The sequence below is a fragment of the Hakea prostrata genome, chromosome 8 (assembly GCF_041222555.1).
Source record: "Hakea prostrata isolate BN-2017 chromosome 8, UWA_Hpros_2, whole genome shotgun sequence".
Taxonomy (NCBI): domain Eukaryota; kingdom Viridiplantae; phylum Streptophyta; class Magnoliopsida; order Proteales; family Proteaceae; genus Hakea; species Hakea prostrata.
Genome location: NC_142607.1, coordinates 52,064,339 through 52,186,234, shown reverse-complemented (window position 1 = coordinate 52,186,234; position 121,896 = coordinate 52,064,339). Strand labels below are relative to the sequence as shown.

Genomic DNA, 121,896 nt, shown 5'->3' with positions numbered 1-121,896 from the left:
TGAAACAAGAATCATCCAAGAGTCTTAAGGGTCTTGAAATGTCATATTTCGTGATCTAAGAACTGATTCTACACACCTACACACCACAAAATCTAAAATCGCATAATAGATCCCGATATAAAGAGAAATCCAAAATCATTAGCTAGCAGCAAAAATGAATTTCTATGAGCATTATAACTAGCCCAGTCATAATGACTGGGTGCCTTAGGCCCAAGAAAAGGGGAAAGATATAGAGAGATGAATGTTTGAACCTAAGAGTTTCTTAGTCTTTCTATATAAGATATTACCTCGAACAAATTAAATGCATATTCACTAGTGCAAAAGATGCTCACACCATACTCATCTCTCAAAGACTGGGAGCCTTGGACTTGTCAACATATCATACAAATTTATTTTTTCACCATTTGAAGGGTTGCTGAATTGGTAATAACTTACACCTGTTAGTGAAGATGTCACAGACGAGATTTAAAGTATCCCACAATACCATACGATACTAACCGATACGTATCCATATTTGACAAAATCGATACTATATGTCTCGATACGTCTCTCCATTGAAATATATTAAAATATATTAGTCGATGCGATATAATACTTGATACAAGACGATACATCTCTTAAAATCACCTTACTGATACGATACTCAATACCAATACTTTAAACCTTGGTCACAGGTTTAAGGCACCGTGCTATGTATAATAGTCTCAACCTCCTAATATCAATATAAAAACTACCAACACCCCCAAAAAAATTGCCCTTTTTTTTAATTGTATCGTTGTTGACTATTTTACCCCTCCCCCGTCTTCTACATTCTTACCTTTGCGTCGTGATACCTAGTGCTTCTCCTGGCACCTCCTCGGCTCGCTGACAAAGAAAAGAGTGCCCTTGTCTTGCAGTCTACCTGCAACTCTTAACCCTTTTCTGAGTTGCAGTGAATTATAGTGATACAGTTTTTAACTTCTTCTTTGTCCCTTTCTATGGCTTCTGCTTCTTCTACTTCTTCTGCCGTTTCGGAACGAAGAGGTATTCCCGGAGCTTCATTCGTGGAAGATGTTCAGACTTATCTCACTCAATCAGGCTTGGATGCGAACTCGGCTCTTGCGTTTCTTCAAGAGAGGTCAGAACTCTGTCTACCTTATGTTCGTTTTGTTACATGGGTCATAGTTATATTCGTGTATTTCAGCTCATAGTTAAATTGGTTTTGAAGCTTCCATTAGGGTTTTTTTTTATTGATGGGCTCTTTTCGGTTGGTTCGAAGGACTTGGTGTTTTGAAAACTTCTACTGAATTCGATCTTCTCTTACCGTGGATCGATGGATTGTATAGCAACTAGTTTGAATACCAGTGCTAGAACTTCTGATAGGTTTCTCCGAAGCTGCCTTTAATCGATCGGGGTTCAAGTTTAAACTTTGCGTAGTAATCTCGGGTCAAATGATTTCATGTTCGAATCAATGCCTGTTTGATATTTTTAAGACACCCAATTTTATCGTTCCAAATCGAAAAGCCACTTCTTTCGAATTATGATGACTCAAGTACTACAGTACTGCATTGCTGGAAAGTTGAGGCTTACAGTTATCCCGTTTACTTGAGAAACTATATCCCACCTCTTGTGATCATCCCTCTAGTTCCAACCTGTTAACAATTGAAAAAAAAAAATACTATTTTGGCACGAACACTATCCACCTTTTGATCTCTATATCTGATCCCCGTCGCTTACCAAGACGGCCATAAATTCTCTATCCACACATTTTCATTTTCTGAGCTAATTTTACCACCTTCTGAAGTTCATCCCTTCTAGTTTTAAATATCATATTTTTTTTCTATCAATTAGTGATAAAGGTATATTGTGGGATTGAAGAATAGCAATGACTTTTTCTCCTTAAAACCATGTTACTGTTCATTTTAGATCTTGTAGCTTTTACTTATCGCTATTGAGATTAAATCATTTTGTAGCTGAGCTATGTTCTTATCAATCTAGCTACCTTACCTTATGCCTATGTTGGGAAAAAGGGAGCTGGTGGATGGGGAGCAGGAAGATGGTGCATTAAAAAGTTTAATTTTCTGGAATTTCACCCCCATTGCTGTAATTTCCCTTTTGTGGATGAGTCACTTAAATTAACGTTGGTTATAAAAGTTTAGTCAGGGTAACTATTCCCTTATTCAGCTCCTTCCATATGGGTATGACCCATTAGAAAGGAACCATGTTCCAGAGGGTTCTCTGGCATAACCTTGGAGAGAGCGAGAACATGGCAATATATTGTTAAGAGGTTTTAACCCATTTGATACACCCAAAACTGTGTAAGAAGACTACTGGATTTATTTCCACACTTACTTATTTCTGTATTCCTCCGTAATATGATTACAGGCTCCAGCAGTACAAATTGGTTGAAATGAAGCTTCTTGCTCAGCAGAGGGATCTGCAGGTTTTCTTTTCCTTCCTCTTTTGCTTTTGGAAGGAAGCTTCCTCTTACAACTTTCTAATGCTCTGTCCTCTCCCATTTTCATGTTCCTCCTTTGGTGAATGCCAGGCAAAGATACCAGACATAGAGAAATGCTTAGACATAGTTGCCTCATTGCAAGCTCAGAAGGGCACTGGTGAGGTTCGTCATTCATGGTTTTACGCTTTCTCTGGTTCATGCTGATACCTTATCTTATGACTTATGAAGATGTTTACTTGTGGTAGTCAGCTTCTTGTGTCCTCACCAACAATTTTATATAGATAGTCATATGTGGTGTTTAGCTGCTCAGGCTGTTACTTGGTCCCAGCAGCTTTATGCTATTACTTGGTTCCCAGTAACCTATGCTGCATTTTTACTTTGGTTCACAATGACCCTAGCTGCATTTGTTCCATCCTTTTTACAAAGAACATTACATACGACCTCCTTCCTTGAAAATGGCTGATGATGTTGCTGTTGCATCTGTGAAATTTGGATGGGGGTTCGTGTTCTCTGCTGCTTATTTTGTTAGTTGTTGTTTGGACTTATTCAACTTAAAAATTTTCTTTCCAATTGCTGCAGATGATGGGTGTGCTTGAGTTCTCTATGTTCATAGTCGTCTGTCTGCTATATGTGTTCAAGATTGGTTCTGGTTAATATCCATTGTTATTGCTCCAAGCTGGAATCTCTTTGATACACAAAACAAACAAACAAATAAACAAATAGCAGTGCCACATTATGAGTTGTAGAGTTTATGTTTGTGTTTAAGTTGAGCCTGAGTTGGTTTATGTGTTCCTTAGTATTAGTTTTGCTTTCCTTTATTATTTCCTTGTATAAGACCGTTATTAGGTGTTGAATTTTGGTAAATTTCCTTCTAAGATTCTGGTTTGCTGATTTATAAATAATAGAAGAATCCATGATAGGAGAAGCACAGATCTGATCGGGGCAGGTTGGGTTGTCTTGTGTTGCTCTCTATATTCATACATTGCATCCATAGGTTTGGTTTTAGTCCTACGTCTGTTACATACTTGATTTGGTGTCATTGAACATGTTCTAATATTCACTCATGGCCAATTTATAAATAAGATACAAGTTTGCTTCTTTTTTTTTTTTTTTTTTTTTTTTGTGCAGTGGGGAGGGGGTGGGGGGGAGAGGCATTTGGATTGAAGTCATACTTGTTTTGGATTACTTTTGGTTGGAATTATTTGGAGAATATAGGGTTCTCTTATTCTGAAGCAATCAGGAGAGCATGGGTCTTTAAATTATTTTTTGGTGGGATGCTAAATTACTTTTAGGTTGGTTTATGCTAAAAGTTTTAATGGATCAGATGCTTTAGTAGTTTGGCATTAGCCAAAATCAAATAGAAAAAAAAGCATTTCTCACCATATAAGGATGGCATTCAAACACAAAAAGGCACCATCTTCTATTTCTGTTACCTTCCCATACATCAGGCTAGCGTTGGTGCAATGGTGCTGTTGCACTTTGCAACCTATTAGTTGTGGGATTTGAACTTGGAAGCAGCCCAACTTGCAAAGCAGGGGTATTAGGTTCTCTACATTTGCCCTTCCCAGGCCCTGCAGTAGCAGTAGCATTGTGTGATCAAAGGCACTGGAGAGGGGCAAAGAGCAAGTCTCATCAATCGACATGTTCAGCGCACAGCACTGGACAGCTATGGGTAGCGAAGCGAAAAACTGTTGTAATGTGAGCTTTGGGTATCTCAGGTCTATTTTAATTTCGTATAGTTGTGGGGGTCTACTTGTAGTTGCACTCTATCTCTTATTATGAATGATACATCGACAGTTCTGTTGAGACATCATTATTTCCCCCATTTATGGCTTCAAAGTAGAAAATATTTTGGGCCACTACCATGTGAGTTTTAATTCTCTCTTAGTCAATTGCTTCAAAAAATAACGTGGAAGGTTCATTCTTTCGTTTAGGGTTCTGGGGTCCAATGGGAAAGCCATACTTTTTATTTTTCTCCCAAAGGAAAGTATAATGCAAATTGAAATATCATTTTCTGTAAGCCCTGACATATATAACAGGTGGGTGTTTTACAAGATTAGCATTATAATGAGCCTATCTAGAGAATCACTCCTAGAACTCAACCATTAAAGTAGTTGTGCTTGGACCTGCTTATAACTTTAAAAGTCATATAATCAAATTAATCATGGTATATTTGTATGCAACTAAAATCATGTAACAGAGCTTTCTCTTAGTATGTAGAAGGTCAAGAACCCTTTGTTCTGCTGTCTGAAGCTCATTGCTTTGTCCCATAGGATGAGACAATCGAAGATCAATGCCAATTTGAAGTTATGGAGATCAATACTGTAATAAAAAGGTCTTCTATTAAGTAGAACAAATATAAATATAGGCCATGACTTCAACCTACAGTAGTGTAACTGAAGTGCTGAATTTGGATGAGGAGAGTCTACCAAGTGACTGCCGTAAGTGAAAAAGGGGATATAGTGGCTGATGTTGGCAGAGGATTAAAATAGGACATATGAAGAGGAGAGGGACATCCAGAATACTATGTGATTGGTGTATCCCCTCAAAGCTTGAAGGAAAATTTTATCGGACATTCATCCACTGGCTTGTGTTGTATGGTGTCGAATGTCGACTGGTCACTAAGCTATATGTAGATAAACTTAAGTGCTGTGGAGATGAAGACATTGATATGCATGTATAGCAAGAATGAGAAGGATAAGTAAGGATGATCATTTAGAGCTGAGTTTGGCGTATTCCTGATTCAGGATAAATTATGTGTGTCATATGAGTTGTGCAACCATGTTCAACTGGGGCCTGGGATACTCTAGTTCAAAGGAATTATCTGATACAGATTGACAGACATGCATATAGCTTTGGCCTTATACCAGGTATAATGTTGAATAGAATTATAGAACAGATTGGAGAACCCGGTATAATGTGGAATAGAATTATAGAACAGATTGGAGAACCAGGATCCATTCAGCTGACCCCACTTAGTTGGGATAAGGCCATGTTGTTGTATCATGTATGGTGTGCATTTCTTCTTTTTTAAATATGTAACAGCATCAAATGTTATGCAGGGTACAAGAAACACTCTTAGGGAACCTGGACAGTCAAGAACGGTCCTTAACTCCCCCCTTTTAACCATCAATCCTCGTTGCCAAGTCATCCACCTAAGATTTTACAGAAGATAGGTATTACAGCTTATGGTTTGATGTGAATTTTTTTGGGGTAAATGTTTAAAGTGAGTTTGATCAGGCGGTTTAACGGATGTACAATTAAATGTGTTTTTTGCCTGTTCTTTTCTTCTCTCTTGTTATCATTTTTCTTTTTGCAAAAGAAATTCTTTTCACAGTTTGTGTTATTAGGGAAATTTCTTAATGGAAACTATATGTGTTTGTATTCTCCTGTTTAATTAGCATATTGAAGAATATAACCCTTTTATGTTGTGCTCTGCCCCCCCCCCCCCCCAAAAAAAAAAAAAAAAAAATTTCATTTTGGGGTGTTGGTGTTTTGTGGCAGATATAAAGAGCAAGTAGATCACAGATCTTCAATTTTAGTTATTGTTTATCTGTTGTCTTAAGGATCTTTAAGGTTATGGTTCAGGCCAATGTTCTCTATTTTAGAGCATGTAATCCATTCATTACTTGACGTTTTATCACATGCAAGTTTTTCCTGAGCTATGAATTCTTTGATGCAGCCATTGATCACTGATTTTGAAGTATCAGAGGGCATATATTCTCGGGCATGTATCGAGGATACTGATTCTGTTTGTTTATGGCTGGGAGCAAATGTCATGTTGGAGTATTCATGTGAAGAGGTTGTTAGTCATAGCTTGAATTATTATTTGGCTTTTACCTTTTGAGCATCAAGGAAGCAAGTCTAATTCCTTGCTTGTGTAGGCTGTTTCTCTTCTACAAAAGAATCTAGAAAATGCCAGAGCTAGTTTAGAAGTTCTCATTGGTGATCTGCAATTTGTGAGAGATCAAGTGACAATAACACAGGTATGCTCAATGTTAAGCACATTCTTACACTTGTATTCTCTTTGCTGTGTGCATGTTGGTTAGATTTGCTAGCTAATAAAATGTCATCCATCAGGTCACAATTGCACGTGTGTATAATTGGGATGTTCATCAGCGCAGAAGTAGGCAAGCTGCTGCCCCTCTGGAGTCCTGAAGCCTCTCTTTTCACCTAGACTGTTATCTATGCTTTTTAGGGCTGCATTTCGTTCAGTTATCTTCTTTTCTATCTATGCCCCTTTGAAGTAGATTGAAGTGTTCATCAAATGAGGTCTCATCCCTTTGCAATTTTTGTGGGTTTTTTTGGGTGTTCTGTTGTGAAAGAATCAGATAACTGGGCTCTGGGTTGTTTTAGTTTTCTGGTCCCAAGTCCTTTTTGATTGAATAGGGTAGTTCTATTGCGACATAAAACTGGTATTGAGATATTAGGTTGGCCGTTATGTTAATTGCCAAATTGTAGTTTGACTGGAAAGATATAATCATTCTGTTTGGCTCCTGGTTCATCCAGGTTGAACAGATGATCGAATCTGAGTTCTGTTAGCTTCTAAATTGGAGTCAGAATCACATACTCCCAATTGGAATTGGAAGTTTTGGGATAATTCTTTGTGTGGAGAAACTCATTATATCTTCTTGTGGGGGTGGTGAGGAGTTTTTCTGCTGGATGCTCAGCTTCATTGCCTCTCTGGTCTGAATGCTCTCTGGCTCTTCATATTTATTGTTGTCTGGTAAAAATCAGTTGGAGACACAGAACAGTCACACTAAGGATTGTGGTGGAGCAAGTAAAAGAGCAGTCCACGGGTCCCACCAATCTATGGAGACTCACAGGAGGGGTGGAGGATTCTCTACTCTCCTGGGTAGAAAGCATAGAGGCCAGTGGTCTTCTTATACTTTTTCATCACATATTAGGAAGGTTTACGTGAGATCCTTTAGTTGTCAATTCTACCCTATTCTGTAATGAAGAAGTGGGTGGGATTTTGCTTTGTAAATTGTGATTTTAGGCTGTCAGATTGTGCATTTCGATCAAGATTTTGATCTCAGTTTCTCAATATTCGGAATCTCAATCCGAAAGTCCATGATGTATTGCCGACTGGATCAGTGCGTTTATAGAATCCTTGAGTTGAGTGTCTGTCTCCATAAATGATTGGAATTTTTTCCTAAAGTCAAGACCCTTGGTTATCAATCACGTTGGTGTATATATCAATCGAAGTGTCTATCTATCTATCCCTTCACTGCTGTTGCTTTCCCCGTTTCTGGGGATGTGGTCGCTCGTCGTTGGTTGGATTTCAATTCATTTAGGCGTGGGGGTATCATATCAGTAGATACTTATCCCGATATATCTATCAGGGGCACCGTGCACCGTGCACTGTTGACACTTGACATAGATTGCAGGAATCCGAATCATTGAAAGGTCAAATTATCCAAAAAAATCTCATCACCCTAACCCCTGTGGGTTCTTATCATTCGTGGTCAACAGCCATTGCAGAGAGACGATTCGGACTCGATCGGGGTATCTGGGTAAGGCCATATGGCAGCTCAAATCGAGTGAGAAAGGTTCAAAATTCAGATCCGAATTGATTTCTTTATCGGGCCAACTTTTGTGGGTGTGTCATGGAACCCGCTGAAAACAGATCCATCAAAACCACACCAGACATGGAAATTTGTGTTGGAAATTGAGATCTGTGGATCTAGTACCCATAAAATTTGAAAACCCAAGAAGAAAAGAGAGCACCTATTTACTCAACACCATGTACGAAGCAACAAGAAAGGAGTATTAATGGTTAGAGGATCTATGATTTCATGGGAAATGAATGCGTTATTTAATTTTTATGCTCTTATATCCGGTCTTATGTCTTGAGTATTAGATCATACAAAATTGAAAAATGTACCCATATGCCAAATACGAGGTGAACAATACATCAAGAAGTACCCTTGACCCAACTAAATAGGGTCGGCTGCGTGAACTCTTATTTTCTAATTAACCCTATTTGCAACTATACATATTAGATACAAGGTTTAAGTTACGTGTATTATTTCTCACAATTCCTTTTAAGGGTAGATTTATCCTTAGTTCTTTTAATTCTTTCAATTTAAATTAAATCAACTATCCACACAACGACATTTATAGGCCGCCGTTGAATGTGACCATACCACATCAAGTGATATTTTCATAACTACTCTTAGGTCAACTCTAAATTGATCATTCTTTATCTAGTTTTTTCACTCATCTATCTTAGCTCCTCCTTTCTAATGCATTGAGTTTATATAGGAGAGGTAAACAAAGATATTCAAATGACATCCCAATCAATGTTCTATGACAGAAAATCAGAATTGAAGTGAACCAATTGAAGCGAGATTTCCTTCATTAATCGATTTGGTCTTAGAATCATTCTCACCTCGATGACCATTATCTTGATGAAAAGAAATAAAGACATTTGATGCAATATATTGACACTAATTCTATCCAACCTCAATGAATAATTAAGATTCTCTTTTGACTGTAAAGTAATTGCTGGATCCATTACTCTTGCTTGTTCTCTTGTACATCTCTCTTTCTATTCAAATTATTCATTATTCGAATTCCAAGTCTAATTAAAGAGTTGATGACAGCCCATCATCACCAGTAGTTCCCTCACTTGATTGAGAATAGCAGAAGGAAGAACTAAAGAAGACTCGTATACAGTGTGGAAAGACAACAATACCAACTACACGTCACAACAGATGACTTGCACGTCAGTGATGCTCTGGGGATTTTGTCTACACCTCTCTCTCTCTCTCTGTGCAAATTCTGTCCTCTACCTTCCTTTACTCGAGTCATGCATCACCTTATCATCATTCTTATCATTCTTATTATTACTATATGTTATGTTCTGTTCTTGTCTTCATTTCAATTTGACCCATTCCCTCCTTCACCTTCCACAACCTTCCAGTTAAGCCCAAGCCCTTTTCCTTCTTCTTCTTCTTCTTCTCCTCCTTCTCGTTCTCCTTGTCCTCCTTCAGTCTTTCCTAGCTTTCTCCCTTCCTCCTAAGAGAGAGAAATTAGAGAAATGGTCAAGGTACCTTCTGCAAATTGTATATTCTAAAGAAAGCCACGCACCCACCCACCCATTTGAAAGTCTCAACTCTCAAGCATGTGTTGTTGACTTCAACCTTCACATATCGTGTAGGACCATTTCTTTCCTTCCTTCCTTTCTTCCTTAAAAGCATCTTTCTCTCTCTCTCTCTCTCTCTCTCTCTCTCTCCCTCCTTTGAAGTTTGAATGAAATATTAAAAACTTGGGTGCCTCAATAATCCCCCCCCCCCCCCCCCCCCCCCCCCCCCTCTCTCCCTCCTTTGAAGTCTGAGTACTTGGGTGCCTCAATAATTTAATCACAGATAACAACTTCACTTGCATGGATAGCGATTATTTAGCTGTCCTGCTGTTTCCCTTCTTCGTTTCATACATCTTTTCTTCCACCTCCTTCTAGAAGTTCTTATTAGATCAATGGGTATCGGGTATCCAGATCGAGGGAGGGGATTTGACTTGCCTTCCCCCTTGGAGACCAGATATTTCCAGTGAGCATCTGATCAGCTGTATGTGCATTCTAATTACACTGCATCCACTACATCAGCCGTTGGATGTCTTCTCAGCTCCCTCTTCCTCTAAATAAATGATCCTGATTTATGGGAGCGTGCTCATCAATTTAGACTATGGATTCCCTACCTGTCAATTTCGAGGTATGTGCTCTTCTCTTGCTTCTCCACCACATAATTAGAGTACCGACAAAGGAATCAAAGCTGAGACCATGAATAGAAACGTGAGGGAAGCAAATACCTTTTCCTTGAAGGTGAGGAGATATGGACCGATCAACTTATACAGAAGAGAAAACTTATTTCAACTCAAAATAAGACTGTTAATCGTAGTGGAAGTGAAATCCATTACACTTTGCGTTCAAAAGACACCTCTTGTAGATCCACCACATTCAAGATCACTGAGACATCGATCTTGAACCCATCATTGTATAAATTATTTAACAAAGAGAAACAAAGAAAATTAAGGGTGGCTCATTTGGCAAAAGATCAACGCTTTTACATAGGAGGCCAAAATTTGAATCTCCTTGGGGCTAGGGGCAAACCCTACCTATATTAATGTAAATCCTCATTCTCAATATATAAAAATCACCAGTTACCCGGAAAAAGGGAGAAAGAGTACATTTGGAGGACAAAGAATTTGAGTTTCAAAGGAAGGAATCTTAACCACCAGGAAGGATTGAATGGGTAAGTTTGAGTCAGCATCTACGCTTAGGTGACCCAATAATTTTGATCTGATAGCTCATCTTTCATATTTTTAATCACAATCTAATCATATAATCTATCTTCCTACTAAAACTACCCTAAAGATATTGGATGGTATGCATAGTTGTTGTTTCCATATCCTAATCTAAATTCCTAATGGATAGCTAGGTAGAAGCCTAAACTAGGCATATATTAGTATTACCACCGTGAGTGGATAATGATGTCAACACTCTTAAAGCTTATTATTAATCTAGAAGCCAAAATCATGACTTGACTGTATCAAAAGAATAAAGATAAAGTTTGAAATCATTCATCTCTAGATAACATCCACAAAACAAAATCTAATTCAACATAACTTTACGTATTATATAGGTTATCTAGGTTCTCATGACTAACGTTGTTGTTAAAAATAGAGATGGTGTTAGGTATCCATTTCAGTTCCATCGCAGATAGAGATGGAAAACAAATTTTATTTGAAAGCATAATGAATCTTTCAATGAAAATATATTCTATGATTGAACCTATTTCTGTTTAAGAACAAATAAAGTGGGAGCGGATCAACCGTGTGGGTCGGGTAGCTACCTCCGATCATCATGTTAGTATGTCGGCAACAACTTCCGCCAACAATGTGATGCTAAGGGTTTTGAACTTTCAGAGTTAGGGAAGAAAATAAACAAACATATGAGTAGAATGAATAGGATTCCATTACCTATGGTGTATTTTAGAGTATATAAAGATTATTTTGTCAAAGATTGTTTGTTAGATCTTTCTAGTTGACATATCAAAGTTTCATATGGAATACGTTTTGGATTATCTTTATCTCTCTTTTCTCACACGTATTGTTTCATTGTATCTACGTCATTCACACTGATCTTATATTCGGTTCTCCCAGTTGAGTCGAAACTCTCCTTAGTAGGCGCATTATCTAATTGGGCCTTATCTCAAGAAACCCAATCATGGGGCATGACCTCAACCCCCACCCTTGCGCACAAGATCCCAAGAGTGAACCCCTTACTTGACCCAATTGGATTAACTAGTTGATAAGGATAAAGTAATAGTAAATTGGGTTTAACCACGGTCGGGATTAGTTCAAGGGTCAAACCATGAAGAATCATAAGTACGAAGGGACCCAACGATTATGGAAAGAGACGTATTTCTGTAAAATTCGAGATACACGATCATACCATATATGGAAACTACAATCAGACTCCGAAATAAAGGGAAAAACCTTACGATTAGACGGCCACCAAGAAGGATCATGAACAAATCCAATGATCGAGAATAAAAGGTAAATCTTATATAAACTAAAGGGTTGTACAAAGTAAAGGTATTCAAATTGTTTCCCTCCATTATTATTATTCAATTGAGCTCTGTAGTTAGTCAGAGCTCTGTGGTGTTTCAACTACTAACCTAACCTTTAGGGGTAGCATCCTAACAGCTGAATCGGCCGACATCTGACGTTATCTTGCAGGAATTCCGGGGCTGAATAATTTTTAGACGCATCACTAGTTAAATTATCTATTTAGGGCTGAAAAAATATTTATACAACACTAATCAATTCAATGGCCGTCTAATCAAAGCAATGGTACCATGTGATCAAATAGTATTCCTTTTTTTCTCCAACACTTAATCCAAATCTGATAGTCTTGATATATTAATACTATGAACATTAGTTAAATACATGGTGATAGTGGGTCCCACAAGGGGCTGTAGAGAAGGGAAAGGGAGACTCATGTCTGTAGTCAAAACTTGGGTTTTGGGCCCTCTAACTTGACTTTGGAGCAGAACCCTAAAGATGGCGACTGATTTGAATTGAAATTTCCACGGGAATATTAATCAGAACCAAAAACCCTTCCTTCCTTCTCCCCATTTAATATTTTATTTTATTTATTCCTTTTTGGCTTTTTCTCAAGCGCCACAAACTTATCTTAGAAGCAAACTCACGAGTCAACATTCAGACCCAATACCATTGTTTTAATTTTTTTATTTAAAAATATAATATATTTAATATTAAGGGCCCCACCACCACTACTTAGATTGTTAGATTACATTACACTGAAAGAAATATATTAAAGAAAAATAAAATCCAACACAAGATCTCGAGAGCGTGTAAAACAAGCAATCTTTGTAGAATATACCGAAACCGCGTTAAATGGCACGTGCTTCGAAAACCTTGAGGACACGTGGACGTCACTACTTGATTACGGGGATTTCAAGAAAGGGAATTAAGCTATTACACGTGTGCGATTCCGACGGGCGAAAACGGTCGGGCATCGAAAACCGATACGATGGCGACCCGGTCCGTGTATTGCGGAGAGTTTAGCTTTCAGGAGGATTATTTTATTTATTCATTTGGGGATTTTAGGTGCCCTTATTTTACCGTTCTGCCCCTCCAGATTACTTTCAATTACCTGAAAGCTCCTCTGGGAGAACTTAGAATTGGAGTCGGTAGAAAAGATAGGGATCAGGAGATACCCTAATAATTGTCATGATGGTGTCTGCGTGTCATCATAACGTGAAAGAATAGAGAAAGTAATGATACGGTAGACATGCTCATATTATCAATCGTATACTGTCTACCATCTTCCATACGGTTCCAAATTCTTTGCATACGGCCAGGTGTCCAACTGCTGGATGCCCTTCCCCATGGAACCTGGAAACTAACTCTGCATCTGTCTAAACATCTTGCTACTGGATGCCCCCTACTAGTGGTACTTGGAAACTAACTCTGCGTCTATCTAGACATCTGGATACTGGATGCCCTGCCAGTGGTACTTGGAAACTAACTTTGGATGCTCTGCCATTGGTACTTGGAAACTAACTTTGCGTCTATCTAGACATTTGGCTATCGGATGCCTTGCCAGTGGTACTTGGAAACTAACTCTGTGTTTATCTAGACATCTGGCTACTGGATGCCTTGTCAATAGTATCTGGAGACTAACTTTGCGTCTATCTGCTAGATACCCTCCAGACGCTCTTCCCATAACAAGATTGGCTTTTGATAGCACATACTCAATTCTTCAAAGTCTTTGTTTGTTATCATGTAGAGGGTATTTTACACATGTTAATCTGATAAAATTCAATAGTTGTGATCATGAATACAGAGACAATTACAATCGAATGGATCCGCACATTGCCTTCTAAGAGTCACGTGGGTTTTTTACTATATTGCAATACAAAAAGAAGAAATCCAATTCCTATTGTGGATCCTCAAGTAGAATGATAGTGTTGTTATGTCTAATGTACTGGCTCTTAAGATTTGCTAGCTTCCTTATTGCAACTAAATGAGATTTATAACGAAAGTGTTTTGCTTTTGATCCAACGAATTCTATTTGAGATCATACTAAATATAAGATGAGAATATCAAACAATTCGACTATTATGAAGCAAAATTAATATGATTTACCACAAAAGATTGATTCAGTTGACAATCATCAACACTTCTTAGTGAAAATATCAAAATTTGACTCTCTCTAGTGATATATGTTACTCTACCCCAAATATAGAAAATAACTAATTTTAAAATATAAATGGATTCGATTCTATTCATGAATCTGAATCTTCTACCAGATTGATAGAAGTGTGTAATCTTTTCACTGTTTCTCATTACATGTTACGAGAGAACCCTATTAGGGGCCACCTTTAATTTTTTTCTACTTGACTTCAGAGGTTGATTTTCAGTACAAGTATAAAAAGATCCCTACCTCCCTATTCAGGTGCTTCGAGTACAATGGGGATATGATTGTCAATTTGGAAAGAGTGGAACCCAAGTGTGGAAGCCAAATTGAGCAAATGGGAAAACGGAAAAGCTCGAGCAGAAGGAAAAAAAAGAAGGGAAGAAAGGAAAAAATCTTTTGGGAGAATCACATGCACATGGGCGAGATTTCCCAGCCTTACGCCGTAATGATCCCACGTGTAAGGTAACCCCGTTCACATACACAACCGTTAACCTAAAACGGCCACCGGCTTGTCTCTCTGTTACTAGTTACTACATTTAATGCCACCGGCCCCAGTCCAGCCTCTGCCTGTTCCGTACCTAATGTTGACCGACTAAACCGGTCAACATGTCAAATATCGGTGGGCGACCCACACAACCTGTTTCCCATAAACCCGCTTTGGCATTTTCCCTAGTTTCTTTCTCCCTCCCACCTCGTTTTCACACCTTAAAAGCCAAACAGTGTCACTCTGTTTTCTCTCTCTTTCTTACTTGCTGCTTCTCTCTCCTCTCCTCACCTCACCTCACCTCACCTCACCTCCTCTCCCCCAGCAACAAGAGTAAGAGCTACGCAACAACAAAAGATAATGGAAGAGAAGAACTAGCAGTCCTTAGCAGAAGCATATAGATTGATAAGAGGATGAGATGGCTAATAAGAGAGAAGTGAAGGAGATAGAAGAAAATCCCACCAACCAAACGGCTTCAATCTTTGCTGATCATCACCTACCTACACCGGCGGCGACCACAAATTTCTCTTCTTTATCATCATCAGGTGGTAGCATCTTCGACATGTACTGTGAAAGTGAAAAAGGAGTTTCTATGGGTTTTATGGACTTACTTGGCGTCCAAGATCTCAGTCCTTCCATATTCGATTTGCTTCATCAGTACCAACAACCACCCACACCACTCTCACCACCACCACTGACGGCGCCTCCACCACTCACGGCACCTCCACCCACAGAATCCTCAGAGGTCTTGAATTTACCCACTTCCCCCAACTCATCTTCTATTTCTTCCTCTTCTACTGAAGCCGCAAATGATGACCAAACCACCAAACCAGTGGACCCAGAAGAACAGGAAAAACCCAAGAAGCAGTAAGTTTATAGCTTCCATCTTAATCTTGCAATGTGTAGTATTTCGAATTTCAGTGTTTCTTCAGTGTAGGGTGTTTAACCCATGAGTCTGTAATTCTTGTTTCTAGATCGAAGCCCAAAAAGCTGAATCAGAAAAGGCAGAGAGAACCCAGATTTGCTTTCATGACGAAAAGCGAGGTTGATCATCTGGAAGATGGGTACAGATGGAGAAAGTACGGACAAAAAGCTGTGAAAAATAGCCCTTTCCCTAGGTAATTTCCCTTTATCTTGCAGAAAAAGTTTTCCTCTTTGCCTGTCAAATGAATGATAAAAATTTATGAACGGGTGTGCAGGAGTTATTATCGTTGCACCAGTGCAGCATGTGGTGTGAAGAAGAGAGTAGAGAGATCATCAGATGATCCTTCCATTGTTGTAACTACGTATGAAGGCCAACACACACATCCATGTCCAGTTATGCCTCGTGGAAGTTCTGTAGGAATGTGTCGAGACACAGGAAGCTTTGCTTCTCCTGCTGCTGCTATACCCACCTTTGCTTTCCCTATGCGTATCGCCCAGACTCACCTCCAACGACAACAACACCATCAGCTTCATCAGCAACCGCAATACTACCGTAGCTTACCACTTTCTTTTAGTTTCAACAGCAATAGTAACCCTACTGGTATTTCATCAGCTCCTCTTGTACAGGAGAGACGTTTTTGCACTTCATCAGCACCTTCTTTGCTCAGAGATCATGGCCTTCTTCAAGATATTGTTCCTTCTGACATGAAGAAGGAGACATAGCTTTTATACTATTCTTAGATATACTACCGGTATGTAGATCTCTCTTACTACTGACTTATCCCAATTATATTGTTCTTACCCTGACTGGGTTCTTTGTATTATTCTTTGAATCTAGAGATCATTAAAACTTTCGAACTCGTAAGGTCATGTAGTTCCTTGTTTCCCGTTGTTTCCCCTTGGGAAGCAACTATCTATAAATCTCCATATCTGCTACTCACATCCCATATGGGCTTATGGTTTCGTTAGTTCTGCCTTCCGTGTGCAACCCAGAGAAGGATTAGGGTTGGAATCAACTAGTAGTGGGTAGAAGAGCAAAAGTTGGATCGGATTCAATCTTCACAGCTTCTGTTTTATGAGGGGAACCCATTTATAGGATTCCTCAGCCATAGGGACCCATCAATGGGAAATTGAGAGATGTATAGAGAGTAGCTATTTAATGCTGAGAAATGCAGGGATGTGCAACAAGAACAAAAGAAGAAGAAAGACGAAGATTTCCATGAAGGCCTTTTCTTGATCTTATGAGAACTAATGGCGTTTTTTTTTCTTCCTGTTTTTCTTGTGTAATATTATGTAGTATATCTACTACTTATAACCTTCTTCACTGTTGATGTTTTAAATGAAGTGATGGTGAAAGAAACATGTGAATGGAGATGTTTAGGTGGGAAATTCTCTATCTTATCAGAAGGAATGGGGTGGTGGCCATGGCCGGAATTGGAGATATGGTCTCTCTTTCTCTCTTTATGCTGCGTTTTCGATGAAGTGAAAGGGTTCTTATAGCTATTGGGAATGCAATTAATGTTCTTTTTCGAGCATTTTCTTTTGTTGGGAATGTCGGCCTCTCTCACTTGCTTTACTTTTACCCATATTCTTCTCAACATCACTGCAGGGACAGATATACATAGACGATGAAGGGAGGAGTTTTAACAATAATAGCTTTGACATCATAGTCATATATACACGTAAAGTACAACTTCAAACTACAATCATCTCCTCTCTCTCTCTTTCTCTACTTGTTTAGGTATTTGTACTGGAAAACATATATATGGTTGTATAGACAATTGAACCTTAGGATGTGTAGCTAGCCAACCTTAAGTATGAATTGATGATATTTTTGACTTCCCACTTTTCATCTGGGACCAAATGAAAAGAAAATGAATGGAGGAATGAATATCAAATGCAGCTACATGATGCATTTGTGCTGTGATTTATTCAAGTGGAGGAATGTCAAATATGGCTGCATGTGGATTCCTTATGGGGGAGGCGTCAACAAAACTGCAACACCCAATTAATTTTCTATGGGTTAGCATATATATTTTGATCTCTCTCACACATAAACACTCACACAATGGTGTCAATCACTCGATTCGGACTAGTTTTGCTGTGTGAATGAATCCAAATCCAATTTAACAAGGGAGCAGAAGTTCCCTTGGTGTCCTTATTATGTGCTTAATTTTGGTGTATGGATCTTAGATTGGTCAACTTAGTATGAGATATGTTAAAAGGTTTGATTATGATTCGTTCCATTAGTTTTTGAAATTTTCGATATTATGTGGCTGTAAGCAACTCCATTTTTGGCTCTAATCAATCTTAAGCATGGATTGGCCATGTCTTGCTTTGATATCAATTGTTATTGTTAGATACTTGGCAATTGATGGAACAAGTTGAGTCAAAAGTGCTCTAATTTATAAGGATGACCCAGGCTGACACCCATACACTAGAGTGAGTCCCATGAGACTCTGACAATCTTCCTTCATTTGATTGAATACATGCAGAGTGAAAAATACAAAATCTAAATGCAAAGAGGAGTACTAATGAAGTATTGAGAGTCATAATCTTCCATCAATAGGCTTTTTCAGACTCCAGTGGCTGTGTACTCTTGGGAAAATCTTTCCACCTATCTCTACCTAAAGTCTTAAACTGGGACCTTTCTGTCTCTTACTGCTTACTCAAACATGCACCAATCTCTTACTGCTTACTCTTTCTGTCTCTCTTGGAACAGTTAAAAAGGACATGGTTTCTCTTTATCTTTATAATAGTGATTGAGAGATTGGTGCATGTTTGAGGCTATCAAATGCAGTTTATTGACCGGTGATTGTGGTTCTAATGAACCAAACCCTAATTACATGGAGCTTTAAGTGGTTAAGCCATCAATCATGGACTCATGGTTGCTGTCGTTGCAGGTGGGTAGGTGGTAGACAATTATTAATTATCATTTTGGAATCTTTGACGTCAATCTTTATATGTTTTTATATAAGTAAATCCAGGGTCAAGTCAGGGGATTCGATTTGATCTTCTCTTGGTGCGGGACCAGTGGAACCTGCAATATTTCTTCAGATCCAGTTAGCTTTGTTAGGTTTACCTCTATCCTATGAAAAATCTAAAAAAATGATGACCAGGAGGAAATTTAAAAGAAAGAACAACAAAAACAAGAAAGAGCTAAACCCTTCTTGGATTTTGTACCTTAGATAAGAAATAAAATCAACCATAATATGAAAACATTAGTGGTCAACCTAATATAAACATTAAACTAAGCTCAGCTTTACCTCTGTTTATTTTCAACTACATTCTTTAATTCCTCCTTGGGTTGGCAGAGCAGGAATAGCTGACTTTACAACTTGAGAAATTCTGCTACTACTCCATGTTCTGATAAATTATTTATGGGTGCATCTTTTGAGAGAGTTTCAGAGTGTTGAGAATGAGAACAGAGACAAACATATGAGCCATTTCCATATTTGTTTTTTTGAAGTCTGGAAACCCAGAAGCCAAATCCTAAGCTACAAGACAAACAGATGAGCCTTGGATCAGTTCTTGAATTGTTTCGTCAACTTGCTCACCTACATGTATTAAAATACTGCATGAGCCATGAACTGGATGAGAAAGTTAATAAAGCTCACGAGCTATCATCTAAAAATGTCTCCTCCTTCTCCCACCTTAATAATAGGTTGAAGCTAGTTCTTCTTCTCTTGTATTCTAATTTTGAAGAACCATTAAGAGGATGATGAAATGACTTATCTTTCACTATCAATAGAGATCAACAAAATTATAAACCGATTACAAAGACTATATATGTAGAGAAATTTTCAAAATACCCATGTAAACTTAAAAACCCTAGCTGCTACATATTGTGTGATTGTTTATTAAGAAATATGGAATAACTTGTCTTAGAATCGATCTTCTCTGATAAATCTATCGATTTTTTATTAGGGAAAGGAGGTAAGGTGTATTACATGGTAATACATGATCTAGGGATTGAATGAGATTTGATCTTCTATTCCTTTAAGATGCATTCAAGCCATGATACCACATGATTTAGGAACAAAATAGGATTTGATCTTTTATTCCTTTTGGATTCATAGTTAGGGTACAAATAGTACAGTCCAAAAACTTCTAGTATATGTTCTTGAAAAAAAAAAGGCTTCTGATAACCCAAATTCTCTAGCTATTTACCACAAGCATGGCTGCATGGCTTGCATGGACCACCACCATGTACGTATATTTGCACCAATCACTCAAAAGCTCCTGCATGTGCTTAAAGCCTATTTCATCTCCTGAACTGGGGTCCATTATATGATGAAGATGATGATACTGGTTCTTCTTTAAGCAGCTTTTACATTGATATCCAAACGCTACATGTCAACCTTAAAGCTTCATTGGTTTTGATAATGATGATTATATTACTGTGAGAAACTTGATTAGGTAACATTACCATTATTATACGAAGAAATGCATCTGAGTGCACTGTGACTTCCATTAAATAGTGGATTGGGAAAGGAGAATAAAATTTATTTTTCAGATACCTGAGTGGGGCTTGTAATATATTTTTTTGGGGGTCAGTTTACTTTGGTAGTATGAACCCGTTTCTCATTCCTTTATTACCTTTTGGGAGAAATCCTCAAAATAAAGCATGGTAAGGTCTGGATAAATCTGCTGACTGGATGTCGAGAGTGAAAATTGATCATGATTCTCTCTGGGTGTTCTTTCCAGATCCTCCTCTAGAGTTCAAAGAGATTCTTGATGTGGAACTTGTGCCCTATTCTAGCTACTTTTCTCTTGTAGTTTCTTTGGGTTCTTCACAACGTTTATGTATCGAAAAAGAAAAATCTGCTCCTCTGCGTTGAAGATCTCCTGGTTCAAACTCGTTTGGTTCAAAAACTTTAGTCTCGGAACACTCATGTACTTATAGGGGAGTCCTATCTCACTATCTCCCCCTTGCAATTCTTTCTTTCTGTGCCACCTTAGCCACCTTTTTCTTCACTATGCTATTTGTTACTCTAGCCATCAAGAAATCTCTAACCTCTTCTTCTAGTCCACATACCCGACCTTTTGTATCCTTGCTCTCTCCATTTGGTTTTGCAGTACTTTTCGATAGTGCGTGCCGGTGGTTATGTAACACCTTTAAGGGTACTTCAGTTGCTATCGAAAAGCTAGTTTTGGGGCCACGATAACTCATATCTTGTTGGAACATAAGTTCTTCAATGGACCTCCAAATCTTGTTCCTCAGACTTGATTTGGATGACCATCTAAAGAGATGGCAGTTCCAAGATTTCCTTTATATATAGGCCTTAGATTAGTAGTAGATTCTCCAAGAAATAAGCACATTGTTGTTACCTGTGACTTAGCTTAGATCCTTCTATTTAGCAGAGCTGGCCCCTTTCTTTTTCATCCCTTTAACTTGTATTTTCATTCAAGAATATTTATTTTTGGCATGTAATTCTTTATTTGTCCGAATAAAAAAGAAAAGACTAAAACTAAGCACGAAGGAGAAACGTTATATATATATATTTGATAATGATGTGACAATTTTGGCTAGAAAGCAATGAGTTTGTTAATTAACTAGCTTAGTCTTGCTCTAATGGAATAACGTGGCCTTTCAAGCATCTTAAATCAAATAATATTTGTGGGAGCATAAGCCCTGTGACTATTTCGAAAAGAGATCATAGAAATTAGAAAAGTCATATTAAGTATGAGGTCTCTATCATAAAGGAAAAATCATTTTCATTTGAGAGAAAGATTGAATGCTGCTTCGTGCAATGCAATCCCTATTTCTACAAAGAACCACAGAGAGAAATCAGAATTATATTATTCTCTTTATAGTCAATTGATGCTTGTTATAATTTTATGTGAAGCTTCTTGTGATGTTAAGAGTTTTCAGTGTCACTATTTGTTTCTTTTTCTTTCATTTTCTCTGGTAGTTGACCAATTTATGTTTGATCATTTGTCAAATGAAAAAATTGTCCAAAAAATAATTAGTTAGAATCGTTAGTTCCAATTGGATTTGATGAGACAACTCAGTCAGAATGCTATGAATTTTGTTAATCATATAGTTTAGTTGGATTCAATTCAATGATGATGCCTTTTCACGCATATACAATATATAACTAACTCATCAGTAATGGAAGCTTACATTCTCTCCCCATGTGGTAACCTCCCCACACCATCACTTCACCATGGTGTATCACGCCACAAGTCAAAAGCCGGGGGGTGGGGGTGGGGGGGGGGTGTGGGAAGTGAGTCTGGATCATCTCCTCCGATGAGGAACACTCTCCGACGGTTATCGACCACAAATTATAGGGAGCCCATAGGATTAAAGTGATAGAATTTTTTTAAAAAATATTTTATTATTTTTTACTTATGAGCCCCACATAATTTGTTGTTGTAAAGTAGTCAGTGCTTCACGCCAAGGGAGATGATCCATACTTGGACGTGAGGGGTTACTCGTCCCTATGTGGGGAGCTTATTTGAATTCCAAAAGTGAAAAGACATTGTCTTGTTCACATTTTCTTTTTGTATCTCGCTTATACTTCTACAAGTTATAAAATAATTGTATTTGCTCACTATTTTGGGATGTGAGAGGGAGAGAAATAGATGGAAACCTGTAATAAGCTAGCTCTCTCATCATCAGTGCGTATGATGAGGGTTGAGGTGTTGGTTGGAGTGCCGGCTACCGGCGAAGTATGCTTTGGCAAGATGAGATGCTTATCATTTTGGGTTTGGGTATCTTGTATTCTATACATCAATATAATTAAAGTTTAATTGTATTTGTAATTGAAACACGATTTTGAATCAATTACTTATATAAATATAAAATTATAATTATATAAGAATTGAAGTTTTGAGTTTTTCTATAAATAATTTTATAGGGGATAATTTAGATAGTATCCATCTTTCGAGGGATGTGAGGCAAGCAAACGAATAACACTAAGGTGGAAAAGTTGTGAGGCTTTTTTAAATCGTGAAAACTATTATTTTTTTTTTTTCTCTGGTGAATTTCTTGTTAATGTTTCTGCTTGGTGTATTTCTTGGTTGCGTATCCGTGCCCAACATATAAGAGTAGCTGTCATGACACTCTGAAGTTATAATTTTCTTAAGTCGCCGACTTCTCTACCACATGTTACAAGCGAGGTACAACTTTCAGTTATGAAAAACTGAATAAGATGTGGGACCCTTAGTGGGTTTTCATCAAGCGTCCTCATATTATGTGATAGAAAATCACAAATTGAGCGCTAACCTTTATCCGTCAGAGCCGTTTCTAATGATCATCATATGGCAGCATCTAGGGGTGCAAATGAATAATCGAAATTTGCCTCTGGATTCACATTCACATTCGTTTAGAGGTATCCAAATCCGTCCGATTACTAATAGGATGCGGATATGATATACCTCTTTTTTACCAATTATTATCTGTCCGATTAAGTTACTTGAATTTATTTTCTCATTTTTATAAATTTTTACTTGAGATATGTGATTATTTTTTTTAAATTTTCCACTAGAATAACTACCAAAGTTATTAAATTCTTAAATTTGAAGCCTAGCCCTAACAAATAAAGTGCTAAAGATGTCAAATGTCAATAGGTAGTCGAAAGGTTGTGTTCGGTTTGTATTCATATCAATTTATAAGAATTAACTTGAGAAAATAACTATTCCATTATTGCCCGAATCTGACTGAACCCGTCCGATAACCGATAGGATATTATCCGAATCCGTGCGAATATGATATTACCACTATTTGATCCGAATTTGATCCGTTTACACCGCCCGACATCTCTCGCCCGCACTCTATTTACAGGATTGCTTCGTTAAGGTAAGTAGGTAACCATTCAATAATTCATATATTTGTATATTTCATGATGGCATATATTTCATTGAGGTAAGTTTTATTCACTCTTTACTACTTCCAGTACTTGAACTCCAGATGCGATGTATCAGCGTTGTTAGTTGTTACACACTTCAAAAACATTCGTGGGTCGTGAGAAAACAGCATAGCATGCACCAAATGCAAATTTCCTGAGAGCCCAGGTTCAAGGTGATCGACTCTAGGCCATCAAAGTCAGGGCTCGAATCCCTGTGCCCCTCAAACCGTACTCGCCTTTGCTGAAAAAGCTTACGTGTGCATTAAATGTTCATGACCATCCTATGAAATTCTGGGCTATCAGATTTAGAATTTCAGTTCAAATTTAAATTTCGACTGAGATCTCGATTCTACGGTCTCATTGTCTCTTTGAACTGTCCTGCGCATTTAATGCACACAAGGTCCCACCTTCACTGATTGACACACTTGCCATAGTTGCAAGAGACAGATTCTGTACTAAACTGTTTTACAGCATCTTATCTTGTCAAAGAATTCTCTCCCAGATACAAGGTCAGTTTGAAAATGAATGAGTGGCCAAAATTAAGCTTCATACGTATGTAGTTGGGTCTGTATTCTTTTTTTTTTTTTTTTGGTAAAATTGGGTCTGTATTCACATGAGCATATCAAAAACTTTTAAGTCTCGAACTTGTCCCATATACAACGGATGGGTCTTGGCACAATGGTCAGTGGGCTACAATTGTAGCCGAGGGTCACAATATTTAAGGCACAGAGGCGAAATTTTCCCTTTTGATCCTCTTTTCATGTGTGAAATATCAGCACGCGTTCCCCTCTAATTTTTTATTTTATTTTTTAAATTTCTCCTCTGGCCCTTATTTGTTCTATCAATAAAGACAATGCACAGAAAAATCATTGTGTTTTAGGTGAAACATCAATACTCAGCCCTGATGTTAGATCTTGGCACCACCCTTGGCAAGATTGAAACGGGCTCCCAATAAACACTGTTGAAATATGATTGCATAGAAAAATTGTAGCAAACGATAAGATCCTCCTTCTCACTCTCTCTGTGTGGTCTCTAGCTTCTCAGTCTACTAATTCGTCATATACTGATCACTTCACTACCACTCAGTAGAAATCCATTAAAGGCGCACACGCCATTGGAAAAGCCAGATGCTCAACTTTCAGCTCAGGCCTCATCAATGGCATTGACAGAGGGGCTGATGGTGGTGGGTACTCTCTGAATCTTATGCTCCACCTGCTCTCAACCTTGCTTCCTCTCATCTTTACAGCATTTTGCACATTGAGGGTTATTCATTTATCTTTTTCCAGGACTTCAAGACATCCATGAGCAACATGAGTAGCCTGAAACCTCTCACTGGGAGCAATGGCCAGATCCGTATGAGCTGCAGGTCCATCAATTGATTTCAAGTAGCAGTAGTAGAGGAAGAACTAGTCTAGACGCTCTTGGGCTCTGCTATGTATATGTCTACTTCCTTAGACTATATGTGACTTGGCTGGCCTCCTTTAAGTAGCAATAAGCAATATCTACCTCACTCTTAACAGGTTATTTTCATATCCGACACTTCTCTGTAGTTGAATTTCGTGTTTCTGTATTAATATTCAGTAATCTTTGATTTCATATTCAGATGCATGCTGGCATCGGTTACCTCTCAATGCCAGCCAGCATGGCCTAATGGTTGCATGGAGAGCAAATCATGTTGTTTTTGACATCACGGCTCAATCTACTTGTGTGTGAAAAACAACCCAAAAGACTAAAACCATAAACCAAACGCAATACAAATTTCCTTCCTTGTGATAATCAGGGAGTGACAGGACAGTCACCATGCCTACCATCACTCCAGTGATGGCTGGCCCAAGGTGAGGGCAGTGGGATTCAATATAAACACCAAAAAAAGATTAAAAATAAACTAAAATTAAAAAGTTCAAAAACTTCTTTACAATATAACATTTTCTAACAAGTATAGATCCTCTTCCTCTCTCATATACCCAGGTTGGTCAGTCTATCCTCTTTTTTTCAAGCACTATAAGTATGAAATGCTTAGATGATAAGAATCAATCTATAAAAGACTCAGATAGACAAACATAAGAAAATACTTGAGAAAAAGTATAGCATTCATGTCATAAAGATATACCCTTTCAGGCTTCGATCAACAAACTGAACCTGATATTGCAGGGCTGCTTCATTGGCAATTTGAGCTGTACTCACCTGCTAGTATGTATTCTTAAGCTCACCCTTTCACTTTTACGTTCCTGAAGAATGAAAACACATTTCAACATTGTGAGCGTAAAGTGAAGATGTACAACTATTTTTAAAGAAGCATCAGAGTTTCTTCCCATCCCACTTGGTGGTTTTAGATGTATATGTTATGGAAATTTTTTTGGTAAAAAGCCAGATTTGGTACTAATTTGAATGTTGGAACCCCTCATATGACTCAAATTACTAGCACCTGCCCTTAGGGACTGTTTGGTTACATTAATCCAGGGATTTGAAATGAAATGTGATTTCAAATCTATGGATTCATGGTTCAAAAAAATTAACTGTTTGGTTAGCCTCAAATCTATCGAAGTTTGTAGAGTTCCGTCAGGTTACTCCCTGTGAATCTGCAAATTTCATCCATTTTATACAATTATACCTAGGGTGGAATCCAAGGATTTCACCCAATACCCAAGAATGGCTTAATTCCCGTTTTTAGGCAAAAAAGTGAAATCCCTGGATTCTAAAGAATCTAGGGATGTTTTATAACCAAACAGGTATAAATTTTCGATCCATGAATCCTTGGATTCAAATAACCAAACAGGCCCTTAGTAAAATGTCCAAATTTCCTCCCCCCCCCCCCACCAAGGGGAATCTTGTTAATGTTTTCCCATACTACTGCTCCTCCAGCACATGAGATCTGTTCACTGTCCACGTGTCAACCCCTTTCCCATGTTGTTGTACAACATACTCACTTCAGCCGCTCCTAGGTGCACTAAACATACCCCTCCACAGAAAATAAGAAATTACACATTCAGAGGGGTTAAAACCATCATTCCAATGATTCGAAGGTTAAAAGTCCTACTAAGTAGTCCAACATCAGACCCACCCAGCTTTACATGCAAACAGCTCAATGGCAGCTAGATCAAGACTGTTCCATAACAAGAATAAAAATTAAAGCCGAGGGATTATTGGTATTGGTACCTGCAGGCTTGTTGTACCACATCCAACCTGGAGCTGTCTGAAAACCCTGGAAAATTTAGAAAGTGCAGTTGAGAACATAGGCATCAGTAGAGATTTTTTGCACATCAATGCATTAAACTTAGATACCTGCTGGAAGCGAGCAGGATCAATGACTGTACTGGGTGCGGCCTGCAGTTGCACATCAGGAAGTCATTGTAAATAAAAAAATGCACACATATGAAGCAACAAATGATGAGGTGCATCAGCAGAAGGAGCTAACAGCTTGTTCTTAGCCTTGTGCAGATTAATCAAAATTGAGTAACATATTTGTGTGATCAAGGTAGACTGGTGTCTGTCTAATCAAACACCTTCTAGTGAAGCCAGAGTGGTTTTTTTTCTGGATGTAATCGTCTATTAATTATCATCCACAAACAAGTGAGTTCGGAAAATTTCCCCAACTTATATTCTACTCAGAATTCACATTCAAGGCATTTTTTGCAGGAATTCTAAAACGACACCCTTGTCTTCCGATATTAATTCTCAATTACTTTTCTACTTTATTTACTGTCATCAGATTCATATGAAGAATCAAGTTATCATCCAACTCATACATTATGTTCCCTGTTTAACCTCTAAAATTACAGTGTTGCCCTTTTCCTTGTAGTACCAAGCATGGTGGGAGATCTCGCGAGATATCTCGTTTTAACCTGGCGAGTCTGGAGGGTCGAGATGTCGAGGTTGGGTCCCGAGATCTCGCCATATCTTGTCATATCTCGCCATATCTCGCCCTGGATCTCGCTGAAACTCTCAATTTTTGCCCTTTTTTTTTGTAGATTTTGGCTGAATTTTCACTTACAACTACTCTTAGCACTCTACAACAAGGAGATCAATCATTCTCTACTTGTCTTATGAATTTATGATTTAATGACTTATATAGAACTTCTAATGGTTGTATAATTATTTTATTCTTGAAAATCTCATATGGATGGAATTTTGATAACATTTAAGTTAGTTGATGCATTTGATATACTTGCTTTTCATTTATATGCTTTAAAGGTTCTATATTACATGTTGTATAACATTGCATTCCCTAATCCTACTACATTTCGGTTTTACACTATGGGTAGACTTAGAAATCATACTGGGTTGTTTCGACAAATCCAAGGCCACCACGTGTTCAAAGGCCTTAAATAGCTAAATACCAAGTTTCAACCCAATTGGGACCCTAAAACCCACCGGTGGGCCCCGGTTGCCTAAAAAATTGTCATCTCGCCGAGATCTCACCGGATGGTCGAGATCTCTCTTTCGGTGGTGAGTCTCTCTCGGGCGAGTCTTCTCCATGGTACCAGACCGCATTTTTCTAGTCTATCGGTTCAATTTCAGATTTCAGCAGTTGTCCTAGCCCTTGTTTAGTAAAGTCAGTTTTTGTTTTGGTGGTTATCTAGCCATCTATAGTTAATACTTTTGTCTCTCCTTGAATCTGGATAACTTTCTATGTGGAAGGATTCTGTTTCGTACTGTTTGGTTACTCAAATTCTGTACTAAATTAAATGCTTGTATTCTAACTCTTCTTAGACAACTCATTTGACTCCATGGCGAACTAGGATGCCTAATGGAACTGGTAGCTTCTGATATCAAGGGGTGGGGACTAGTACATGCCATCCACGGGGAGAGTCGAACCCATAACCTCTTCCCCAAGATGGTGTCCATCCAATCATGAGCCAGCCCGATGATGGTAGGATGCCTAATGGAAGTTTTGCCAAGAAAGACAACAACCTTGTCTTATAACCCAAGCAACTTGTATAAGTCAAACAAATATTAATATATTTCTCCCATCCCATCAAACTTAAGGGTAGGATGTAGGACTTTACTGCATGGTCATCAATGTACAGTTCTCTCACTATTAGCGCTTTTTTTTTGTTTGTTACTCTCCCAAACAGCCATTGGGCCATGCAATAGTCCATCTGTGCATGGAATGGTAGAGAAGCACATGAATCCATGCTTCAAATAATTCCAAAACTATCAATACATAAATGATGGACAAGGAGAGATTCTGCCGGACTTCATTACTTGCCAAAAGCAAAAGATGAATCCTGAGAGTCACATGTCACATGCCCCTACTTACTTTCAAAAGAAAAAGAATTATCATTGGACATAAATTCCTGACCAGATAATAATTACCACTAAGAAACACCATCACCATCACCTATTAGTTTAAATGGTAGATTACCTGGATATGTTGACCAGGAACCCCCCCGGGGGCCCCCCCCCTTGGAAAAGCAGAGCATGTTGTATTAGCAAACAAAACCAAAGTTCCTGCGTTGTAATAAATCAAGCAAGAAGATACTAACCAATGAATATAAAGGAGGCGGAGGCGGAGGCATGATATGCGTTTGCGGTTGAATCTGTGCAGGTGGGATCTGTGTCTCCAGTTGCACCTGTGGCACAGGTGGAAGCTGTCTTTGTAATTGCATCTGCGGTGTTTGTGCAACTTGTACAGGAAGAACCGGAGGATGTGCTTGAGCTGCTTGTTGAGAATTAAGATTCTGAACGGTGAATGCATGATGCTGTTTCAGCATCTCTCGCAGTTGCTCGAACGAGATGAACTGTTCCGGTTTTTCCCACTACAAATACATTTTATTAGACATTTTTGTTGGGTTCCACATGAAAACAGCTATCCACATCAAATGTGGCGGCTCGATGTGAAAGGCTCATAAGGATTTATGCACTCTCTCCTTGATGACTAGCTTTTTCAGGATAAGTTCCACCTGAATCTCAGCAAGTGGTATCGGATGTGACTACTCAGGTAGTCAGGTGTGCCTCCAAGTTGCATAAATTTGTTGGGAAAATCCTATTCCCATGTGTAGTCCCACATGTAGGGGGAGGCTATTGGAATTCTATTGGGAAGTAACAGTCTCATGCTAGATATGAGGAGATGCCAAGTCTTGCAAAGATTTGGCACCCTCTTCAATGGCTCTAAGGATGGGTTTTATCCGAGTCCTAACAATGGTCACATCAATTGGTTATAAGAAACTAAATTGCTTAAAGGACATAGTACATACAAGCATCTTACCTTGCTTTCACCAGTTACACTGTTATAATAGTACATGCATCCTTCAGGCGAGATATGTTCCGTCCAGTTACAAACAAGCAAAGCAGCTTGCATAATTTCAGGAACCGAAGGAGAGCTGGATATAGTTGATGGCACAACTGCATCTGATGGCTGCACGGAAAAATAAGCTAAATTAAATTTCCAAAATCATTTGCATGCAAAATAAACTAATAATATAAAGAAGGTGGGACCACAATTAAGTAGAAACAAGTTCAGGCATGAAAAGTGAAGTCTACAAATATCTCAGTCCTAATTTCCAATAACAAATGTATTCTGTTCCATAAAAACTGTGGTAATATGTTATTGTAATCAATGTAAGGAAAAGCTCGATTTCTTTCAGATGAGGATAAGTTTGAATCACATTTCCCAAGGCCAACTGCAGTTTATCCTATTAAAGTAAGTCCAGCTGGAACTGACGGTTGGAAAAAGAGAACATTTTAAACATCAACAAAATATATAAATATCATATGATATACTTGATCGGGTTCCACTCTCCTTTCATTTGGGATGTGTGTGCATGTGTTGCGTTGTGGGGAGGAAAATTTTATGGTCTACAACCATAAAAAGGAAAATGGGTCACACATATAACTAGTTGAGATCTACCACTGTAGGGTTAAGATGCTTAAGATAGAAGTGATGCAGTTGAGTCACCTAAGTAGGCTTAAGTTACCAGAACTAACAATTGGAATCTTCTCAGATTTCAGGGAGTTGTTCTAAACCCTTATGGAAGAAACTGAACCAGAAGTCTTCTCTAATCTGAGTAGTTGATCTGATTTCACTTCTGACTTCAAGTCCTGCCCTTATATTTTAATAACTCTTAACTGTGCCAAAGATATTGAGCCAATCTGCTGGTTCTGACAATTTGATCTTGCTGGTTTTTATGCTCATTGTACAGAATCAATTGCTTGTATTAGTCCTATAGTTTGATTTCTGATTTGGGTTCAATTTATTGATTACTCTTATCCAAGTACTTTGCATGATTATGAACTCCAATGTCAGAACTTTTACTGGACCTATTTACATGTCTTTTTCTGAGTATCAAAAGAACAAATTACCAATCAGATGTCTGTGAGACTATGAGCAGTCAACTATGACAGAACCCACCAGTTTGGACTACCAAATGATAACTAGTATGGCACTCACATAATTTGATCCCCTCTCAGAAACATGCGTCTAAACATTTAGTTGTAGACATTGCCTCACCTTTAGTTTTGCAGCCTGGGAAGCTTGCTGCTGAGTCAAATTTTGACTAAAAGGCTGCATCATGTGCAATGGCTGTTGCAGCTGCGAGAATGCTGGCTGTGATGACTGAAAACTTGTGTCTAGAACTTGATTTTGTTGAGGCAACATCTGATTTAATTGATTCAGTGGCTGCTGTTGAGGTTGAATCTTCTGTCTTTGAACAGTGGGGGTAGGTGGCAATTGTTGGTTTGCTGAAGCAGAAGCAGCTTGCATCTGTATTCTAGAAGGCATTTGTTGTCCTGCAACAGCAGAGGTGCTGACCAACGAACTTTGTGCAGATGATTGCTGGTTTATGGATGGAAACTGATAGGGTGACTGAAGTTGCTTCTGTAATGATGATCCTCTCTGACCAACAGATTGGGCTTGTGACTCAGGTGGGTTAATGATCTGGAATAGATGGCCAGATGTCTTGTAAGCTATGAACCATCCCAAAACCATGTAAAGTCCCAGGACAAGGTCAGTTCATCAGTTCTTACCTGTGGCACAGCTGAAAGAGCCAACAGAGGAGCATTCAGTGGACCACCAAAGGTTCCCAATGGTGCAGCCTGGTATTTGAGCAGAATTGGAAGAAAAACAAAGACAAGTTAACAATTTCTCCATATAAATTTAATAACTTGTACTATAGATAGTACCAACTGAAATAGATAGACTAACCTGCTGCACTGTTGAATGTGGTAGAACTGAAGGAACCGGAAGAGGATCATTTACTGGACCGCCAAAGCCTCCCGAAGGTCCAGCCTGATATTTGAGCAGAATCAGAAAAGCAACAACACAAGTTAACTTCTCCACAGATAAAAGTAATAACTAGAGTATTATAGACAGTACCAACTCATAAAAATCACTAGATAGATGCAATTATAGGAGATTTTTCATTTACATGGCATCATGAATTATGCATTTCTTTGCATGTCGCCTATTTGAAGTACGTGGAGGATTGGTCTCTCCAATTCAACCGTTTCAGGCCCATTCCCCCACCCCCAAATAAAGTGTGTGAACTGAACAGCTAAATAAGCTTAATTAACAAAATGGCCACCACGTTCCGAAAATACCCCCCCCCCGGGCGAATTTCAAACTGTTCGATTTGATCAGTTAAAATTTGGTTTCTCAAACACATTTCAAAATGTTTATAACACCACATGGCACAAACAATCCATGCTGAAACTTCATGAGTAAAGAGTAATCAGGACCAGTTCAACAATTTTAGATTCTGTGTGAGTTAACACAATTAAGATAATCATGTCATCAAGTTTATCTAATGGGCTATGAAGGAAACCTTTAGTAAGCATTATCTGACAATTTATGTTTATAACTATAAACAGGATAATAAATAACAAAGACGTACCATTTAAAGATATTTTAACAGAAAAAAACAGGAATATGTCATGAAATGTCAACTCTCTTTAAGACTGAATACCTGGAGGTGGGAGTGAAGTTGGTCTATCAAACCTCTACATGTGGGGAAGAAATTTAACAGAAACATAAATGAAATCTCACCATGGCTGAAGATGTTCCTTTTATTCTGCCTGTAGCAGTCATAGGACTAAAACCTCGAGGATTACTTTGCGATGATGCTCCCAAGTTCTGTGGACTCATTGGCTGCAAAGCATCAGGAAGAAGTCCCAACATTGGTTGAACAAAATTATACCATTTAGACATACTTTAACAGATAAAAAGAGAAATTTGTCATGAAAGGTTGCCTCTCTTTAAGACTGAATACCTGGAGGTGGGGGTGAAGTTGGTCAATCAAACCTCTACAACTTTGGGGGGGGGGGGGGGGGATTAAACAGAAACATGAATGAAATCTAACCGTGGCTGAAAGCGTTTCTGTCACTCTGCTCGTAGCAATCATAGGACTTTCAAAACCACGAGGATTACTTCGAGAAGACGGGTTCTGTGGACTCATTGGCTGCAAAGCATCAGGAGGTAGTATGCCTGTTGGTTGAACATGAATGGGCCCAGGGCCTCCAGGCCTGCAATATGAATGTCAGAACAATATAAAAATTCCCAAGGAAGTGTAATAAGAGAAAGAGAATGGAGAGTTGGGAGTGGAGAAGAAAATTAGGCTTAAATCGTCAGAGATAAGGGAGGACCTAAGTCCAAATGGTCCATGAGACTGGGGGCCAAAATCAGAACCACTCCTGAGAACAGGAGGTGAAAGATCAAGACTGGAAATAGAATAACTTCATAGCTTTCTACTGAAACTATAAACAAGGTTAGTACAAGCAAACTTGACAGGCCATAATTACCAAAACGGAAAGTTCAGGCATATATATATATGCTGGTAACATTTTCTAAATGGAAAAGGTAAATATACCCCAACATGAACCACTAAGAAACATTAATACACATCAAAATAGTTATAGTCAGCACTAAGCATTTGATGACTTCCCACCTGAAAATAGGAAAAAGAAGCAAAACAAAGAATATAACAGCAGGCTTTGCTTTATTCGTTTCTGGAGGTTCTCAGTAAAATTCTAAATTTATCCTGTTATTTTTTATGACTGGGAGCTATGTGAGACTAGGTTTCAGATTAACAACCAAGACAAACATTACTACAGAAAAGGGAAGAAAAAAAGGGGGAGTTCGGGAGGTTGAGATGGACTCCTACAATAGACTATTTTGATACCATTCCCTTCTGCCTTCTGATGTGCTTTAAGCAATCAAGAGGGAATACACAGACTATAAGATCAAGCTGAATCTTACACAGACAGATCTAATGGTGACAAGGCTGTTGAGGGTCAGGTTCTGTCTAGAGTGTGTAAAAGACCAAGAGAGTTGCACTGGTGTTACCCTCAATCAGGATGGGTCAAATTGAACATTGGCGGGAGCTCCTTAGGAAACCCTGGCAATGCAGGAGCAGGAGGTATATTCAGGGATGAAAAGGCTCACATCTTACAGGTGTTTCGTCTCTTTTTGGGGGTGAGAACAAAATTTTGAGGCAGAAATGGAAACTCTAGTAGCTGGTCTGGAGAAGGCAAGAGAATCAAATCTACAAAAACATTGGATAGATTCTGATTCGGCAGCGGCTGATTCTCTAATGACCAAAAAGAAACCTCCTTAGTTTATATTGCAGCGGTGGTGGGATCCGTTGAGTTCTTGGATTTGGTAGAATGGAAATCACTCACTGCTATAGAGAAACAGATAGTGGCAGATTACCTAGCAAATTCAGCAGCTAAAAACCACACATTTTCTCAGACACATGTGTGGCCTGCAATGATCCTTCAAGCATGAAAAATGATGCATTGGGGAGACCTCGGTTTGGGTTTATGGAATAGCTTCACAGAGCTCTGTACTTGATCATGATGTGGGTGGAGATGGTGTAAGGTTCAAATTTTCCCTCTTGTACTGATTGTTCACCCAAAAAAATATACCATTCTATTCCTTTCAGAGACATCCAGAGTGAGAAAAAAGAATCCAGACACTTAATTATCCAGGTGCCACCACTGTAGTCCAACCTTAGACATCCGCTAATACAATCAACTTCAATCTAGTTGAGAGCTTGATATAAGTCACAGTTTCAACCAATATCGTTGGAACACTCAGAGAACATAAGAGAGTTAGACTATTGAATCTTTCCAGGACCTATTTTCTAGACCTATCTAAAGCAGAACTCCTCCATTGAGTAATTTCATACAAAAATTAAGGAAACCCAGACAATGCTACTAGCTAGATGTCTCCCAACAGAAGAATCACATGGCTTCAGTCACATTGATCAGAATTGATAACCTACATCTCTTTGTTCTATAGGAACACTGTATCCCGCTAAAGGACAAAACCTAGCAACTCGCACTGGAAGTGGCTAAGAAATGTAATGTGTGGTAAGCTAGTCTATTCTGGACATATCTGTTATGTAAACTCAAGTTCCACTTTGAGAACTGAGCATTCAATTACTATTTCTATTCTATCCTTAAATCTAAACAACCTTCCTTGTCAACCCCTATAATGTTTATATTATACTTTTTGGCCCTTTTAGTATGGATATACAGTTTTCAATGATAACAATAGTGTAGTTTCACATGTATACTCAAAAAACGTGCATGGCAATGACACCATCTGATAATGACATTATGATATGTCACCTGCAAATAAATAAATAAATAACCTTTTATGCCCCAATGTTGTGGAATAAGGCATGGGACATTTAGAAGCAGGTTCCAAGTTCTAAATACACCTATGAGTTGTCATTCAGAAACATCCTTTATCAGATGAATTCACTATTACATCAAAGCCAGAGTAACATGTGAACCTTCTGTTCAACTTAGATGCCTATGACAGAATAGTTTGAATTGTATAAATTATAAAGGGGTACAAGAAATTGAAGTGACCTTGATTCTTCAGTCCGAGGCTTCTTTGGGTCAGCGAAACGAACAATTAATGGCTTATCACAACCCTAAGGTAGCAGAAGAAAGAAGAGAGGGGAAAAAAATAATAAGAACTCCTTCAAAATTTAAAAGAAAATCACTTCATACTGCAGAAACAATGAAACTTACTCTCATCACATAGATTCCATTTAGACCATTAATAGCAGCTGCGGCCATGTCTCTATGAGCAAACTTAACGAATCCACACCCTTCAGATTATACAAACAATCCATTAGTGAAAAAAAATACAAACTTCAACTAATGACGTTTTCCAACAATGGTTTGAAGTAAATTGATAAGAAATACTGGTGAAAGTGCAATACAATTGACTGACTCCATCATTCACTTTACAAGGTCACAAAGGAGAGTACAAGACGTGCATGGCATCATGGAATTGGGATGAAAAGAAAAGAATATCATACATCCCTGTATGAATTTTTGTGATAGTTTTTGCTAGTCAAGTCAAAACAACAGGATGGTAGCAACCAGTGCTTCAAGTTTCTTCCTTCCCAGTATCAATCTGTGAATATGATTTCCAAAGGTGAATGGAGCAAAACTGAAACCCGCACCCTCCCAAAAAAAAAATTCAGTAATGTTCTTGCCTCAAATATATATTAGGTCAGGAGGTTCAGTTGAGGTTCACAATATGCCAATGCAGACATTTTGAAAATGAGAGAGAGAACAATAAAAGTCAGGAACCACCTCTACTTTGTTGCCTTTCATCTCGCATGATGTAGATATCATCCAATTTACCATATGATGAAAAAATCTGATACAAGGTATACGAATGTTAAACTCTGAGAATCCTTTTAATGTAAGAGTAACTGTAATAACAAGAGCCACTATCCACAACAAGAAAAGCATAAAGAACGTAAGTGTTTGTACACAGCCATGTAAGAAAGACAATTGATGCAGGTTTGAAGACATATTCTCAATTGAAAGAGCCCAAGGGGTCAGGCCAATCAATGACCCAAGAATATGACCCAAATCAGCACATGGCTTTCATGGGCTAGGTATTTTGGTGGGTTAAAGCCAGCCCACATACTATGATTTTCATTGGCTATACCTAAGCCAAGAGTAGTCTAATATGAAGAGAACTTCAGAAATTCATCAAAGTCAGTAAAAGGGACTGTAGAGTGAAAATAAGGAACTAATAGTCAAAACGAGCTTTCCTTTATAGAGAGTTAGGTAGTGGTGGTCCTGGTGGAGTCAATATTATGTGCATGTTAGCTAGTGATGGGTAATGTATTTAATGTCTCTGTCTTTAGATTGACCATATAAAGGAACTTATGTAAGAGGGTGGATCACCACACTCATCAATTGAAATTAATAGTTGCTTTGCAAGCCATTCTTCTCTATGAAGAGACCTTGTGTTTGATCAAGGTAGGTTGGTATCTTGGTGTTCGATCCAATCTCTCCACCTTGCAGTGTGAAGCCCGGGTGTTATTTTGTTGCCCTTATTGCATTTTGTCATATTGTTCCATCACTTCTCCATCTAGTAGCAACTAGCAAGTCTATCTAGTTATTAGTCTTCTGTATCGGATACTAATCAGCTCTGCCCCTGTACTTCTTCTCAGATTTTCAGGGTACCTTTCTCATTTATTTTGGGTAATCTATACTTCAGCCTAGCTCAATTCTGATTAATCGTTCTACCCCTACTTTGAAGTACAATTCTGTCCCTAATGTTCTAATGCTATTCTAGAGTTACCACTGTGATATCACTCTAGGTTTCAGTTTTTGTTTCACATCTGATTTTTGTCTTATACTTAATCTATCAAATCTGGAACTTATTCTCTAGGAAAAGACCTTGATTGGCTACTGTTTTGATCATTCAAATTCAGTGCTACATTAGACCTAACCAACAATTTGGAGCAGACATTTATCTTTTAGTAAGAAGCATCAGAAGTAATCAAGTATTCAGAAGATAATGAAAACAAGATTAACAACAAAGAAAGAAAGACACCAAGACAATAAACATGCAGCGGGAAGGTTAGGAGGCGTGAATGCTAAATGCATGTAAAACATACTTCTTCCACATCCTTTTCGTTGGCTTTTCTGTTGACAGCACCAACAAACAACTTGAACCCTCCTGAGCCAAACAATTAAGAAAATATTAGGATATTTAAAAAAAAAAAAAAAAAAAGGGTAGATCAGCTCAAGTGAAGATTCCAGTTTAAATGACACCCAGGAAAGAGAACAACTCAGGTTCAAGTTAAGTAATATATTGCATAACAGAGATGTGTAAATGCACAATATAGCTGGCAAAGGGCTCAGGCCCCTGGTCAATCAGTAGACATTTAACATCACAACCACGAAAACATATAAGTCAAACAACTCTTTTGGAAACATACAGACACAATTGAAATTCAAACATATGTACATAAAAATGAAAGCACTGATAAACATACTATAACAGAGAGAAGAATCCAACCCAAAACTAATTAAAACATGTTTTAAAATTTCACAAATAGCTTGCCTTTTTTTTTAATTGTAAAGAAAAGGAAATGAAAGGATAAGATGGTGATTGAGCCTCCGACTCTTATCCTAGTATCTCACATTAAAGTTCCTCAAAAGTCTCACCTACATGATTAACAACAATATCATCATTTTGTTTCTGAAATCCCCTTCCCTCCCCTTTTCCTTCTTATAGTGTGTAAGAAAACAAAGACTTAAAAAGATCCCAATTCTAACATATGTTGTATATAGTAATTGTATGAGGGGAAAGAATTAAATACAACCCAATTCTAACACAGGCTGTATATAGTAATTGTAAGAGAGAAAAGAAATGAAAACATTAAGCCTTACTAATTTTCACGTGATAATTCCTGAAAACAATTCCTATTCTTACGACGTATCCTGAACCATGGAATATAACTTCCATAGCATAAGCCATCTCCCCATGGATCCACATGAGCTAGTTTTAAGGACCATTAGTTCCTTGTGTGTAGAAATAATTCAAAACAAATTCCTGGAAAAGAAACTGTAGTAACGTAAGAGAATTTTAAGTCCCTATCCCCAGGTTCTGCACTTCTATTTTCTGAATTATAAAATCTGCATCTCTTTGTTCTGCATTCTTTGGTCATTAGGAGCATCATGAAAACATATGCATCGAAGTATGGCTTCCAAACAAAATTCTAAATTATTGGATGCTGCCAAAAGGAGTAGTAATGCCAAATGCAAAAAGGAAGATCTTCGTAGTGGCAGAGGTAAATAAAGCTTTGCACATTTTTCATTAATCCATGAAGAGGATCTATATGGATTATGGACGCATAGATCCTGGATCCATACATCTTGATAAGGAAATCAACAGGAAAAAAAAGAACCAGGACTGGTTGAAATCTTTCTTGAAGCAGACAAAAAGGAAATGAAAGATGAATATAAGCGTGTCAACTAAGCCCTCTCAAGGTCTTGCTTAAGAATAAAAAAAGAGGAATCTCCCGTAATATCAGGGAATAAGGTTTAAAACTATTTATGAGGATTCCGTAATCCCACTTCAAAAAGAAAGATTGAAACGACAGGCTTCTTTAGAAATTGGATGCAGTTACTAATTCAAGATCTGGCATTTACAGAATGAAGACTTCATTCTCAATTCAGCAAGAGACTTTATGGAAGTGTTTAATTTGCTTCTCTTCCAGGAAAGTTTCATTTTCCTACAAGTTATCCTAATCTTTTGGTTTAGTTTTTCCCGAGCTTATCGATTCAACCTTTGATAGAAGAAATATATATAGCTTGGTTATATTTCATCGCTTCATCAAGTTCAGTAATGAGCACAACAGCCCTCTTGTTCCAGTGGAAAGAAGAACCTGTAAATTGCTATTCAGGAGATTCAGAATGAACAATTTCATACAAAATCTTTTGATCCTCTTATTTTTCTATGCTAAACTCTATTGTTTCCTCTATTTATAGAGTATAATGAACATACAGAAATGGCTACAACAGAGTTTAGAGGAACATTCATATATGGTGCTAACAATTTAATAACCATCCTTGTAGCTCCAAAATGTTTCAGTTGTGCTTCCCAAAAAAATTCCCTAGGAGATCCTCATACATGCATAAAGTGGGGTTAAAGTGAGGTTATGTAACACATGTAGCTAGCTTTTGAAGGAGTTATTACAGAAAAGGAACCAGTTATTCTAGGCATTATGTAAAGTGGGAGAATGGATTATTAGTAGGAGTTGTAATATAGTGTGAAAGTGGATAGCAGAAGTTCTAGTCCATTGTAACTAATTTTAGCCTATCGAATAAGCATAAGATGGAAGGATGAGCAAACTATGAATGATGAAAGAATTCCTCAATTCCTCTATGGAAAAGGAGGTCAAGCTTCCTTGATAAAGCCAAAGATGTTAAGCTTCCCACTAAAGCTATTATCCCTATTTTATTTGGTTTAATTTCTTAATTATCTATAATTCCTTCTTATCTTGTTTCTCCTATTTTTTTCCTCATCCACTTCGTGCAGTCACCTTATTGAAGTTGTTACTTGCACAAATTCTCTAAGAAAACCTAGGGAGGGGGTTGGACGAGGAGCAAGGAATAGAGGTTTTGCTTTACAGACAAAGCAATAGCATTGGACACAATGGAAGGCTGCGATTTGTAGATAGTCTAGGAACATGTAGGACATTTTTCAAGGTGAGGGATGAGTTGAGCTCAATATTTCCAGTTCCAGCCACAATAGTTAACGAGCCATCAGCAGTAGCTATCTTCCTACTACTTGGACAGGGAGAATATGTGGTGAAAAGATTTGGTGAGTGTGTCATGTGGTCAGTTGCACCTGAATCTATGATCCAGGGGCTTGGAAGAGAATTACTAGAGACATTTAATCCAATAGAAAGTGGAAACTCACCTGAATATGCCAAAGAACATGTACCTGGTTTTTTGTTAAGGTTGCTCAAAAGAGTTTTTACACGTTCTATGTCCTCCTGATTAAGGCTAGCAACCTCTTTATTAGTGGCTTCAGGTTGCTGTGCAGATGTAACATGCGCCTGACCATTATTTCCAGATTGCTCTCCTTTGTGCCCCCACTCTCGGCTAGGAGGTTTACCATGAAGTTTCCAGCATCTCTCCCGTGTGTGACGAGCTTTCTTGCAGTAGGTACACCATAGATTGTCTCTATTTTGCTGTTTGGATTGCCCAGTTTTTCCACTTTCAATAGCAAATGCCTTGTCGGTTGTGGGAGTTGAATGCTCTCCTCCTTGAGATACCATTGCTGAACTATCAACACTTGTAGGCTCTAACATCAGTCCTCTTCTGCTCTCTTCCCCTCGAACCAATGCTACAACTTCATTGAAACACGACACGTCTGGTTTTCCAAGAATCTGAACCCTTATTTGGTCAAACTCAGGATTTAACCCTACCAAAAAATCATAGACTCTATCTTGCTCAATACACTGCTTTACTACTGCAGCATCCTCAGAGCACTTCGTCTTGATGACTCGGTTATGATCCAACTCTTGCCACAAAGCTTTCAGCTGGTTGGCATATTCTGTAACTGTCTTATTTCCTTGTTTGGTTGCTACTATTTTAACCTTGACCTCATAGGCTTGGGCCGCATCTCTCGCCTTAGAATACGTCTGTTGGATAGCCTCCCAGATGTTTTTGGTAGTTGCCAAGAACATGCATGTATCACTGATTTCTGAAATCATAGAATTCCACATCCATGCCATAATCATAGAATCTTCTTCGTCCCATGCTTCATATTTTGGATCTCCTGGTTTCGGTCCATCTCCAATCAGGTGGCTCATCTTTCCTTTGCCCTTCAAAATGGTCCGAATGAGTTGAGACCATTTTAAATAATTTCTTCCATCGAGCCTGTAGGCAGATTGAATATTCTGCAATTCTCCATTCTGCAGATTTTTTATTGTCTGATCAAATGCAGTCCCGAAAGTAACCTCTCTTGGTTCTGACTTACTCTTTGTAGGTGCTTAAAAATATTATGTGAAACAGTAACCAAAGATGCAGTAGAACGACAGACAAGACGGAGAAAGAAAAAATCTGTTTTCCAGGTAAGGAAAAAAAAAAACAGAACAGAGCTGAATAAAGAATGGCGATAAAGGCCAAAGGAAGAATAATCTCTTGTGGCGGAAACACCAGAGATTAAAGGCAATGAAGGCCTGAAAGCTGAACAGCAATCCCAAGATTGGTTGGCTCTGATGCCATGACGAAATAGGAATTGAAGTGTTTTATTCTTGTGTGTATAATTCAAAACTTTACAATCAATATATACACAGCTGCTATCTATGAAATAGGAAAGAATATCCTACCTAGAAGATTAGAATAAATGAGAAATCTACCTAGAATAGAATATTACAATAAATGAGAAATCTACCTAGAATAGAATATTACAATAAATGAGAAATCTACCTAGAATAGAATATTACAATAAATGAGAAATCTACCTAGAATAGAAGATTGCAATAAATGAGTAATCTACCTAGAATAGAAAAATACAATAAGAAAAATACCTGTAATAGAATATTATAATCTGATCTACTTAGATTAAAGATACTAATAAAATATTAAGATATGATTCTAAGATTTTCCACAGTTTTCCTTTCTATTTCATACTAATTAACCTATTAAATTGGCAAACCAAGTAGTTACAGCTCCTACAACTTCTCCCACATTCAATTAATCCCTAAATGACTACTTCTAATACTTCCTTAGAAAAACTAAATATTAATAAAAGAAATACTTAATATTTTTCCTCCACTAGAAGGTTTTTTCAGAAATCTCCATTTATTCTGATGCATATGACAGGTGGGATGGTATTTCTTGGATCCAATAGAATAATCTGGTTATTAATGACAAGGAAAAACCAAAAATAAAGATATCCTTTAAGATCTAATATTTCTGTCGACTTGAATATGATTGTATGGGTGATAGCAGGCTAGCAGCTACTATATCAAGGCTTATCAAGAATACCAACGAACCCAATTATTGCAACTACTCAAGATTTTTTGTCTTTTAGCATCCAGGATATATTATTTGGTTCCCTCTTACTAACAGAAAGCAAAGAATTAGTAGATCTACTCCACCCAGAATGGGAAGGGGGCTGGGATTGTGAACTTATAATCTGATAATCAAGTCAATTCCATGATTATAAGCTCACGTTATATCACACCAGATTAGAATAGGGTTACATACATTCTCATCATGAGAAGGGTAAATTGGGTCTATGTTTGTGTAGCGATCCCTACATTATTACATTCCATTATATACACATATATATACTCACCAGCCCGACACTCCCGCCCCACTAAAATAAATAAATAAATAAAAGAGAGAAAAAGAGTAGCCATTCTAACCATTAAAATTGAACATATGTGTTGATATTTTAAGGATGGAAAGTCATTATCTGCCCCCGGATAAATTGTTGACAACCACACTGAATTCTCTGTACATTGCAGACACTCAAAAAGCAGAACAACCAGAAATCCAAAATATGATTTCATGGGTATTTCCCTCACAAAAAAAAAATATATATAATAATAATAATAATAATATATATAGACAAGGGTATTTCATGATGCAGGTATATATATACACGGGTATTTCATGACACAGGTGTGCAAAACTATGCAAAGCATGGCAGTAAGTTGGATGAGAAAGACATCAAATGACGTAATTTGTATGTTATTGCACAAATTTGTAGGTAACAACAGCAAATTCTCAAGGTTGAAAGACAATTACCAAGGCGTTCCCGTTCACCATCAGCATATTTAACCTGAATCGGGCCTACAGCCTAGAATACACAAACATGAATTAGTCAAACGATAGAATGGCGGTTTAGTGCCTAATTGGAACCCGTAGCGCCAGAACATACCCCAGGCAAAGTATATTGATTGTGCAAAGCCCTAATGGCCCTGTCAGCTTCGTCTGTGGTTGCATATTTTATGAAACAACATCCTGTAGAAGTAAAGTTTCCAAAACCTGATTCCATTAGATTACTGATACCATCAATCAACTATACATACTCTCAACTACTTATACAAGTCTGTGCAGTACAAAAAGCACAGGTAAAAGGTCGTACAAATTGCCAAAAAAAAAAAAGCATCAGATGGATATAGATAACTAATAAAGTATAGAACATCACTATAACTAATTAAAGAATAGAAGACCAATCTGGTAACATACTGACTTAAAATCAACACAAAGACACGTTGAAGGTTTTTTACAAGAAAAACTCAAACACCACTTGCTTGATAGAAGGAAGAAAATAAATCAAGCAAAAGACATACTGTCTCTTAATGGGAAAGATACATTTCCCTGAAAAGAAGGCTTCTAAAACTTGGTCTGCTCTAATAATAATGCATTAGGAAAAGGAGGAAGAAGATCCTAACTGGAGCAGTAAAAGAAGGCGAAAATATTATCAGAAAGAGGCAAAAAGATAATATATTAACCATACCCATAATATAATTTAAAATCCTAATTGCGTCCACATTTCCTATCCCCCCCCCCCCCCCCCCCCCCCCCCACAAATTAAAGAAAACCTCCATCCACATAAATTAAGAAATTGAGTTGGATTTTGGAAGTTAGACAATGTTCATCTTGGCTGCCCAATTATGTGGCCAATTCCTAGATTGGAGACTAAAATTACCAACAATAAAGACAAAGTAATCCAAATTGGTTACATTCCAGTTCATTATCCGTCAAGTACAATGATAAGCTATGCAAGTAATATTCTCATGAAGCTATCAAAGAAGATTATGGATAGATTGAAAAGCACGCTTCTAACACTCAATGACAACCAGATGGAGGCAGGATGAAGGTTGAGACTTCAATAGTAAAATTATGAATATATAATTGTTAAGGCATCACCTAGGAAATGCCTTGAAGTATCAATGGTGTTACTTGATCTTTTTCCTTCCAACATATAGCATTATCCATATAACATGACAACTATGACGGAATGCAATTCTCAACCACATTCATTGCTATTTTAAGGATGATCTGGATAGACAAATCAAGACCAGGCACACACTTACCATCATGGTAGAAGATCTCGCTCGAGAACGAGATCTCGGCACCTTGAAAAACCAAGATCTCGATCATCTCAGCGAGATCTTGGTTGAGATATGCAATTTTTTGGCGTCAACTCAGTGGCCCATCTCGGTGGGTTTTAAGGTCCTAATTAGGCTGAAACTTGGCATTTAGCCTATTTAAGGCCTTCTTAACACATTAGTGTCCTTGGATTTGTCAGAAAACAACCCTAAGTATGATTTCTAAGTCTACTCATAGTGTGAAACCAAAATGTTGTAGGATTAGGGAATGCAAGGTTATACAACATCTAATATAGAATCTTTTTAAGGCATATAAATGAAAAGCAAGTGTATCAAATGCAACAAATAACCTAAATGTCATCAAAATTCCATCCATATGAGTATCACAATCTCAATTTTCAAAAATTGAATAATAAAATTATACAACCATTAAAAGTTATATATAAGTCATTAAATCATAAGTTCATAAGACAACCAGAGAATGATTGATCTTCCTTCGATGTTGTAGATGTGCTAAGAGTAGTTGCAAGTGAAAATCCAGCCGAAATACGCAAAAAAATGGGCGAAAATTGAGAGTTCCAGTGAGATATGGCAAGATCCAGGGCGAGATATGGCAAAATATAGTGAGATATGGCAGAATCTCGAGCGAGATATCCCAATTCTCTGCTCTCGATCTCCATCTCGTCTTGCTTCTTTGAAAAAGCGAGATCTCCCACCACGCTTACCATAACCTTGCTCAAACACATGGGTGTCATATCATAATTTTTATGGGTGGAATTGATTCGTGAAGTAACACCAACCAACTTGAGATAACACCAACCTGGGTACAGTGGGTTTACCAACAAGAGTATGCTATGAAGGTAATATTGAAGCACCAATATGTCTATTATTAAGTACTATGAACAATTTACTAAAGCAGTCGATGATCCCTAACTGATACATCTCATGCACTAGAATCTAGGACCAAGTATGGGTTGGAAGGAATCATTTGAAAGGATTATAGTTCTTCTAGATAAACCATATGTCAGATTTTAGCTTGGACAACCCACCAATTAGATAGGATCTTTAAGAAAACCATGGGTTGGTTCGCATGAAGTTCCAACCACTACGTTTATTATTTTGTAAGGACTAACGATTAGAAAGGTCATTCCATGACAATTAAACACTTGCCCCACATTTCTAGACATTATATCACAATGTCTGTCATAAAGCACAGCTTTCTTTGGCACAACAATCAGCAACTCAAGGAGAAACTAAAGAAAACAGATTATGCCCATGTGCCCACCAAAAAAATAATAATAATAACATAAACAAGCCTAGGAGTCGTGTGAAAACATCAGAATCTGCACCACAAAATCTTTTATCATCCCTTTACAGTCCAAAGAAAGTGTAACCAATATAACAATGAAAGAAGCACAAGATCTCCATATCATGTGTATCCTTGTTGGTTTTGACAAATTCGAACTTTCCTTCCATCCTCCTTTAGCTAAATTTAATATGTATTGAATGTAAAATATTTTCATAGTCCAGAAAGAAGAGCAGTGATATATAATCATAACATTTGGGTTGAAGCGAAAATAATGGAAGTGCAGATGCACACTCCTGCAAAGCCAAAAAATTAGTGCCTAGCATGATGTGTAATCAACTAGCAATAATGAATTGCATCCCAACCACCAGCAACTGAGAAGGGGGGGGGGTAACCAGAATAAAACGTGGAAAGTAAATCAATTTAATTATACTATGTTTTCTTTCCCATAAGCACTACGTTACAGATAACATAATAATAGTATATATACACTGTAATTAAAGAATTGCATGGGAAAGGATGTGCTTTGTATAGATATTCTTGCTGGTTACCAAGGTAACAAGAAACTGCAAAAATTCTCAACTAAGGTCATTAACCTGCTGCTTAGAAAGCAAACATCAGTATAGTATTATGTCAATTAATGTACAACACCTCCACAGGGAGCAAAATAGTGAATATCTTGGCCAAAATTCTATAGTTAAGGCAATAGATCTCCCACTGCAGCTGACATGCCAGGTCAATGCTAGTGAGTTTAACCACTATAGTGAGCTACAAGATCAAGATTTATTTGCCTTTCAAATTTTGAACCGGTATACGTAACCACGACAACACCCAGCAAATGGTTGCCAAAACTAACTGAGCTCACTGGTTCCCGTCAGCTACTCAGATGACCTGAAAAGAGATACAGGTATAAAATCACATTCAATTTGAAGAAAACAGGATTTCACATACCATTCCGTCTTCCTGTTTTTTTATCCTTGATCAAATAAACCTCAATGACATTCCCATGCTCCTCAAATAGTGGGCGAATCTGGAATCAATTGAAGAAAAGGGGGATAGTTAATTACGCTGGTGCACAGATGACGTCAGAAACTCTGACAATGATGAAAAGAGCCAAAAGGAAAAGGAATATCAAGAACTGAATGTGAGATTTGAGAGAAATTTAGCATCAAAGATGGTATGGAAGAACTTTCACTCCATAAGCTATAAATAGTATCATATTTACATTGAGAAGACAATTCTGGAGAAATTCAGAAAATAAGTATCTTAAATTACTTTTTGTTCTGAGGGTAAGGTGAGGGGAGATCTGGGTAAACACTGAAGCCTTTAATGATCTGTTCATTCAAGATGAACTTCCAACTTAGAGGACGTGCACAAAAAGAGTTGCTCAAAAATTTCATTTCAAGGTTCAGCAACATAAACTCCAGAGCTACTAAAATGGAAACAAATTGGAGGATTACACCATAGATTATAGGAGTCTCGAGCACAAAAAGACAGAATAAAACCTAAATTTAGAATTTTTTTAATTAAAATTTGTAATGAACTCATGATGAAGGGTTAAACAAAGAGAGGGTCAGAAAGAAAATTTATGTAAAAGCTACTATTGCAACAGAACTAATAACTGCAGGCTAGTGCATGACTTAATGAAGAAATCACTAACATCTTCTTCGGCAGATTCCCTTGGAATAGATGCAACATAAAGTTTGGCATAACCAGCGGCCGCAAGATTATCTGAGAAAACATTGATATCAGCAATACTTGAAAAAAGGAGGGAAGCAACGAACATGAGAGCACAACAAATACAACCAAGAAGAATGCTTCATAAGAAAGAGGAATAAACAGATTCAGCTTGATACAATGACAGTGGATAGTTATCATTCACGATCACCAAGGAAAGCTTTCACTGACTCACCCTTCTTTACAGCATGTTGGGGCTCAACATGCTAACCTGTCAGATAAATTATGGATCTCATGGATTCCTTAGCCATTAATCTTTGGGGCCAAAGAGATAGACACACCATTTTTAGGGTTTAAGCCTCGTATTTCCAACAGTTGCAAAAGATTGGGTGAAGTGTTGACTTTTTAGACCTTCATATTGCAAAATGCATAAGGTCTAGAACTTACTGGACAACGGTGATGTGGAAAGTATGTCTATAAAATTTTTGAGGTAATGAACTTGAAAGATATGTTACTGGTAATACAATCCTCACTTCACATGAGTTCAATAAAAATCTGTAAACCTTATTTTGCATTTCAAGATCTACACCAAGAGAGGATCAGATCCAAGTAAATAATTTCTCAGATGGCATCCTTGGATACAAGAGACTATTCAACAAGACAAACACTGTATGGATCACACTATCTTTCCATTGCAGTCCTTGGTTGGTTTTCTGATCTCTGTACTTTCAAAAGTTGAACATTGATTACCACTCCTAAATGATTTTTGAACATGTTTCTATAGTAAAAGAATGTTTAAATGTCCTAAACCTCCTCTTTCTTTGCAAAAATATGTTAAAAACTGTGTTCATGCTTTGGTCAAGATAGCTGCAGGCTAATAGAATGCTTGAACAAAGAGAATAGAACTACCCATCTCACAGAATGGATTCTGTCTGAATGTGAATCTGAGGAAAGCTAGTCCTCTCAACAGCAACATTTATTGGGATCACAAAGATGAATCAAATGACCTTAACAGGAGAAAAAGGGAACAGAGAAACAGGCGACATGAGTTGAAGATGGTCTTATTTATAGAGGAGAGTAAAAAGGAAGCAGAAATCCACAGTGAACTTTCTAGATGTAAACAAGGCCCAATTAGGTAGGATACATTTTTTCTGGTAATATTGCCACTTTCGAAGGGTTAAAGATTAAACGGATGAGTGATTGGCTAGAAAGACTTTCAAGAGGACAAAACTAAGAAGTAAGTTTCCAAGACATTAAGAGACAAAAACCAAGGTCCCCATGGTTTTTCTGTAGCCTTTGGTGATCATGAAGAGAAAGGGCACTGTTAGGAAGTTGTGTTTACTAGAATGCAACAAGAAGGATGCACTGTGGCGATTTATTGTAGCAGCAATGAAACGATGCAATTTTAATTAACTCTAATTCCAAAGTATGGAATAATACTTTCTGGAAAGCCAGGGGTGTTCAACTCTCCAGAACTCAATGTATAAATTTAGCAAGAGCAGGATGGATGCTGAATGATATGATTGGAGAAACTCTTGGGTGCACTGTACTCAATGAAAAATACCGTGGAAGGGGATTGGGGGAAGAAAAAGGGGAAGGAGGACAAGACAAAAGCATTGCATCTGAAATTATGGTAAATTAGAATGGTCCTCTAGCATCAAGAAATCCATGAAATAGTGACAATGTAGGAATACAATTGCTGTAAGTTGATCTAATGATTCTACTCCACAAGAACATTTTGAAGTTTAGGCTCGGATGTCCCCACTGTCAAAGGACAATCAAATTACCCAGTCAGGAGGGGTAAAACAATAGTCTACAACATTTAAGAAAATGTTTCTGAGAGAGAAGGGGATCTCAGAGAAGATCATAATATAATTAAGACAGTAACAAAATTTGACTCAGACCCAAGAAACCCATCCAACCAGAAATATAAGAATAAAGAAGACTATCTGGAACTGAAAGAACACAACCAGTTCAGTCCAGATAAACAAAACTTCAACTGTGGAGATGATCTAAGAGAAAAATGAACTTAATTTTCCACATTCATCCCTACAAAGAGCAAGTACCAAGAATTCTGACCTACCTGGAGAGCCTCCTCGACTAGAAGAAGAAAAATCACGTCTCTTCCCAGCGTGAGGCATCGAACCAAAGCAGTTCCCACCGTCGCCACCACCATTTGACCGGAATCCACCACCGTCAGGTGGATAATGAGGGGGACCGTTGTGGGAGAAACCGCCCATGTAACTGGGGATTCTATGGTAAGAATCCATAGAAATAGCAGACGACAGAGGAGGCATTCTAGAAATGCCTGTGGTAGTGAAAACATGGGGTTTTATCAAATCGTTCTCCTCTGTTTACAAAGCATTTTAGACAACATTGCCAAACCCAGATGATTAGAGCAGAGAAGGAATCAAACCCTAAAACGGAAAAGAAAAGTTGCTAAGTAGGAAGGCTCCAGAACGGAACAAAGAAGAAGAACCAAAGAGAGGGAAGCAGCAAGGTACTCTGAACTTCGAATTTTTTTTTTCCAAGTTCAGTCTCTCTAACTCCTAAGCTCGAAAGAAGCTTTCTCTATCGTTATTTCCGTTATTTTCACACGTGCACAGCCGATACAGATACCAATGCCGATACGACACTGATATACGTACCCGACACGCCAACTCACAGTATCCAAGTTAATTATAGTAAAAAAATAATTATTTGAAATAAAAGATATTCCATTTTCAGTATTGAGAAATTACTTGGATCTACAAAGAAAAGAATGAATCTACTATTTTGGTAACTTTTTAATAGTATAGAAAATAAGAAAATATTTACCAAAAGAATACAAGAATACAAAATCAAGATGAATTGAATTTCATGGGTTAGCTTCTTTAATTTCCTCAAGATCACATAAAGGCCTTTAAAAACAATGACAAAAAATTAATAAAATAATTTACAAGATATTACATACTTTCAAATAAATAAATAAATAAATAAAAGCATAGAAAAAGTATAAAAAATGAATAAGATCGAGGGAGTTAGTAATAATCATAGTTGGGGTCTTCACAACAAAACAAACGTTTAGGATACAAGAAAAATGCATGAAAAAAAAGATATATATATATATATATATATATATATATATATATATATATATATATATATATATATATATATATATATATATATATGGTAACGACACACATGTACACGCACGTGCAATGTGTTTTCGAATATAATTTTTATCAGAGAGGTTGTCTTGGTCCGAAAAAACCATAAGCAAGAACAAAGTTTTGTAGATGTATATGAAACTTTTTTTTTTTTTTTTTGCTATTTCTTATTCTTCGATTGTAGACCTACCTTTACTTATAATATAGAGAGGTTGGATCTTTCATTATAAATTATGAATCCATAATAAATTGGCTCACACAGAGATAGTTAAACAAAATGGTGGTTCTCATAGAAGTTTGTAGCTATCATGTTTGTTGTTGTTAATCAATGCTATTGAAAATCACGTCTGGGATGGCATAAATTGTGTCACCTTGATCATTATCAGATGGTCTTTTAGGTGAGAAAATCAAGAATTGTTTTGGAGTAGCTGGGTGACCTCTATAAAAACGACAAAGAAATTTTTTTTTTGGAAGAGCCAACAATGCTTGCAATGGAATAATCAGTTGGATTCCCACCCTTTTCTATAAACTATCTATAGAATCTAACCCTGGGCTTGATTCGATTCTTTAAATGAAAATACAATCAAGCTGGGAAAATCTCAAGGTCTTATAGTGAGCTCCCTGCCTCCTTGCAGATGAAGTTCACCTGTTGTTCAAGCATTTCTAGATCCTGGTTGAGGATAGCTAGCTTCAATATTATCATCTTACAAAGTTTGTAGAAGTCATTGCCTTGTCGCAAGGGGCAATCAAACCTCTCCTGCTATTCTTCCATTGAACCATGCAATAAAGATAAGACATTCATTGTAGCGACATTCTCTCCAAACCCTATTACAAGTAAAAAGTTCAATTTCTTGATCTTATACTTGTGATTCCAAGCATTTTGGATTCTCTCCAGTTGATGTTTAAACTCAATATCCAAGTCTTCTTCAGGATTACTTGTGATGCAATTAGTTAATAGATGACATTCCCCATTGATGATCTTGTTTAAGAACCATGATTAAGATCCAATGCTAGCTCTCATCAAATGTGACAAATTACCCAACTTGTTCCTGCCCAAAACATATGGGTAGTGGATACTTATGAACAATAGAATCCAATTGCTCTTAGCTCAATCCAGTATGTTTCAAAAAATCAAACACCGATATCATAGGGCTCTCTTAAGTCATAGTTAGAATATCAGGGTTCTCGAGAAGCAACAAAGCCACATGCACCTTATTCACACCAAATCGACAAAAGAATTCCACCTTCTATACCAAAAACTCCTCTGAGTAATGAAGAAAAACGTTATGTTCCCTGCCAAAGAGTACCCCCATCTTACTCATCTCACATCCAAGAACATATACAATCCTAATTTTCCTGCAAATATCATGCCACGAATACACATTCCACTCACATGACTAGAAAAACCATATCCAAATCATCAAATAACGCATCAATTTGGCCAACCAAAATTCCCTCCTTATACAATTTCCAAGCACGTTCCAGGAGAACCCAAAAACAGAAAGCACATGGGTGACCTTCAAAATATTCCCATCTTTGGATAAGAAAAACTCGTGGCTTGACAATAAACTATTGATTTCCGAGGGATCTATGCCGATACTCTCAAAGAAAAACTCAATCTCGTCGATGGATGGTACCTCAAGGACTTCTGTAAATTCTTGAAACAATTAGACCTTGAGAATTCAACTTTTGAGATGAGATCAGAGAGGAAAACAACAGAGTTCTTGCTAATGCTTTCAGCCAAGTAAAGAAGAAAAAAAAAAAAGTCTGATAGTTCCCAAAGAATCGAAAGAGATGGAGAGAACTTTAATGGGATCTTTAGTTTCGGGCATGAACACATTTGGGCTGTTCGAACTTGCAATCGGAGCTTTGAGTGTTTGCTTCTTTGCAATCTATGACCCTAGGGAAGGCATGGTAGACAAATGAGCTACCTCTAAGAATATACATTAGAGGCAAAGTTTGGGTAATTACTGAGATTCAATGTGACTTTTAGTTTCTTGAAACTGCAACGACATTCATGGATTACCAAGATTATTTCTTGGAAGATGGAGAGATATAATTGTCAAATTTAATATTTTATCTTTTCAAATTTATTTCTTAGGAAGTGGGATATCTGAGTCAAGAGAATTGAAAACCAAAAGAGTGAGTAGATAAAATTGTAATGAATTTACATTTATAGACATACTTACAGATATGATATTATATGAATTCATCAAATATAATAGGATACAGATATAGTATTACCACTATCCAATCCGAATCCTATTCGTTTACTCCCCTACTTGAGGATATAGTTAAGGAACAATTAAACTGGCCTAGATTAATTTTATTGTTATGTGCTTAGTATATATTCTCATTTTATTGTTAAAGAAAACAACACTCATCGCAGAGATATTTTAACATTTTTAGATGAGAGAGAGAGTAGTTAATGCGATATTTTCAAATTTTGAATTTTAAAGTTTTTTATATTTTCGGAATTTATTGCAATATATCGGCCTTTTGGCGATATATCGCGATATTTCAGCAATTTATCATCGATTTTTAGAAAAATCATATCGCTCTTCCATTTTGTGTCATGTCTTTCCTACATGGCAATATATCGCCTTGTGTCAAGGATATATTGCCGACATTTTATATCATGCTTGAGAGATGTGAATATATATTTTTCTAAATTTTTTATTAAAATAAATAACAAAATTGCTAAATTCTTAAATTTTAAACTTAGCTCTCACAAATAATAATGGTAAAGATAATGGCAGATAGTCGAAAAATTATATTCAATTTGTATTTATACCCATTTAAAAGAATCTATTTAGAAAAATAACTATCCCAATATCATCTAAATCCGGCTGATTCCGTCCGAAAATAGATATGACATTATCTAAATTCATCCAAATATAATAGGATACGATATGGGATTATCAGTATCTAATCCGAATCCTATCCATTTACTCCCTTACTTTAGGATATAATCAAGATACAACTAACTGGCCTAGATTAATTTTATTGTTATGTGCTTAGTATATATTCTCATTTTATTTTTCTTTTTTCACAATACATGGCAGTGTTCTTTTAAGCTAGATTACACTAACTAGTCATCTTCTAAGTTCAAAATGGTTTCTTATACTTATGGTTGCATTAGCTTGTTGAATCTGATTTATCTTTTCTACTGTTTTAAGTTCTGAGATTTAGAACATCTTTTACAAACTTCAGCCTATCCTATTCCATTTAATGAATTAGATGGAATGGGATAGACAGAAGTTTGTAAAAGATGTTTTAGATGTCACCACTTAAAACAGTAAAAAATGTTAGTCAAATCCAACAAGCCAATGCAATCAGAAACATAAGAAATCATTTTGAAGTTAGAAGATGACTAATTAGTGTAATCTAACTTAAGAACACTGCTATTGCTAGGAAAACCATAAAAGATTCCATTTTAATTTTAAAAAGATAAATAAAATGAAAATATATACTAAACACAAAACAATAAAATTAATCTAGGCCAGTTTAGCTGTATCTTGACTATATCTTAAAAGTAAGGGAGTAAATGGATAGGATTTGGATTAGATACTGATAATCTCATATCCGTATCCTATTATATTTGGATGAATTCAGATAATATCATATCTATTTTCGGAAGGATTCAGTCAGATTCGGATGATATTGGGATAGTTATTTATCTAAATAGATTCTTCTAAATGGATATGAATAGAAATTGAATATAATTTTTCCGACTATCTATTATTATCTTTACCATTATTATTTGTGAGAGCTAAGTTTAAAATTTAAGAATTTAGCAACTTTGTTATTTATTTTAATAAAAAATTTAGAAAAATATATATTCACATCTCTCAAGCACGATATAAAACTGTCGGCGATATATCCTTGACACAAGGCAATATATTGCCATGTTGGAAATACACGACACAACATGGAAGAGCGATACGATTTTTTTCTAAAAATCGATGATAAATCAAAATATCGCAATATATCGCCAAAAGATCGATATATCGCGATAAATTCCAAAAATATAAAAAAAGTTTTAAAATTCAAAATTTGAAAATATCACATCAACTACTCTCTCTCATCTAAAAATGTTAAAATATCTCTACGATGAGTGCTCTTTTCTTTCTTTTTCTTTGCAGAACGAAAGCCGTGGCGATGACGAAAACCATGGGGATGACGGTGACAGAGATTTGAAGAAGCCGTTAAATCTCATGTTGTCTCTCATCTTTGCGATCTTTGATCTCTCTCTCTCTCTCTCTCGGTCTCTCCTGCTGCAGATCTCTCTTTCTCTCCCCCTCTCTATTCTCTACGTCTCTCTCTCTACATCGTCTTCTCTCTCTCTCTCTCTCCCAAAAATCTCAAGCGAACAACGAGAATGAACCCCTTTAAACCCTTTTAAATGTGGGTGAAATATCGCCGACATTTCAGGGTTTCGGTGGTTTCGCCAGCCATTGACACTTGAAATTTGACTGACTTTTCGAACCTCAATCTCAAGTAAAAAAAATTTATAAAGATAAAAAAACCAGTCCAAATAAGTAACTTAATAAGATACTTTTTTTTTTTTTTTGCCAACCCCGGTTTCCAAAGGCTTTGCCCTGACTAATCCGGTGTTCGACCCAGGTCACACACCTGGCTGTGGTGGGTGAGTCTCCCAATAAGGATTTTTTGCATCCACAAGGTTTCAGATCGGAACCTTGCTTAAGCGGACCAAGCTGCTTACCACTTGGACCAACCCCCTTTGGTTACTTAATAAGATACTTTTATCAAACAGATAATAATCAATTGGAAAAAGATATTACTATATCAATGTCTAATTAGTAATCAGACGAATTTGGATACTTCTAAAGAGAAACAAATGCTAATATGGAAGTGCATTTAGGTTATTCATTTACACCCCTATTCTTAGATAACTCACCAAGGAGTATCAAACCCTAACATTTTCACTAAGAGGCGTTGGTCATCACCAAGTGGCCAATTCTTTGATGATGAAAAAAAAAAGGGTTTTGCAGATCTGGATAGAATGGCCTAGTTCTGGACCATTTGCAGGATGAACTAGAATAGCCCTAAGCTGAAGTTTATAAAAGATGCGTGCATGTTCCAGATCTCTACCTTAAAGAAACATACCATACAAACAAGTTTGATCACTTAAAACAGTAAGAAAGATCTATTCAGCATCCAACCAGAAATGTAAGAAAATCATCTTGAACTTGAATGACTAGTTAGTGTTATCCTTAAGATCAGTGCCATGTACCATATATAAAAACCATAAATAAATACTCCATTTGAATTTAAAAGACAGACAGAATGTGAATAACAAGCAGATAACAGTATTAATTAATCTGCAGGCATACCTCAAGAAATTAAACCTATCATGCAAGTCTGATCACTTAAAACAGTAAGAAAGATTTATTCAGATCCGAAAAACTCATGCAACCAAAAGGATAAGAAAACCATTTGAACTTAAACCACCTTAAAAACACTGCTAATACAGAAAACCACAAAAGATTACAAATAGAAATGAGAATATATATAGAGCAAGCACATAAGAGTAGAACTAATCTGGTATACCTCCATGAATAAAATGAAAAGCACGCTTTTGCCCGATCTGAGGAGTCCATGCAGGCCTCACAGAGCCGCCGGTGTTACCCACAGGACGGAATTCACCGGCGCCAGTTACATAAGTTGGAAGTGGTGGCTGAGGATGGAAGAAGGGTTGATCAGGTTGGCCGGCACCGGAGTAAGCACTCCAACCACCAGGGTTTTGCCATTGAGGGTTCACTGGAGGGTTGCCTGATCCCTGGAAAGCCATTTTGATCTGATTGCTCTGAACAAAGATGATGGAGCAGAAGATGAATCAAATCTCTAACAGAGAAAGCCTAGAACGGAACAGAAAGAGAAGAGTTGCGATGTAAAAGAAGAAGAGGAAGGAACAACCAAGTAGAGAGAGAGTAAGAAGAAAGTAGGGTACGCTCCTCAGGTGAAAAGAGTTCAGTTTTTTCGCTTCTCAGGCGTAAAGAGACGTTACCTTTGCATGGTTGACAACCCAAAAGTGCTGACGTCAGCTTCAGCGTTGATAGGGTTCAGATCCTATACCCGTCAAAATAGTCTCTCGCACTTTTTCATCACACAATAGGGGTAAAATCTACTTTTTTCAAGTCGACACAATAAATCAAATGTAGGCCCCACCTCTATCGTGTACTAGAGAAGTGCAATGGGAGTATAAACCTCTACTCTGACGAGCATATGATCCAGACTTGTTCATACAATTTTTTTGGGTAGAGTTCATACATATATATGGTAGGAAAATTTTCAATCTCATCCCTAAGTTATCTCTTAATATTAATATTACCCCTGAGCAAGGTTTAAAGTATTCCACAATATGATACAATATGATACATATCGATATGTCTTTCTATTGGATTGCACTAAAATGTATTGGTTAGTACCATACAATATACTTGATACGAGGCAATATTTCTTAAATTCATTTGTCCGATACAATACTCCATATCCATACCTTAAACCTTGTCCCAGAGTTGCCCAATTTATTAGTCAACCCCTTATTGCGAACATCGTTAGTGTTAGTTAGTTCTTCTTTATTCATTTCCAATATTACTCCTACATCTTACGTTTAAAAACACTACTCATGAACCATATATCTCAAACTTTGGAGAATATACCATTGAGAGAGGGATGAAGTTACAAACAGTAAAGGAAAATGAAGAAATAAGTCGAACATGAAATTTATTGTTCAAGGTTAATCTTGTCTTTTTGAAAAGTTTAGCTTGTTTACATCCGCATTTAATTGTGATATTCTAACGACAAAGAGTGTTATTGATAAACTTTCATCCTATAAGGGTGTGATTGATAAATTGAATAATTTTGGGGGGTGATTAATTTTAAAAAGTCACTTAGAGGGTGGCATTTAAAATTGTCCTATATAATATAGATATCACAAGAAAGGGCCGTTTGAATTCATTTTTTAAAGTAAAAAAATCCTTTTTTAGAAAAATATTATCCTTTTGCATGGAGTCCATATACAGATCTCTTTCTTTAATGGTTTTATTTAATTTCCATTTTTGCATGGGATTAATTGAATTCCAAATTAAAGATATAAATCTACCTATTTGGTAACCTTTAATTAAATTTCAATTTTCGAATTGAATAATTAATTACTTGGGTTTTAACTTTTAAGATATATAAATATTTTTGGTTTTGTTTGGAATGAAATAAAATCAATATACATCCGTAATTCCAGAAAAATAATAACAAAATATCAAAAGAAATATTACGAAATAGAGGCAATAAATTCAAAGAGGCCATGGGTTTAGACCTTCAGTCATACCATACTTTCCCTTCCCCTGTCCTTGGGCTTGTGGGCCCCCATTCACTATGATTTGTTGACATGAAAATAGAAAAGAAAAAAAAAAAAGAGATAGAACGAAAAGACAACAAGATTTATTGTGGGTTTTTTTTATACGAAAAAAAGATATTAATATTACTTCAGGTAGCAATTACATAGGCTTTTAGTGTCTAACATTCTTACAACATTCTTATATTCTACGGAGGAATTAGAAGCAAAAAATATGAACTATTGTAGGAGTGTGGGATGGTTAAACTTGCTAAGGTTAATATTGTTTATATAAAAACTTAGGTGTAACAAAATCAGGACATAATCTATCAGCTATTTCTTGTGTTCTAATGTTGAGAGTAGATCAAGTGTTTGTTCCTCATTACACCAAATCTTAGAAATTTGGATAGTGAGGACTCTAGCTTGTTCTAATCCGTTTTGTAATCCCAACAAAAGCACATCCAAGATGTCCATTTTCCCTATTCCTCCTGTACTGATGTATTTTTGTTGTCCACCCCAAATCAGCCCTACACTCCATCCGGTGCTCTTTAAATCTGGGTTAAGTACCCCTACACACATAAGGATTTAATGTGGTTTATATACCAATAAGGTGTGTTACGTCAAAGCTTTTCACTATGTAGAAGAAATAAAGAAGGAGATCTCACATCCAATTGCTAAGAATGACGTTACAAGAACTCTCATCCAAAAACCCTAACTGAAAACCCTAAACCTCTCAATGATGTGGTAGGAGAACATAATATATACTCCAATTGGGTATGCAGGTCGATCCATTGGGCTAGATCGTACAAAAAACAAAAAAAACATTTACTTTGTAATTTTTTATATATAATTTAAATATAAGGTGAGATTTCAACTCTGGCTCCTCAAGGGAATTCAAGCTTGAGTCAAATCCTCTCTACTTAGCCTGCCAATACATCCATGCACCCACATTGTCTGGTCTGCCAGTGTTAGGGTAGGGTAGGTTGCATCCTACACTCATGTAAGTGGATGCATGGTTTGTATGGGTAAGCTGAGTGGGGAGGATCTAAATTCTTCAAACTCTTGGATCACATGCTATGATACATTTTTTTCTTTTGCCAACTGAGCAACCTCTCGAGGTATCGATTCTTGTATAAAGACATAGCTCACCTCCAAATCATTTTTCTTAGTTCAAATAGTTCGATAATCATAAATTATTCAAACAAAAAGATATCCATCAAACCATTGATTAAGTTTCTGAAGCAATAAGATTACATCCCTGGAAATGGAAGCCATAAAACTACATTGAATAGAGTCCTTTTCTAAAAGATATATAATTCTAAACCACCTTCATATTAGAACTTTAGAAGACCTCATTGCACTTCTTGCGTATTACACCTCGGTTTCCTGTTAGAACAGCAGAAGAGGAGAGTTTCACAAATGCAGTTGCGAAGGTCTGGAAGAAACCATCTTCATCCATGGCAAATCTAGCGACTACCGGAGCTGTTCGAGGGTCCATGGACATATCAGCATCAATCCGTAACACACCTTGGCCTGCCATTGCATCTCTGAAATATTGGTTATCAAAGACAAACACAGTAAGATCATTGCCTACAAAAGTAGAGTTTATGCTTAAGGGCCCCTCAAATGATCCATTTCTGCAAATTAATCTCAAGAGCTTTTCGAACCCAGGTGACATTTCTCCTGCATTTCTGCTTTCTTCATGGCTGTTCAACCTGTTAACAATGTTCAAACAATGACTAGTCCCCAGTGTATGTGCACCTGCAAGAACAGAAACCCAAGGTCATGGGCAAGGTTAGAGTAAACAACTATGAAAAATGTTAACTCAAGTGCTGCTCTGATTACCCAAAATGGCAACAGATTCTTCAAGGTTCATCCCTTTGATGGCAAAAAGATGAAGCATGGCATCAACTCCGGTGCTTGGTGGGGGAAGAGAGGCTTCAGCAAGTTTATAACTCATTGTAGTTGAGTCTCTTCTACCCAGAGGAACTCTTATTATTGGACCTCCAGAAACAGAAACAGCCTCTCTAGCTGCCAACACAAGAATGTCTGCACAAGAAACTTGCCCAGGACATTCTGCTTCAACAATTGATTTTACTGCTGCAATTGTCTCTGTTTTTCGAATTCCAAAATTCTTACTAGAAGCCATCTCTGGTAGCATTTCCCCATTACTTGATTCAAGAAGAATGGAAGCATCACAACCCTGAAGAGATTTTGGATTAATTAGAGAACATAATAACTTAGTTATATGCAGAGAGAAAAAGAGAGAGAGATACCTGGACTTGGCAGTCATGAAACATTAACCTCAATAAAGCAGCAGGTGAAGTTGGATCTTCAAGAAAGATTGGTGCAAGTGCTGTCTTCACAATGGTCTCAACTTGTGGACATGATTTTTCATAGAAATGATATGAGAGTTGATTTCCATCAACACCCAGAAGGCTAAACATGCAGAGAACAACCACAAATGAGTTTCTCATATCCAATCTCTCTGAAGTTTCTGTGTCTTCTTCCTCACTCCAAACTGCTGCTATATATCAAGCTAGGAAGTCCATTACACATTCAGCTTTCTGCGTCACCACACATCAGATGAAGTTAATTAGATTGTAAGTCTTGACTTATTTATTGTGAATCAGGAAGAGGCAAAAGCCATTATTTTCATTTTCTTCTAATGGAAATTCAATTCAATGAGCCACAGAGAGAGTAGCATTAGAAAAAGTCAAAGCATATGGGTGCATCAGTGCTACAAGCAACAGAGTCATTATAAGGTAGCTGAAGAAATGCCAACTGATTCACCAAAGAACCAAATCAAAATGAACCCTTCAGCTGAAATCACAGTAGGTCATCTATTTAGGGTAATAAACATTCAATGCTTCACCATCATGTATAGCTAAAACTGCAAGAAAAACAACTACAAAAACCAACCTGTTTATACAGTCTACAGAGCCTATTCTGTGTTTTTGAACCCTGTTACTGCCACAACACTGTCGGTTAAAGCTCTGTTCCCCTTAATGGTTTGATGTTTTTAATGGTCTCTCCCTTTACATTTTGCTTGGTTTCATATGGTGCTCTGATTTACATGTGACAAGAAGAAAACTTAGGGCCTGTTTGGTTACTTGAATTTAGAGATTTGAAATCTCTGGATTCATGAATCATAGAATTATACCCATTTGATTGTAAAAATCTCTAGATTCATGAAATCTAGAGATCACATTTTTACACTAAAAACGTGAATCTGTATATTTATGGGTAAGGGGTGAAATCCAGAGATTTCAAAAAAGCTATACATTTGCATATTCACTAAAATCACATCGATCAAATAGTTTTTTAGGATGAATCCACAGATTTCATTCTACAACCAAAAATCTAATTTTATAAATTATAACTCCATAGATTTGAAATCTCCAGACTCTTCCAGACTCATGTAACCAAACAAGCCCTTATATAGAAATGGTAAGTTAAGTAGGTCATAGGCTCAAATATCTATCCTTCCACACCTTTCTCTTCTTTAGGTGAAGACTGAAAAACACCAAAGACCAAACAATAGTCTATTTGTAAAATAACGATTTCGGTTTAACGTGGTTTGGGTTTGGATTAGTTAACGGTCTGGATTTGGGTTGGGACAGTTTTGAGATCATTAACATCTTGAATTTGGAGGGATTTTGCTTAAGTTTAGCGCAATTAAGTGATACAATATGGGCCGTCAGATCGAAATATCGGCCGAAATTTTTATTGCCAGCAAAATCCTACATAGGACCGCTGCCAATATACTCCACATCCACAGCGATCTATTAAAACCCTAGAAACAGCAAGTCAATTGTTCGACACAAGAACCAAAAGAACTTCTGTTTTTCTATCTTCGAAAACCAGTGTTTGTGCGATACGCTGTTACGCTCGTTCTGGTGTTTTCATTTGGCCTCTGTCCTTAAAAACACTTCTCGGTAGAGAGAACGGACGACGAAGAGTAAGGAACAGAAGGGGTTTCAATCGTCGACAGAATCTAGTTACGTCTGCAACAATGGAGCCTGGGGACGAAGGAATCGAGAGAGTGATTGATTCGAAGGATATGCAGCAACAGAGCAAAGCACTCGACAAACTCACTGACCGTGTTGAAGATCGTCAACTGGACTCCACTAGGGTTCAAGAGGTTTTATCTCCACCCTCGTTTCCCTTTCCCTGTTGTAAATTTTGCATCTTGAACGACTAGAAGAAATGCTAGACTCCTGCACTTAATCCACTTCAAATAACACAGAACTCGTATCCCTAATTCTAGCAGAACTCATAATGATTTTTTTCATAATTTTTGCCTAACTTTGATTCACTCACCAAGATAAATTAGTCGTAGGAGTAAGTGTAACGTAGTATAAAGTAGAAAATGGGGAAGGGTTTTTGCCAAAAGATAGGCTCAGTTTAAGATCAATACCCAGAGAAAACTTTAGATTAGGTAAAACACCCCAACAAACAATAAATCAGCACATGAGGAAACCAGAGGATATGAGAACCCATCATATTAGTTTAGGGATGGGTAACAAATCGTAAGTTCTTCTATCTTCGAAATGAGCATTCCCTTGCATCTTTTCTGCAGTTCCAAGGGTTTGGGGCTTTGAAACTACATCTTAATGTTGAATAAACCTTGAGATCAGAGAGCTTAGCTGTAGAACTGATGTTGAATAAACCTTCCTTGAGATCAGAGAGCTTTACTGTAGAACTGCAATGGAAAGTAACCAAAGTGAGCCACCCTGGCTTCCACCGAAAGGTGTTCACTGGATCGCTGATCCCACCATCATTGTTCAAACACAAGACAAATATTTGAAGGAGAAAAAGACTGTAAAAGGCTTCTCATGGTTATCAAAATCCATGTTCAATTCTTGTCCCATTTGTAACTTCAAATAGAAGATTAAAAAAATATTGACCCCTAAACTGAAAAGGAAAGGCCCAGTCCTTGTCCTATTAGGTAATCTAACTGGCTAGAAAGTCGTTCAGACTTAAAATTGAGTCCTGATTCAGCCCAGCTTATTACTTAAGAAAAAACTATTAAAATCACTTTAATTGAACCATTGGTTGAATTGGTTTTATCTAAGAATACAAAAATCAAAATAAATTATGGAACTAAAACATCTTTTCCAGTATGCAGCCCTCTTATCCATGCTTTGGTTCTATATAAGTGACCTATAACATTGAAAAGCCATGGGGGTCAGAGACCCAACATGTATACAACCCAACCACACTTATTCCTAGTCAATGAAGCCTACTTTGTTGATGAATCTGCATCAACATTGCTAAGGTAACACAGTATCTTCTTTTGTATGAAATGCTGATTTGTGACCAAATTTGAATAATTATTGAATGCTAAGTAAAGAAAACAAATCAGAATCTACTGCAATGAAACCAATATTAACATGAATCAGTGAATCCAACAAATAAATAATGAGTTGATAAAAGAAAGACATATTGAAGGCTGGTACATTATAGACGTCGAATATCTTGTTCTTGGTGCGAATGCTATAATCATAGTGTGACACCAAGTGGATTAGTAGTTGCAGCTCTAGAGGGTGATTGGCCAGGTTGGTTCCTAGATTATTAGAGTAGTGAAGGAAGGTGCTGGTGCAAGAGTTTGTAGGGCCTTCCATGGAGTCAGAAGGAACCATGATGAGGAGGGAGTGACGTTGAACTTATGGTTACAAAGGGGGTGCAGGATGCAGTAGAGGTAGGGGATGAACTTTGTGAGGAAGATGTTTTTAATTTCCTTTAGTGATACCTGATGAAATGAATTTTTATTTCAATTTCATGCTACTGAGTTATTTTGTGAGCCGCTTATAAGTTTTACATAATTTCCAATTTCTATACTCTTGTGAAGATTTTCATGAAAATTTGGTGTGATTCACACTTGATTATTTATGAGTTTGGATGAATCATTGGTGGTCCTCTAATTTTTAAAGAAGTTTAACCGCTACACTAATTGGAGATGCAATTCTCTTTTTATCATGATGAGCAGGCTATGGCATCAATTGCTGCATCTGCTGAAGCTGATTGGAATGCGATGAGAATGAGGTTTGTATTCATGAGTTCTACTAGAAAGATGCCTTCATCTTTATTTTGCATGAAATGAGTACTGTTAACTTTATTTCTGGTAACGTTTTATATGATACGAAGAGGCTACACAGAATTATAATTCTTAACATTTTATAGAGATGAATTTCATGATAAGCAGTTCTTAGATTTTTTGATTTGACCTGTGATAGTGCAAATATCCAACTCCGGGGATATATATGGGAGCACAAAGATGATACTTACTTAGGAGACAGGGATCCCTTTCGCAGAGATAGGGGTTAAGGTTTCATTGATTGAGAAGGAACTTTAGTCTGAGCATGTAGAGAAAGATGAAGAACCGAACAATTCCTAGCCATTAGGGTTGAAGAAACAACAAATAGAAGAGTTATATTGTAGTGTGGGAGGGTTTTGGCAGGGTTCTTATGTTTAGGATTCCAAATTCTATGAATACCTCTCTTGAAAACTCTTTCACTTAAACTCATCTCGCTCTTAACTTTCACTTCGAAAAACAAATGCAGCAATAAATTTTTGTTGCATCAAAAGTGCTTCTCAAAGTAGAAATTTTCATAAATTTCAATTTAGGTTGCAAAAATCATCAGAAACAAAGCAGAGTTGTCAAACAGTTTTGAGTCAACTCGGTTGTTTCTCGAAGCAAGAAACACCAGAAAATGTTCCTGGTGAGTTGTCAAACGGGTCCTAACTTGTTAGATAGGTTTAGACAAATGCCAGATCTCACAAGTAGCCAAATTCTGGCCTTACTTCATGGGGCAGCCCATACCTGGTCTTCATGGTGGGTGAGGTAGATCGAATAAATTGTAGAAGGTGTGCATGAATGTAGGATTAATTCCCTTGAAGAAAATCCTTTTCATTCTAGCATTTTGTAGGAAATACTCATTGCATTCCCTGTAGGAGTGCTTCGTTCAAGCTTTTCAAATAACATACTTATTATCTAACGATGGTAGGAGGGACATCAAAAGGATGAGTTAAATGAAAAAAATCCCTTCGCTTTTAAAAGAAGAGTAGTTGATGGCACTACTCAGATTCTTGTGATAAAATTCTGCAGAATTTCTTCTAATCTTGTAGTTCTGTTACAAATGTCAATTGACTACAAACATTCAATCAGAATGATTTGAAATTGATAGAACTTTTTTTTAGAGAAGGAAATGACAATCAAAACCTCTCATAGAGATGGATGATTCAGTTGTCTAATACTTGCTGAAAATGATTGTTAGTGCCACCTTTTCTCATTTTCATTGCCAGTTCAAAATGATTTTCAGGAGTGTGGTCAGATGAAAACCTTTTCCGCAGTTTTGGATATGTGTTGCTCAAAATACTGTTTATCCCTCTGAAATATGAATCTTTCAATTTTCTAAAATTACATTTAGTTTATCTGTCACTGGAAATACATGGTTTATTGTGTACTGTTTTCTAATGAGCATATTCACTCTTCATACAAATTACCGAAATATGCCTGACATGGGAGGTCATTAAAATACCTGAAATCCCCAGGAGGAGGGTTTTTAAGAGTCAAGAGGCCTAAAAGGGTGTAAGTATGTAACTATAATTTACATTTACTTATCGTCTAGGATGCGTGAGTATGTTCACCAATTCACCCATGGTGTCATCAGTGGAATTATCTTCTGACATTTTTCACTTTTTTATCTTTATTTGGGATGGGATATGGGTCTATCATTTTGGTAATGGTATGCTTGTACATTCTTCTGGGCATAATGGGAGACAATCTATTTATGTTGCCTTCCATAGCTTTGTTGTATAATTAACTATATTGTAAATTCTCTCTCTTTTGTCAATTGATATTTCTTTTTATCCCCCTTTTTCCTTCTTGCTTTTCTCCGTGGAGTGGTTACCAAACGATTAGATCTCTATGAGCATCCAATTTATTTCTTGCTTTCCCTTGCCACCCCATTTGTGATTTCATCATTACATCAATATATTTCAGAAAAGTCTTCCCGACCAAAAGACATCAAGACACTAATTTTCTTATCATGTTTCTGTTGTAATCCTCTTTTTGAATTCTCTTGTTAAAAAAATGGCCCTTTCATGTACAATAATGACATTGTACAATATAGTGGGTATAGTTTAGTGGTGAAAGTGTGATTCGTTCTATTACTGACATGTTTAAGGTTCGATAATGAGTGATGTTTCTACATTTCAATCCCATTTGTCGTTGACTTGTACCTACAGGTTTAACAACTTATCATTTGGGTGAATTTTGTGATTGACTGATTCTGCAGAAATTGGGACCCCTGACAGGCCCAGGGGTGGCGTTAGATTTTGCTTCTCGCTGATTTGCATTCCACTTTTTAAATATATTAACTTTGTGTACGAAGGAACTGGATAGATCAGCAATTGGGATGATGCATAATATATCCTCTAAAGCTTGAGTAGGAACTTGAATGCGTGCATCGGAGGCAATGCAGCTAAATTTTTTTCCATGTATTTTAATTAAGTTTTTTCTTTTATGGGAAAAATACAGAGAGAAGGAATTGGCTGCTGTTAAGATCAATGCGGCAGATGTGGACATTATTGCAAATGAGCTAGAGGTTAGATCCCTGTTCTGTTATTTTTAGTTGTGATTATCCCTATTGACTAGTGACCAGATGCTCATCTTTCTTCCTTTTTTTTCGAATAGTTGGACAAGAAAGTAGCTGAGCGTACATTACGAGAGCACAAAGGTGATGCTGTTGCTGCCATCCGTTACCTTCTTCGCTAAGTGGCCAGCAGATAGAGATACATGTGAAGTAATTTTTGATGTTTCACCAAGTAGATGTGGATTTTGGCTGATGGTATCGTTGAACAATACCTGCTTGATCCCTCAAAGTTTAGCGTTGCCACATTTGTTTTTTGCATTTGGCTTACAGAAGATGGATCTCGACGGAAGACTTGACATTGTTGGTTTTGATTTTTTCGCCGTTGCCCACTCTCTCTTTAGTTTTGATATGAATACTCTTCAACATCAACTGTGGCCCAAATGAGGGTAACAGAGGTTTTGTTCTGTCTCGAGGAAATTGGAGCTTTGAAAGCTTCAAATGTGATTGTGCGAGGATGAACAGTGGTACATTGGAATGTCTTTCATTGATTAGCTCTCGACAATCCAAGTTATTGTATGGCAAGACTTAGGAAAGTCATCTATTTGTCCTGACTCTTGTCAGTGTCAGGTCGGCTGTGAGGGGAAACTTGGGTGTACGATGTACCCCGGTGGAGGAAATCTAAATCCCTTATGTCCGTTATAATCTGAGAGTTCCGTGGTTTTAAGCCACTAGTTTGAAACCTGGGATGATATCTGTGATTTAGCATAATTGGCTATTTTTGTGCATCCACGAGGGGCTGATTTGTATCTAGTTTGGGTCCCAATCAGCCGGTAGAGCAAATGTTTTGTTATGTTTTTTATTTTTTGGTTCAAAATATTGGAAATTTTATTAACTAAAGCACTCCAAGCACTCCAAGCCTTGGAAGATAACAATGAAGAATCCACCATAAACAATGGGGATATACCCCCACCAAGATCTAACAAGAGAAATTGGAGTTTGAAAGTTTCTAATGTCCATTGTGTAAGGATGAACGGTGGTACACCGAAATGTCTTTCTATCATCGATTAGCTTTTGACAATCCAAGTTCTTGTATGGGAAGACTGTAGGAAAATCATCTTTTCAGGCTTTGCTTGTGCAAAAGTCTTCGACATTGAGGGCGTCCTTTGTGCAGAAGTCTTTGAGATTGAGGGCGTTCTGTATAATCCAAGAGTTTTTGGGTGGGTTTCAGCCACTGGTTTGAAACTTGGGATGATGTCTGGAATTCAACATAATTGCCTAACTATTCGTACATCCACTAGAGGCTGATTCTTACTTTATCGGATTAATATTCTTTCTTTTATTTTTTTATTTTTATCGTTTTTTTCTTGTATTCAACGAAAATCATTTCATAAAGAGAAAAGAAAAAAATAACATCATGATGAAAGGTTTGATCTAATCAATTGTTATTTTTGAATGTTTGAAAATAGATTTTTATTTTTATTTTTCCTTTTCTTTGTTTGCAATTCCAAACAGAACTTAGCAACTTAGGAAAATCATCAAGGTCCACCCAATGGTGCCAAAAGGAAAATTGGGACCTCTATGATGTTGGGAATGGTCTGGGACAACAGGAGGGTGAAAACGTGCATGGAAGACGGGCAGGTCTCAAGCCATTGAGCATCAACCATTACTTTATCTAGTTTGGATTTCATTCATTCTATTTAGTAGAAACTTTGAGGTGGACTAATTGGGCTGAAGAGAATAGCTAGGGGAGTGACTTCCAGTAGAGAATTGTCCCAAAGGACCCAGATTCGTCTCCCATCGGATTCTTGATAATTGTTGATGATATTTCAGCTTTGTTCAAAAGTTTTTGAATGCAAAATCGAAATTACATGGTTTAATTCTTGTTTCTATAAAGACAAGGCAGCTCCTGCTGGTACCCAAGTAGCTGGTCTGTGATTTGTTGCCGGTGTATAATTTATCCTTTCTCTTGCAAGGTTCTGCACTGTATCAGGTCTTAATTAACTTGCTGCTTATAACTCTGATTTCCTGGGTTGGGTTCTTTTCGACCATCTGTAAGGGGTTGGGATTCAAATAAGCTACCTTGAGATTTACTAATTTATTAATCATTTTATTATTAAATAAAAAGCACACACAACACATTATGCAAATTGAAGAAACAAATAAGCTAGCCTGACATTTAAGCAAATGCAAATGATTTCATCTCATTAAATGGAATTTGAATCTATATCTTAGGCATGTGAAATGTGGACCCATGAAGAGTTTTCTCCAATTCCAAGAAGGGTTGCACTCAAAGCGTGGGTGCTCTCACTGACATTCGGTCAAGTACCTTAGGGACGTGTTCCTAGTTACGACACAGGGTATTGTGTTGGCTGCAATCAATTTATGGTATGGTGGGAATGATGTCGTTGTTGAAGGTTTAGGGCATACGTTGGACGGAGTTGGTCTTTAATGGCAGTGTTACTCTCGTCGGTAGCCTTCAACTACAACTTTAATCTCACTAGTAGCCTTTGACGGTGGTGGGTGTTGCCTATTGATGCTTAACAACAAAGTTAAATTCTCCCGTATCCTTCAACGGAAGCGAATGTTGTTGGTTAATCTCGCCGAAGATGAAAGTGATGGTTGTGAAATGGTAGGTTGGTTTATCTCACCGGAGATGGAAGTGACGACGGTGGAACCATAGGTAATAAAGTAACGTTAGAGATTAAGCTCATTAAAAATATATGTTTTTTAAAAAGAGATAATATATATATTCTTTATGTCAGTATCACTTACCCGAATGTAGTAGAATAAGCCAAAGGAAAACAGCACGAACTTTCACAGGGTGAGTTGAGGTGTACGAACTGTACTTTTCCTTAAGGTATTTGAACGCCCTTTATGCTGCTGCTGGGGTTTGACCTTGACGTTCTTACCTCCAAGATACAACAACTCTTAGATCCGAAGGCAGCACTCCAACGGAGTCTACTTGCAAAGGAGATCCGAAGGTAATACACAGCACCGAATGAAGAAAACAAAAGAAGGAATTTTCTAACACTAGATTTTCGAAATTCTGTTTTTCACCAAAAACGGAATAGAATCTTGTTCAGAGCTTAACCTCTATTTACTGACTCGTATAGACACCTTCAGAGGGCTGCATATGTATGTAAGAGAGTTGTGACTGTATGATCAGTCACATCTCTACTGCAAAACCCAAAGCTAGGTTTTTTAGATCCATGACCCATGTCCCCAAGTCCTGGCTTGGTTAGACTAGGGTCTACGGACCACTACCGCAACCACGCTCGACTTGGTCTAGCTCGTTGCATGCGCGTGATCCACACATAGCTCTCTACTAGCATACACCCCACTTAGGAGCTATATACGATTATATAATCATATAATCATTAGCTCCATCCGATGTGGGACTAAACGCATATGGTAATCTAAATCACCTAATATACATCCAGAAGAGTCCTATAGAAACAAGAGTCCTAAAACAAAATTAGGGAGATAGAGTTTTAATGATTTTGAAACTTATCTAAATAGTATATTATATTATATTATATATTTTTTAAAACAAAATCCAACATCTTCTCTGGTCCAACGATACGGGAGACCGGGACTGTATCAATAATCATCTCAAACTCTTAACTCTACTCACAAACGATTCCATTCAAATTCAAATTGTAAGTTTTTTTTCTTCCTTTCTTGGTTAATCCTTGTACATACAATGTTTATCAATACAAATCGCAACCCAGGGATCTGTGCGAAGATCTAGTTCCTTACACAATTCTTTCTGTTTAGGAAGAATGAAAGAATCATCGAGAATCAGAGAAAAGCGGAAAAGCTTAGAAACTAGAGTAGCGAAACGAGCAAACGTGAGGAGGAAGAAAGAACAGTCAATCGTTATGATGGAAGAGATCGGGCCAGAAGAACTGCCAATTGATAGAAGAAATCCTTTCGAGACTAGCAGTGAAGTCCTTGATGCGATTCAGGTGTGTATCCAAACAATGGCAAAATTTATTTACCGATCCCGATTTCGTTGTTAAGCACATGAAGAAACACCCAAACCCAACTCACATCCTTGAGGCTCAAGGACTCGATTGCTTCTACTCCTCAGAGATTGAATCATACATTACCAAAACTACCCAGATGAAAGGAGAAGGAGAAGGAGAAGGAGAAGTCCATTCCGTTAAGGAATGGGGAGGATCGTTTCCATGTGATCTTAGGTTCCAAGCTTCATGTGATGGCTTGGTTTGCTTAAGCTTACATAATAGGTCAAGTAATAGAATTCATGAGACTCATAAATGGTTATACAATCCAGCTACCAGAGAAAAGCTTCTACTTCCACAAACGAGAAAAAAAGCTTCCACAATGAAACCCTCTTCAGTGTACGGGCTGGGCGTTAATCCCATAACCAAGGAATATAAAGTGGTGGAGATCACTTACATGTATTTTCAACGTACAGCATCCGTCATGATATATACAGTTGGTGATGGTTCTCACAGGTGGAAACACGTTTCTGATCCTTTTCCTTACATTCTTGGATATCCAGAGCATAACACATCTGTTTGTGTTGGTGGATCTGTTCATTGGCTGGCCGCACCAAGGAGAAAACGTCTTCTTACTTTCCCTGCCAGTGTTGCATCTAATGTAATAGTATATTTTGATTTACAGCTACAAGTGTTCCAAGAGATGCCATCACTGCCTTTCTATCAGTCAAATATGAGGCTTTGCCTTGGGCATCTAGGAGGGTGCCTGTCTGTATCTACTAGCTTCCCAATGAAGGATTCGATCGAACTATGGGTGATGAAAGAGTATGGAGTGACGGAATCCTGGACCAAGGTTTTTAGGATGAAATCTCCTTTGTTTAGAAATATCAACCTTGAGTTCGTATCTTCAAGAGGATTTTTGAAAGATGGCCAGAAAATTCTATTGATGACAAATAGGACAAAGCCATTTGTGTTCAACCCAGTGACAAAACAGATGACGAAAATAGAAACTAGATGCTACCCTAATCTTTCCAATTTCAATTTCTTTGCTAGTTTTGTAGAGACCTTGGTTTCTCTTAAGATTGGAAGCAGTGGAACTTTGCCTATGCCTGAAACAGAAGAAAGGGGGAGGTGATAATTAGAAACTGTTTTATTTTGTATGTTGAACTTTAGACTAATATATATATATATATATATATATATATATATATCTATATATACCATATGAAGCATGAGCCATACTCATGAACAAGTTGCATTGGAGTAAAAGAGCTGTTTTGTTTGAACTTTCTTTATCAAAATAATCCACAAAACAAACCTTTATAAATTCATGGGCACTTCCGGTAACACCTGGAGACTCAAACCTATATTCATGTACGGGTCCCCATATATATAGCTCTCATCTCTCCATGATATAGGCTCTATATGATCAATTATCATTGCAATTATGAGATATTATCCCCGTGTCCAATGTTTGGCAACTACTTTAATTTTGTTTTTATTTAAAAGCATGAGAACCCCATACTCCATAATGAACAAGTTGTTCATTATGGAGTATGAAATGTTCTAGCTGTCTTTGTTTGAACTTTCTTTAATCAGGAAATAAGGGTCCAATAGTCAAAACAAACCTTTATAATTCATTGGGCACTTCCGGTGTTCTCCTGGAGACGAGTCAAACCTTAAATTCATGAACGGAGTCCCCACTGCAGTTCTCGCTAGGCTCTTCATCTTCTCCATGATTTACATCAGGCTGTGGAACGTCAAGAGCCTTCATGACCCTTAGATTTTTTCTTTAGATTACGTTAGTTTGTATCTTTATTATTATATACATTAGCATACTAATAATAAACTTCAGAAGAAAAAAAATTAGAGAGATGGCAAAGACAAGATATATCGAATCACACGAACATATTTATTCAATACTCTTTGCTAAAACAAGACCTCAAGACCATGACCATGACTATTCAATCTTCTTGAAAACAAACTTAACCTATAAGCATTACAATGTAACCACGATAACAACCACAATTTCCCATACCCCACCAAAACAGGTGCATCAACCGATCCAGCTATCTTGATTCCACTTCTCTTCTGCACCTGCTGAAATTTCATTGTTAGTTTTTCTTTTTTTTTCTTTTTTCCCACAAAACCAGAGAATTAAGCACAAGCCCCCTACAGAGGCAAACAGCGAGAGAGAGAGAGAGTTGTATAATTTACCTTTCATGGAGACAGAGAGTGCTTCATTGGTGATTGCATACACAGCGAAAACGATTCCAGGGACGTACCCAAAAAGCGTCAGCAGGAGACAAATCCAGAACTCCACCTGCACTCATCCATCCCCATGCTGCGTTGCTAATTTATACATATACTTGAAAAAATGCAAGCGAGAAAAACGATAAAAAGAAAAAAAGAAGATCTGCAGATGTCAAAATTTGAAAAAACAAAAAACTAACCTTGCATCCGAACTTGAAAAAAACTCCAAGAGGAGGGAGGATAATAGCCAATAGGATATCTATGCAGTTTGCATTACCATCCGACATTTTTGGTTTTCCAGATTAATTTGTTCACGAATTTTCTTCTCTGGGTAAGAGTTCTTAGCCTATGAACACTCAAGCCTGTAAAATGAGTTCACGACGAGTGATGCAGAACTATATCATGCATTAACGACTCATTTATAGTATGATTTGTCACGCGGTGCAATTCCTTCGCGATTAAGGTTTTCTCTACTATAATTTAAATCTATGATATTGAATGAATAAACTAAAATAAAAGTATTTGGTATGATTTATTGCCTTATTTTATTTAAAATAATACAAAATTCATGATGAGGTGGAGAACAGCTTATGATTTACCGAGACAAAAAGTTTAATGTTTTTCATGCGAGAGATCGACTTTCATTAGCATGTATTCTAATAGTACAAAATAAAAGATAAAAACGTATTTTCCTGTAATTTTATAACAATTCTACAAATTTGATGTTCCTTCCTGGTTGAAGTTCTACATTGTGCTGATTTTCAGAGAGATTGAGTTTTTTTTTTTTTTTTTTTGGTAAATATAAAGATAGATAGAGTTATATCTCTTAAGTTTTTTCAAGTCACTAAAAGGTAAACTCTCTCATCTCTCTTACCAAAAAGGGGGGAAAATTGAGTCCGGATCCTCACCCCGTCGGCGGTGCTCCCGAGGCGGCTTCCCCAACCACACAAATACGTGGCCCACAGGTGAAAAACACTTTTTGAAAAAAAAATTTTCAAAATTTCAAATTTTCACCTTGGGCCCCACGTGTTTGTGTGGTTGGGAAGCCGTCGGGGAGCGGTCTGTGCTCCCCTGACGGGGTGAGGATCGGGACTCGGAAAAAATTGCCCATCTCTCTCCCCCCCTTCCCCAAAAAAGAAAAAAAGAAAAAAGAAATAGATAAGAAAGAGATTTGGAACTATCTAGAGATGTAGGGGTGTCAATTTGCAGCCCGATCGAACTATTAAAACTGAATCGCACCAGCCCGTTATAGCCTAAACCGGCCAATACTGAACCTTAATGGGTTGTATTTGGGCTAAGGGTAGTAGAGCCCACACCAACGTGAACCCAAACCGCAACACGTTATAAATTGTTTTACAACCTTTTTTTTTTATAGTTTTACATTAAATATTTTTTGAATCATCACATTACCGCTAAGTAGTTGATATAGACTATCGAAAAATTGAGCATGAATTCAAAGATCAAATAGTCTTCTACAATTTGTAAAGGACAATTAAAAGGATTAAGCATGAATACCCGATTGAATGTACCAAGTTTGTTTAAATTAAGTAATATTTATCCAATCCAGAGGTATTTCTTTGCATATCAAGTTAAATACTAACCCAAAAAAGAGACGGATTTCATAAAGGGGGAAAAAACCAACATTCTCAAAAAATATAAACTTGTTATAAAATAAAGAGAAAATATATTAGATACAAAGAAAAAAGACAAATGAGGTCAATCAACTAATTCATTCAGTTGAGTGCATTAATATTTATAGTGAGGGTTTGTTGGATAATTTGATTTTATAGATATTTTGATTGGGATAGTTGGTGGTATAGATGTTTAATATTGTGTAATGAGATGGTTGTGATTTTTTGTGGGTATTGAGATTTTTGGAAGTATATCTTTTGGGGTTGGACATCATTTTTATTTATAACTTTGGATGTATTGATAATGTACTGTTAAACTTACTAGACTGTGGATCTTAGTGGGGAGTATACATATCTAAATAATACGTATTGGTAGTGCCTATTAAAAACCTTACCGGAAACCGGGAACCTTGGTTAAGGGAGAGTGAGACGTATTTTACTCCCCGATGATAACATCATTGAGTATCTTTGAATACGTACATTCCATTATTATTACCAACTTCTCAACATTTGAAGTAGGCAATGCTCGATAAATAAACTGTCAAGTTATCACTTGAGCGAATTCAATGAACATATATTTCACCATTTCATTGAAGATCAAGAGTGAAGAAGAATTTCGGTAATATGCTTGTTCTATCTTCTTTGATGTATCATCCCTTCAATTGAGCTTTGATGCATCATAATCTTCATATAATATTGTTGAAATTCTTCTTCTAGTAGAGGGCATGCTTCATGAATGTGTTGTAGCATTGATCTTAACCAAATATAATAGCTAACATTCACTTGAAATAAATAGCATGTTTGAGATCTAGTTTTATGTAGATCGTTTTTGTTTTTTATATTGATATTTTTTATAATTTGTGTTTCTTTGGTTTCTTGTTAATACATTATAGAATGTAATCGATTGTGTATTATGGGATCATTTGCAATTGTACTGTTGGTCTTGGAGTTTCTGTTTTCTTGGGGTGTGAATCTTTCTTTATATTGGGATCTACAACCATTGGGGTACTTGGATGTATTTTATCTAGATAATCTCTTAAATATTCTCTATATGTTGTTGATAGCAATATTTCATTGTCTGTTAATTTATGACACATTGTCTTTTAAGATTTTCATTTTCATTTCAACTTTCTTAAAATAATCTCTTGTTTTGGAAACTCTTGAGTTTGTGATATTTAATCATCATCATATATACTTACTATTAGATATATCCTTTAATAGCACAATATTTGGATCATTTTTATGCTTTTATTTAGTAAATATCCACTAAGGAGATTACATATATGCCTTGATAATCTTTGAGCCTTATTGAACAAACTTCCTAGGAATTTTTATATGCTTGTATTTTGAATCCTTCGGTTTTCATATATATTTCACACTGGTGGCTGTGTTATATCCATTAGCGATGTAATTTTCATTACTCCATTATAGATATCTAAGGTGATTGATCACCACGAGACATGTTTCCATGTAATAATGGGCATCTGGATTCTTGTGCATAATTATGATTTATATATCACGATTTCATTCTTTTTTCATTTCATTTTTGAACTCAATTGTACCCACGGTTTATACCTTGGATGTTGGATTACATGTCAAAACTTTATTTTGAAGAAATTCAATTCGTTGTTGGTCTTTACATTTTGGCAATCATTTCTTGATTTATATTCATCAACAAATTTATGTTAAGATCTGTCTTGATTATTATTTCAACAATAATGTTGTCGACAACTTTATCTTTTGGTTCATCTTTTTGGATGACATAACTAATCGAGATCTCTTATTATTTTGGGTCTGAACCTCTTCGGGTTTTTATAGAAGTTATGTCTTCGGGATCTTCATAATCAATTGTCTATATTATGACCATCTTGATATTTGCTCCTTTTCTTTTCTAGGATTTTATCCTTGGAAGATTGATCTTAGTTTTACGTGGTTTAATTTCATTTGTCTTGATAGATTGTCCTGTTGGGACATAATTCTAATTGGAGCATTTGTGGAATATGAGATTTAGTAACTCTTAGGGTGTTACGGGTTGATTTATAATATTTATTGCATTATCCTTTGAACTTCAAGTTCAGGTGCTCGCAGGATCTAATGAGATAATGATAATGCATACAATCAATCTCTTTTTCCAATGTTTATTCTCTCCCCCTCATGTTGGACTAATTCATCAAAATAATACTCAGAAGTATTGCATTAAATAAATCTCATATCCTTAGCAATATATTGAATTATATAAGGAGATTTATATCCAACATATATTCCAACTTTATTTTGGGACTCATCTTTGTGTGTTGTGGTGGAGCAATTGGAGCGTAAGTCGTACATCATTTTAAGATGAGAACTATTTGGCTTGACTATAAGCCAATTGTAATAGGAGAATTTATGACAACCTTTTGGCTTGATGCGTACAAATGATGCTTTGTTCTCATAAACAATGGTTTAACATTAATTTTACAACCATTTTGGATATAAATGAGTAACGGTATTATGTGATCTGGTTGTTATACAATAATCATAAAGCCTAAGATTTAATTTACAGATTATCAAGACAACTGTCTTTTATCTTATAATTCATAAATTATACTCTTAATCTATTATTTGAGAAACAATCTCGAACACCATTGGAGTTCATAATGAACATACATGTGAACTTTATAGATGCATCTATTAAAATCATATATTATCTAATGGTCACATGATAGGTGAATGGATATTTTCACCCTCTATACGTTTAAACGTAGAATGTTAATCTAACTTTAGTGGTGAATATTTAATAATAATTTTTTCTTGAGAAAAGAATACAAGATTCACTTAATTGAAGAATCTTCTGGTTCTTAATGGATGACAATTGATTTTAATAATTTTTGATCATACTTGATGGGATGGTCAACGGTCATGAAATATTTATTGAATCAATGTTCATTTGATTTAAAGCATGTGTTTCAACCATGCGATATTCTCGTAGTCAATTGGGAGAATATCTAATACCTTTGTATAGATATTTACTTATACCATTATTTGTAGTCTAATCGATAATCATTTTGGAAATAGCTTTGAAACTTACTACAAAATAATGATTATTCATAGCAATTTTATCTCCGGATAATATAGATTAGCTCTTCGGAGCTTCAATAATGTTGTACTATCGATTTTATATGAACATTGACTTACATCATCAAATAAGAGAATATATATATTTTTCTTAATATAATATGCGTACGGATATAGAGAACATTACATTCTTCATCAAATGAACATAATATATTAAAGATATATAGAAGTCAATAATTATGAATACTAAATTTAAGATAAACTAACATATGAGATGAGATTTGAAGAAAATAATTACATAATAAATCTTAACTATTATCTTCAAAGAGTTTATAGATCTAGATATGTAGTATCTGTGAGGCCATAAATCATTCTTTTTATAGGTTGCTAAGTATCATGATTTTGGAAAATCTAATTTATCTCCACATTATTTTTATTTATTTAATTAAGGCTTGACAAAGCTTAATTAAATATTGTGAGTATGACGATACATGTCTAATGGCTTTCATACCACATTGGTAACAAATATTATCTTCACTCCTTGATTGTTATATTGAGATCCTTATTATTCTCTTATTTATTTATATAATGCGGTAATTATTCGTCATTTGCTCATCATCTTCTCGGTATGATCATAATTTTAATTTTGCTTCTTTGGGATATTATGAATTGTGATTCACTTGGGAATGGAGTAACTAATAGATGAGCTTCATGACTTTTCATTAATAGTCATTATTTTACTACACAAATAGGCATGATATCATTCGAGTATTTCTTAAACTCCTTTTACAATATTACTATTGTAACAACAATCTGAACTTGAAAATTTGTCGGTATTTTCATGAATAATATTTTCTCCTTATAATTTCAAAGAGATTAATTTCAAATACTCTAGTATTTATTTCGTTTCAAATCTTGCGTTTCAAATCTTGAACTTCATGTGCATCTCGATCTTTATTTCGTTTCAAATCTTGAACTTCATGTGATCTTTCGTATTTATTTGTTTAAATCTTGAACTTCATGTGCATCTCGGATTCATTTTTTTACGTTTCAATCTTTAACTTATGTGCATCTGTGAACTATATTCATTTACAATTTCAAATCTTGGAACTTCGATGCATTTAACAATCTTTGTGGTGAAAGTAGCAGCCACTATATACAATAAATAAACCACAATCATTAAAGCAACATAATATCTTATTATTTGATTGATTCTTATATTCAATAAACACATACCTTTTATCATGATGCACTTACACTTAAGATGGACAAGGTAAACTCCATTGTTTACAAACGTGTGAGGAGGTCATCATTCTTTTACTTTGGATAGACATAATGATACATATCTGTTGTCTTTCTTCTCAAAACGCAATACTTCGAGCTGATTCGTTCTTCGAAATCGTCTGATACGTGTTATAAAATAAAGAGAAAATATATTAGATACAAAGAAAAAAGACAAGATGAGGTCAATCAGAACTAATTCATTCAGTTGAGTGCATTACATATTTATAGTAGAAGGAGCATCTACTCTGATATGGAAATACAATATATGATTCTTACACACAATAAGATATTCTTGATATGGAAAGATAGATTGCCACCCAAGATAGAAGGTGCATAGAATGGAAGTATTGACTGCCAATATTGTGTAATGAGATGGTTGTGATCTTCACCAATATTGCATCCTGAGGTAATTGAGATCTTCAATTGGAAGTACAATCTCTTTGAGGTAATGGACATCCATAATAAATATTATTTTTAAAAAAACACACTTTCACGAGACACAACCATGGGGGGCGGGTGGGGTTTGGGGGGGGGTTTTGTTTGGGGGTTTGTTTTGGGGCTTTTTGGGGGGGCCGGAGAAATGAGCTTGCAATTTCTATGTTACTATTCACTATTTGAGTTCTTGATTTAGGTGGGTGAAATTTTCCATAATGTAGAATGACTTTTTATTTTTTAATGAGAATTTATCAATAACAATTTTGTTTTCCATAGAGTTTTGGCTCTTGTTGCAGGATGCTCAATTATTTATTTTTGTTCTTTTTTTTGCATATTATAAATTGTTAGCCCAAACTATTAGTCAGCTCGAACCCAAACCACACCAAATTGAAACCGGCCCGAAACCGTTATTCTGCTAATAGGTCATGTTTGGACGGGGTGTTTTTGAACCTGAAACCGTTAAGCCCAACCCAAAACCGCCACAAATTGCGCCGAGAGAGAGAGAGAGAGAGAGAGAGAGAGAGAGAGAGAGAGAGAGAGAGAGAGAGAGAGAGAGAGAGAGAGAGAGAGAGAGAGAGAGAGAGAGAGAGAGAGAGAGAGAGAGAGAGGTTAGATGTAGGAGCAGTAAAACCCAGCTTGGAAGAAAACCATACAGCTCTAGCAATAGGACAATCCAACAATATATGTTCAACATCCTCCCCTTCCTTTCCACATCTAAGGCATTGTATATCCACCTGAATATTGCGGTGCCCAAGGTTAGCAAAAGTGGCCAGCCCACCCGATAAGGCTCTCCAAAGAAAGTGTTGTAATTTATTTATTTATTTATTTATTTTTGGGGGAGGGGGGGGGGGGGGTTTAACCTCCCAGTAGCCTTCCATAGAGCCTTAGGTATATGGGACCATTGAAGTGCAACCCCAACTATTTGAATTCCCTGCCCATCTACTTGATTACATAGAAAGTGATAAGCTATTTTACCAGAATATATGCCATTCTTATCAAGTTCTACTAGTCAATGAGTTCAACAACCCAATTAAGTCACTTGATTACACCTATAACATTGATGAATTATCTTATAGCCTTCATTCTTCGGTATACATTGATCCTCCCATTTATAAACTTTATCCCCTTTGCCAATCTTCCAAATTAATCCACTTTTAAGCACCTTTCTTCCTTCTATAATGCCTTTCCAAGCCCAAGAAGAATTAGATCCAATAGAAACCTCATGAAAATTACAATGTGGAAAGTAAAGTTGTTTATAGAAACTAGCCCAATAAGAATTAGGATTAATTCCTCCAGAGTCTCCTATCCCATCCCAAACAAAAATTAAAAAGTGAAAAATGTCAGAAGATGATTCTACTGATGACACCATGGATGAATTTGTGAACATACTGAGGCATCCTAGATGATAAGTAAAGGCAAATTATAGTTGCATCCTTTTACAAAATCGTTTTAGTCATGCGCATGACAGTCAAGCGAAATTTTTCGAAATTTCGGTCGAGATTTCAATCCAACAGACCGAGATGTACCGCATTGGTCGCACTCAATAACCTATGCTTGCTTATTCCTAATCAAGGAGGCCTACTTTGTTGATGAATCTGCATCAACATTGCTAAGATAACATGGGTTTTTTGTTTTGTTTTCAGGTCTAGGTCTTGGAGGTAATTGGCCAGGTCAGATTACTAGAGTGAAGGAAGGCGCAGGTGCAAGAGTTTGTAGGCCTTTCATGGAGTCAGAAAGAAACCCAGTGAGAAGGGAGTGGGATTGAGCTCATGGTGAAAAAGGGGGTACAGGATGCAGTAGAAAGGAGGGGATGAACCTCGCGAAGAAGCTGTCTTTAATTTCTTTTAGTGAAACCTGTTGAAACAAGTTTTTATTTCAATTTCGTGGTACTGAATTATTTGTGAGCTGCTTATAAGCTTTACATACTTTCCAGAATTTCTCTACTCTTGTGGAGGTTGTCATGAAAATTTTGTGTGATTCAAAACGAGTTTGGACAAATTATGGGGTGGTCCTCTAATTGTTAAAGAAGTTTTAACCTTTTTATCATGATGTGCAGGCTATGGCATGAATTGCTGCATCTGCTGAAGCTGATCAGAATGCAATGAGAATGAGGTTTGTATTCATGTCCAACTAGAAAAGAAAGGTGCCTTCATGTTTATTTTATATGAAATGAGTACTGAAACTTTATTCCCACTAATGTTTTATATGATATGAAGAAAGTACACAAAATTATGATTCTTAACATTTGTATAGAGATGAATTTTGTGATAAGCAGTTCTTAGATTATATGTTTTGACCTGTAATAGTGCAAAATATCCAACTCCAGGGATATAAATAATGGTTCAATAATTCAAATTGCAGAAGCTATGCATGAATGTAGGATTAATTCCCTTGAATTCTCGTTCAAGCTTTTTCACAGAAAATAGTCATTGCATTCCCCGTAGGAAATGCTTCTTCTTTCAAGCTTTTCAAAATTAACATACTTATTATCTAAAGATGGTTGGAGGGACATCAGAAGAACTCCTCTAACAAAGAATTGAATGAATTAAATGAAAAGAATCCCTTTGCTTTTAAAAGAGTGTTTGATGGCACTACTCTAATTCTAATGAGAAAATTCTGCTGCAGAATTCCTTCTAATCTTATAGTTCTGTTACAAAAATCAATTGGATCACAAACATTCAACCAGAATTGTTTGAAATTGATAGAACTTTTTTTAGAGATGGAAATGACAATTAAAACCCCTCATAGAAATGGATGATTTGGTTGACTAATACTTGCTGAAAATGATTGTTAGAGCAAAAAGGTGAAGCTGTTGCTGCCATCTGTGTCTTTCTAATCCAAATAGCTAGTAGATAGAGATACATGCTTAGCAGTCATTGATGTTACATGAATTATGACTTGTAACGAACAGGGTTATTTTCTGATGTTAAAGTGTAATTAAAGTGAATGCTGATGTTAGTTGATTGTATCGTTGGACACTTGCTTGTTGGTTTTGATTTTTTTCTACATTTTCTACCAGAGTTCTTTTATATTAATAACTCATCAACATATAAGAGGCCGTAAAGTCAACTGTGGCCCAAATAAGGATAACAAGGTTTTGTTTGCTGTCTTAAGGAAATTGGAGCTTTGAAAGCTTCTTGAGGAAGTTGGAGGTTGGAGCTTTGAAAGCTTCAAATGTCATTGTGCCAGGATGAACAGAGGATACCTGGAATGTCTTTCTATCGTCCATTAGCTTTCAACAATCTAAGCTCTTGTGTTGTAAGATTAAGACTGCATCGGAAAGCCTCTGGCATTGGGTTCGGCCTTTTTTAATTGAAGCTCGTGTAGGTTTCAGCTATTGATTCAAAACCCAGGATATATCTGTGGTTCAGCATAATTGCCTACCCATTCGTGCATCCACCAGAAGCTGATTCTTATCTAGTTAGGGTCCCAATCAGCCAGCCAAAAGATGTCTAGATGTGCCGCCCCTAGGCTAATTAGTCCAAATATTTGGGGTCAGTGCATGGTGGTCACTGCATCTAGGTGATTCCAGAGGTTGAAGGGGTCCTAAAAGCAGGGTGACAAAAATGCTTCTTTCAAAAAACAAAAAAAAGTGATGAACATGTCTGCTTAAACAATCAAGGAGAGACTAATTGTCAATCAAGGTGATACTAATTGTCTGAACAAGTTTCTAGCACAGTGGCCACAGTTTCTTATGCCGAAGCAGTAACATCAAGGAGGCCTTCCTTGCTTGTGCTTTTAGCTTTATCCTTTAGCTAGATGCATTGATTGGCATTTGGCTGGGCTCTACCCATAGGTTAATCTATTTGTATTTTCCTCCTTCCTCCCCTCCTCTCAATTTATCTATTCATTAGTCCCCTGAATGAACTATTTAAAAAATTAAAAAAATTATTCCATAGACCACCATGTACATGCCATTGTTACTGGAAAACTCAGAAACAATATCCGAGATACAGTGCATTTATACACTTTCCAATGCATAGAAATTATTCTACCAAAAAAAAAAAAACAGTAGCAGGGGTGCCTTGAAGCAACATTACAAATGGTTTGTTTCAACAATTCCAGATGAATCATAAATGGATAACAATCTCAAACAACATGAATTGGACTATGAACACTTGCCTCTGCCTGTTGACTTAATTTTTCAGATCAGAAAAGAATAGACACTGAAAACACTGCTATCAAAACTTTGCCTGCTCGTCCGATGATCTTGATAAATCCTCCAACCATATTCCTTCCCCCCCCCCCCCCCCCCAAATAAAACATTTTCCAGGGTCGGTGGCCAACCAGGCTCAAGCCAACCATTTAGGTGTCAGAAAACAGAACATACACTTTTCAGCCGCAGGTTTACCCATAAGATGCCTGTCCCTGAAGTTGTTGAAGCAATCAAGCACTGATGATGGAGTTGTACTTAGAACTGGTGCTTTGTCTGGGGATACCAAAAATAAGAGCAAAAGTATGGATGAAATGCCATAAGTCATCAACTTGTGATAATGCAGCCTTCAATCGTCCGGGTTTTCAAATCTATGACTCTTATCTTCAGGGGTTGCACGAGTCAAATGGGATTGAATGGAATACTGTCTCTGCAACAGTTTAAGCCTTTCTAGCAGCTCTTGAAATGTGGGTCGACACTGTGGATCACTGTTTAGTACAATTGAAATTCGAAAGTCAAACACTCATAGAGCTATGCAGTAAATATTTCGTACCTACTTGCATGTAGGTTTCTCATTGCACAGAGAACATATTGAGTGCCAGTCTACCCAAGGTTTTAAATCTTCAGGTCTTGGACACATTGGCCAATCTATCTCGAGATCAGTTAGGCAGAATATCAGCCAGCATCATGCTGATCTGTCTGGAGATCGCAGCTCAGATTGAGGATTGGCAGTGTTCAATCCAGCCCACAAACCCGAGGTTTAATTCCTCATAACTACCTGGACCTCAAGTATGGAAGGCATCACAAATTTCAGTACCCTGTATTGTGTGTGTCATTGGGAGGATGTTAATGTCTGCTTTACCAAAGACAGTAAAATTGATTTAAAGCCTGGGATGACCAAGAACCATACATAAACCGAGTTTTATCTAGGTTGGTGTGGAAAAGATACCATAAATTAGAAAATAAGGCTTGTTAAAAAGAAGGATAAGACATGCACCTATGCCAGCAGCTCTCAATTATAGATGTCCACTGTGGATCCAAGTCTTTCGGGATCTCTAGCCGTTGATTCATGAACCCAACAGCTCCAATTACCTGCAACGAAAATAAAAAAAAATAATATTCGAGATGAAGTTATGCTACAGCAGTTACATTACTGATCAATTGAATACTAGTGCAGATACATAATAAGACTACCTGCATTGAGTTGAGATTATCCCAGGGTATTTTCTCAGTGACAAGCTCCCATAGTATCACCCCAAAGCTATACACATCAGACCTTGAAGATGTGAAAAGACGAGTCATTCTTGAGTTTCAAAATTTGATAATGAAATCCCAAACCAAAAGACCAGTCACAAAATTACATAAATATTTGGACCTACTTCTCATCTGAAGGCTCATTACGAAGAACCTCTGGGGCCATCCATTGTGGCTACAGAAAAATAGATCGTTGGATGAGTACTTCTTGTCATGAAGTCCCCACTTCAAAGCATTTTGACAATTGAAAGGGAAAAAATATGAGAGATGAGCCAATGGTTTAATTTTATATACCGTTCCTTTGCCAGTCTTGGTTGTCAGGTAAGCTTCGCGTTTAAGCCGTGAGAGACCAAAATCACCAACCTAATAGCAAGAAGACAGAACTGTTGATTCACATCTCCTAATAAAGTTAAATTTCCCTTTGTCAGGAAACAGAAAAAGGGGGAGGGGGTGGATGATCTTAAAAGGAAATAGAAGCTAAAGAGAAGAGATGTCATTAATGGACACCATTATTATGGAAATAAAACATTACCTTCACTGTCCAATTCCTATCAACTAGAAGATTTGATGACTTCAAATCTCGATGGACGATAGGTGGATTGCAGTGATGGAGATAATTCATGCCCCGTGCCTGTAGAACAGATTAGTCAAGGAATCATGCATTATCAAGAGTGTAAGACAGAAATTAAAGTGAAAAGACAATTAAGGCACTTGAACATATTTATAATCAGATCAGCAACTATGGCACCTTAGAAAAATTACATTGGTAGTAGCAATTAGAATAATCTTATATGTGCCACTCTCTACTAGAGGAATCAAATGGATGAGATCATGCATTAGGGGAGAATATTTGTTCAACTATCCATAATAATCATAAAACTGCAGAAGGGTATCCTGAAATCTTTAAAAAGAAAATCATGGCATAAACGCAAACGATAAGTAGAATGCTTCCTCCTATCTCTTGTGTGGTGCATGCACTGGGACATAAGTGTCAAGCTGGCTTTATTCAGATAGGCACCTTTGATGGTATAGTCTTAATTCTGTCTCCCCAACCCCTCCCTCTCTCGACTGCCTTGGTTCACCTAGACTGTGTGACAGATAAGTGTCAGGAGTCAAATACTTGTACCTTGAACATAAGGTGTCAGGTCTGGTGCAGTATGATTTAACCATATTTGTAGATCATTTATATAAAATGAATCACTAATAACATACGATACATCCTCCTTAGCCCTCTTGCCCTTTCTGCCACATCCTTGATCTTTTCTTGTGGGTCCTCCATCTCCTTCTGTCTTGATCCCTGGCATCCTCTAGGTATTCTTACAGACCTGTTGGATCCCTGCCTTGTCTATGACTCTCACATCCCAAAATCTACCATGCTCTCAAATGTTTTCTCCAATCGATCTTGGTCCCCCCAAAATCCCCCTGCCCCTTTGGTCTCAATCAGGTAGTCACCCTCCCAACCCAGACCCTTGCTCTTCCGACAGAACTATTTGGTTGCCATCCCCCAACAGAACTTTCACCACCTCTCCTGCCTGGAACCACCCATCCCACACATCGGTAACCATTGTCCCTTGGATCCCCCTAGTTTGGATCAAAGGTCACTCTCATGGCAGACTTCCACTATTTGGAGAACACTAGAACTACGCCTACCTAGCCAATCTTTTCATCCAGCGTCATATCCTTGCCAACCCCAATTGCATCCTTTGTTCGAATGGCATCAAATATGTGGATTACCTCTTCTCTTGCCCTTCTCTTGTTCCATTTGGGAAATATCCATTGCCTCCATCTTGCCCCACTCTAAACGCACTTAGGGTTTTGCTCAAGAATGGTTGTGGTTTTGAGATCTTCCTCTGGCTCCTCAATCTGCAACCGTACTGGTAAGTCGATGTTACGGGGCTGAAATTTATCATTTATGGTGAGACTTGAGAGGCAACCTTACAAGATGGACCTCCAATTGTAGGATTTTAGACTTGATTGGGAACATCATCTGCTTTGATTTTTCCTGTAGACTTCAGATGTTATCCCACCCCCCTCTCTTGGACACTTCAAGGAACAGAAACATTATAATTACCTAGACTGTAGGTTCCTCTTTGCTGTCCACAATGAGCAAATTGGAGGCTGCTTCCCACTCCCCCCTTTTTTGTTTATGCTTCCTTTTCAGTTTTACCCCTGTTCTTGAGGCTGGATAATATATATAAACGAAGGTAAGCTATACACGTGTAGTATGTAGCACCAAATGTTCTGCCTTGACCATTGTGCAGCTTAAACTAGCATCAATTTTGAGCATAGAAAGTTTAAAACTTCTGAATACATATGTCAAATTTCAGATCCAATAAACTTTTCCATGTGGCCAAATAATGCTTTAAAAAGTGGGTGAAATGTAAAGGTAAATGCTGTTAAACAACTGACTTTACAACTTCCCAGAACATGGTGAACCACATGGTTGAGTTGGATTACACATTTGACATACACTAATCCAAGGGGAATTATCCAGTGTCATATTGGTAGATTGTCCAGGTTATCACCAGCTTAGCCACTTGAGCATTATAAAAAAGGGCGAACCTGGCGCCCAAGGCTTCCACACAAGCAGAGTCTAGGACTCCAGGGGGGAGGTTTTCCTACGCAGCCTTACCCCAACAATTTTTGCAAAGAGGCTGTTTCGATACATGAGCATTATACCGACTTTAAATCATAATCTCATTTATACAAACTGTAGAAAATAATACTCACAATATCCAATGCCATGTGAACACGTCGTCTCCAGTTCAGTTTAGTTGTGTTCCGCTGAAGCAACCGGAACAAACTTCCACTGCCATTTGTAGAGGGGAAAAGAAGAAGAAGATGAAGAAAGAAAGAAAGAAAATCACACTTAATAATACAATAATGTAAGAAGGATTTATAATATACAGAAAACAGGCATATTAGATGTAACGATAATTGTAGAAAAGTTTTGAGACACAAGCGCAAATAGGAATCATGACTAGGATTCTTCCAAATCCAAATCTTCAAAGTGAGAGGAGACTGTACCGTGGGAGAAACTCAGTAACTATACAAAGACGTTGAGGTGAAGTAATGGCACCCATAAAAAGTAGTACATTCGGATGTCGGAGTCTCTTCATAAGTGATACCTTCATTGATGAAAAGTAATCTTCAGAACAAATTCTCAAGCCCACACTTTACACTAAGATCAAATCGGGCCCACTAAACCCTAGCAGAATTATAGTTCAATATGACACCCTTAAACAAGAACACAAGATAGTCACATGCAATCTAGAAATTATAGTGCCCTTAATATGCCAACAATATGCTCTCATCAGCCAACAGAAACAAGATGCATTTTATGAAGAATTTCATATTGTCAAATGGGAGAGAAGATATTTCAACAATCCCAACAAAATTAATAGTGTGGCACATATGGAAGACATAAATTCACGCTTTCTACTTCAGCAAAGACCCTTATGAATGTTTTTGTCAAAGAATTTTAGTGCAATATATTTCTAATCAAAATGCAATATATTTTGTTAATGTTTAGTAGCATAAAATGGATCAATTTTAAATTAGTCTTTGCCAGGTTTTTAATATAATTGCAGAAATTGATGAACAGGTCTTCTAGTAATTAACTCATTTAATGAAGAAAAAGATATCAGTCCACAATCTTTGTATACAGTCTCCTTCCATGTTTTTTCTTTTATCCCTTGATAAATCCAGGGGCCGTGCTTTCCTGTCATGTATCATTCCAATTGTTGGATGAGATACCTTATTGTCTAGCTTATTAGGCTATATATCAATTTTCAGAGCCAATCCAATTTTTTAACCTCTATATATTGACATTTTTCAATTGTTTTTCCACTGTTCCAACTGTTTCCCAGCAAAGATTGTAACTTTTTCAACAATTGAAGCTTTGTTTTTTGGCATGTTTATGCGCATTGGCATGTTTATGCGCATTTATGCTGAACTTGGCATATGACTAGATGCTGACGTGAATAACAGATCCACAATGGTTCACTTCCAGCTTTGTAGCCACATGGCAGAATTACCACAGCCAGCAGACAGTGCGCCTTTATATAGTGGCTGTGGCAAGGAAACTTCCACTCTTATCCCTCCAGCATCCAACATATTTAACGTGATCAGAGTAGTAAGCTGAAGTATTGTTTCCATACACACTCTTTATATTATATCTGCATCGGTTCAGACAGAGATGAACAAAGGTAGCAAAAGAAAACAAAATTCAGTTGCATCTATATGGGATGGCTGATACATAGTCATCAAAGGTATTCAGCAATCTTGCAAAGAGACAAAATATGAATCTGGTTTTAATTTGGTCTCTCTGACCCTACAGAAGGAGGTTCATCCAAAAGTTGGTTGTTACTGAGAGCACCGTCTGCCAAGGTAGGGATAATTGAAAACAAATGAAAGGATCTATGCTGGTCATTTTTATAGTTTTTATAACCAGATTGGTAGAAGTGGATAATCACATACAAACCACACGATATGATGAGAGGGCAGTTCCGGCCATTTATGCCTTCTATTTTTCAGTAACGAAAACAGAATGCTCATTTTTTAGAGTAAAACATTTTCCACAATCCTTAAAAAGTCAAAGATACAACTTTCATATTGAATGAGAATTACATTCCAAGTGCATCATACATTCATCTGAAAAAGCATATGGAAGTCTAAATCAACTTTAGCAGAGCAATAATTGTAAGAAACTACAAGAATGATCAATGGAAAATTTACTAGCAAAACAACCTCTTGTCTGAAGGCAAATATAACTTCATCTGAATATTCTTCCTTGGAGAACACCTTGACTGCAACATCCTGAGAAGAAAAAAAGGAGAATTCAGCCACAAAACATGTGCACTTAATTTATAATATGATACTGCTTTAAACAAAAACATCCACACCCACAAAAAGCTATACCCAGTGCACAAGGCCCCTGCATTTAGTAGGGTCTGTGAAGGGTCAAATGTATGCAGCCCTACCCACATTTCTGGCTGTTTCCAGGACTTAAACCCATAACCAAGTGTTCAGGAAGTGGTCACATGACCAATGCACCAAGCATGACCATTCGACCCACAAGATCAGCATAATTTAAGACAAATCCAAATGCCTTTGAGTCATCAAGACTAGCATTTAAGCTATGTATGGTGCATGTCATGCACTAGAAATACTATCAAAGGTGCCAGATCTACTTGGGACAAAGCATGTTGGTTCTAATCCAATAACAAGGTTTAAAAAGAAAAAGACATCAGCAGAAAAACATACCGAGCCATACCAGAGGCCATGGTATACAGTTCCACAAGAACCTGTGAGAAAACAAAAATCCAAAAATTTTCATGTTAAAAGGAAATATAAGTGTGGATAAGCATCACAAGACTGCCAAATTAGGAAAAAGACCTGGAGATGTATTGGATTGCAAAAGGAGACAGAGTGACAGAATCCAAGAGAAATACTTGTATATGGGTACCCCCAACCCCCAAAAAAGTAAAACAAGAGACCAGTTATTCCAAATGGGAATTTATTTCAGAACTCATCAGCCCCTTGAATTCTTTGGGCTAGTGCAGGTTATGGAGTGGAAAATCTAATACACAATTGAAAATGCCAAAATAATAATTTTGTCTTGGATCTAGAAACACTAAAATTTGACTTAAAAACATAATGGAATAGCATGAGAAAGTAGAGTGAAAATAGACTAATAGAGGTACAATGTTTATATTCCAAGGAAGAGGAAGCTTTAGAAGAAAGCTTCCAAATATACTACCATATGGGTCTGAGTGGAATATAAAGCTGATATGTGTTTGCCAAAAGTTCTGAAAACAGTCATATATCATTCATAAAATACGATTACCTTGCCCAACCATATCTCCAATTGTTAAGTCCTCCCACAAGATTTCATAATCCAAGCAATCATAATCCATATCCAACTTATGAACAGCACTACTACTGGTACTTCCGCAGCTGCTAATGCTACTTGTGCTGTTAACATTAAATGCAGAGGACCAGGATCCAGAAGCCTCATTAGAGGGTCTGTGACTTTCGCCAACTGGGCTTTCTGGCTTTCCACCTGCATCAGTTTTTCTCGGATGACCCAAGTCATTTTCTTGATCATAATTCACCCAGGGCCAGACCGAACGTGAAGTCCTTACCTCTGGTGCATCCCGCTCATGCCCCTTCCAAGGCCAAGATATCCCCCTTTTACAGATCCATGCTTCTGCCTTTGCACTAATTATATTCTGGATCACAGACTTCCCTACACCTTCCTCACCAGAATCTCTCAAGGATGTTCGAGGGGATTTCTCATCCACAGCAACCTGCGAAAAAACACCAAATGGAGATGGAAGTACGTCTCCTCTAGGTGTGCTAGCTCCACTGGAAGTAGCATCCTCTCTATGGTCATAGAGAACAGCATCTGGAAAACCATGATCAGAATACTGGCTTTCTCCATTCCCACTTTCACGCTCCATGGTGTTCTCACCAGTCCGAATTCTTGACTTAACTTTGTTGGTCACTTTAGTGGCCTGTTTTGAAAGTTGTAACAATCAAAAAAAGCTAAATTAAAAATAATGACATGAATACCAACCATTATCTTGTTCTTGGTGCATAAAGCACCTTATGAAAGTAGGTTTAGAAATCCTTTAGGAAGAAAGGAAAATGTGAGAGATGAAGAAAGAACTCACCAGATTGGATAGTTTTGAGGCAATTGCAACCTGAAGAGGTTGTTGGTAATCTAGAGTTTGCTTTGTAGCTGTAGGACCACTTCTTGACCAAGAATCATCTTCCAGTGGCTTCCTCATAGAGGGTAGCTGCTGCATTTCTTGAAAGGGCCGTGAATCATTTGAGACACAAATAACACCTACCAAAGTACCATCATCATCATAGAGTGGAGTATTGGTCACGATGGCTAGAAAACGGTCTCCTAATTTATTTTTCATAGGAAACTGGCCAGTCCAACTCTCCCCCATGGTTACGCGTTGTACTATATTAGTGGCTACTTCAGAGTCAGCAGCATCCGTAAGGAGCTCAATAGCATCCTGACCAAATGCTTCTAAAGCAGAATAACCATAAAGATGTTCAGCCTTCCGATTCCTGCTAAATGCAACATAACGTAACAGTTAAAAGACAAAAAACAAAAGCACCTTCGTTTCCAGCTGAGAAGTTAGGCTCAATGGGGAAGGGCTAGATTGAGAAGTGAGAACATATGCCCATGGATTTAAGCAGAATACACGAAATTTGGTAGGTGTCCTTTAACTGATAAACTTACAGGAGATGATCAAGTTCAATCTAAAGATACACCCATTAATTTAAGTACCACTTTGGTTGTTACAGACCCAGACAACAAGACCCTGTATCATACAAAAATGGACATGTAGAGCGAGAGAGAGAATAAAAGCCAAGCCCATCATTTATTCCACAGCTTTCAGAAAGTGCAGGATATTATCAAATTCAATCCAAAAAAACTCATTAATTCAATCTCCACTTTGAAGTCACAAAAACCACCAAATTACCCAAACAACCCAAGCCATCATTTGTTCCACAGCTTTCAGAAAGTGCAGGAGATTATCAAATTCAATCCAGAGACACTCATTGATATAACCTCCACTTTAAACACCAAATTATCCCAAACAATGAGTCCCCGTCTAACACAAACTTTGACATGCACACAGAGAGAGAGAGAGAGAGAGAGAAAACCCAAGTCCATAGTTTAATCAATAGCTTTCAGCTAGGTTGCATTATTTGCATGTAGGCAGAGCAAGAAAAGGGTAATGGAAGGTGTAACAACTAGCAAGAGACCCAAATTAGAAAAGAAGAAAGCTCACCAGTAAATTATGCGGCCAGTGAGATCAAATATATGAACTGACTGCCCCAGTGAGTGCAAAATATTTAGGTACTGTTTATCCGTCAAGTTCACAGCTGCAGGAACAGAAGGTCTGGTACTGCTGCTCTCCCTCTGCAACGGAGACGAGTGTCTGAAAGACGGAGACCTCTTCCACAAGGACCCAGTAGGTCCTTCCAGTCCACCACCATTTTTCCTCCCGAGAGCGCTCATTCTCGATCTCTCCGGCGATACCGAATGCGAGCGCTGGTGCCGGTGAACCGATTTAACTCCAGCACCTCCACTGCCCAGTAACAGCTTCGACATCTCTTGTTTGAGGTGGGCATGGCTGGCTTCTAGTTCTTGGATTTTCTTCAACAATTCCTCAGCTGGAGGGGCATCCATTAGATAAAGTCAACAATACCCAATACCGAATACCCAATTGGATTTTCTTCTCCTTTTTCTAGCAAGAAACTACTGAAAACAAGATGATGGGAACCCTGATGTAATAGAGATTCATGAATTGCCCAAATGGTTATTGGGTATTCTTCTTCTTTGACTCTCTTTCTTTCTCTCTGTCCTCCTGGAGTTATTTTTGGTTGATGAAATCAAATGGGTTTCAGATTCACGCATCAGATAACATGTCTATTCTTTTATCTTTTATCTATCTTTGCTTTCCCTTCTTCCTTCTTGGTGCCTTGGGTTTCTTCTGGTGCTTTACAGGGGTCTTCACCCTCCTTTTGGAGAGGATTGGTCATGCGTTTGTTTTTCTTATTCTCTCTCTGTCTCTCTCTCTCGTCTCTGGTGTATCTCATATAATCTACTAAAAATGTAACTTTCGCCACCAGAAGTCATTTATAATTGGGAGCACTTGCTCGTCACGATTCCACCCACAGAGCTCTTATCTCTCTTGCTCTCCTTTTCACTTCTTTTAAAAGAGGGTCCCAGCAGCAGTAAACTAGTAAAGTTTGGTGTGGATATAACGAATTCATCAGCTCTTCTCCTTGGACTTCCATTGAAATTACCCTAATTCTCCAATAGAGAATGTGGATAGAGAGAGAATGATCATTATTAACCTTTTGTTGCTTCTTTTATTGCTATTCATAGCCCGTTTCTCAATCTCTCTAGATTTTCCTTTTGACAAGAAATGACCCGACAGCACGCTCTGGTTGAAAATCACAATGTTTATACTTCTTTAATCAAATTTTCCTCACTTGGTATCCAATTTGTTCTAGTCTTCAACACACAAATATCATCTATGAGCTAATATCATCTATGAATTGAACTCATGAAATAAAAATGATTTCTTCTCCACACTTTCTGGATTTAGGTGTGCTCATACCGTCTTATCTTTTCTTTGTCAATATCAGCAACATTATTACTGATTAAAAAAAAAAGATAATCATAAACAAGAACTTTCACCCCTTCTCCCTCTTAAATTCATGAGAAAAAACAAGATTTCTTTTTACATGATTTGAATAGAAAAATAAATTTTCTTAAAGTTTCAAAAGTTACTAACAAGAATTCTAACAACTAGGAAAACTATATATGTTATGTTGTAACCTAAATTCTTATACCTAATTTCGAAGATGGATCTACAACGATATATTTTGGTGAATAACCTGCATTGACCCAATTATGAAGATCTATGATGGACTCCGTAACCATTGCAATACAAATGACTTAATCCTAGTAGCAGAGACATGTTGGAGCCCGGAAGCCATCCCCTCCCCCCCCACACACACTCTTTTCTGAAAATTTAGTTACTTTTTTTATTTTTTTAATTTTTCTCTTTTTACATATGAAGTATCACTTTCTCCACCCCCCAAATATTGGAAAAAATTAAAGGTAATAATGATGGGTATAAATATCATCATCAATAATACCCTAAAATATCTCCCTATTTATTATTTCATTTCCCTTCTTTTTTCATGTATGGCTTAGAGAAAGAAAAAACTTGGAAAGCTAAATATAAAGAGTTTATTCCTAAATCTTCTCCACAATTATGTATTTTTTCACTCTTTCTCCATTTTTATTCTCTTTCTTTCTTTCTTTCTTGATTTATTTTTAATTTTCCTTTTTATTTGAATTTATAAAGTCTCTTTTACTCAATTATTTTTTGTTATTATTTTTATTTGATTTTTATATTGTGATTTGAATATTTAGAATATGTAAAGTAACCAAGTACCATGATTCATTTAATTTGCATCTAGCATTCCATCGTTGAAATCATCTTCTTTTTTTTTTTCCTTCTCCCTTTAATGCTGATTTTGTAAGTTTTTTCTTTTATGAAAAAAATTAATTAAAATAAAAAATTATTTTATAAGATATTTATTTGTTAGATATTCTTATGCTTTAATTTAATTTTTTAGTAAATAATTTATTTATTTTTTTAAGGATAAAAGTGTCATTATTAATAATTACTTATATTTTTAATATTTGTAAGTCCATGTCTAAACATGATAATATAATTCAGGAGTGAGATCCTTAGAAGATGTGATATATGGGTTCATACAATGTGTGGTGAAAAAGCATCAATGCTTCTCCGATAGAAAGGTAATCCAAACTCTCATTATCTGGCTCTCCAATGTTGAATCATGACTCCGTCCCTACCTAATCTGATGGATCAACCATCTAACTGATTAAAGTCTATATATATGTATCTTATGTATATCTAGTTGTCTACAAGGTTATTGTTGCGATATTTGAGGATTGATTGAAAGATCTCCATTCTATTATTCTTTTTCATTTGTAAATATAACGCATTCGATTGACGTGTGAATTATGTTAAATATTTTGCCTTTAAACAATATACAAACAACCTACCTACAGAGATAAGGTCGGACATGTATAACCATTAAGGAATGTCTTTTTCATTCTTTCTTTTTTTCCTTATGGCAAGTATAAGGAGTTGTGAGGGTGATGGAGATAGAGCCCAAAATAGACAAAAATAAATAAATAAAAGCAAGAGTTAGATAGGAGAAGCGGAGAACAAATTTGACACTTTATTCCAATCATTAATTATTTTGGAAAAGATCTAACATGTTGCTTGCCCACTTAATTGACATCTTGCACGTCTAACTGACCAAAAGTAGGAAAATAGACCAAACCATGCTCTCATATGACTCTCATGCTCACTTTTTCCCTTGACCATGAATCTCAAAAGCTATGGGGAAAGACCAGAGAATGCATGGTTTCAAATGGTATCAAAGAGAAGTGGGACCCACTTTTGGATTCCATCTTTGCGATTCTGAATGAGTTTTGTTTTGTGTCAGCTTGGTCAGCAGCTAGCCTCAGAACCATTGACATTGACAGAAGCCCATAAAAATTAGGGTTTAAAAACTCTGGATTGTCATGGGCATTCTGTTGTTGTGGTCTACAGCCTCCAGATTTCAACTCTGCAGGTCAAGTTGCATGAAGAGAGTGTATGGAGAATCTAGAATCAAACAAAGAGAAGAACCACTTGCACCTAAACTGGTCAGGCTTATCAGCATCCACATGGAGAGAAAAATGAAAGACAGGACTGGCACTTCACATTCTTTCTTTGTTTTCTGATCAAGAGGAACATCACATTCTCATATGTGAAAGGATATCCACAAGGATGCGAATGTTCAGATGATTCAAATATTGCATTGATACTGATAAGAAGAATAATTCCACTAGGTTTCAAATGGAAAACCTAGAAAAAGGGGTTTGCAGGGAAGGACCCTTGAAACTCCATCATACATGGAGGATCCAATATTGTTGATGTGTGAATGATTCGCATAAAAAAGTAATGCAACATAAACCACTAAACAGCTACCACAAATATATCATTGCATCCCATTTTGGGCATCCAATTGAATGCCATATCACAAAATTGAATTTGCTTAAAAGATTGCACAACCTGTTAGTTTTTTCCTAAAGTCATACGCTGACAAGAAAGTAACAAGCACTATAACAATCAAGAACCAAACCAACATCAACAATTCAACCCCCCTCAGAGAGACTAAAAAAAGAAAAAGATATTGTATGACAGTAGGCTTCAATCAATTTCTCCCCCAGCCTCAGACAGTAGAAGTAAAATTGAATTTCCAACATTCTCTTTGAACTTTTTTTTTTTTTTTTTTTGGGGGGGGGGGGGGGGGGGCATGCTGGGAAACTAGTACTCAGCAACTTTGTCAGCAGGGGATATGCAACCTACTCAAGGAACAGCAGAAACATGAACTCAGGCTGCATGAGAGAGATTCTCAAGCCTACGAGTTAAAATGAGTAGAAACTAATCTGTCCGCTTGGAACCTTGCCTAGGCATGGGAAGCTCAAGGATTATGATGAAATAACATCTTCCAGATTCCCTGATATATTGAGCTTCACCATTCATTAGCTTTAGAATCTTTCTGCACACGCTCAGGCCCCAAGCCTTCACAGGTTACCAACTGGCTGCTATGGAAAATATCTTGGAGAAGTTGTGAAGGAAGGCCTTTCCCCGGGCACACAATCGATCCTACACCATACAGGCAGCATATGATTCAGAATCAGATTCAGACTTTCTAGCAAATTATGACTACTGCATTCAAATTAAAATAATAAGGCACACACGTGAACATTATGAATGACTACAATAAATCAACAAAAAGACAAAAACAGATTCATTGTGCCCTATTGACCAACCGGGATGGAACCACGATACTGTGCAAAATATCAAACCATTATAGTTGGCAAATAATGGTTGTGCCCTTCACTTCCTAACCCAGATAATCAAATTCATGTTCAGTCTACATGGCCTCCATTGGAAATGACTAACATGGTACTCATAATAGCATCAAGTTCCTTCATGATTAAGACCTTTAGGGAATCATGTTCCATACACTCAGGGCTAAAAACTCATAGATTACCTGCCTACACTTGGTGAATGTGAAACTAACTCATGGTCTCACATTAGTCTCCCACACGTCCAAACCCATAATACATCATCATGAATATGAGTATAATCTTTTTCAACAGCTAGCCATTGACCTGCCTTTGCTTTAGGTATATTAGAAACAGGGAGATTCCATCACTCTTTATTTTGGTCTCTCGAGAAGATGTGGAATAGTGGAATGCACAGATGTTATTCTAGCACAAGACAAAAAACTATAGGTGCGGGCTGGAGAGGGAGGTGCACAAAGTATATCTCCCGGAAATTAATAAAAGGAATGGTCATATATCAATATCAAACAAATTCAGTTCTTAACACAATTTGAACAACTTCTTCATTGAGAGTGGTAAAGGAATGGTATAATATCCAACCAAATACAAATGCAAGGGGGGCACCACAAGTAGTGAGTGCTTTGCCAATATGATCCGTTCTTTTCTTTTCTATATTTCCATGTTCATCCAGTTCGTCACTGACTCACTTCCCTCTCCTATTCTCTTGTTATCACCCTTCAAGGCATTTAACTAAAAAAAAATGGAAAAGATTAAATGTTTTAGGCTTTTAGCATCTGAAAATTGCTTCTAGCTTATCAATTTTGCCCTTTTTTCTCAACTCCAATCCCACAAGTACACATGATGTAGCCTCAAGTGAATGAGGGCCAGTTCTTCAAGGATCTTATCAAAACCAACCTTAGCCTGAGGTTCAAATTTGGGTTTCACAGTTTTAGGGTTAGGGTTTGGGAATCGAAGGTCACAAGGAATTAGGCCTTGGGAATTTAGGGCAGCAAAAAGATTGGGGTTTAGAATAGGGTTTGGGAATTTTGGGCAGTAAAGGAATTACAGCTCAGAGTAGGGTTTGGTTGGTCCGACGGGGGCTGAAATTGGGATGGAAGGTCACTAGGGTTGGGGGATGAGGTTCCTAAAGTTTGTGACAGGTCTAACAGATAGATTGGCGTAGAGCTGACCTTGAGTTTTTGGTCTCTAGAAAGGTCCAAAAATTCTAGGAACAAAAAGGGTGAGATGTGAAGGGGGATGGGATTGAGTGCTGACTTGTTACTAACCTGTAATGCAAGCTTCATAATGGGGTGTGATGGAGATCAAAAGAAGTGGAGGCAGGCTACAAGCACTGCCAAAGGAGAATTCTTCAAATAGAAACCCTTGCTTACTCGATCGCACGGAGGTCCTTTACCACTGATGAGAAGCTTTGCTAACCATGCTCTTAGGCAGCAAGAAAGTCTTGATTAATTTATTCTGAAGTCTGTCTTTGTTAAATGCTCATGGCTTTGTTTACAACCTCAAATAAGAACTCCTAGTGAAATTAGGACTTAGAGAAAGTGATTCTCCTAGTTGTACTCAACATGCTAATCCAAATTCAGATAGGACTCACAACTAAACTTACAAGGGCTCCTTATCATATCCTATACTAACTCCGACTCTTAAAAGCTAACATAAAATATAAGAAAAAGACTATTCTACCCTTCTATTTTAAGGACAGCATTTACATAATTAAACCATTTAAAGTAAAATAAAAACCAATTTCCGTACTTGGCCTAAACACCAAACTTATGAGGCCATAGAATCAGCCCATAAACCTACTGAACAAAGGCCCAACACCCATATTTATCAACCCTAAGTTGATTTCAAAAGGGAAGTTGGCCAGTTTGGTGCCAGACCTGCATCAACATGACTCCAGCATCATAGCGTATCCCAATTTAACGAGTTTGACTACATGCATCTCAGAAGATGCAGAAGAAAGATAATAAAGAAATAATGGGGTGGAGCATGGAATAAACACATAAACGCTAAGGACCATAAGTGTGAATCGCTTCATAACAACTAGACATTCTGCTTCAGATCTTGAAAAGGTATGTAAAAACAAGGGGGCATAGGGGGCTATTGACACCGCACTGCCAGTCTAGACATGAAAGCATAGAATAGAAGGAGCACCCAATTGCACCTCAACTTGTCCGTTCGGCTCATGGTTTGGGCAGGATTGTTTGCCCCACTGGCCTCTGTCTGACAACAGCCAGGTTTAGTTGGATTTAGAGGTAGAAAGTGATCCCCATCTGTGATATATGGATCTCGAATTGGAAAAAGTATCTAGGCTCCATGGCTAGTCTGTGTTCTTTGAACTCTTCAAACTCAGCAAACTGAATCATTTGAGTAGCCAAAGGAAAGGAAATCAACTGAGAACCCACTGGTAGCAGAAAGCGAGAGCCGATTAGAGATTTTCAGAAAAAGAAACGAAAGCTTCATTCTGAAGTGAAGAAAACTACAGCTGCAGTCCTAGATTGGTCAACTATAGGGTGGCTGTAGACCAAGGCTTGCTTTGGACGCTTTTTGGTTTGATTCAATTTCGTGTGGATTAGACAGTGACAAACCAACAAGCAGCCAGCAGGGCTTTAAGTCAAGCAGAGAACTTGGCTTTTAATGAAGTAAAGCCACACTAGCCTATTATGGTAGCCAAATTCGATTAAGAAAGTAGAATGCAAAACCCTACCCTCTTCTCTCCTTCTCTTGAATCTCCTCTAGGATTGGCAGTACCAAATTTCACACCAGTTTAATAAGATGATGATGAACAAGCAGGTAGATCAGGCAACCTTAAATGCAAGGAAGCTTATAGCATCAACAATTACTTGGAGACCCAAACTATTGACAGTTACTTTAAAGATCACACCGTAGACAAATAGATAGCATCAATACCATCTCTAACCAACCTTTTGTTCTCATGATTATACGAAGACAAAAGAGTTTGTAAACTAAAACGTAGACAATGTTTATACCAGTTAATACTAAGAACAAAATAGAGATGTCAATGTGGCCTGTCTCTTAAAACTCATTTGAAAGATCATCTCCAAGCATGATTCTATTTGGGTTAATTGGGTTTACCCCTACCTCCTCAAATCTGACTCAATCTAGACCGCTCTGGTGGATTCTATTAGGAGTTAAATTAGAGTTTGTATTCATGTAAAATTCTATTCCTTGTAATAGTGTACTTTCCACTTAATTATAAATAGAGGGCTTGAGATCATTGATCCATAAGCCATTCAGCCATTGTGTTTCACAACATGGCATCAGAGACTAAATAAGATTAGGGAAGTGAGAAGAAAGAAAGAAAAAAAAAGGGAGTGTCAAACCTACCTCCTCGCCTCTCTCTCGCTATCGCTGTCGTAGAAAGAGTGTCGAGAGTGAACCTATCTCATTCAAAACCCATCGAAACCTATCGAAAGGCCATCGCCTCTCTCCTGTCGCAGCTCTTCAAACCCATCGAAACCCCATCGCCCATCCTTTCCGGCTATTCTTCAGTACCGCTGCTGCACTAAGTTCTTCAAATCTGCAGCATACCATGTGTTGCGTCTAGAACTTCTTCGAGGGCCGAATGTTGAGATGACCTCCTTAAGAGCTCTCCAACCAAGTGGAATAACTGGGATGCCTGCACATACAAAGAAAGCAAGAACGGTCCGGCCAAGTTTTGGTCGGGGAACCGCCTCCGACGCCCAAGTCAGCCTAGGCAACAATAAGAGTTCTTGAGAGAGTTCTCAAGAACGTAAAGAGTAATTACTCGGATGAAGTTCTCGTACCTTTCTCCATGTAGGAGGTGGGTTTATATAGAGGTTACTTGGAGGCGGCGCTTCCTTGAATTTCGGATCAACGGTTGGAGAGCGAGTGGAGTATCCTTGGAATAACGGCTCCTTTGTCGCACCAGATAGAGCCGTTATGCTGACTCATCTCCCCAATTCTCGGAATAGATATGCTGAGTAGTTATTCTTAACTAACTCTCGTTGACATAGTCAAGAAGGTTTTCTGGGACTTGCCTCGAGCGTGGCTTGCCAAGGAAGATATACACCAACTGAAGTCGGGTATGTATCTATCCCAAGTGGAGCACTTGGGACCTTTTCCAAGGAAGAGATGAGCCAGCCCAAAAGGGGGTGTATCTGTCCCGAGTGATGCACTCGGGACCTTTTCCAAGGAGGAGATGAGCCAGCCCAAGGGAGTGCATCTGTCCCGAGTGAGGCACTCAGGACCCTTTATGAGGGAAGAGATGCACCAGCCCGAGGGAGGTGTATCTCTCCCGAGGGGGGGGACTCGGGACCTTAGTTCCCCACAACAGAGCCCCCCATTCCGTGCGATTGACTTCTCGAACGTATGGAATGTTATTCTCAGGCTTCTTAGAAAGCCTCCTTTCTTTTTGGAGAAACTTTAAGACATCGTCTTGAATAATAGCCACTATTTCTCCAAAGCCTTCTTAAAAGTTGGGGTTCGTAACTCCCAACCATTGTGTTAATTCACATTTATCGCAGCTTCTAATATGCCAACGGTTGCGTTATCTCAACCGTTGAGATATTCGATCGTGGGCCGTTTGATTGAGATCTTGAGTCTTTTTAATCTCAATCGTCGTGGCCTTTCATCTTCAGTCGTTGGATCGTGATCTTTCATGTGCCAGATCTCAACCGTCGCCTTGCTTGATTCCCAACCGTTGGATGCATCTCTTCATCTTCCTCCTCCTCACTATAAATAGAGGTTCAATCCTCATTTTCAACTTTTTGCTTGCAAACTCTCTCTGAAGTCTCCTGCCTGCGTTGCTTGCTTTCTTCAACTAGCTATTCCAATCCTTCAACCAGTAAGTTATCTCTAACTTTTCTCCATTTCTTTCCTTTGTCATTTCTATATTATGGATAAGTTAAGAAAAGGCAAGGAAATAGCCCGAGCCACCTCCCGACTGGAGGTCCCGACTACTGAGATCTCCAGTCCCGAGATGTCTTCCCGAACTCAATCTATGCATTATTCCAATGAAGATGATTTCTCAGATTCTCCTGACTCTCATATTGTGAGAGCAGCTGCTGACTTAGCTAGGGACGACCCTCTTGACCAAGAACCCCTATGCTCCGATTTAGGAACCGACTTAGTCAATTTCGATCCTTCTGTGGATTCTTTGGCTGAGCAGGAGGTTGATAGTATTAGTCAATCTCCGGCTAAATTCCGAGTTGCTAGTCAGAGGCATTATTCGCCTCGTCCACCCCTTTCTCGTCCTCAAGATTGCCGGAATCGCTGGCCACCATTTCTCCCTACTGAGTTGCTTTCTGAAGAGGCAACTCTTGAAGAAAGGAACAAACCAAAGACGCCTTCTCACATTGACTATGACCTCAAGTTTTCGGGTCCCAAATTCTATCCCGGAGATCTTAACCAAAACCATCTCGAGCGTTTAAGGGATTTCTGTGAAATTCCAAAGGATTATTCCTTCTCGCTCCCGTCTTCGTCCAGTCGGGTTGGAGAGCCCCCTGATGGGGCCTTCTCCCTTTATTATAATGCCTTCTCAGGAGGTCTTCGCCTTCCCATCCAGAAAATTATTGAAGACCTTCTAACTCATTATGAAATTTCTCCTACCAACCTTATTCCAAATAGTTGGAGAAATGTCACTTGTTTTGTTGGTTTTTGTTATAATGTTGGAGTAAAACCAACATTCCCCCTTCTTCAACGTTTCTTCGAAGTTAAGAGTCAATCAAAGGGGGGTTGGCTATCTCTTCATCGTCGGGTAACTGACGTGGTTGACTGGTCGGGCAACATCATTTTGCTGGGGTCTATGCCTACGTCCACCAAGGGGTGTAGACATCACTTTTTCTTCTGCAAGCCCCCGGTCCCGCCGCCATATCCAACTGCTTTTGTGAAGAAATCCAAATCAGATCTTAAGGAACCCAATAATCTTATTGAGTTGTCCGCTGCCGAAGAAGCGGCTTTAGAAAAGATCATCCAGGTTGAAGGAGATTCAGCCGCAATTCATGGATACTTGTCTGAGTATTCGTCTATTCTTCAGTTGTGGGGCTTTTCTCCGGGTGAGCCCCTTATTCATTGACGTTCTTCAATTTTTTGGATTTTCTTATCTTGCATCTTCTAATCTTCTTCGTTTGTTGTCGCAGTGGCTAACAAATTGGACATCGATGCTCTTCGGGCCATTACAAGTGGGAATACCAAGGAGGCTTTCGCCCGAAAGCCAGTGAAGAAAGGCGGAGCCAAAGAGACTGGTCCCGTCGTCCAGGCCCTTAGTGCTCCTGACTCGTCCAAGCCTTCGGGCAAGAAGACTGCCAGGAAGAGCTCTTCAGCTGGAGGGGCTCCTCCCGAGATAGGCGTCCCTCAGGCGTCCCCGTCTAGCCGCTCGGGTAGGCCCTCCAAGAGGCCTCAAGACGGAGAGGATACCGCCGAGGGGGACTCCCGAAATTCTCCCGTGTTTGTTCCCGGATGGGACTTAACCTCGAGTGACACTGTGCTAGGGGATTCGAACGCAGCCAGGACTTGGCTTCTTGAAGGGATGATCCCTTTTGATCGCCAATATTTGAAAGATCTCCCGGATGACAAGTTTTATGCCAGTGCCTATAGGTAATTCTCTGTCCTTATCTTTTATAGTTCTCCAAGTGACTTCTGTAATATGGTATTCCATATTTTCTTCAGGTACTTCTCTGGAGGGGCACATTATATGGGAGAGTGCATGATTCGCTCGGAGCATCTGACTAACCAGCTTCGGGATGTTGAGAAGGCTCGCGAACGGTCTGTCATGAAGCTTTCTGAGTCTATCAAGAAAGTTGAGGCTTTGAAGAAACGGGATGAAGAAAAGAGCCTAAAGCTGAAGGAAGTGTCCAAGAGAAAGTCAGCCCTTAAGGATGAACTTTCTCAGACGAAGAATGACTTGGATGACGCCCTTAAAGATAAGGAAAAGCTGACGCGCGAGAAAGCTGAGATGGAGTCTACTACCCTTGAGCTTCGCTCTGAAGTTCGGGCAGGAAAACTTCCTATTAGTGCCGAGGATGTCCCCGACGTCGTCCAGAAAGAAATCATCGCTTCTTACCTTGGGACTTCTCACTTCAAGAAACTTCAGTTGGCTCTCTCTGCTTCGACCTACCGCCTTGGGCTTAATGATGCTTTCATTGCAGTTCTTCGACCGGTTGATATTCCTAACCCGAAGGAGTTAACCGAGATACCAGACGGTAGAGTCTACGAGACTCTTGAAAGAGATGTACCTGAAGGTATTGAGTGCAGGGAGCCATTTAGCCCTCCTGATCCTCTTCTCTACATTGAAGAATATGAAGAAGTGGGCTCTGGAGAGAGTCTCGAGAAAGAGCGTTCGAACGAAGAGCTTCCCGAAGGAGAGAATCCCCCTGAGAACTGAAAGACTTTACTTTCTTTGCTTCTGTCATTGAGAAACTTGAATATTTGGATTTTTGCTTCTTTCACTTGGATTTTTATAAGTACTACTGAATTTGCCTTTTTCTGTAATATTGGAATAGTAACCTGTAGTTGTTTGCTTCCAACTGAGGCATTAAGCTTCTTTTGACTTGTCCCGAGTATCTACCCGAGTCACTCCCCTAGCGGAATGCCTTAGAGGTTATGATGCGTTGAGTTCTCCTGAGCCTTTATTCTAGATGGTCTGCCCGAATAGGGTCCCGAATGAAGGTCTTTGAGAAATTCCATCTTATGAGAGCCTTACTTAGACTTTCATGAGAAATGAAGAAATTCTCTCGAGTGGCTACCCGAGTGAGGTCCCGAGTGTGACGCCTTTGAGAAATTCCATCTTATGAGAGCCTTACTTAGACTTTCATGAGAAATGGAGAAATTCTCCCGAGTGGCTACCCGAGTGAGGTCCCGAGTGTGATGCCTTTAAGAAATTCCATCTTATGAGAGCCTTACTTAGACTTTCATGAGAAATGGAGAAATTCTCCCGAGTGGCTACCCGAGTGAGCTCCCGAGTGTGACGCCTTTGAGAAATTCCATCTTATGAGAGCCTTTCTTAGACTTTCATGAGAAGTGGAGAAATTCTCCCGAGTGGTGGAGAAATTCTCCCGAGTGGCTACCCGAGTGAGGTCCCGAGTGTGACGCCTTTAAGAAATTCCATCTTATGAGAGGCTTTCTTAGACTTTCATGAGAAGTGGAGAAATCCTCTCGAGTGGCTACCCGAGTGAGGTCCTGAGTATGACGTCTTTGAGAAATTCCATCTTATGAGAGCCTTTCTTAGACTTTCATGAGAAGTGGAGAAATCCTCCCGAGTGGCTACCCGAGTGAGGTCCCGAGTGTGACGCCTTTGAGAAATTCCATCTTATGAGAGCCTTTCTTAGACTTTCATGAGAAGTGGAGAAATTCTCCCGAGTGGCTACCCGAGTGAGGTCCCGAGTGTGATGCCTTTGAGAAATTCTATCTTATAAGAGCCTTCCTTGGGCTTTCATAAGAGGTGGGGAAATTCTCCCGAATGGCTACCCGAGTGAGGTCCTGAGTGTAACACCTTTGAATTCTCTTGGGTTCTTCGTTGATTTGAAGAGCGCTCCTGGGTTCTTAAACTATTTAAGAACTCTCCTGGGCTCTTCTTAAAAATGCTCTCAGGTTCTTGAACTTGTCAAGAACTCTCTTGGGTTCTTCGTTGATTTGAAGAGCGCTCCTGGGTTCTTAAACTATTTAAGAACTCTCCTAGGCTCTTCTTAAGAACGCTCTCGGGTTCTTGAACTTGTCAAGAACTCTCTTGGGTTCTTCGTTGATTTGAAGAGCGCTCCTGGGTTCTTAAACTTGTTAAGAACTCTCCTGGGCTCTTCTTAAGAACGCTCTCGGGTTCTTGAACTTGTCAAGAACTCTCTTGGGTTCTTTTGACAAAAAATGCTTGTGTCGTCTTCGCTATAACTTTCTTTTCAAGAAAAAGGATGTCAAAAATGGAGACGTAGACTTTATTGAGAATCAAATGGTCATTCAACTTGCTTGCAAATGCTACATATCTGGACTAATTCTATTGATAGAATTTTCGAAGATTTATGGAATTCCAAGTTCGATCAATTGTCTCGCCCGTGGCTAAGCTTTTTAGCTTGTATGTCCCTGGTTTCGTCTCTTGTTCGATGAGATATGGCCCTTCCCATGTGAGTGAGAGCTTGCCTTGGTTTCTTGGGTCTGATGCCGCAACTTTGCGGAGCACTAAGTCACCCGCACGACGTCTTCTATTTTTTACCCGAGCATTGAAGTATCCAGCTACTCGGTTCTGATATCTGTGATTTTGGTATTCTGACATGCTCCACACTTCGTCCATTAGATCAAGATTGCTCTTCAAGCCTTCTTCGTTTGCTTCTTCATTGAAGTCTGTATATCTTTTTGATTCTGCCAATACCTCTACTGGGACAAGTGCTTATGTGCCGTAGGCTAGCCGAAAAGGTGTTTCTCCCGTAGGAGTTCTGGCCGTGGTGCGATATGACCAAAGGACGCTTGGTAGTTCTTCGACCCATTTGGCCCGACTTGTCTCCAGACGCTTCTTTATTCCATCCAAAAGCGTTCGATTGGTTATTTCAACTTGCACATTGCTCTGTGGATACGCCACGGATGAATTTCTATGCTCGATGTGATATCTTTCACAAAAATTCTTGAAGCCGGCTCCGATAAATTGCTTTCCATTGTCGGTCACAAGGATATTTGGAATTCCAAATCTCTAGATGATCCTTTCTTGAAAGAACTTCTCCATTTGTTTCTCAGTAATGGATGAGAGAGAGGTTCGGCTTCCACCCACTTAGTGAAATAGTCGATTGCCACGATCAAATATTCTCTATTGTTGGCGGCCTTAGGGAGCTTTCCCACCAGATCCATTCCCCACATGGCGAAGGGAATCGGATTGGAGACAGATGTAAGAGGGACAGCCGGAGTCTTTGGAACAGATGCATGAAGTTGACATTGCTTGCATTTTCTAGTCCACGGCGTCTTTCTGAATAGTCGGCCAATAAAGGCCTTGGCGTATTATTTTATGGGCCAAAGCCCGACCTCCCATATGCGCTCCACATATTCCTTCGTGTACCTCGGCTAAGGCATATTGAGCTTGAGAAGGGCCAACACACTTTAAGAGAGGTTGTGTGACCGATCTTTTGTAGAGTTGATCTTCTATGATGGTGAAATTCACGGCTTGATTTTTAATTGCCTTAGCCTCCTTGACGTCTTCTGGAAGGATATCATTCTTCAAATATGATATTATTGGGTTAATCCAACTAGGCTCTTCTTCAATATCCATCGCCTCGACTTCCCGAATGCTAGGAATTTCCAACTGTTCAATATAAACGGCTGAGCCTAAGGTTGAGTACTTGGATAAAGCCAGCTTGGATAACTCATCTGCTACTTCATTTTCCTTTCTCGGAATTTGCTTTATTTCAAGATGATCGAAATAATGGCGACAATCGTCAATTTTGGCTAAGTAATTTGCCATTCTTGTTTCCTTTGCCTCGTACACGCCGCGAACTTGATTCACGATCAACTGAGAGTCACTTCGGACTTCCAATTCTCGGACTCTTAGGGCTCGGGCAAGTCTTAGTCCTGCTAGAAGGGCTTCGTACTCGGCCTCATTATTAGAGGCTTTGAAGGTGAATCTTAAAGCATAATGAATAGTGAATCCATCCGGGCTGATTAGCGTTAGCCCTGCTCCACTCCCCGAAGAGTTACTTGAGCCGTTGACATATAAAGTCCATAACTCCTGACCGGGTGGATCTTCTACTCCCGAACTGGGCATGCTATTCTTAAGAACAAAATCGGCTAAAACTTGTCCTTTTATAGCTGGACGAGTTCTGTACTCGATTTGGTATTCGCTTAACTCAATAGCCCATGTTACCATTCTTCCTGCTAAGCCTGGTTTCTGTAGTATCTTCTTCAACGGGAAGTTGGTGAAGACTACAATTGGATGAGCTTGGAAGTATGGTCTGAGTTTCCGAGATGCGACTACAAGGGCTAAAGCTTGTTTGCCAACATCCGGATATCGCGTCTCAGCATCTACCAGAACATAACTTATGAAATAAATAGGGTTTTGCGAAGTACCTTCTTCTTTTACTAACACCGCGCTTACTGCCGCTGGAGAAATGGCTAAGTATGTGAATAATTGTTCTCCCGTTAAAGGTCGGGCTAAGAGAGGTGGAGTCCCGAGCTTCTCCTTTAACTTCTCAAACGCTTTCTGACATTCATCCGTCCAGAGTGTATCCTTTGCCTTCCCGAGGTCTTTAAGAGCCTTGAAGAAAGGCAAACATTTCTCACCCGATCTAGAGATGAATCTGTTTAAGGCTGCTACTCTTCCAGTTAGGCATTGGATGTCCCTAACCGTCTTTGGCGATTCCATCTCGAGCAAGGCTTTGATTTTTTCTGGGTTGGCCTCGATTCCTCGTTGGGATACCATAAATCCAAGGAATTTTTTGGAAGAAACTCCGAACGCGCACTTCTCTGGATTTAGCCTCATCTGATATGTTCTTAAAGTATCAAAGACTTCTTCGAGATCTTCCAGATGACTTCTTCGGACAGTACTCTTAATGAGCATATCATCCACATATACTTCCATATTTTTTCCTATTTGGTCTTTGAAGACTTTGTTTACCATTCTCTGATAAGTGGCCCCAGCATTCTTCAACCCGAATGGCATTACTTTATAGAAGTAACTTTCTCGATCCGTCATGAAGGCCGTATCCCTCTCGTCCTTGGGGTTCATCATTATCTGATTATATCCCGAATAAGCGTCCATGAAGCCCAATACTTCATGTCCTGCTGTGGCGTCGATCAAAAGGTCGATCCGGGGAAGTGGATAGCAATCCTTTGGGCATGCTTTATTCAAGTCTGTGTAATCCGTACACATTCTCCATTTGCCGTTGGCTTTCTTCACCATTACTACATTCGCCAACCAAGTTGGACATTCTATTGGTTTTATGAAGCCCGATTGCTCTAGCTTCTCCACTTCGGTTCTGATGGCAGCATGTTTCTCGAGCGAATAATTCCTTCTTTTTTGGATCATTGGAATTGCATCGTCCCTGATCCATAAGCTGTTTAGAACTTCTTCGAGGGCCGGATGTTGAGATGACCTCCTTAAGAGCTCTCCAACCAAGTGGAATAACTAGGATGCCTGCACACACAAAGAAAGCAAGAATGGTCCGGCCAAGTTTTGGCCGAGGAACTGCCTCCGACGCCCAAGTCAGCCTAGGCAACAATAAGTGTTCTTGAGAGAGTTCTCAAGAATGTAAAGAGTAATTACTCAGATGAAGTTCTCGTACCTTTCTCCATGTAGGAGGTGGGTTTATATAGAGGTTACCTGGAGGCGGCGCTTCCTTGAATTTCGGATCGACGGTTGGAGAGCGAGTGGAGTATCCTTGGAATAACGGCTCCTTCTTTGTCGCACCAGATAGAGCCGTTATGCTGACTCATCTCCCCAATTCTCGGAATAGATATGCTGAGTAGTTATTCGTAACTAACTCTCGTTGACATAGTCAATAAGGTTTTCTGGGACTTGCCTCGAGCGTGGCTTGCCAAGGAAGATATACACCAACTGAAGTCGGGTATGTATCTGTCCCGAGTGGAGCACTCGGGACCTTTTCCAAGGAAGAGATGAGCCAGCCCAAAAGGGGGTGTATCTGTCCCGATTGATGCACTCAGGACATTTTCCAAGGAGGAGATGAGCCAGCCCAAGGGGGTTCATCTGTCCCGAGTGAGGCACTCGGGACCCTTTATGAGGGAAGAGATGCACCAGCCCGAGGGAGGTGTATCTCTCCCGAGGGGGGGGACTCGGGACCTTAGTTCCCCACAACACCATGAGAAAAGACCAAGAACAAGAGAAAAAAAGGGAAAGAAGAACAGAAGTTCTCCGCCGCTGCACTCCACCGTTGCTCTTGCCTCCGCCGGTGCATTACAATGAGTTATTTCGAACATCCTATCTTCCTTCCCCTACCGCTGCACTACCTACAAGTTTTTTTTCTCTCTGGTTCTTCATCTGAAACCTGCAATTCATCTGAAGCTTGCGATTGGGGTTATTCATCTGAACTTGTGATTCGATTTAACCCAAAACATATTAGCCTAAACAAAATAGATATTTGAGGGTTAATTTTGTAAATTTACATTCTATCAAGGATCTATTAGTAAATTTGCATTTGTAGGGACTTATATGTAAATTTGTATAAGTTCAACGACCTATCTGCAAATTCTGATAATTCAGGGATATATTTGCAATTACTGAGAAGAAAAAAAGAGAGTATTTGGACCCATTGCTCTTTGGACCGTGTTTGTTTTCTTTTCAAGTATCTTGGAAATATATATTGGGTGATTAAGTGCATGTCTAGGAAAATTTTGTCTAAGGAGTCCGGTATTTAAGCGGACTGGTTGTCTCTCCAGTCTTTCTTGGAAACTTTCCTGGTGTACTTTGGTTCAACAATATACTAATTGGAGGTAACCTGAGGAGATACTTTTCACGCGTTATCATTACTTAGAATTGTTTTGGGTTGTTCGGCTATTGCATTCTGCAACATTTCTGTTACTTCGAAAGGTTGAAGACGGAAGAACTGCAGTTAATTTTGTCAACATGACAACCATTGATGGTACTCCCTGCTCCCACTGGCTCCGAACATTACCCCACTCTTCATCCTCTTTCAGTAAGCTTTAATGGGACAAATTATTTGATTTGGTCACGATCTGCTTACCTGACTATTGCCGGAAGAGGACTTGTTTAATACATTACGGGCACCACTATCAAACCTCCTACTACCACAGGCGTTTCACAAGATAAATGGATCTCGAATGGCTCTCTTATTATGTCATTCCTTTTGAATTCCATGCATCCAAATATTGCCCGAGGTTACCTATTACTTGATACTACATCCCAAATCTGGAAGGCTACTACAGAAACCTATGGACAGTTAGGGAATGAAGCACATGTTTATAAGCTACAAAAGAAGCTTCATGAGACTACCCAAAAGGAACTGAATGTGGCTCAATATTATGCTGAGTTGCGATCTCTTTGGCAGGAGTTGGATCATTATGGGGATTATTATCCCACTAACCTAGATGATGTGACTATTTATAGGTAGCACATTGATAAGATTCGAGTATATGACTTCTTAGTAGGTTTGAATGTGGAGTACGATCAGATCAGAGTACAAGTCTTAAGTCGTTCTCCCTTTCTTACACTAGAACAGTCTTATGCACTTGTTCACGGTGAGGAAAGTCGTCGATTAGCCAAGCTTCATACTCCTATTATGGAGAAATCAGTTTTACAGTCTATTCACACTAAATCTGATCCGGCTAAGGAAATTGTCAAGTGTGAGCACTGTCATAAACCATATCATACCAAGGAAAATTGTTGGAAACTACATGGGAAGCCTGCTGATTTTGAGCAAAAACAAGCACAAAGAAAGGGAAAACCAAAGGCTAATCTTTCTAAGATAGTTTCCACCACACCCTCTGCAAACGTTGGTTTTTCACAGGAAGAGTTGGCTACTCTGCGACGTATTCTGTAGTTTTCTACTGTCAGTACAGCCTCGACCACTGCTTCCTCTACTACCCATACCAACTCCTACCTTGCTACTTCAGGTAAAACTTTTATAGGCTTTCAAGCTTCTTCAGTTTCTAATCCTTGGATCATTGATACAGGAGCCACAAATCATATGACAAGTTTATCCTCCTCTTTTTTACAATATTCTCCAACTTCTGGAAGGATGAAGTTCAAATTGCTGATGGCTCTTATTCTTCCATTGTTAGAAAAGGAACCATTCAGCATTCTCCATCACTTTCTTTGTCTAAAGTTTTACATGTTCCCTCTTTCTCTACTGTTGGTAATACTCCATATATATATATCAATATTGTTTAATTGACGGGGGAAAGATTCCTTACCTGGATTCGCTTTCCCTTTTATGAAGTATTCGCAGCGGAAGTCTAGATCCACGTTCTCGTTCCACCACCAAAGCTTTACCGGGGCGATTCCACAATCACTAGGAAAGGGAATGATATCCACAACCCAAATGCCGTGGATTAATGGAATGAAGATCAAAAGCGAGGAAAGGAAAAAATTTCCAAGCCTGCGATTCTAAAAGAGAGAGAGAGAGATGGAGCCGCCGTTTCTCAGAGATAAATCTCATGCAAATGAATCACACACTTACTCACTAATGCGGTGGTTACCAAAATATATAACCCTATTTTGTAACCGCCCTAATAGTGAGTTTCCAATATTGCCATTGGGCATTTAATTTATTAATCATATTAATAAATTCCAACAGCTCCCACTTGCACAAGGGCAAGTGCTAATCTTTCAATGTGTCCCAGACACACTTGTATATCCCAGATATACACATTCAATCTCTCTGCTATGTATCCCAGATACATAGACCTCTTATGTCCCAGACACACATGTATATCCTAGATATACATATTCAATCTCTCTGTTATATATCCCATATACATAGACCTCTTGTGTCCCAGACATACATGTATATCCCAGATATACATATATATTGATCTCTTCACTATGTATCCCGGATACATAGACCACCCGTGTCCCGCACACTAATATCCACAAGTCATACTGGCAAAATGGGTTGTCCGACCGGTGATATACCCAGCACGCGTGAGCCCCAAACTAGAAACCTTCCCAGAAGGCTAGAATGGCACATCACTCATAGAAACAAATCAAATAAGCATTAGTATAACACAAGTGTCCTAGGTTTATTCAAACTCACCGGACTAAAGGTATCTCGATCCCTCCGAGAGATCACCTTCTTGTCCTTAAAATGTTCACTACCGTAACACATACAATTGGCGCCAACAAACACTTTTTAGGGTGCAGTTGAATCAAACCTTTCCTTTCGCCCCTGCACCATCACTACACTTAGGATTGACTCCTTTCCCGGTAGTGCCCCTTTAGGTCGAATAAATCATGACCATAGGTAACACCCCAAAGTAGCCACATTAACCCTTCGTTTCATGATGTCGTCGAAAGTCACTAAGAACACTAATGGACCATAAGGTCCAGGACTCACACAATGAGAGGAGCAGGATCCATCCTCTCATTTCCAATGATCGCTAAGCACACATAGTATGATATACGTGCTATGGTGGAGCATTCTATATACAATAGAACGTATGCCCATCTCAACACCATACAGGTCTTAGTCCAGTCGCAACCCCTTGCGCCTAACCCGAGTTTCTTTATTGTCGCCACCTTAGCGCCACATAAAGTACTCGCACTTGGCTCCTATAGGCAACATGAATAGTGGGAACATTCATGTCGATTCTCTTCACAATAGAGAAACTCATCTTGATTCCAAATCAAGGCGACATCATGATTATGAATTGACCTACACAAAGTCATTCACAATCCGTCTCATCTCTGCTCGCCTCCAAGGCGCCAGAGGCGAATGCTCGTGTGAGTGAGCCATTCTCTTGCCTATTGACATATCTTGTTTTATGCAAGAAGAAACACAATCACACAGAAAGTGAATAAGAATAAATGCTGGAATGAACTCATATTACTCATTAATAAGAAAGTCTCAGTACAAAAATAAGTCACAATCTACGCAAGCCCAAGGATTTTACATGAGAAATAAAAACATCCTTGGCTATAGGTTTGGTAAGAGGGTCAGCTACCATCTGACTAGTAGATATGTGCTTAAGTACAACTTTCTTCCTTGATGTAATGTCTCTAACAAAGTGATATCTCAACTGTATATGTTTGGTCTTCCCATGATACTTGGGGTCCTTGACATAGCTAAGAGCTGCCGTACTATCACAGTAGACAAGGGCAACCTCTTTGGATGTCATCACAATCCCAGATATGTCGAAGGAATCTCCTCAACCAAACAGCCTCTTGAACCGCAGCTGAGCATGCCACATACTCTGCTTCCATGGTCGAGAGGGATATACAAGCCTGCTTCTTGCTACACCATGAAATGGCCCCGCCATTCAGCAAGAAAGCATATCCAGAGGTTGATTTGCGCTCATCGATGTCTCCAACCCAGTCGGCATCACTATAGCCAACTAACCGCAAATCCGATCCTTGGTAACACAACATGTAGTTACTCGTTCCTCTGAGATATCTCAATATCCTCTTGATCGTTTCCAAGGTTCTCTATGCCTGGGTTTGATTGGTACCGACTAACCAAACCCACCGCATAACAAATATCCGGCCTAGTACACATCATAGCGTACATAAGGCTACCCACCGCATTGGAATATGGAACTCTTTCCATCTTGGTTTTCTCCTCTCGAGTCTTAGGACCCATATCAAGGCTCAAATGCAAACCCTTCTCCACTGGAGTATCAATTTGTTTGCAGTTGTGCATCTGGTATCTCGTCAAGACATTGTTAATATAGGTCTCTTGAGATAAACCCAATAATCTCTTTTGCCTATTTCTGACAATCTTGACACCAAGCACATAGCTTGCTTCACCCATGTCCTTCATATCAAATACGGAGGACAACCATTTCTGAATGGTTTCCAATAGCTCCTTGCTATTGCTAGCCATAAGTATGTCATCTACGTACAATGTCAGAATGACATAATTATTATCGATCTCTTGGTGTAAACACGGTGGTCTTCCTCAAGCATGGAAAAACCATTTTCCATCATAGCTTGGTGGAAGCGCACATTCCACTGTCTAGATGCTTGCTTTAAGCCATATATGGACTTCTTAAGCTTGCACACTTTGCGCTCAAGTCCATTAGCTTCAAAGCCTTGAGGTTGATCCATATAGATCTCTTCCTCAAGTTCTCCATTGAGAAAAGCAGTTTTTACATCCATCTGATAAAGCTCCAAGTCCAACTGAGCAACAATAGCTAGTATGAGGCGAATTGAGGCAAACCTAACCACAGGGGAAAAAGTTTCCTCATAATCAACGCCCTCTCGTTGGGTGTAGCCCTTAGCCACTAAACGAGCCTTGAATCTTTCAATAGATCCATCCGCCTTTCTTTTGATCTTGAGAACCCACTTGTTCCCAATTGCCTTTCGGCCTGGCGGCAAGTCAACCAAGTCCCAGACATGATTAACTTTCATCGACTCCAACTCTTCCTTTATTGCTTTCAACCATTCATTTGAGCTTGACCCCGCAAGAGCTTCCTCGCACGCTCTTTGGTTCATGCTCATCGACCGAAGTCATCTCACGATCGATCTCTTCAGGAGTTACCATGTAGGCTTCATCCTCTATGTCGAAACGTCGACGAGGAACTAGCCCGCGCCCACTACGGCGCAAGTGCATGTCAGATCGCTCACCGTCTAAGGTAGCTATCACATCTGCACTCCCACTCCCACTAGGATCTTCCGGATGAACCCCGGGTTCATTATCCGGAATCCGAATCCCGGAGTGACAAGATCACTATCTTGTATCTCAAAGAATTCCGATGATTCTTTGTTAACTCCCGAAAGAGATGGAAAATCATTCTCCAAGAATGTTGCATCCCTAGACTCAAGTTCCGTTCTCCTCTCATTCTCATCTAGTCCAATGAAGACATGGCCCTTTGAGGGTTCAGAATATCTCACAAAGATACACTTTCTTCCTCTAGGTCCAAGCTTTCCATATTGGTGAGAAGTAGAGTGAACATATGCTGCACATCCCCATGCGCGCAAGTAACTCAAATCTGGCTTCCTTCTAGTCCACAACTCATATGGTGTGGAAGGAACCGATTTGGTTGGAACTCTGTTGAGGATATAGGCCGCAGTCAGCAAAGCATCTCCCCAATAAGAGATGGGTAGATTTGCCCGCGCCATCATGGATCTCACCATGTCTAGCAAGGTTCTATTCCTCCTCTCAAGCAACCCCATTTTGCTGTGGAGTCCCTGGAATAGTAAGTTGTCTAGATATCCCCTTTTCATCACATAACCCTTTGAACATATCGGAGAGATACTCTCTACCTCTATCCGTTCTAAGAGTTTTAATCCTTTTATAAGCTCATGAATTTCTTAAAACATTCCAGAGCTTCTGACTTATGAGAAATTAGATAAATGTGACCATACCGTGTATAGTCATCTATGAATGTGATGAAATAAGCCTGTCCTTTTCTAGTATTCACATTCATGGGTCCACACACATCTGAATGGATAAGTTCTAAAGGAAGAGAGGCTCTCAAAGCCTTTTTAAATGGTTTTCTAGTTGCTTTTCCTGCTAGACATGACTCACAGGTTGGCAAATCAGATAGTGAACCTTGGCCTAAGAGACCTTCTCTTGCCAATCTGTTCATCTTATCTAAGCCAATATGTCTTAGTCTAGCATGCCACAAATTATAATCAATACACACAATATCTTGGCAAACAAAAGCACTACTAGAATTAAATGAATAATCAATTGTATCCAATACAATGAAACCATTCAGAAGAAAACCATAACCATAAACCGTATCACCCAGATACAAAACCAAAGAATTGTTTTCAAATACAACTCTAAAACCATGTCTCATAAACCACTCTTGTTTCTCGTTCCCACCTCTCGTTACTTTGCCTAGACCACCGAGGTTGAGCTCTCTCCTTCTTGCGCTTGAAGCCCGCACCCTTACTAGTGCTTGCTTCAAGCAGCAACTACTTCAAGGTGAGGGACATCGGCCAACATCCGATCCTCCTCTAGCTCAAGGTGCTTGGCAGCTTGATCAAATGTCTTGACCTCATCAACATGAATCAAGAAGATCTTCATATGCTCCCAAGTCTTTGGCAATGACCTGATGACTGCGGAGACTTGCTCCTCATCAGTCTTCCGGCGCCCACATGCGCTCAACTCACTAATCATGTTAGACATGATGGTTATATGCTGCCTCATGGTGTGACCCTGGCGCATCTTATAACCATCAAATGTGAGTCTGAGCTGGCGGCCTCTTGTGGTGGAAGTCCCTCCATACTGAAACTTCACAGCCTCCCACAAAGACTTTGCAGTCCTATGCTTCTCATAACGAAGCATCAGGTCATCCCTCATGGAGCTCAGAATTGTAATCCTGGCTACCCGGTCTTTCCTCTTCCAGGCATTGTAAAGCTCAAGGTTCCTGCTATACTGTGCAGTGGTACCTTCCTCAGGTGGGGACATGGTCTAGTTTACGGTTTCCAGCATGTTCTATTCTTCGAGGAGATATTGCACCTTTCGGTGCCAAAGGTCATAATACCTCTCATTCGGTTTATCTCCTTTCGCGAAGTTAGCAACAATGCTCTTGGTAGCAGCCATTTATTTTAGAGACATTACATACTAGGATGAGTTCAACTATTCTAGCATAAAACACAACTCAAGCAACAGCAAATCACACTAGCATAGTCAACCTATGGGATAAGCAATTAAACCAAAAGAGATGCTAACAAACATTCAATCAAATTCTCATGCAAACCCGCATAGACTTATACACTAGTTTCATTCTGTGCAAGAAACATGATTGATAGACTTAAAATAAAAAATAGTTTTATTAAAATAAAACATGCAATCATGTTAAAGCTATGAGGTGGTTCACACAGAACACTTCTACCTCATTAGCTCCCACTAGGCCCCAATAGGCCCTCAATGCCCAAACATCACACAGATTGTCGGGCCATTGGTGTCCAAGATAGTTAGAAACACATTCTCAATCGGACAGACCAATATCCAAAAAAATCCATCTCCCAGACGGAATTCCGTCCGCCTTTTATGCCCCAGGCGACGGATGACCGTTTGCCCAGGCGGAAATTCCGTCGGCATTCTCAGGACCAGACGGATGACCGTCTGGTATTCTGTGACCAGAAACGGCGTTTTTTCTGGATTTTTCATGAACGAAATTTTTCCAAAAAACGGTAAAACACGTTTTTTCACTCAAAAAATCATCCAAAAACACATGAAAAAAATCCAACAAAAAATTATCATCATGGATTATCAATTCATGCAAATCTTCATTAGGGAAATTCACAAGGATCTCCCACTCGGATCCGAACCAAAATAAGGGTTTCCATAAAACCTATCAAGTCTCCCATGGGTTTCGTATTAAACCCTGGATTCTCCGTAAACCCTTGATCCTCCCATTGGATCCATACAATTAAAATAAACAATGGGGAGGAACAAAGAACCGTGGGAACCAATGGCTCTGATACTAATGTTGGTAATACTCCATATATATCAATATTGTTTAATTGACGGGGGAAAGATTCCTTACCTGGATTCGCTTTCCCTTTTATGAAGTATTCGCAGCGGAAGTCTAGATCCACGTTCTCGTTCCACCACCAAAGCTTTACCGGGGCGATTCCACAATCACTAGGAAAGGGAATGATATCCACAACCCAAATGCCGTGGATTAATGGAATGAAGATCAAAAGCGAGGAAAGGAAAAAATTTCCAAGCCTGCGATTCTAAAAGAGAGAGAGAGAGATGGAGCCGCCATTTCTCAGAGATAAATCTCATGCGAATGAATCACACACTTACTCACTAATGCGGTGGTTACCAAAATATATAACCCTATTTTGTAACCGCCCTAATAGTGAGTTTCCAATATTGCCCTTGGGCATTTAATTTATTAATCATATTAATAAATTCCAACATCTACTAGTTTGCTCTCTATCAGTAGTCTTACACATGACTTGAATTGTAAAGTGACTTTTTTCCCATCTTACTATGTCTTCCAGGATCTGGTCACAAGGAAGGAGATTGGACGTGGTAAACTAGACAATGGACTTTATTTGCTCGAGCCAATTAGAGAATCTACGTCTGCTTTGACTACATCTTCTAATCCGGTCCATTCGGTAATATCAGACCTTCATCAGTGGCACCGTAGGCTTGGTCACCCCCCTCTAAAAACTCTTAAGAAAATATTTCTTGATTTGGTTTCTTCTTGTAATGAGGATAATTTTTTTTGTGAAGCCTGCATTTTGCGAAGCAGACTCGTTCTACTTATTTACCTTCTCTTCATAATAGAAATCCTATTCATTTTATGCTAATTCATACTGATGTGTGGGGTCCCTACCGATGTGTGTCTATTACTGGCCATAGGTACTGTTGCGTCTCGAACTTCTTCGAGGGCCGGATACTAAGATGACCACCTTAAGAGCTCTACAGCCAAGTTGGAATAGCTGAGATGCCTGCACTCACATAGAAAACAAGAACGGTCCGGCCAAGTTTTGGCCGGGGAACCGCCTCTGACGCCCAAGTCAGCCTAGGCAACAATAAGAGTTCTTGAGAGAGTTCTCAAGAACGTAATGAATAATTGATCAGATGAATCTCGTACCTTTCTCCATGTAAGATGTAGGTTTATATAGAAATTACCTGGAGGCGGCGCTTCCTTGAGTTTCGGATCGTCAGTTGAAGAGTGGATGAGATATCTTCGGAATAGTGACCCCTTCTTTGGCGGGCCAGATAGAGCCCTTATTCGCTCACTCATCTTCGTCATTTTCGGAACGGCTATATCAAGTGGTTATCTATAACTAACCTTCTTGACTTGATCGTTCACAATGTTATGTGGAAGTGGAACTTAGTCTTAGAACATTTTAGCATACTCCCGAATCTGTCTCCCGAGTAGTCTCCATGCTCCTTCCCGAAAAGGGACGTGCGCTACTCCCGATGGGGTTCCTTAGATCTTTTTCTCAGAAGGCCTATAAGTCCCGTGTGGGGGTGTGTTTTATGCTGAGGGGGCCCTCGGGATATATGCTCTCCACAACAAAGCCCCCCATTCCGTGCGTTTGGTCTCCCGAACGTATGGAATGCTCATGTATATAAGATCTTCATGATTACTACACTTTCTACCTTCCAACCACTGTAATAACTTTGCCATTATTGCCCCTTTATTACAACCAATGATAAGATAATCCTCACCATTGAAGCTCTTGACATCCGGGCATTCAATCAAGATTTTGAAGTCATTAATCTCGTCCGTTAAGCCTTTTTCTTTTCAACCGTTGGATCGTGACTTTTGAAATTCCTCCTCTTCACTATAAATAGTGACATAACATCATTTTTACCTTTTTGTTTGCAAGTGTCTCTGAAGTCTCTCCTACTGCATCATTGATTTTGCTTTCTTCGCCTCGTTCTTCGACTCTTCCAATTAGTAAGTCTTCTAACTCTTCTCAATTTCTTTTCTTGTCATTTGTATTCATGGATAAATTAAGAAGCCGTGACGTACCCCGACCACCTCCCGTTAGGGAGGTTCCTACCACTGATGTCTTGAGTCTCGAAGTCTCTTCCCGGACTCACTCTGTGCACTACTCTAGTGAAGAGGATCTTCCTGACTACAATGACCCTGAGGCCATTGTAAGAGCTGCGGCTGACTTGGCGAGAGAGGATCCCCTCAACCAAGAGCCACTATGTTCCGACTTAGGACCCGACCTGACAGATTTTGAACCCTCGCCAACTTCTTCTCCCGATCATGAAGAAGTCTCCGAGGCCAGTCAATCTCCTCCCGCTCAGTCCCGAGTTGTTCATAAGAGGCACTTTTCACCTCGTCCACCTCTCTCTCGTCCTCCAGACTCTAGGAATCGTTGGCCTAAATTTCTTCAGGCTGAATTGCTTTCGGAAGAAGCAATTCTTGAGGAGAGAAGTAAACCAAAGACCCCATCTCACATTGACTACGATCGGAAGCTTTCTGGTCCTGAATTCTATCATGGAGACCTTAAGCAAATTCATCTTAAGCGCTTAAGGTATTTCTGTAAAATTCCTCCTGAATTCTCCTTTATTCTCCCGACTAAGTCTAGTCGAGTTGGAGAGCCACCTGAAGAAACCTTCTCCCTTTACTATGATGCTTTTCTGGGAGGTCTACGTCTCCCCGTGCAACAGATCATAGAAAATCTTATCAGGCATTATGAGATTTCTCCTTCCAATTTGATCCCGAATAGTTGGAGAAATGTTACGTGTTTTGTTGGTTTTTGTTATAATATTGGAATCCAGCCATCCTTCCCTCTTCTTCATCAATTCTTTGAAGTTAAGAGTCAATCCCAACGGGGTTGGCTCTCTCTTAATCGTCGGGCACTTGAGTCAGTTGACTGGTTGGGCAACATAATCATGCCGGGAACTATAACGACCTCTACCAAAGGATGGAGGCATCATTTCTTCTTTTGCAAGCCCCCAGTCCTGCCTTTCTTCCTGACAGTCTTTGTGAAGAAATCCAATCGGGAGCTGGATAAGCCCAATAAACCTGTCAGGTTGTCCTCTGCTGAGGAGTTGGCTTTAAAAAGAATTACCCAAGTTGAGGGGGATTCAGTTGCGGTCCATGGGTACTCTCCAGAGTATCCATCTATCTTACAATTGTGGGGTCTCTCTCCGGGTGAGCCCCTTTTTCCTAAAAGTTCTTAAAACTAACTTGAGCTTCTTGTATTGCTTCTTCTAATCTTCTTTGTCTGTTGACAGTGTCCAACAGGTTAGACATCGCAGACCTTCGGGCAGCTACTAGTGGTTGCACTACAGAAGCCTTTGCCCGAAAGCCCGCCAAGAAAACTGCCACCAAAGAAACTGGTCCCGTTGTCCAGGCTCTCAATGCTCCCAGCTCGATCAATCCTTCGGGCTACTTGAAGAAAAGTGTGAAGAGAAGTGCTCCTTCCCATTCATTAAGAGGTCCTCCTGAAGTTGTGGTCCCTCAGGTTTCCCCTTCCAGTCGTTCGGGCAAGCCTTCCAAAAGGCCTCGAGCTTCTGAAGATGTTGTTGGCGAGTCTACTAAGTCCGCTCCCATTTTCGTTCCCGGGTGGGATTTAACCTCTGAAGATACTGTCCTGGGGGACCCTAATGCTGCCCGAACCTGGCTTCTTGAGGGGATGATTCTGTCTGATCGCGAGCACCTCAAATCTTTTTCTGATGATAAGTTCTACAGGAATGCCTACAGGTAAATCCTTCTTCCAATGTCCAGCTAAGTAACATGGATTCTGTAATTTCTTATTTGCCCTACTTGCTTCAGGTATTTCTCTGGAGGAGCGCATTATGTGGGAGAATGCATGATTCGTTCTGAGCATCTCATCGAGAAGCTTCGGGAGGTTGAGAAGGCCCATGAACGGTCTACTGCAGAGCTTTCTGAGTCGATCAAAAAGGTTGATCCTTGAAGAAGCGGGATGAAGAGAGGAGTCTGAGACTGAAGGAGATGTCCAAAAGTAAGTCAGC

General features: G+C 38.3%; 7 protein-coding genes, 2 long non-coding RNA genes and 1 pseudogene across 12 annotated transcripts; 5 read left to right on the top strand and 5 right to left on the bottom strand.

The window, feature by feature from the left end:
- The first annotated feature begins 937 nt into the window (after window positions 1-937).
- Window positions 938-7,613, top strand: PFD3 (prefoldin 3). Its single transcript, XM_089167307.1, has 6 exons — window positions 938-1,117; window positions 2,365-2,422; window positions 2,528-2,599; window positions 6,120-6,239; window positions 6,322-6,423; window positions 6,518-7,613. The coding sequence occupies exons 1-6, from the start codon at window positions 978-980 to the stop codon at window positions 6,593-6,595; spliced, it is 570 nt and encodes a 189-aa protein (XP_089023433.1). The 5' UTR covers window positions 938-977; the 3' UTR covers window positions 6,596-7,613.
- Window positions 7,614-14,916: 7,303 nt separating this feature from the next.
- LOC149008531 (putative WRKY transcription factor 48) lies at window positions 14,917-18,308 on the top strand. 2 transcript variants are annotated; one of them, XM_089167268.1, is made up of 4 exons: window positions 14,917-15,519; window positions 15,627-15,770; window positions 15,852-16,328; window positions 17,186-18,308. In XM_089167268.1, the coding sequence occupies exons 1-3, from the start codon at window positions 15,071-15,073 to the stop codon at window positions 16,297-16,299; spliced, it is 1,041 nt and encodes a 346-aa protein (XP_089023394.1). In that variant the 5' UTR covers window positions 14,917-15,070; the 3' UTR covers window positions 16,300-16,328; window positions 17,186-18,308. The 2 variants fall into 2 exon arrangements, with proteins under 2 accessions (XP_089023394.1, XP_089023393.1); XM_089167267.1 differs by lacking the exon at window positions 17,186-18,308 and having other exon boundaries at window positions 15,852-17,171.
- A 6,132-nt stretch (window positions 18,309-24,440) lies between these two features.
- On the top strand, window positions 24,441-31,168 carry LOC149008529 (uncharacterized). Its single transcript, XR_016174989.1, has 3 exons — window positions 24,441-24,612; window positions 24,716-24,949; window positions 31,083-31,168. It is a non-coding gene; the product is annotated as an uncharacterized LOC149008529 (long non-coding RNA).
- LOC149008530 (uncharacterized) lies at window positions 25,145-28,818 on the bottom strand. The gene is made up of 4 exons (XR_016174990.1): window positions 28,795-28,818; window positions 26,712-26,753; window positions 26,586-26,631; window positions 25,145-25,657 (listed from the first exon to the last, which is right to left on the bottom strand). It is a non-coding gene; the product is annotated as an uncharacterized LOC149008530 (long non-coding RNA).
- LOC149008528 (flowering time control protein FCA-like) lies at window positions 28,844-49,791 on the bottom strand. Of its 2 annotated transcripts, XM_089164973.1 has the most exons (17): window positions 49,342-49,791; window positions 47,242-47,312; window positions 46,533-46,611; window positions 43,099-43,181; window positions 42,966-43,017; window positions 37,307-37,368; window positions 35,982-36,048; window positions 35,409-35,488; window positions 35,244-35,308; window positions 33,009-33,056; window positions 32,726-32,888; window positions 32,413-32,514; window positions 31,573-31,656; window positions 31,395-31,463; window positions 30,880-31,305; window positions 29,638-29,787; window positions 28,844-29,188 (listed from the first exon to the last, which is right to left on the bottom strand). In XM_089164973.1, the coding sequence occupies exons 1-17, from the start codon at window positions 49,553-49,555 to the stop codon at window positions 28,859-28,861; spliced, it is 2,145 nt and encodes a 714-aa protein (XP_089021099.1). In that variant the 5' UTR covers window positions 49,556-49,791; the 3' UTR covers window positions 28,844-28,858. The 2 variants fall into 2 exon arrangements, with proteins under 2 accessions (XP_089021099.1, XP_089021100.1); XM_089164974.1 differs by lacking the exon at window positions 33,009-33,056.
- Window positions 49,792-50,731: 940 nt separating this feature from the next.
- On the bottom strand, window positions 50,732-56,225 carry LOC149008527 (transcription termination factor MTEF18, mitochondrial-like; annotated as a pseudogene).
- A 2,884-nt stretch (window positions 56,226-59,109) lies between these two features.
- On the bottom strand, window positions 59,110-60,244 carry LOC149008526 (peroxidase 29-like). The gene is made up of 3 exons (XM_089167248.1): window positions 60,044-60,244; window positions 59,613-59,970; window positions 59,110-59,528 (listed from the first exon to the last, which is right to left on the bottom strand). Exons 1-3 carry the CDS (start codon window positions 60,242-60,244, stop codon window positions 59,110-59,112), a joined length of 978 nt encoding a protein of 325 aa, XP_089023374.1.
- A 1,296-nt stretch (window positions 60,245-61,540) lies between these two features.
- LOC149008525 (DNA-binding enhancer protein-like protein) lies at window positions 61,541-67,250 on the top strand. Its single transcript, XM_089166433.1, has 4 exons — window positions 61,541-61,911; window positions 63,760-63,815; window positions 66,313-66,379; window positions 66,469-67,250. The coding sequence occupies exons 1-4, from the start codon at window positions 61,783-61,785 to the stop codon at window positions 66,547-66,549; spliced, it is 333 nt and encodes a 110-aa protein (XP_089022559.1). The 5' UTR covers window positions 61,541-61,782; the 3' UTR covers window positions 66,550-67,250.
- A 3,143-nt stretch (window positions 67,251-70,393) lies between these two features.
- Window positions 70,394-71,467, top strand: LOC149008524 (F-box protein CPR1-like). Its single transcript, XM_089167246.1, has one exon. It carries the CDS (start codon window positions 70,394-70,396, stop codon window positions 71,465-71,467), a length of 1,074 nt encoding a protein of 357 aa, XP_089023372.1.
- An 11,764-nt stretch (window positions 71,468-83,231) lies between these two features.
- On the bottom strand, window positions 83,232-93,092 carry LOC149008523 (uncharacterized). Of its 2 annotated transcripts, XR_016175009.1 has the most exons (14): window positions 92,214-93,092; window positions 91,074-91,482; window positions 90,245-90,914; window positions 89,662-89,702; window positions 89,146-89,214; window positions 87,424-87,524; window positions 87,127-87,205; window positions 84,929-85,027; window positions 84,691-84,759; window positions 84,522-84,571; window positions 84,337-84,418; window positions 84,140-84,234; window positions 83,696-83,960; window positions 83,549-83,620 (listed from the first exon to the last, which is right to left on the bottom strand). XR_016175009.1 is itself a non-coding variant. In XM_089165148.1 (13 exons), exons 1-13 carry the CDS (start codon window positions 92,612-92,614, stop codon window positions 83,492-83,494), a joined length of 2,304 nt encoding a protein of 767 aa, XP_089021274.1. In that variant the 5' UTR covers window positions 92,615-93,089; the 3' UTR covers window positions 83,232-83,491. The 2 variants fall into 2 exon arrangements, 1 of the variants encoding a protein (XP_089021274.1); XM_089165148.1 differs by lacking the exon at window positions 83,696-83,960 and having other exon boundaries at window positions 83,232-83,630; window positions 92,214-93,089.
- Window positions 93,093-121,896: the final 28,804 nt, after the last annotated feature.

Coding starts and splice junctions, on each gene's coding strand:
- PFD3 (XM_089167307.1), top strand. CDS start 978: ATGGCTTCTGCTTCTTCTACTTCTTCTGCCGTTTCGGAACGAAGAGGT. Junction 6,240..6,321: donor TGGAGTATTCATGTGAAGAG/GTTGTTAGTCAT, acceptor TTGCTTGTGTAG/GCTGTTTCTCTTCTACAAAA. Junction 6,424..6,517: donor ATCAAGTGACAATAACACAG/GTATGCTCAATG, acceptor GTCATCCATCAG/GTCACAATTGCACGTGTGTA.
- LOC149008531 (XM_089167268.1), top strand. CDS start 15,071: ATGGCTAATAAGAGAGAAGTGAAGGAGATAGAAGAAAATCCCACCAAC. Junction 15,520..15,626: donor CAGGAAAAACCCAAGAAGCA/GTAAGTTTATAG, acceptor TCTTGTTTCTAG/ATCGAAGCCCAAAAAGCTGA. Junction 15,771..15,851: donor AAAAATAGCCCTTTCCCTAG/GTAATTTCCCTT, acceptor ACGGGTGTGCAG/GAGTTATTATCGTTGCACCA.
- LOC149008528 (XM_089164973.1), bottom strand. CDS start 49,555: ATGCCTCCTCTGTCGTCTGCTATTTCTATGGATTCTTACCATAGAATC. Junction 47,313..49,341: donor TAGTCGAGGAGGCTCTCCAG/GTAGGTCAGAAT, acceptor ATGTTTTCTCAG/ATAATCTTGCGGCCGCTGGT. Junction 33,057..35,243: donor CCTCGGACTGAAGAATCAAG/GTCACTTCAATT, acceptor TCCTGTTCTCAG/GAGTGGTTCTGATTTTGGCC.
- LOC149008526 (XM_089167248.1), bottom strand. CDS start 60,244: ATGAGAAACTCATTTGTGGTTGTTCTCTGCATGTTTAGCCTTCTGGGT. Junction 59,971..60,043: donor TTCATGACTGCCAAGTCCAG/GTATCTCTCTCT, acceptor AAATCTCTTCAG/GGTTGTGATGCTTCCATTCT. Junction 59,529..59,612: donor AGAATCTGTTGCCATTTTGG/GTAATCAGAGCA, acceptor CTGTTCTTGCAG/GTGCACATACACTGGGGACT.
- LOC149008525 (XM_089166433.1), top strand. CDS start 61,783: ATGGAGCCTGGGGACGAAGGAATCGAGAGAGTGATTGATTCGAAGGAT. Junction 61,912..63,759: donor ACTCCACTAGGGTTCAAGAG/GTTTTATCTCCA, acceptor CATGATGAGCAG/GCTATGGCATCAATTGCTGC. Junction 66,380..66,468: donor TTATTGCAAATGAGCTAGAG/GTTAGATCCCTG, acceptor TTTTTCGAATAG/TTGGACAAGAAAGTAGCTGA.
- LOC149008524 (XM_089167246.1), top strand. CDS start 70,394: ATGAAGAAACACCCAAACCCAACTCACATCCTTGAGGCTCAAGGACTC.
- LOC149008523 (XM_089165148.1), bottom strand. CDS start 92,614: ATGGATGCCCCTCCAGCTGAGGAATTGTTGAAGAAAATCCAAGAACTA. Junction 91,483..92,213: donor ACTGGCCGCATAATTTACTG/GTGAGCTTTCTT, acceptor TGCATTTAGCAG/GAATCGGAAGGCTGAACATC. Junction 89,215..89,661: donor ATGGCCTCTGGTATGGCTCG/GTATGTTTTTCT, acceptor TTTTCTTCTCAG/GATGTTGCAGTCAAGGTGTT.